This window comes from Carassius auratus, chromosome 21 (assembly GCF_003368295.1).
Source record: "Carassius auratus strain Wakin chromosome 21, ASM336829v1, whole genome shotgun sequence".
Classification (NCBI taxonomy): Eukaryota; Metazoa; Chordata; class Actinopteri; order Cypriniformes; family Cyprinidae; genus Carassius; species Carassius auratus.
This window is the reverse complement of record NC_039263.1, coordinates 12,402,789-12,546,967: the sequence shown is the minus strand read 5'-3', so window position 1 is coordinate 12,546,967 and position 144,179 is coordinate 12,402,789. Positions and strand designations below refer to the sequence as shown.

The window sequence follows — 144,179 nt, the reverse complement described above, 5'->3', positions numbered from 1 at the left end:
ACAAAAATATATTGCAGTATGTTGGAAAATATCATGTAATATATTAGGCATATATTCTTATATATATTTATTTTTTCCAATATATTGCAATATATTGAAAGTGGCAATCATTTGTATATTTTGCAAATATATTATGTAATATATGTATTATAAATGTATTCAAATATATAAAATATTAGAAAATAAACAGGGAAAATAATATATTACAATATATCACAATATATTTTAAGAAATATATTGGTAAATATATTTTCCTTTCGTAAGGGGTCCATTGTAGTTTCTTTGTTGATTAGCTCCTTAAGATACATTTTTAATGTAATTGGCATCAGTTTTTAAGTATTTTGATAAAAAAAAATCAAGAATGTGATATTAAAGTTATTCAAGTGGTGAAAAATTTGCCCTCACAAATGTACAAAAAAAAATTCCCTGGAAATGAATTCCAGAGGGCACAAATTGCCCCTTAATGGAAAATATAATTTATGACCCTGATGTGTAATAATACAAAAACATGACTTAACCTGTTAAGTTACTGAAATGTCAAATTAATAACAAAACTTCAAAATGTCAGCCTAATCAAAGAAAACTGGGCTAATTAGAATTCATTTTCATATAATGGATGGATTTTCTTATTTTTAGGACCATTAAGCTTCTTTGTATTGATGTATTATTTTTAGGAATTATGAATTATTTTTATGGTTTTTAATTATTGCATAAAGAAAGGCCTATAATGGATGGATGGATGAATAGGGAAAATACAGCTTATTTTTAGGACTATTTAAGATTATTTGTATTAATATATTATTTTCATGACAATTAAGCATGTGTTCCACCAAAAAAATTAATAAAATAAATAAATTTTTATATAAAAAATATTAATTCCTGGATAGCAGTGGTTGTCACAACTTTACCATAAAAAAATATATATATATTTTGGTGAATATGTAACACTGTATGTCAATAAATAATATAATATTATGTACAATACCAATATATTACAGTATATGAAATAATTAAATGTATAATGAAAATATTTATGAAAGATTAATTTTATATTAAATCACGATATTATATATTTGATGAATTATATTATATTCAATATTCAAAGTAACCTAGTATAAAATAATGCTTATTTTAAGGACTATTAAAGATTATTTGTATAAATATATTATTTTCATTACAATTAATGTGTTTATGTGTTCCACTTTGTTACTTTTGTCTTTTTCTAATTAAAATTCTCACATTTAATTCCATGTACTTGGCATTTCTTTGCAATTATTTATAGGTAGGTAAATCCTACACAGATTTTGCTTACTATAGGAGAACAGAACATCATAATGAACAGGCCATGTTAGCATTTGAGCTTAAGTGCAGTAACTAAAATAGGTCATGTTTGTCAGTAAACTCAGCATTATCCTGAGTTAAATGCTCTGGTTTCCCATTGGAATTCCCTGTGCACACTGCACATCCTTGGAAATATTTTGTTAATCTTTACATGCGAGCAGAGATGACAGTGTACTTAACAGGGGAGTAACATCAAATTATGTGACTGATGGAATGAGACAGATGCAGCTTTGTCAGCATTATTGTAGCAGGTGTCATTATATGTAACACCAGGAATAAATCTGGGCTGACTGCACAGGTTTAAAGGTGCCGCAAGCCATTTCTGTCATTTTGCTAACTTTCAAAATATGTTAGACCATCTTATATCCTTTCAATTATATGACATCTAAGCCCTGCTCTCTAAAGTCGTCAACCAATCTGATAACAGCAAACCTGAATATATAAAAAGCAGAGAAGTACAGAAAGGTTTCTGATTGGCTAATGAATTAAATTAAGAGGACCTTTCAGCAGATATTTCCTTCCTTCAAATAAAAACAGTGACGCTGAAATCAGGGTCAGCACATGAGATGAAGAAAGAAAAAGCATCAGTCAGCATTATTTTCACATGTATCATTTAATTCTTCATTAAGTCATTATGCTCTGCTTTTATCATTGCTCGGGGCACCTCAAAGCACTAGGCTTGTTCATTTGTCAGCACTTTAGTCTTGTTAAACGGGATAACACACAAAGAGATAAGCGTGGATAAAGGATCGCATGGATGCCTAGCAGAACTGAGAGGGCTATGTGCAAACTTGGATCTGCCTTTCCTACTTAAATCACCCTTAATTGCTTTTATTTCAGTTGTCATAGCAACTGAGCAGCTCTTTTGTGGGTTTGGGGGGGGGGGGGTTGTAATGACTCTCAGCTTTATGGGTCCACAAACATATTGTGAAGTGCAGGAACACAAGCACAACACATCAGCGGACGACAGACTTGTGTGCTGCATGTGGAGGAATGTGAGAACAGAAGCAGTTTGAGGCGCCATTCTCGAACCTGTGTTATTTTGTTTAATTTGAAGGTTGGATCAACATTTGTTAGCTTGGTAGGGATAGAAACATATCAGCAACGGAAGAAAAAAGCAAAGCTGTGATGACTTTCACCCCCACTGTGTCCCTGAAGAACACGGCAGCCTGAAACAATTATTACAAAGCAGTGCTACAAAACTGCCGGTTGGAGCTGAAAAGCCCAAATGCTCATCCCATTTCACTGGAGCCCAATTAATACTGCATTGGGAGAGTCAGCATTTTCCTCAGCGTTAAGATAGCAGCTCGGTTAATTCAATGAATGATGGATCATATTAAAAAATGATTAGCCAAAACTGCTTCTGCTTTGGACTTTCACTAATTGCTATGTGTTCTCACTAACTCACCCACTGCTTATTAATGCAAGTTTAAATGAAGAACATATTGGCATGACATGACCAGGTGTGGTTTGCTGGCGGGAACAAGAGCTGAGCAGACAACATTAGGGTGAATTTCACAACACCCGTCAAAAAAAATAAAAATAAAAAATACACTCACTAAAAAACAGAAGAAATGAAAAGAGAGGGGAACATTTTTTATTAATCATCATATTAGTAAACTGAACAAAATTATAAATTCAACACTTTAGTTTTTGCCCCCATTTTTCATGAGCTGAACTCAAAGATCTAAGATTTTTATATGTACATAAAAGGCCTATTTCTCTCAAATATTGTTCACAAATCTGTCTAAATCTGTGTTAGTGAGCAATTCTCCTTTGCTGAGTTAATCCATCCACCTCACAGGTGTGGCATATCAAGATGCTGATTAGACAGCATGATTATTGCACAGGTGTGGCTGAGGCTGGCCACAATAAAAGATCACTCTAAAATGTGCAGTTTTATCACAAAGTACAATGCCAAAGAAGCCGCAAGTTTTAAAAACGGGTGCAATTGGCATGCTGACTGCAGGAATGTTCACCAGAGCAATTGTCAGTGAATTGAATGTCAATTTATCTACCATAAGCCATCTCCAAAGGCATTACAGAGAATTTGCCAGTATATCCAACCGGCCTCACAACTGCAGACCAGATTTGTGTAACTACACCAGTCCAGGATCTCCACATTCATGTATCTTCACCTCCAAGATCGTCTGAGACCAGCCACCCAGACAGCTGCTGCAACAATCAGTTTGCATAGCCAAAGAATTTCTGCAGAAACTGTCAGAAACTGCATGCTCGTCATCCTCATCGGGGTCTGGACCTGAGTGCAGTTCGGCATCGTATCCGACTTGAGTGGCCGAATGCTCACATTCGATGGCGTCTGGCACTTTGGAAAGTTTTTCTCTTCATGGATGAATCCCGGTTTTCACTGTACAGGCCAGATGGCAGACAGCATGTATGGCGTTGTGTGGGTGAGCGGTTTGCTGATGTCAAGGTTGTGGATCGAGTGGCCCATGGTGGGGTTATGATATGGGCAGGCATGTGTTATGGACAATGAACACAGATGCATTTTATTGATGGCACAGGGATACCGTGCCGAGATACTGAGGCCCATGTTGCAGCATGATAATGCATGCCCCCATGTTGCAAGGATCTGTACACAATTCCTGGAAGCTGAAAACATCCCAGTTCTTGCATGGCCAGCATACTCACCAGACATGTCACCCATTGAGCATGTTTGGGATGCTCTGGATCGGCATATACAACAGCGTGTTCCAGTTCCTGCCAATATCCAGCAACTTCACACAGCCATTGAAGAGGAGTGGACCAACATTTCACAGGCCACATTCAACAACCTGATCAACTTTCTGTGAAAGAGACGTGTTGCACTGTGTGAGGCAAATGGTGGTCACACCAGATACTGACTGTTTTTTGACCCCTACAGACCCCCCCGATACATTAAAACTGCACATTTTTGAGTGGCCTTTTATTGTGTCCAGTTTAAGGCACACTTGTCTAATAATCGTGCTGTCTAATCAGCATCTTTATATGCCACACCTGTAACAGGCTATACTAGCTTCACCAATCAGGGGATCAAAAGTTCATGACAACCATTTTTAAAGACATTCTGCAACACATCTTTTACGACATGTAATTGGAGAGTTTTATGCGGAGAGTCATGTATATTTCAGATTCAATTAAAGACGTGTTGCAGCTTAGACAGGAGGACATTTATAAAGGTGAAAGGGCTTGACTATTTCTAGCTTTATTAGTTGATTGGAGGCCATTGACAAGCAGGCGGCTTTGCTCATGGGACAGCTACAACTATCAGGATCCGTCAGTAAGGCCAATTAGAAAGCCAAGCAATGGCACTACTGAGAGTGTTTTTATGCTTAGTTCTCCAGCCTCCTCCAGAGAAGCTGTCAGCCCTGTCCATGCGAAAGATAGGCTCGGGTACACCTGCAGTCAAAGCTCCATATCCCTCCCTCGGTTCCTCTCTGCAACTTCTGCTTGGCTTGCATTTCTAATGCATAATGCATTAAATAATGTGGTGAATAATTTGTAATCTGACAATTAGTAATGTGTTTCTCGACTGAAACCAGAGGATGAAGGCCATGTTGAGGTGATGTTTTTTTAATGTTATTTTATTCACTCAGCAACAAAATGCAGTTGCGCAACCAAAAAGGAGAGAGACCAATGAGAAATTTTCATAACAATAAAAAATGCAGAGCAACATTGCCATCCAGTCTGTTGGAGAGGTAGTACACATTATGGGTGAAGTGTGTCTTGAAGAGCTTTCTTCATGCATGGTCGGTGCCACAAAACCTTCAGTGCTGGTGCTTACAAAACAGATAATGCAAGTATGTGAATGCATTATGCATTAGAGTTCACAAACAAAGAATAGAAGCTGGACAGCAGGTTCAGATGCAGACCACATTTTAGCTACTGCATAGAACTTCTTTTATATTAGGTTTTTAATAGAAAAAGGAGAGAAATATGGTTTTGGTATCGACATCTGTATATACCAAGCATAAAAGTGAAAATATTAGGCATTTCAGTGCTGTTTTAGAACTTTTAGGACAGCAAGGAGTATCCGTGTGTCCTTATGGTTTGTGTTTAATCTAATTCAGTTTGCATGCTCAACAGTGCAGAATGCAAACAGAGTAGAAACAAGATCAACACAGCATAAGCTCTGTTCCTTCACTTATTTAGGCCATGCGTTGTCTTTATCAGCTATTGACAGAAACACAGTTTAAACATCTCTCACAACTCCGGCCCCTATTCAGGATTTTTTTTTTCTTTATTTTGACTTTATTTTATGTATTTATGTTTGAAGGGAAAAAAATCACCCTAACATAAATAAATTTATATTTATTGCCATGCATTTTCATTGTATGCAAAATTGCATGATATTTTGTTCTGAAGAAAAGGTGATTCGACAAAATTTAGCTGAGTAGATGATGACAGTTCCTTTTCAAGAACTCGAGCTGCATCAGAGAACGCTTTGGGGAATGACTCCAGCATGACGGCTCTTAATTGTGTGTAATCAGTCCAATGTGGATGGGTGAGACGTTATAGGCGGGTGACGTCAGAGACCAGGAAGCTTAAAACCAGTTTCAAAAACTACTGGGTCTGATGGCAGCTGTGTCCAACGTGATACCTATTGGCTTGCTGTACATGAGACCCCTACAGTGGTGGCTCAAGACCAAGGGGTTCTTCCGGAGGGGAAACCCACTTCACATGATCAAGGTTGTGCGGTGCTGTCTACGTGCCTTGGACATGTGGAAAGTTCCTCACCAGTTCCCTCAGCGAGGAAAGAAGTGAAGTGGAAGCTGTTCACTTCTTGGTGCGGACACCGCCAGCTCAACCCAGTTAACTGCCCGATTGGTACAGTGCTGGAGTTCCTGCAGGCCCACTTCTCCACAGGGTTGACCCACTCCACCCTGAAGGTCTACATGGCGGCCATTGTGGCCTACAATGCCCCTCTTGGTGACCAGTCAGTGGGCAGACACCCCCTGGTTACACGCTTCATCCGCGGTGTGCTGAGGCCTGGGGGTCAAGGCTCACTCCACTAGAGGTGTGGTGGCCCCTAAGGCCTTCCTAGCAGGTGTCTCTATGGGGGACATCAGCGATACTGCGGGGAAGTCCATGCCCTTGACCTTTGTAAGATTTTACGGTCTAGATTTATGAGCCACTCCAGGCTCCTGTGCATTCTGGTTCCCCAATACAGCTCGAGTTCCTGAAGAGGGATGTCTCAGGTTGGGTATATAACCATGGTTTCTCGAGAGAACAATTCTGTGTATCGCAGTGCCACACTTCTGGCATCTCTGCCGGCGCTTGCTTCATCCTTTGAGGCTAAATGCCAACTTCGCCATTCGTGGTTTTAAGCTTCCTGGTCTCTGACGTCACCCGTCTATGACGTCTCACCCATCCATTGGACTGATTACACACGTGATTCATAGCTGTCATGCTGGAGGTGTTCCCCAAAGTGTTTTCTGACGGAGCATCTCATTCCCTCGAGGAACCATGGTTACATATTTAACCTGAGATGTTTTCAGTTTAAAGCAAATAAAAGTGTGACTAGATTTCTGAAAATTTAATTTCTGCAACCGCATTTTAAATAAACACTTTTATAAGCAGTTTTCTAGTTTTATAACTGCAATAATCAATATAGCCTAAAGAATACTAATTCTACAATTTGGCTAAAAAAAAAAAAACAAGTAAAAAGTAAAATATAGAAACTCAGGGTTATGTTTCAGTCAGAGACTGTTGGCTGAAGATCTGATGCATAAGACACACAAAATAGAAACACTTCAGGAGTTTTCACTGCATTTTCACAACCCCAAACCATGACACAGGACAAAATGAATTGCTTTACATGTGGATCAGATGACCTCTTATTTTGGTCATTGTCAATGAAAGCTTCTATGGAGTCCAAATCCTCTGCCATTAGTTTGAAGGTCTGATATGCGAGACTACGTTTGAGTTGGCATGACACTTCTGCTGTCTTAAACAGAGTTTGAGGGCTCTGAATTTTGACGGTTAATTTGATATCCCAACCCATCTTTATTCTAAAATAATGATAACGTTACTGTCAGAGAGTGCACACACACAGTACAAAAAAAAATTATGACAATGCCAAAATAAATCCTAGAATAAGCTCTAAAAGCTATTGGAAATAATTATTGACAGTCACAAACTGAAGAAGAAATGTCTGATGCACAATGTAGCGCCATATGCATCATCCTAGCTTAGTGTTGACATGTAAAATGACAGTCACACAGGTTATGTTATCTAACCCATAACCTCCTGTTACATGTTAGAGGAAGACCACACACTTTGATCTTGGAAATTCCTCAAAACTGTAGAAAAATTAAGTGATTAAACAAGCCTTCTGTGGCCTAATCAGTTTAATTGGAGCATGTGTTGTATAATCAGGTCATTAAATCTATAGATCATCTGTCATGCTTCCTCTTCTTCAATCGTGATCTTCTTTCTAATCTCTTCATCCTCAGCAGTTTTATTCCTGATAGCTCTGCATTCCAGAGAGCTTCTAATTAACCAGCTTTAGCAAGCATGATTTGAAGTTAATTATACTTCCAGAGATTACTGGACGCAAGCTCCAATACAGTGTCATGCATGTGGCCAGGTACAGGAACTAAATCTGTTTAGTACCCTTTAATATATACTGACAACCACCATAATAGTTCAGGTGGTAAAAGTGAAAGCCACACAAAGAATCAAAGTAGCTTTTCCACAAGCTGAAGCAAATATTAATAAACAGAAGGCAAACACAAAACATCATCATGGTAACACACAACACTTAAATTATGCAACAAACATTCATTAAACAACAGTAGACGCAACATAAAACCCTAATGCACATAACTGATAACAGAAACTAATAAGATTTTTGTTTTTTACAACAAAAAGGTAGTGTCGCAGGGAATTCTGGGAATATCAGTTTACAGTTTTTGACTGTAATTTTTTCCTTCAATTATACATTTTGTTTTTTATTTTACTTCTAAAAAACTGTACAGTTCACAGAATTTTACTGTAAAATTGCATGAAAGGTCTGGTTAGAGTTTTTATAGTACATGAAATTATTATTAACCAATTAAAAGTTTTTTACTGCAGCATTTTTGCCATATTCTACAGTTAAAATTAAACTCATTTTTCACAGTATAAAAAGCTGGTTGAGGTCATGTGATCATGGTGTAGTTTGTTTAATGACTATGTTTAGCTGTTCACTTTATATAGGCTTCATAAAAGTTGTGTTCATTGATGGACATTTTCAAACCAGGGTGACCATCATCAATTCAGCAATTTATACTATTGAAACAGTAAGCGTTTTAATGTTTATAAATTGGCCATATTCATTCCCATTGTTTCACTGTAACCATTTTTAAAGAACAGGAGGTCAACGTGAAATATTTTTTTAGCAATAGTAGCTTAAAATATTGTGCAAACTGATAAAAGCATTTACTTTTTTCACCCTATTTTGAGTAGGCCTACTGTATAACTGAATAATATTTCCCATGGTTTAAAGTGGAGCTACTCATTTACCTTTTGAATGGTCAGCTACAAACTAAGATTTTAACTAGTGACTTTTGTGATTATTATTATTTTTTGAGGCCTAATTAGCTCTTGCTGAATATTGCTATCAGCATACTTTGCATTAAAGCTCAAACCACTTTTCTTCTATACTCTTCCTGACTTTCAGTGCAGGGAATGTGTGTGTGTGTGTGTGTGTGTGTGTGTGTGTGTGTGTGTGTGTGTGTGTGTGTGTTTGTGTGTCTATGTGAACGCACCACTGACTCCTCCAAGAAAGGCCCAGGGCAGAGCAGAAGTGCCTCCCAGCTGTGAGCCTGTAGGCTGGGCTGCAGAAGTAGCATTGAGCTCTTCTTAACCTTCTTTCTTCTTCACTTTCCCGTCTTTATGATCTATATCACAGTGGGTAGCAAAAGTTTGAAACCACTAGAAAAAAAGACTAATACTTTGCCATTTTCTAATTTTAATGAAAAAACTTTTTTTAATTACAAAATGTATTATAAGCATAACAACTTAAGTGAAAGTTGAATTAAAAATTAATCATCAATTTCAAAATGTCTAGTTTTATGGCAGCTGCAATTAATCTGACATGAACTCCACAAGTTTAAAACCTAATGATCATGTTCTCCAGCATGATTTGTGATTCAGAGAGCATCTTGTTCTTTATCTTCATATGATACGAACTCAGACTTTTGGACCCTATTGTATATCTGTTACTTGCTAATATATGCAATAATATTGGTAATACTATGAATATGTTCCCTGTTAATGCACTGCTAGGGTAATTCTTTACAAACTAGGTCTCAGTGTGCTTAATTTGATTGGTTTGATTTGTAAGCTCACCTTCATCTGTCCTGCACCCTTGGAATATATTAAGCATTGTCGGATTTTGTAAAATGTGGCAAACTGAGCATCCCAGACAGGTACAGCAGGTACAGAGCTGTTCGTCATCTTTCACTCCACAGAAAACAGATGGATGATTTCAGAGAAAGTCTATCAGACAAAATGATGAAAATGAATTTAAGGAGAGAAATGCCTTCCGCTGTTTTTGCATTTTCTCTACCCAGCTGTACAGGAACAGATTGGTTTAATTGGGTTAAGGGTGTATTTTCACTCAAAGTCTGCTCTTGAAAGTCTGAAACTGTTATTTCACATTACCATTTAATCTTAGGTTGGAATACTATATGTGAATACAGTAAAGTGATCACAAAACAGTGTAATTTAAATTATATTATAATATTTATGATTTTTGAGAATTATTGTACAAACATTGTGGCCGATATAATCATTCACACGTCTGCAGATGGCCAGTCCAATTTTATATATTTCAAATGTTATTTATTCCTGTGGTTGCATAGCGGAATTTTCAGAATCATAATTCCATTTTTTTTTTCAATGTTGATGCACTTTTAAAATGATTTTTTTTTTTAAATGTGACTCTTTTGATGTGTGTGTGTGTGTGTGTGTGTGTGTGTGTGTGTGTGTTTATGTTGAATTAAAGTATTATTTACAGACAAAATTGAAACCTTGAATAGATCTTTTTTATGACCATGCAAAAATGCCGAAGACTGGAAAATCATATGAATCATGTGACATATGAAGATGATACCAATTAAGGAACACATCCTTTGCACACTTTACTTGGCTCATCAACTTCTGTCAGATGTGGTTTTCTTTTGAACCTTCATTCATGTGAGTTAATCATTTTTACCTCTGACAAGACAGATTTGCTAAATAGAGGAGCTTCTTGTCATACAATGCATGAATCTGAATTTAGTATTCACAGTACTTACCTCTCATGATAACCAGCACATCAAACATGAGGTTTAAAGTCAACCTCAAGGGAGCTAAAAAGGACATGCAAGAACAATTGCTTTTGCATTAAAAGGGCTCTCTACGCATATTTTAATATAGTACAGAAAGGAAGAGATTTAGTGTATTTATACCTCATCTATCAGCATCGCTCCTCGCTCTTCTTATACCCCACGACAGAGAATCTAGCACAAAAGCAACAAGCAGCTGTCCGCCTTGTGAAAAGCTTTCCTGGATTCTGTCTAGTTTGAGTCAGTTCTCTGGGCAGAGACCCAGGGAGAGAGAGTCTTGTCTGCACAGGCATGTGGGACGGAGCTGAGTGGGCTTTCAGTCACGGTGCATTGTCACAGTGATTCACCCTTGCAGCTCAGCCAAGCACAGCGCTATCTCTACTCCACAGTGCCGAATTCAGGACCACGGACAGGGACAGTCACAGTAAAACACAAGAAGACAGTAAGACGTTACAATGGGCTGCCAAATCAGGAGCAAGTGTGACATTCTTGTGAAAGAAACTCCAAAACGGAGCATCAAGCAACCCGCTGTGGAACACGGCAAAAATAAAAAATATATTTAAAAAAAAAACAGGCTTTATGACAACAGCTGGTCCTGTCTGTGGGTTGGCAGATACACAGATGTAGAATTTGAGCTTTTATATTCCAGTGGCAGATCGGCTTATATAGTTTTAAAAGGGCACAGATGTCTCTTTGGTAATATTTTGACTGAGAAAACTTTCATAAAGTCATAAAGCTTTCATGAAGCTGAAACGTGTAATTTATGCACCACTGGAACTGCTAAAGACTTCCTCATTCCAAAGATTTCCGGATTGCAGTGTTCTTCATCAGTTTAGCCAAAACTCTATTAAGATATATCTTATTGTCTATTTCCTACAGTGTATTTTTTTGCATGGGTCAAACTGACCATCAATAACAGCAAAATGTGTATATAATGTATTAGATAAGAATCACATTATGAAATGTGCACATTTACTTGGGATAAAACTGTTAGAGCATAATATGTCGGATGTGGTTAGAGGAACCTGTTAAAAGAATTTAAAAGGAAAATAATATTGAGTTTAATGATGAAGTTAAAAAATTCTGTTCATTTGGTTAATACTGTGAATTATTGTTATGATATAAAATAACAGTAAAATAAGTTTTTTAAAAAAAATTTTTCGTGTGATGGCATAAACAAATAAACAAACCATTTTAATGGCTGAGAAAAAATATGAGACGCATAAAGAAAAAAAATCAAGGTAAAAATCACATGCGAGGATAATATTTTACAGTAAATTTGTTATGCAAAGTTATGCAAAAACTGTAAAAAATATATTGTTATTCAGTAATATGTTAAGTAAGCAATGAAAGTAGTCCAAAAATGTAATTTCCATCAAAGATTTTGAGACTATGGTAGGAATTTATATTCAATTCTGAATAAATAGGGAAAAATATAATAAAAATGACAGTTCTACTGTTATGTATGTACAGTAGTATATTCATTGTTGCATGTTGTGGTCAAATTTTGTTTTAAGATATCATTTTCTAAAAGTCCACAGGTCAAAACTGCCTATTTGAATAAACACCCACTTATACTAATAATAGAATCATAGAAAATAAATAAATAAATAAAATATTACTAGGATTATATCATTATGAATTAAGATTTGGCATATGTAAGTACAAAGCTCCTCCAAAGTTAAGCATATGCTCCTCATGGACCCATTTAAGTGTCTGTTCACATCAAGTCAACTGTATCACGACTCTGTTCTCACAAGAACACATTTCTCATTTCACACTCAAACACTCAGTCATGTTAGCATTACGCATCTGTTGTTAAGATCAAAAGTGTGCGCATTTCCCGCCGGATTTTGTTTAGGATGGAATCCTACTTTGATCCCCCATTTCCTTCTGTCAGCAGATTCTCCCCATCTCTGTCTCTCTCTCTCTCAGCCAAGTCACACAGAGAAACAGACAGCATAGCATGATCGCAACAAGATTATAGCTTTGCTGGAGCAGAATCAAGCCTGTGTGAAATTGTCTACAGACCAAACAATTCCAAAGAGGATGTTCTCCAAATGACTTCCAATGCACATGAGTTCGCAAGTAAACTGGCAAATACGTTATATGCATGAAAAGAACAAATGTTTATGCTTCTGATAGCTTTGGTTCATATTCGGTTTCACAAGCTTAAACTGGTGAACTAGGATTCAAAAGCAAGACCGTAGTACTTCTGCTCATGGATTGGATCATAAGCTTGCAAAAGCTGGGAACTAATGATAAATTATGAGATGCTGCAAGAAACAGATTTGTCATGATTTTGTATTATTATGATGGATAAACCCTTTTGGGTTTTGTCCTGAAGCAATATGGGCTTGATAAATGGGCACTTTCACAATCTTTCTTATAATATTTTTTTTTCTCTTAAAAACGAGCATATTATACACATATTATTATAAATAGACTATAGACATCAATATATTTTTTAATGGTCTTATCAAAAAAAAAAATAATAATTGTCTTATGAAGTATTCTAATTTGTTGTGAATTGGTGGGTTTATGTTAAATGTGAGCCAAAATCATGACAATTAAAAGAACCAAAGACTTAAACTACTTCAGTCTGTGCATTGAATTTATTTAATACGTGAATTTCACAATTTGAGTTGAACTCAAATATATATATATATAAATGAAGCAGGTGTGCAAAACTACAAAAGGGAAAGAGAGCAAGATAGTAAAGAAAACAGAAGAATTTTGGACACCAATCAGTCACGATACAAACATAGCAGGGGACTAATATCACGTCTAGAAACTCGGTTGGACCAAAATATGTTTTATTGTGAGTGCTGACAGTCAGAGGCTGTTGTGATGTAATGGTCCATCAGTTCCTTATGGGGGCCTTCCCAGAACTACACAGACGGCTGCTGAGAAATGCTCTCAGATGGCCATATGCAGCGACGCACACACCTAACAGAGCAGATTAAAAAAACAGAACATTCTGGCATGCAAGAAATGCCAGTCAGCCTATTTTTTTTAAACAGTGTGATTAATTGCCATATGAGTTCGGCTTCATCACACATGAAATTAGGAGTCAGACAGTAAATCAGCTACAGTGTATCAAAGGACATCTTATTTGTTGTGATCCACAAACGCTTGCTGCACTTAAATATTTAAGTTTATTAAATATATTTAATGCTTATAGACATACGTATGAAAAGCATTCAAGATATGACACCGTCATGCAAGTATTTTCTTTCAACATCAGTTCTTTCAACACATACTCTAAGATGTTCTAAAAAGAAATTGAATTTATCAAGTCATTGGCCCTGCAGCCTGAGATCCTTATACATTTTTAAAGATGTGTAGGAAGGGTGATAATTTGTTCGCAGTGTGTGTTCACAAAGGTATCTGTTTTACCAACTAGAGCCAATAATTATGTCATTATCGCTAATAGCACCATTCAGAACTTGGATAGCGGTTTCAATTTGGGCCCAGACATGTTTCTTTTCCCATCTGCAGGTAGAAGCATGCCAATGAAACAGCTATTTCTAAAGTTAGCTAAGTAGAAGAGCTACAAGGAAGTGCCATGTTCTGATGCTCAGGGCATTTCTGTTCACATCATTGGCTCAAAGCTGATCATGTTCCTGTCACAAAATAGGAAAACCTTCATGTTTGTGCATTACTCCCGGAAGAGTCTTAGCCCACACTGTATATAAATATTTTATATAGATATAAAATAACTTCAATATATGCCAAATTAGCATCAAATTATATATTAATGCCAAAAATTTAATACAAATATTACACTACTGTTTGAAAGCTAGATAAATGGGTAAGAGGCCAGTAAGATATATAAAATAATAATTTCAAAACATGCATTACGCATTACATTGATCAAAATACTTTTACATTAACATATTCTATTTAAAAAAATGCAAAAATATTAAAGAAGCACTGTTTTGTGAAGATAATAATGAATGTTTTTTGACCACCAAATCAGCATATTACACTGAAGATCTTCATCACAGTAATAAGTTACATTTTGAAATATTTTAAAAAAGAATATCTATTTTAAATTGTAATAATATTACTAATTGTTACTGTTTTTACTGTATTTTTTAAAGAAATTTAGCCTGGTGAGCAAGAAACATCATATAATATATATATATATATATATATATATATATATATATATATATATATATATATATATATATATATATATATATATATATATATATATATATATATATATATATATTAAAAGCCCCAAACCTTTGAATGCATGGATACACACACTCAGAAGAAAAAAATTGGTACCATTAAAGGTACATATTAGTACCTATAGTGCACATATGGTACCTTAAAGGAACAAAAGTGTACCTTTTGTAAAGGTTCCACCCCAGTGACCGCTTTTGTACCTTTTGTTCCAAGAGTGAACATGCACACAAAGTAGTTTGGACAGGTTTCGGCTTTTGACACTTTGAGATGGAAGTCATCATCGTGATGAATCAGCTCTTTTTGTCCAGTAAATCTTAATGGGTTGTTTATATAGCTCTCCAGTCACTAATATAGTGCAAATGTTTTCTTGTGTTTCTATAAAAAATAATCACCCAGATGAGCTGTTTACCATCCTTCGTTATGAATTTCCCACCATGAGTCTTTTCATCTTCATCAGTGTTGACCCATGAGAGAGCCAGGAGTCCTTTTTTGGGGAAACAGGATGAACAGATGAGGAGCATCTCTGATCTTAACAAGTCATGTAATTAAAAATAATTGTTCGGAATTTTTAGGAAAAATAAAAATGTTTAATGAGAACATGCAGCAGAAAAAAAAAACAGATAATTTTTACATCTAATAACGATTAGATTCATTTTATGGGTCATCCTATTAATGCATATAACATCACAAAATGTTTCCAGATATAAGTATGTAATGTCGTGTCTACAGTTGTTGTGGTACTGTGTACTTGTGCAGTCACAAGCAAATGCATTATTCACCAAATGTATTATTCACTTTAAGTGGGGAAACGTTCAGCAGAGTACAAAGGACTCTTCCTAACTTTCTGGACAAAAGATTTTAATTCCCAAGCATATTGAATGGCAAAACAGTGCCTTTGATGTGAACATAGTGCATTAAACCTGTATTGAGAAAGTCAAAGAATGAAAAATAGATCTTAATGCTATACAAGATGGAAGGAATGAGTCTTGCCGTCTTCTATTGATGCTGTATTTGTTCCTCAAAGCCTGGCTGAGATCAAGTTGTTCTTTTGTAAAATTATAACCTCTGTGAAATGATGTATGGGATATTTCAACTCAGCACAGCTTGTAATCTTACAATCATCAAGGCTAACAAACAGAGGAGTGTAATCAATTAAAGCACACTAATGCACTTCTTTGGCAAAACAATTTGCAGTCAAGGACTTTTGGTGCATACTGTAATTCTCCATCCAACTTATTCTCTGTCATCGTCTTTTTGTTTATGACGGCTGTGTGTCCAAATCTCTCCTCCAAAATGACCATTGAGGACTTTCAAACACCTTGTCTCTTCATTAGCATGCAAAATTCAAATGTACAGATCTGACTTGCAAATGCTGCCATTTCCATTCCCTAGTGTGACCAACATCAGAGTCGTCTTTAAACAGCAAGTACAACTACAAAGGAAGCTCCCATTACAACATATTCAAAGGTAAAAGGAAGCAAGAATAGTGTGAAGGTCATTATCATGTTCTGCTTTATTTCAACTAATATATCCCTTTAGTGTGGTGCCAAACAGCAGGCAAACTTTCATCAGAAGTCATCAAGTATTGTATTTTAAAATGAGAACTTACTAGTTTGTCTGAATTTAGGTGTCACAACATACGGTGAGCGTGATTTCGCCAAGTACAACATGTTCCTGGATCAACATCCTTGTTGATCCTGGAACAACATTCCAATCAACCAATCAGAATTCTGTTTTAGGCTTAAAATCAGGGTTAGGTGCTTCTAAACTCTTGTTAATCAGCTAGTATTTCCCACTGATTTTAGGAATAAATTATAAGGTTAGGTTTAGGGGATAGGGATTGGGTTAAATTTATATTTTTAATAATAATGTTGATCCAGGATCAACCAAAGATGTTAATCCAGGAACATGTCGTACTTGTCAAAATCATGGTGACCCACAACATACAGTATGAAAAATTTATATTCATTTTAATATTTTATTTTGATTTGATTTGAAAAAAAAAAACATTCAAAAGTTATTAAATGATATTTGTTAACTAAAACTAAAATAAAACTAAATATAATACAATTTTGAAAAATAAAACTAATATAAATATTATTTAATACTGAAATAGTAAGTAACTGAAAGAAATAATAAATAAAATAAGTGTAATAGAATTTATATATTAAATAATAATCATTTGAAAAAATAATAATAGAAATGGAATACACATAACAACCCCAACTAAGCAAGCCAGAGGCGACGGCGGCAAGGAACCGAAACTCCATCGGTGACAGAATGGAGAAAAAAACCGTGGGAGAAACCAGGCTCAGTTGGGGGGGCCAGTTCTCCTCTGACCAGACGAAACCAGTTCAATTCCAGGCTGCAGCAAAGTCAGATTGTGCAGAAGAATCATCTGTTTCCTGTGGTCTTGTCCTGGTGGTCCTCTGAGACGAGGTCTTTACAGGGGATCTGTATCTGGGGCTCTAGTTGTCCTGGTCTCCGCTGTCTTTCAGGGCAGTAGAGGTCCTTTCTAGGTGCTTATCCACCATCATGTCTGGATACGTACTGGATCCGGGTGACTGCAGTGACCCTCTGATCTGGACACAGACTGGATCTGATGGCTACAGTGACCTCGGAATAAGAGAGAAACAGACAAATATTAGCGTAGATGCCATTCTTCTAATGATGTAGCAAGTACATCGGGTGTTATGGGAAGTGTTCCTGGTTCTGGTTTACCTAATTAATGCAGCCTAAAAATCATTTAACGGATTTGGATATTGGAACATATTAGTATGTTATGTGTAAGCCAGGAGAGATGGGTCTTTAATCTAGATTTAAACTGCAAGAGTGTGTCTGCCTCCCGAACAATGATAGGGAGGTTATTCCAGAGTTTAGGCGCCAAATAGGAAAAGGATCTGCCGCCCGCAGTTGATTTTGATATTCTAGGTATTATCAGATTGCCTGAGTTTTGAGAATGCAGCGGACGTGGAGGATTATAATGTAAAAGGAGCTCATTCAAATACTGAGGTGCTAAACCATTCAGGGCTTTATAAGTAATAAGCAATATTTTTAAATCTATACGATGTTTGATAGGGAGCCAGTGCAGTGTGGACAGGACCGGGCTAATATGGTCATACTTCCTGGTTCTAGTAAGAACTCTTGCTGCTGCATTTTGGACTAGCTGTAGTTTGTTTACCAAGCGTGCAGAACAACCACCCAATAAAGCATTACAATAGTCTAACCTTGAAGTCATAAATGCATGGATTAACATTTCTGCATTTGACATTGAGAGCATAGGCCATAATTTAGATATATATTTTGAGATGGAAAAATACAGTTTTACAAATGCTAGAAACGTGGCTTTCTAAGGAAAGATTGCGATCAAGTAGCACACCTAGGTTCTTAACTGATGACGAAGAATTGACAGAGCAGCCATCAAGACTTAGACACTGTTCTAGATCTAGTGTTTTTAGGTCCTATAATTAACACCTCTGTTTTTTCAGAATTTAGCAGTAAGAAATTATTCGTCATCCAGTTTTTATATCGACTAGACAATACTAAAACGGTTTATTTTCAGTCTATATAGGGACGAACGAAGCTTCCTATTCGGAGTCACCAGCCATTTTTAACCTATTGCCCCCTCCACTTTCATCTACTATGTGCTCTATATTCTCCACAGAGCATCAATGCTCAGTTGACTAACAGGATTTCAGAGTCTGTCCAAAGCTGATGTGTGTGCATTTCTCCTTCAGGTGAAATGTAAGGAATCATAATCGAGAAACTGTCTGGGAAAGCATTTCCACAGCAAGAAAGTGCCTCACATGCAGAACCCCACTACCTCATAAACCCACTGGGAGCCTTATGGAGCTCTAAACACTCAAACATGAAAAAACAGCTATGAGTTGTCCTGCTAGCCTTGCATTGTATTTCAAGCAGTCTCGACTAGTTAAAAAAAAAGCCTTAGGTAAGAGCAGTATACCACTAAGATGCCACAAAACAACTCTTTGAGAAAATAGAGACACTTCTCTTACTTACATAAGATGGAAATTTTTTTTAAATGCACCTGACAGTGAATAAATAATTGTTTACAAGGGTTTTTCCTCGGGCAATTCAATTCTCAACTTAGTTTTATAATTTACATTTATTTTCTTATTTTCTTTCTTGCATCCCATTTCACATGCATGAGTCTTTGTGTACAAAACCCTAATATTATTTTAGTATAATTTTTATACTATAGTTTGTACTAATATTTAAAAAATAATAATAGTAAAAATATTTTTTATTCACTTTTTTTTGGGGGGGGGGTAATGTCAAGTTAAGGTAAACTAAATGAAAATGAGGATAGAAAATAAGATAATAGTTATTTTTCTTTATGGTTTTAATTTAGTTTTAGTTAACTATAATAAGCATGTTTTGGAAACACAATATCGGCTACAAAATATAAAAACACATTTCATTTCGTAACTGAACTGACTAGAACTGACTGAGATGATCTCTGACTGTCATCACAGTATTTTACCACAGATTCATGTAGATGAAATGATATCATGTTCTAAAAAAGAAACAGAATGCTTAAATAAAGTATATTACTAAATTTGAAACCATAGCATACTTTACTCTTACTTTTTTTAACATAGCATTCCAAGGCAGAAGTGGACTAGATTACGCACACGTTTTTGAATTCAGCACACGTCAACTACACTGGAAGCTGTTTTGGATCAAACCATTTGACAAATGTAAAAACTATTTCAAGAAAGTAAAAGTCCATTCGCTCCCGGAGTGGGCTAAGTATTAGAAACACATGAAACGGTTTCGCAGTTTGGGCTTCTGGCACATGTTAATCTTATGCGATTAGCATTCTCGCAGCATAAGCCACCTGAAACCCGGCTGAATTTTCAGATTAAGAAGTTCAGCGGGTCCTCAGGCAGAAAGTTCCTGGAGCCGAGTCAGCTCTCTGTCCCTCACGTCAAGCCAATGATAGAAAGTCAGAAATCGTAGAATCAGAACAGGAAATGGAACATCTGCTGACAGCATGACACATCTTCATCACCAACCCTCAGAAAATCTGTCCATAGAGAAGTGAGAACTAAAAAGAGGACAGCGATGCTCTCGACAGCCAAAAAGATCACAGAGAAGAGATGGAAAGATGAAGTCCAAAGGCTGCCAAAAACCATCCCAACGCTATAGTTGGTAAAAAAAAAAAAAAAAAAAAAAGACAAATAGCCAACGAGATGGCGTTCTGATGGCTTTCCCACATTTTATTTTAGAAGTGTTACAGCACTGCTCACAGATGGAGAGGAGCTCCCTGTGTTTCTTGTGTCAAGAGACGTGATGTCGCTCAGCAACATTTCCTGACATGATGGAATGAGTAATAGGTTCCTGTGCTGCCCATTGCTTTAATCTATATTTAGCCTCACATTTGCAGACTATGTGCCACGGTGCTATTCACTTTCACAGTTAATGCTCATTTAAGCCCACTGGGACTTCTCCACCTGCAAACAGGCTGCTAAATGCATGTGACTGAAGAATTGAGGCGTTTTATGTCCCAACTATATGTTTAGAGAGGCACTGATGCTAAAATTCAAGCTGATACTTGGTTTCATGTTACGGGGGAAAACAGTAAAGAAATAGTCAATATTACAATTTATATAGTATTTTCTCAAAATTAATTATGAAAAAAGAAAAGACTAAAACATCAAATCAATAATTTTTATATACTTCAGGCATCACAATATTATAATGTTCAGTTTGAGTAATTGATATTAAATCAAATCTACGACACTAAAGACAACATTATGCATAAGCTCATACTCAGTTTCATATTTTGGATGAAAACTGATAAATGAATTGTGAAATTTCACTGCTATTTAAAAGGTTTTGTTTCAGCTTTCAGATAAAGTCTAGCAGAACAGCACATTTATGAATGTAGCATTTATAGATTTAAAGTGTGTGTGTGAGGAAATATAGTCAAAATTGTGAGAATTCTTTTTCTTTTTTGTCCATATCACACAGCCCTAATGACAGATATTAAGATTTTACTGTTTTGTACAAATAAAAAAATAAAAAAGTAAAAATCATTTTGTAAGGTACAAGTGAAATAAGACATAAGACACAAATTAAATGGCATAAATATATATTTTTAGTTTGCTAAAAATGACCTTTAACGATGTTGATTTTAAAGATTAACTTAAATGAGGAATTTTATGATGACAAATGTAATCTAAATTTACAAATAGTGGAAATGAGCAGATAATTAAAGGAATTAACATGTACTCACACCCAGTCCATCCAATATATAGATGATATTATTTCTTCTTTAGAAATTTAGCATTACATAATTTGCTCACCAATGCATTCTCTGCAGTAAATGGGTGCCGTCAGAATGAGAGTTCAAACAGCTGATAAAACATCGCAATAATTCACATGACTCCAGTCCATTAATTAACATCTTGTGAAATGAAATGCTGTATGTTCTAAGCGATACAAGAAACATATAATTAAGTCAATTTCTTAGCAGATTTTCCTTCATTACCCAATACAATCTCTAATATTGGTCAGTAACCTATATAGTGTCAAAATATTGTGCATCTCTATCCTTAAAAGAAAGCTGAAAAAAGGGAGTGTGGCAAATTGACATCTGAATTATTTGATATTTTAGCCAACACCATATATGTGCCACAAGGAGACAAACAGACAGGTCGATGAAGTTAGCAGCTGAAACTGGTTATCAAATAACCCAAACATCCTGAAACCTTGAAGTAAAACCCACCTTGAACATCGAATTATCGTATGCTGTAAAGTCACAAACTTTAGGTTCAGTTCAAGTGGTTAACAATACTGCAGTGTATTATGGACATTATTACATTACATGCACAGACACAAAGGTTTGCATAACTTGATCTGTGTTCTAAACTCATTATTCTGCCATACTCCAAAATCAGAAAAAAATGCTCAAAAGAGTAAAAAAATTACCTTTTTAGTTTTGCATCAGTCAACAGACAAAAACACACTTAAAAAACAGATATCCAACATTCCTATCTAAATCTTATATTAATCTTATATCAAACCCGTCAAATCTGTACAATCTACATTTTTGTTTCTGTCTGTTCTTTTATTCCTAAATTCACAAGAAAGATAATGCTACTAACCTCATGATGGATGAAAGCCAAGGGATTGTGAAAGGTGTGCAAAGTTTTTTGGGGGGCATTAATTTTTTTTAATATAGTATAGGGAACTGATGTTATCTTGGCATTGGACACTTTTAAGAACTTGTTTGACTTTAAAATGTAATCCTCTTTTTTTACTTTGGTTCATTTGATGCTCAGGTCTTTGTTGGATCCCACTCATTAAATAACTTTAGTCACATGAGTGGGAGGACGATGTAAGGGAGGGCAAATTTATGCACTATTGACAGAGGGAACACAATTTCATCCCTGTTCTCTAATGACTGTAATCAAGAACTGAGAAATATGGAGAGCAGGCCATTTCAGACATACTTAATTAGGCTGTTGCTCAAGGTTAGTTATCCAGTTAATGGGACATTTGGGATATAATAAAGATTCAGTGATTCTAAATCTAATATTATAACGTGTGTAGGAAAAAAACAGATGCATTGCTTGTTTTCAACTCATAAAAATATTTTTTCAAAATCATTCTGTTTGTCCTAATAGCTTGCATTCATTATATTGATAAATTGCATTGATGAATTTGATAAACGGTGGTAGTGATTGGTGAAGTTGCCACTTTTCTTCAGGGATATATTGTTTATCTGGCTTGTATTTACAGCTCAGGAAAGACAGACAACCAATCATAAGCTACCCCAGTACTTCCCTCATTAAATATTCAGGACCTTTGTACAGGAGTGCAGAAACTCTACTGCAGGATTTAGACCTAAGCATCTGAGGGAATCCGTTTGAACAACGACTGTAAACACAATAAATTGTGGTCATGAAGCCATGAAAACTATTGTTTTGTACCATGTACCATGTTTCTGACCAATATCTAGAGCTGATTTATATAGCAACATTTTCACAAACAGACATGAATTTATTGGAACAACTTGTGTGCCAGTTGTGAATGGTCTTTTTTTTATCAGTGTTATTGACCTTATTAATATACAATAGAAACGTTAGCCCTAAAGCAACAATGTGAAATCTTAAAACAAAATTCACAATTAATGGAGATAATAAATCGTGCAAATATGACCTTAAAATTTTGTAATTTAATTATGAAAACACTAACCTATTTAACTTCAATGACAGTAACTGAAGAAACTTGAGTTCATTATATAGAGCCGTTCCTAGATCGCCTCCACTTTGAACTGAACCTGTAAACCTTTGCAGTGTTGGCTGCTATCTACATTAACTTTAGGTTTTCCCCATCCTTTGTGGCCCGCAGGAGGGAGGTACGCAGTTGTTCTGTCAGTGTGTTCTGACCAGTCTTTGACAGAAGCTCACACTGCCTCTCTCTGGACGCACTGAGCTCTGCCGAGTCGTCCTACCTTGAACACCAGTTCTGCTGAAGTCTTTTGTGATGACTCAGCAGGAGAGTCTGCAGACACACTCACATTATCCTGTGTTTGTTTGGGACTTCCTGAATGCTACTGCGAGACTCAGAAATATCGATAGCTCGGCTGTTGTTGGGGAAACTTTCTGACCACTCTCACACTTTTTGACACTGACTCTGCGATTCATTTCTGAATCTTCCTCTGAAGTCTTCTCATAGGACTATATATACAACACTTTATTGTTCTGTGCACCCCTGCAGTTCATTTTAGCAAAAAAATATATATATATAGCAGTGTCCTGTTTTTAATTTATGCTCTCACTTATCCCACTTTGGGAATTTAAAGGGAATGTTCACTCAAAAATAAAAATTCTGTCACTAAAAAATGCTGGATTAAATACAACCCAGTGCTGCTGTACTATTGGGTTGTTATGACCCATTGGTTGGGTTACTCCCCAGAAGGTTGGGTTAAGAATTTCACCAAACCACTGAGTCAAAACAACCCAATAGCTACGGGTTCGTCCAAATGACTAGGTTGTATTGAACCCAGCATTTTTTTAGAGTCTCACCCTCAAGTTGGTCTAATTAGAAGTCTACACGGAGGACCTGAGACCCGAGGACCCGGGTCCCAATCAACTACTTTGGGTCCCGGGTCTGTTTAACATTGTGAGCAATACTCTATTCAACTGGACTTGGAGAACACCCGGCCATTATCAGAGTCAGTCAGCCCTGTGCATGTGTTGTTTTGTAAATTACGATGAGAAAAGTGTGAGTTGGTAAATTGAAATAAGGTGTGGGGGGGGGGACACATGATGCAATGACTTGTTTGCAATGTCAATTGTCTTCTTTTTTTCGAACCGTCTTGTTGTTACATCTAAAATTTGCTCAAACTTGGCTCCAGGAACACAGAGATGTTAACAAATAAGTTAACATCAGCAGCCATGGCACTGGACAAGCAATCATTATTATAATCCATGAGCAAACAGTCCAAATTATTATGCAAGTTGACTCAAGATACTAAAAATGCAAAACTGCTAAGTCGCATTTGTCATCCGTCACCGTGACAGCAAGTGGACTTTTGAAGATGAAATAATGAGTGGATTAAGCATTTCAATTGGCAAGAGAAGAATAACATGGATGGAACTTTCTTAGCGAGGAGGATTGTGTGCATCACAGTCAGGTACAAGGGAGAGGGCTTCTTACATTAGATAAGACAAAAAAAATTAACTTTCGCAGCTTGTTTAATAACTTGTTAACACTTTCTGTTGAATATGTGCAGATCGGGTCCAGTCGGGTCTGCGTCTTCCCGGCCGGGTTTGGGACCAGCTTTCAAAAAATTGACAGTCCACGTCGGTTCCTGGTAGTAAATATTTGACATTCCACGTTTCTGCATTCGCCCAAAATCAACTTTCAAAATAATATACGGGTCCGGGTCAGTTCGCACATTTACGGGTGACATTTTATGAATTTTTGGACCCGTGTAGACCTGCCAGGTCCAATCCGCTAAGACTTTCGTTCATCCTTAGAACAAAGTTGAAGATATTTTAATTTAAATTGAAACCTAATCCCAGAAAAGTAGTAAAAACATCATAGAAGTAGTCCATGTTGGTCCAAAGTTAAGCCAGTGGTTCAAATGTAATTTTCTGAAGCAACGGGAATGCTTTTTTTTGCACCAAAACACACGCACATGTAACAGAGGTCAGCGAGTTAGTGCTGTGCAGGTAAACCTCACGACAGATGCTAGTGGCTGTAGCCATTTAGCCTCCTTGTTAGTGCGTCTGCCTCCCATGCCGGAAGACCCGGGTTCAAGCCCCGCTCGGAGCGAGTGCGAGGAGCGTCAGAGAGGACCCGGGTGAGAGGGGTTACATTGGTGCCGTGACCCGGATGGGAGTGAGGTTTAGGGGGGTGAGTGTAACAGAGGCCAGCGAGCAGTGCTGTGCAGGTAAACCTCACTCCCCGATCTCAAAGAGACGCACTAGCGACAGACTCTAGTGGCTGTAGCCATTTAGCCTCCTTGTTAGTGCGTCTGCCTCCCATGCCGGAAGACCCAGGTTCGAGCCCTGCGTCAGAGAGGACCCGGGTGAGAGGGGTTACACACACACACACAAATAATGACTATATTCAAAATCTTCTTCACTTCCTCTTCAATCTCCAATGCACTTTCAAAAGAGCTTCTTCTTCTTTGTTCTACGAGAGCACCACAACACTTATGTGTTGTGTTGACATGAGAGATGTTACTCATATGACTTACATTTTTATATTTACTGAAATTAGGTCCTAAATGTGACAATAAGGAATAAAAAATGAAAATGTACTCACCCTCATGCCATCCAAAATGTAGATGAGTGTGTTTCATTATCACAACAGATTTAGAGAAATGTACTTCATTACATTGCTTGCTCATAAATGGATCCTCAGCAGTGAATGGGTGCCGTCAGAATGAGAACTCAAACAGCTGATAAAAACATCACAATAGTCGACATGTTATCTAGTCCATCATTTAATGTCTTGTGACGCAAAGAGGTGTGGGCTTGTGTAAAAAAAAAAAGAAAATCAAGACATTTTTTTAAATTCAAACCATTGCTTCCAATTAAAATATGTCAAATCTAAAATATATATGTTCTTTCCATACTATTGCTTTCTTCAGTGAAAAACAAAATGTGAGAGAAATATGCACAGATCAAGCACTCTTTGAAAAAACTAAAACTAAAATAAAATAAAACTTTCCAAAACAGTTCTAAACAAATATACTGGTGGATTTCAATGTGAGAAAATAGCAGGGGATGGACACATTAATATGGATTATTGACTCACATTCTGGCTACGGTTTAAAGTTAAAAAGCCTAGATGGATTTGCTTTTACAAACAAGCAGGTTTTCATTTCACAATACATTAATTTAAAGGAAGGAATGAAGGATGTGATGTGATGTGAGACCAGATATGGTGTCCCATACTTGGAATTGACTTGGCCTAAGTATGAGTACATTTTCACCAAATTTTCATTTTTGGATGAACTATTCCTTTAATTCTGTTGTGCATATATAAATTAGTAAAATGTTGAAGTGTGAAATGTGTGTTTTATTAATTTATTTGCACAAAATAATTGTGCGACTACCTTTATATATCTTTAAAGTGTGCAGTTGTCATGGCATCTACATGTTTCTCTTTTCAGGTTCTTATTTCTCTTTTGTCTGGCAGTTTCTGTTAAATAACTCGACAACACCCCTGGTGTGACTGGTCAATGGGAGAATGAGTCCCTGGATAAACACCCAGCTGACACTAAATGTATTGCAATTAAACCTCCTCCTGATTGAATCTGGTGTTGTGGTTATTGTTGTCAGTATTTACACTTTTGTTTGTAATGGCATGGCGCCATAAGTTGGGTAGACTCCATTATAATTCTCATTTGTTTTTCTCTAAAACCTTTATTGAGATTATTGAAAACAGAGGTATAAGGTGGCCATAGGAGTGCAATTTGGAGGCTGGGTGCAATTTTCTTTTTTTTAGCAGTTTAGCATTTTCTCCTTTCTTTGACTTGGAAGGCATAATTTCTATTTGTTTGCATTTTTTCCTTTTAATCAAGTAAATTATGTTCTCTCCCATAGAGTTAGATGTCATTTCCCCCATACTAAAACTGTTGTTTTCTGTGATTTCATTTAATTAATTAGTTTGTTTGGCTTTGCAAAACCTCACTTTGTTCTTGAAGTGCTGGGATGCATGAAGGAGCTCCAACCGCAACCTTTTTATGACTCCTCTCCAACTCAAGCTCATTGGTTTCTGTTGAATTCGATATAACGTTCCAAAGACAGGAATGGCTGTTCAGACTGTAAGCTGACAGGAAATGAAGACCAGTAGGACATATTATGCAAAAACTCCTCTTGGCTGAGTCACACAAATGCACTTACTTACTTAATACATATTTATGGGATTACATAATACAAATAATCAGGACAAACATCACTGATTTATTAGATATGATTAATCCTTAAACCCTTATTTTACCCTGACAAGCTTGCACCATTTTTGCAAACAACCACTCCTCTCTAAGGTTAAACCGCATAAATATTTGACTTACTGGAGCTAATTCACTCTTTTCCCAGTTGAATATTACATTTTTATCTTTGCATCTCAAAAACATTGTAGGCTAGCATTTATAGGAGAAAATGCTTATGTGTTTGGAACACGGTTTAAAAGTCAATTTATTGACTTGCTAAAATTACTTGTCATAGGTCACAAGGGCCAAAAAAATGCTAAGCTGTGAGTCTTGGCAAAATTAGGAAATTTGGTGGGTCAATGGAGAAGCAAAAAGACATGTCTCGTGGAGAATGGTAACCATAGCAACAAGCATCCAAAGACAAGCCTCACAGCTGAAAATCCAAGTACTCTTAATATATATCATCAGAAGATAGGACTCTATCTCACAGAAAACTGAACACAAGCCTGCCTGAAGTAAATAAATAGTACAGCAGTTTAAATGTTTGATTAATGCTAAAAAATTACATTTATTGTTTCACAGCCTGGACAAATTGTATTATTTATTCTCACAAATTTTTCTAGGTTTGATATTGAGCTGATATAGCATGTGCAGATGAAAGGGCCACACATGCAAAACAATATTATTTGTATTTTAAAATGTATGTACTAGAGTTGTTCCGATTCCGATACTAGTATCGGAAATATCTCCGATACCACAACAAATTCTGGCATCGGCATCGGCGAGTACATGAACCCATATACCGATCCGATACCATTTTCTTAAAAAATACCTAGTTATGACCGCAAGCTTTGCCTAACCGCTGCACGATTCTTCTTCGCTGCTCAAAATGCATTGAAAACACAGGAAGTTGTGCTGTGTTGCCACAAGCAACCCCTGTTTAGAGCAGCGAAGAAGAAATGAAAACGCGTTAGCAGCCCTGATCTATATATGACTGGATCACTCATCACATTCTAAACTGCCAAAAGACAGTGAAGCCGCTTCTATATTATAGATCAGTGGTTAGCAGTATGTCTCTGTAGTACCGGTAGTTACAGACTCTCAAGTATATTCAGTACCGGCAGCTGCGTTCAGTCGCTTCCGTGTAAGTCAAAGCGCAGGGCTCCAGACAGTAGCCGAATATATACTAGTGTCTGTGAATATTAAACTGCAAAATACTATTTAAATATTACTCCCGCAAAATCTACATCTCTGTGGGTGACTGGCACAGATGCGCGAGAGCTCGCTGTTTTGTAGTCTCTGCTGTGTGTCATGAGGACACGAACGCATAAACCGTCACTTCATGAGAATTTACCGTTTCATTTGAGAATACTGTCATATCATAAACACAGACACTCAAAGATCTTCATGGCAGCCCATTAAAATAAATGTTTGGTTTACATGAGTAAATTGACAATATATAAAGCTACTGTTGTAGCCTACAGTAATAATAATACGTCTCTATAATAATAATAATTATGCCTAGATGGTTGCTTGTTTTTTACTTGTTTTGTTGTAAAGAGATTATCTGATTAATAGATCTTTTTTTATATTCCTAGACTTATTTGTTGCAGTTTTTTTATACAGTTATATTGTAAAACTTAAATACCTTTTTTAGTTTGCGGTGTTAGATTTTTGGCTGCATTTGAAGTTCTTTTTTGCATATGAAAATAAATAATACTGTCAAATTCATGTTAGATAATAAAAATACTGTAATAAATACAGTAGTTCACCATGTATTTGTTCATGTTTTATTGAGGGATCTGTCTGAAGCACACCATAAAAAGAATTCTAGCAATTTACACAGGGCTAGTAGTATATACAGCTGTATATACAGATACACACCCAGGTATCGGATCAGTACTCGGTATCGGCCGATACCCTGAGCCCAGGTATCGGAATCGGTATCGGGAAGAGAAAAAGGGTATCGGAACATCTCTAGTATGTACCAGTACTGTCACGTGACAAACCATTACAACCAGGATTGCCAGGTTTTCACAACATTTCCTGCCCAATTGCTACTTAGCCCAAAACCAGTGTTGGGGAATAACTAGTTCCATGTAACGTAATTTCCGTAATTACAAATTAAACGTAACCATAATCTGTTAAATTACAGTAACATATGAAAATGTTAACAATTACAAATGAGGTTACATCGGAACATTTTCACATACACACACACATATATATATATATTTGATTGATTTCTTTCATAAATTGCATTGACTGTTCTAATATATGAGAGGTCGATGTTTCAGGAGTTTAGGACAAGAATGGTACACATGCTTATTTCCTATTTGGGCTTGTGTATATGCTTTATTATTTGAATTAACTATTTTTTTCCACAAGGCTTGTTTCCGGTCATAGCTATGCAAAATGTTTATTTCAAAAACAGTATCATAGCTACTATAACACGTATTATGCTAATAAATCTGTATTTAATGATCTCGAAGTAAAAAGTGGTTCTAAATTCTGATGTCGTGGTGGCTATGCTTTAAAATTATTTTTTTAATAAACTTAATTCAAGTGATGGAGGATTTTGAAAGTCTCACAGTTATCAGTGTTGAATACTATTATAAGGTTCTGATGTTTGAAAATGATTAACTGTTAAAAATTAAGAAAGATCTATAACTGAATTTTGAAAAGCAATCAAATGTAATCAGTTACATTACTTCAATAAAGTAAATGCAGTAACACTACTTATTCAATTTTAGGGTAACTTGTAATCTGTAACCTATTACATTTGCAAAGTTACCTTCCCTATCGCATCTTGAGGGGGGTCCCCAGTAAAAATCACGTTCCAGAGGGTAAATGCTCCTTTTTTGGTGTGGTTCCAATGGTAAAGTTCTCATTCCATTAGATAAACATCACATTATTGGTGTTATTTCAACCTGCAGACATGAAAAACAACATGTTTGCAGAACAGGTCTGTTTAAAGAGATTATCCTTTGGCCTCACTGATTTATCACAAAAGCCTCTTGGGAATTTACTGGCTACATGTATATGTGAGTTTTACTTAAAAATTCACAGGAATCATGTGTTTTACACCAAAAGCCTGAAGCTTGAAATGGCGAACTTTCATATAGCCAAAAGTTAACAGCTGTTGAGAATATGATGGGTCTTGTGCCTAAAATATTCTGAATATATTTTCTACTGCCAGGCCTAAAATACTTTGCATGTGAAGAGTTGCTAGCCTCAATACATAATCATTTTATCAGATTTCTATTAGATTATTTGCTTGTATGCATATTTAAAATGATAGTTCTCCAAAAAAAAAAAAAAAAAAAAGAAAAAATAATTTATCCAACCTCTTTTAATTTCAAACCTATATTACTTTTTATCTTCCATACAACACAGAAACATAAAAAAAAAATGACTCTGTATTATATTGTCCAAATGTTCCTTGTGTTCCAAGGAAGAAAGTCAGGTTTGGAACGACAGGAGAGTAAATGATGACAGAGTTTTCATTTTTGTTTGAACTATCACTTAAAGGGATAGTTCAAACATGAATTTAAAATATGTCATTAATGACTCACCCTCATGTCGTTCCAAACCCGTAAGATCTCCGTTCATCTTTGGAACACAGTTTAAGATATTTAAGATATAGTCTGAGAGCTTTCTGTCCCTCCATTGAAAACGTATGTACAAGAGTCAATCTTTTGTTCATTATCTGGCTCAGCTCGGCGTTCATCTTTATTTCTCTCTTCACAGTAGTTCAGTCAGTGTACTGTTTGAGTAAATGAATTACTCTGGTATATTAGTTTGTTTTAACTCAGAGGGAGTGTCAGCCACATTAAAAAAGTTAACAGCTTAAGTCATTTGTGGATTAATGCTTATTGGAGACGCGAACCGTTTAAAACAATTCAGTTCGATTTGGTGAACTGGTTCAAAAAGATTCGGTTAAATCAAACGATTCGTTTACGAACCGGATATCTCTACACTTGAACGCGCTCACTACAGACGCGGAAGACAAGACAATGCTGAATAAATTTGTAGTTTTTGTTATTTTTGGACCAAAATTTATTTTCGATACTTCAAAAATTCTAACTGACCCTCTGATGTCACATGGACTACTTTGATGATGTTTTTCTTACCTTTCTGGACATGGACAGTTTACCATACACAGTTTCAATGGAGGGACTGAGAGCTCTTGGACTAAATCTAAAATATCTTAAACTATGTTCTGAAGATGAACGGAGGTCTTACTGGTTTGGAAAGTGTCATTAGACATAATTTTCATTTTTGGGTGAATTATCCCTTTAATATACAATGCAATCATTATAAAAAAGTAATAATCCAATTTTAATAATGCCTTCCTCCACCTTCCTTTGTATAATGTTATAATGCTCTCAAACTTGCCACTTAAAGAGTGACTGAAAACTCATTTGTCCGCCTACTCACTCCATTAACACACATGCTTACAGAAATGCCCTGCTGATACCAAAATCCCTCTTTTCCTTTTCTCTATTATTGCTTGTATTTTTTTGTCTTTTGCTACCTTTTGCCTCTTGCCATAAGCCTTTGTAGTGTGTCCATCCAGAACGCTGCTATAATAAAGAGAAGAAACGCAGGAAAATGCAAGAAAAGAGCATTTTTGTTGAGTCCGAGTAGAAATAAACGTTAGCGTTTAGGGTTTGAAAAGCAGCAGCTCTGCCTCAGCCAGATAAGACATCACTGTCAAAGATGTTCTGTCACACAAATAGGAATGAAGATATCCAGAAAGCTTGCTGGATTGTGCCAACAAGAAAAAACAGTGCTGCATCTAAACGAGTGAATAATAAGCATCTGAGAGGAGAATGTGGATAGCGCTTCAGTGCTTATTGATTTAAACAGCCGTCACCAACAGCACCAGCTGCAACCCAATAATTGAGTCAAGAAGACGTTCACATTCAGGCCTGTTTGAAGATGTTTGAAGGGATAGACGCAGATGCAGCGGTCAGACTGGAGCCGAGTACACAGACTTGGCAGCAGGTGGTAATAGTGTGTTCAGAGGAGCTTTAGCAGTCCATAACATGAGTAGTGGAGCTGCACTCTGCAGTTATTCCCCACATAAAAAAGACTCTTTGTGTCAGGAAGCCGATAACACACTTCTGATACCACCACACTGCTCCTCTGGGAGCTGGAGTTGATACAAGGCAGAGAAAAGCAAGGTTGTATAGAACTGAGAAGTGAAGATTCAGGTCCTTTATAATTCATATAGAGTGAAATTTATTTGAATTATTCACACCCCACAGGACGCCGAAATGGAATTTGAATTTGAATGACAGGAAGAAAAATTTACTGAATTGTACACCCTGGTCCACAAATCTCAATTAATCAAACCTGATGAAATGAAGCTAATCTATCTATCTATCTATCTATCTATCTATCTATCTATCTATCTATCTATCTATCTATCTATCTATCTATCTATCTATCTATCTATCTATCTATCTATCTATCTATCTATCTATCTATCTATCTATCTATCTATCTATCTATCTTTCTTTCTTCCCGTCCCCCATTTAGTGATGCCTGTAACCTTTTCTTACCTTTTCACCCCAAAATTTTCAATGTCAAGCCAATATTCAAAATTCAAAAGAAAGCAATTTGAATGACTTTGCATTTCAATTTCTTATGTTTCACTGTCAATGAACAAAAACATGAAAACATTTTTTAAAACCTTGTAGTCTATTAAAAGCTGTGGTGTTTCTCTTTTCTCCCCTTTGCTTTTATTCATTGGATGTTGGGGTAATTAGTTTGACAAATTATATCAGGTACTTTAATAAAAATTGCACTCTTCTGATTACTTCTTGTTTGCCTTATGAAGACTTTAGGATCGAAACATTGTGTTTTTAATAAACTTGTTTTTGAGAGCAGTTGTGGCAGTGTGCCGATTTTTGTTTTTCAACTGTGAAGTGTTTCATGTGATCGAGCACCTGCCTAAAGTTTTTGGATGTGCACATATTACTGATTCTTCGTATTCTTTGAAACATACTACTTTGAACTGCAATTCTTCAACTTGTTTGCCACATCAATTCAAATTCATGGACTGGAATTCATAAGGTCAATAAACAAATTCAGTTCTAAATGGCACACACCCCGGTAGAATAGAATGGAATAGAATATAATCTTTATTTAACACCACAAGACCAGCGAGTCTCAATTTCACAAGATCGCCACAGAAGATCGCCACAACAGGACAGTCGCTCTGCAACCACCTTGTAACTGCTTTTTATGGAGATCAAAGCAGCAACCTTTCATTCACCACTTCTGACCACGACACCACATCCATACCATTTGAAAAAGGTAAGTTTGTCGGCAAAGTCTAAATGGGATTTCAGTTTGCAGTCCTGGCTTCGGTCACACACAACAAGACACACGAGTCAGATTTAAAAGACATTTGCTTCACAAGTCCCACTGCCACTTGAGGTCGTCTATAGCACACTATTGATCTGGATATAAATAAACCCTCTCTGGCATTCATTTACGTAAGCTGACATTTGTGAGGATCAGTGACAGTAGATCATAGGTCATTCACAGAGGACATCAAAGCTAATGTAGTCATAGTCACATTCAGGCTTCATGTTTGTCACCTATTCATAATTGAGGGCAGCAAAGGCACATCCGTTCCTTTAAAGCATCTATTAAAAACTTCATAGAAATTTGCAAATGGCTCCTTAAGAACTCATTTAGGACTTAATTGAGGGCACAAACCATTTCCTCTTCCCTTCGCTGAAATTCAAAGCGTGCTTCTAATTCAGAGACGCTTTTTGAAGCTCAGGCGAGGAGGAAGACTGAAGACTGCTTTATCTGTGCCGTTTCAGTCGTGTGACTGTAGCAGCCATTAATCATGCCTGACAAGCCATAAAGGCGGTGCTTAGAAGGGTGAGGAATGTGAAAGCTTCATATGTTAGGTGACATTCATTAACTATTAATACAAACCATGCAGAATCTATGAGGGCAATTTAAACTGAATGACAGCTGTGAGCCATTGGGAATCCACCTGCACAGTTCTGCTCTACTGTAGATTCCTGTAGACCTGAACTATATCAGAGGTCACCTGTCCAGATCCAAACTTGGGACTGGTTCCATTCGGACTGTAAATCATTTCTCATAATATAACAGAATTACAAACAGCATTTATTTTTCTCTAAATGCAACCACTATAAAGGTTGAAACAGAAGTTGTATCTGAAGCAGTGCAACACCACTAACTTATTATATATATATATATATATATATATATATATATATATATATATATATATATATATATATATATATATATTTATATATATATATATATTTATATATATTTATATATATATATATTTATTTATTGTTCATCATTATTATTATTATCATTACTAATTTAAGTGAATTCATTTGTTAAAATAAACAAAAGTTGATTTATGGATTCATTGCATGTCGTAGAACTGAAATCTGTTTGAAGTCCTGTCTTTGAAGATAAAAGTAGCTGTTTATGGTTTCAAGTCAGATATTGAAATTGTTTTTTATATTTTAACAGTTGTGTTTAGTGTAAAATTTGTTTGTTTAAGTTTAATATTGTGTTTGTAAGTTTTTTATTGATAACTATAACTAAATCTACCAAAAAATCATCCATGGATATTACATTTCTTAAGCCAAAATAATATCTCATTAATTTAGAAATATAAAAAATAATATAAATGCTTTAAGTTTTATGTTTTACTAAAACATTAATTAAAAAATAAATGACATTTAAAACCCCAAAATAAAAAACAATGTACAATAAAAACTAATTTAAATCTTAATAAATAATATAATAGTATATCTATAACACGGTTCTGATTACAAAAGAGTATATCTTCTAAAAAGATTGTTCTCCCTGAAATAGCTATTGTTAACTAAAACTAAAACTATCAAAAATTTTCTTTAGTAATTGAAATAAAGCTGAATTATTGAACATATTGAACATACATATTCAATGAAGAAATTAGTCTAAAAAAGGTAAATGAAAATTATAAATGTTATAAACTAAATTAAACTAAGATAAAATTGATTTAGAAATGTAAAATAATAAATGCTTTAAGTTTTACGTTTTACAAAAAAAACTTTGATTAAAAATAAATAAAAATGCAATTGATTAAACAATATTAAAAATGGAAAATATACAAATAAAAAAGTGAATAAATAATATAAAATATCATGTAAAGAGACATTTCTCCCTGAAAGAGCTTCAGTGTGTTTAGTGGCTTTTTTAAGTGGCCTGCAGTGTAGCTAACTACTTATAAGAGCAACTACTTTAAATGACGAATGGCTTGTAGCTTATATATCTACAATTTCCCCAGGACTTTTTAATTGCCATAAAACAGAAGAAATGTATCAGTGGTTGATTCTGCTGCGCTGTTTACACCCGTGGCATATACGGTGGCTTTACATACAAATGAACTGGCCTTTTTTACCACTTTCTCATCTCTTCTGTGACTTTTAACTCAATTTCCAAGCCGAGGCATTTGTCACAGGTCACAGCGGTCCGAGCGCTGTCTGCCCAGAGGCTCCATGTGTCCTTAACTCTTTGGCTCATTAGGTAAAACCCCTACCCTCTGGCTCAGAGAAAGATGACGAGACAAGCCCAGACTTTGTCGTCTTTTCAAGCCTTCCTGTAATTAAATCTGTCCCCGCTAATCACAGCTGACCATCACCATGACAACACATGGAGGGGCTAATTATGGTCAACATGAGTTTAACTGGGGGGCACACTTGTAGATTTTCGGATTCAGGCTGTAAGTAAAGATGTAAATTGCATTCCAGCTGTGGTCTCGGGACATGGCAGGGCAGCGGTGGCTGCGTTTACTCATTCACTGTCTATGAAACCATGCATTAAAACTCAGATCAATGGTCTGTGCTTTTGTCATGCAACTAAAACAGCCAAACAGTGGGTGGACGGGGCCCTCGCTTTCAATTGTTTCGCTAGGTGACAGAAGTGCAGGTGGTAATTTGAAGCGTTCTTTCTCAGGTGCAGCATGCAATCATATGTAGAGATCTGTCACTCATTTCTGTATGGAAAGTGCAGTGACTGGTGCAGCTCTCCACGCCTACTTCAGAGAACATGACCTTCAATGAGAAGAACTCCATTAAACAGACCTGGTTGGTACATTTTTTTTCTTTATTATATTATCCATTACAATATAACAGAGATTACAGATTTTTGTGACCGTTTTAGTTTAGGAAAGTTTGGGAGGATTGTCTCTAAATCAAAGTTGTTTGCATCACCTAATTTTATCATTTTTTCCAGCTTCTCCATCTTTTTAGCGGTACACTGAGCAATATTCACAATTTAAGAAGCAGCAGCTCCCTTTATATTAATAAAGTGTTGGAATTTGAATTGCACTGACTGCATACCACAGGTTATTATTGGAACTTTTATTTTCGAATGAAAGAAAGTAGAATTAGGGAAAGAAATTCCCCACAATAGGAAGTTGTCCAAATTTATTTGAAATGAAAACAATGAAGCACATAATTAAATAATTCCTTTTTGACTAATTACTTATGGAAAATATTTTTCTTAATTGATGAAACAGCCACTGATAATATATCTCTATATTTGAAAATTAATTCATATGTTACCATTAAAAACGAAAGTAAGTATAATTTATTCATATTCTTTAATGTCTCGATAAATTTCCTTTGTAGGTAACTCCTGCTTAAAATTGAATGCATTATTAAAAATTTTGAAGATAAAAAAATATAAATAAATATTTTTACAATGTAATATATATTAAAACTAGGGCTGGGCAAGTTATCACGTTATTATCGCATTAACACATTAATAAATTAATGTCAACAATTATTTTATCGCGCGTTATTGCAGTTTTTTATTATTATTATGAAAGTCCATGCTCTGAATACACATACAGGCAAATCATGGGTCACAGGAGGGGATGCTCCCAATCAAATTATTTTGGTGTTTGGAAACCAAATGTTATTACACATTTTTGTTTATATAGCAGGAGGCCTACTTTTAAATGAAAAAAGTGCACAATTGAATTATTAGTTTTGTGCATAACAATGTGATTAATTGCGATTAATAATGTGGTTAATCGCAGATAATAATGTGATTAATCGTGATTTTAAAAAATGATCATTGCCCAGCACTAATTAAACTATGTATATTCAAATTTTTACATTTTGACAGTGGGGATGAGGACTCGGCTGCACTGCCTCCCTCGAGTGTGCAATCGTTGTCCAAGTCAGACCCTAGCTGTGTCCCAAGACAGCTACTATGTTGTACTACACTGTTGGCTAGTACATATACGTAACCGTCACAGTGCCTCTCTCTGGGGTAGGATGTGGCTTCCGCAGCGTTTTGGTAGATATCCCTATTCATCAGAATCACTTCTGACTCACGTTGTAGTGATCTGACGAATGGGAACGTCTCGGTTACGTATGGTAACCCTCGTTGCCCATGCAGGGAACGGAGACGTGAGTCCCCTCGCCACAGTTGTGAATGCACCTGCAGTGGCGATGCACAGCAGCTGGTGCAATTATCACATGCCAATGTGCATTGGCTCATTTTATTTCACTCGAAGTAGATAGGCTCTCACAAGCGCAACATTATATCTCTTGCACACCAAAGGATCCTCCGCAGTGAATGCGTTTATCTTTTTACACAACATTTATTTACATTAAACATAAGCTCCTGAATTTCAGCAACCATAAGCAACCATTACCATTAAAGAGGTCCGGTATAGTGTAGGTTGACTAAAATCAATGCAGTAAGCAGAAATGCAATCTAAAGTGTGAGAAATTAAAAAGTCTCACATTGTAGTTCTAAGAAATTGTGAGTAAAAAAAAAAGTCCTCATATATCCTGTCTTTGAAAGCCAATGAATAATTATCTTTTAATACTGGGAATGGAGTGATTTGCATTACTATTGAAGAATACATCAGGATGGGAATAAGCTATCAGAGGGGGATTTCAGATGAGTCTGAGAACTGATGCTAAGTAAATAGTTTGTGAAGGAAAGAAAGGAATGAGGAAACAGACAGCAGGTTCATTCAGGGATTGGAAAGATCAATCAAAGACAACAGAGGCCTACAGATTTGAACATGGCTGATTTCCCTCCCAAAAATTAAATCTTTGTCAAGCTGTGAGACTATGAATACAAATAGGCACTGGTTGTTGAGATACTTCTCAAGAAAATTAAAGCCCTTCACAGAAACCAAATATATCCCAACTGCAAATTCCATAGAATATTCTACTTTGGTGTCAATAATGTGGAGTGGACCAAATATAACAGATTTGTTTATTATATACAGTGCCTTGCAAAAGTATTCATCCATTTTTTTTCACATTTTATGTTACTGCCTTATGTTAATCTGCTTTATCCCAGGAGCATTCACATCGCCTGTAGATGTTCCCACACTTTGAGTGACGTCAACCTGTGGAAGAATTACATTTAATGGTTTGATTTGGAAGGCACACAAGTCTTAATAAAAGGTCTAACATCTAAAATGCATATCAAATGCAAAAAACAAGCCCTGAGGTCAAATAACAGCCTGTAGAACTCATAAACAGGATTACATAATTCTACACATCTGTGGAAGAGTTCAGAAAAAAATCTTCTGTATTGAAGGTTCATACCATCCCAAAAGTAATGTGTGCTGGTAGAAGAATGGCAGGAGAAGAATGGCAGATAATTGCCAAATACAGATAAAAAAGACTTGAGGCTATGAAGCTTCAACTAAGTGCTGAGTTTGCAATGTACTTATTTCAGTTTTTTTATTTTTAATAAATAAAAAATACACAATTGTGACAATTCTGTTTTTGTTTTGTCATTATGGAGTGATGATGTTAAAAAAGTACTTGGGGACGAGTGGGGCGGGGCCGAGAGATGTGGGAACGAGTGTGGCCGGTAGAGTGATTGGGAAATGCGCGACTCCTGCGCCCCACCGCCAGTCTCGAGTCCCACAGAGGAGATGGAAGGATATAAAACTGGAGCGACGATAGTGAAGGATGAGAGAGAACCAGGCCTGGGCCATTATTTTATGTTTTGCTTTTTATTTATGCGCATCAGTCGTCCGTGAGGAACTGTTTTATGTTTATTTTGAATTATTAAAATGACGTTTGACTGTGCGCCGGTTCCTGCCTCCTTCTTCCGGATCAATACGAAGGTTTTATCATTACAGTACTTTAAAGTAGTCTAACATAAGGCTGCAACATAAAATGTGAAAAAATGAATGAATACTTTCGCAAGGCACTGTTTATTAAGTATTAAATATATATAGCATAAAATCTGTAACATAAAAGGTGTAATTCTGCTCAAGTACATGTTGAAAACAATGGTGTGCAAGTAGCACACACACGTTATGATACATAGTGCTTAATATTTATGCACAGGGACATGACTCACATATATATTTCAGGAGTAGCTGCACCAGGCCTGTCTCTGTTTATTTCTGTCTCTTTCCCTGTATTTTGCAGCACTTGTCATTTCACATGGAGAAGAGAAATGGGAAAGTTAATCCACACTAGGTGCTGTCATTAATACATAGGGAAGAGTTGAATTTACAATTCTAATGTGTCAATTTACACCAGGTCCTGCTCCACAAAGATATTACAGACTCTGGAAACCAGAAACAATGTATAGAATGGGTAAGTTGGCACTTCTTTGATCAGCACAACAAAGCAAATTGCGCATTCTGCTCAGTCATGAGGATGATATGGGCCGTTTAGAGTGAGGCAGTAAACACAAGACTCACTTAATGTCATGACATCCCTCTCTGACTTTTCCAGCTGCAGTTAAATTTGTTATGTTTATAAGCTACTTATTGTGTTTATACATTGACTTCTGTCCAGAAAGCCAGTCATGCTCTATTTACTGAGCAGTATGTGTATAGCTCTGTGATCCTCTGCTCTACCTCAGGGCCACACACTCCCTCACAGAGCTTCTTTTCACCAGCCGCCTGCCTGGAATGTGATAGTAGGCTGCTTTCTCTGAGGACCTGAGCCCTGCAACATCTGTAGCAGCTTCGACGCTGGAGAACTCGTGTGTCAGAACATTTAAAACCACTTCTCTGGGGTGCATAAGGAAAAATAGTTCCAGTGAAACCTGCAGCTAAATATTCCGGTCCCAAATGAAATCACAGACAGTCGTTTCCAGGTCATCATCTTAGCTTCTAGGTTTGTTTCAGCACACACTTCGGTGAAGGAAATAGGTATGTATCATAATTACAAGAGAATCTGAAGGCAACTAGAGGGTGGACACTGTTCGCCTGAGCTAAATCTTCACTCATCTACACTGTAAAACAAATCTATAAAAATAGGGCACAATGTTCTATTATAAAAGAATTTCTAACATATCAGTACATCTTCCATTTCCCCATTTTGATTTATTTATTTTTCATATATTTACTGGGCTTTTTTTTTTTTCAGTGTATAGAACTGTAATTTAATCTTGACTGGTGATCACATTGCAGGCGATATAATTAAAATACTAGAATGTATTTACCTGTAACAGAATTTCAAGGTATATTATACCATGGTATAGCATGTTATAAAATATTGAAAATATAAATATTCCATAAATATTTCTAAAACATATACTCAGATGTTTTAATATTTTAACAATATAAATAACATATTTTTAATAATTAAACTATAAATGTATGTAATATATATATATATATATATATATATATATATATATATATATATATATATATAACTATTATTAAAATGTATATATTCATATTAATATAAATTGCCATTTTATTAATTAATACCCATAATTACCCCAGCAAATGATGACAAAGGTCTCGAAATCATTAAGGCTGTCATTATAGGCTACATAAAACAAAATCAGACCATAGCAATTCTATGTTTATTTAATGATATAACATTATTAAAAACTTTCGAAAAGATAAGTTAAATAGAAAATAATATTAAAAAATGTAGAATATATTAACATGCATTGTTATATTAACAATTGTTATTTAATCATTGATATGATATATAATAAATGCATATTAATTGTGTGGCCTATCCATTCTCCAAAACACGTTCACTTTAATGATATATAACAAATAAAAAATTTTAAATTGAAATTAAGGTATAATAATATAAGTACTTTTTACATTATTAATATTTAACACAATTTTAAATATGTATTAATGATTTTATCTATCCATACTGTAGCAAACATCTCGGTAACGTAGATACTGTAACTCTCGTTCCCTGATGGAAGGATTGGAGACATTATGTAGTGACTGTCACACCTGGACTCATTTAGTGTGTTTTTGCCCGTGACCCAGTTTGTGTCTTTCCGTGTTTGGTTTGATTAGTTCCCAGGTGTGTCTATTCTATTCCTCGTGTGTTCCATGTCCCTGTTAATTTAGTCATGCCATCCACCTGTGTTTCCCCAATTATCCTTTTGTACATAAGCCTTGTCCTTTCAGTTCTGTTTTGTCGGGTCTCCTCACTTGATGCCTCACTTGATGCATCACTTGTGACTAACTCACCCACTTACGTGTGTCTATCGCTGTGCTCCATGAGTTGTATATATTAAAAGCCTTATTTCGTTTATCCTCGGCTCCGTATTCATTCAGGCAGCGTAAACCGTGACAGAAGACCCGACCCAAAAAAGAAAGTTTAAAACCGCGTGTCTTTCCCTCCGTTTTGCTTTCGTTTTTTCACAGTCTTTTCTTTTCTTAGTTTCTATGGATCCCCTCTATCGTCCCGAATTCCTCATCCTCCTGCTGAAGCAGGAAGGACGTTCTCTCGAGGACCATACCAGACAGTTTCTTCTATTAGCTAATGCCACCAGCTACCCGGACGACGCGCTCTGCACCTTCTACTACACCAGCCTGAACTCCAAGTGCAGAGCGTTGTCGCCCGAAGATGGTCCTCGGAAGGATTTCGCCGCATTTGTGGAGTGGACTCTGGCGAGAAATGGCTCACCTTTCACCGTCTACCCGATAGAGGATCTGGCCAGTCCCACTCCCGACCCAGAGACCAGCCAGCCACCACCCCGCAACACGGAGCCAGAGCCCACCGCAGCCGCAGAGCCCGAGCCATTCACCGACAGGGAGCAGGATCTCGAGAGCGCGACTGACCAGGTGTGTGAGCCGGCAACACCGTGCATCGTGGGAGTCCTCGTGGAGATCGAGGGCATGGAGGAAAGCCCTGCCCACACTCCTGCGACTGAGGGTGAGCTGTATGCGGTCTCTGAAAGTCATATGGAGCAAGTTCTGGATCTGATGGACTGGTCTATGGAGGTAATCCCTAATATTCCTGTTTCTCCGCTGGTTCCGTCCAGTCCTGACTCCCCTGTATACCCTCTCAGTCTCCCACTCCTACCTCCTCCAGTCATTTCCTCTGCTCCATTTCCGCCGGTTCCGCCCAGCCCTGAGTTTTCTGTTTCTCCGCTGGTTCTGCCCAGCCCTGAGTTTTCTGTTTCTCCGCTGGTTCTGCCCAGCCCTGAGTTTTCTGTTTCTCCGCTGGTTCCGCCCAGCCCTGAGTTTTCTGTTTCTCCGCTGGTTCTGCCCAGCCCTGAATCTTCTGTCTCCCCGCTGGTTCCGCCCAGCCCTGAATCTTCTGTCTCTCCGCTGGTTCCGCCCAGCTCTGAATCTTCTGTGTCTCCGCTGGTTCTGCCCAGCTCTGAATCTTCTGTCTCTCCGCTGGTTCCGCCCAGCTCTGAATCTTCTGTGTCTCCGCTGGTTCTGCCCAGCCCTGAATCTTCTGTGTCTCCGCTGGTTCCGCCCAGCCCTGAATCTTCTGTGTGTCCGCTGGTTCCGCCCAGCTCTGAATCTTCTGTATCTCCTGTGTTCCCTCCCGGCCTCCCTCTCCCACCTCCTCCAGGACCTGCTGGTCCCTCTGCTCCACTGTCGCTGGTTCCGTCCAGCCCTGATTCTCCTGTCCTTCCTCCCATCCTTCTCCTCTCTCCTCCTCCTAGACCAGCCAGTTCCTCGTCATCCCTGCTGGTGCCAGTCAGTCCTGCAGCTCACCCTCAGTCCGCGCGATCGGGGCGCGATGGTTCGCCGCTGGACTGCCAGTCTCCAGCTCCGCCTTGGCGCGTTAAGGTCCTGTCTCCGCCTCCAGCCTCCGAGCCCTGGACTCCTCCTCGGTCCTTCGACCCAGCGGCTCCGCCTTGGCTCTTAGCTCCCTCGTCTCCACCGTGGCCTGTCATCCCACCTGCTCCACCGGGCTCCCTCGTCCCTCCGGCTCCACCTTGGTCAGTCGTCGACCATCCGCCGCCTCGGGACTCCACTCCTCCGGTTCCACCTCGTCATTCCATCCCTCTGGCTCTGTCAGGCTCCTCCTTCCCTCCGGTTCCACCTCCATCCTCGGTCACTCCGGCTCCAGAGCGGTCTGCCAGGACCCTGCCTCCGCCTTGGTCGCCTGAGCCTTCTGCTCCACCTAGGCCCTCCGGAACCTCGACGTCCCCCTGGCTTTGCGGCTGTGCTGCTCCATCTTGGGCTCCTCACCCACCGGTGCAGTCTCCGCCTGTCGGCCCCCTGGTGTCGTCGACCCTTCCTTCACCATGGCTCCTCCCGCCGTCGACCCCACCTTGGATCTCCGTCCTGGCTGGTCTCTGGTGGACCATCTGGCTCCTCCTGCTCCTGTCTCCTCCCTGGCTCCTCCCTCCGTCGTCTCCTCCCTGGCTCCTCCTTCTGTGGTCCCTGTCTGCTGGCCCCATCCTGGGAGTCCGTCCTCCACCGGAACCTCCTCCCAAGTTCCCACCCACGCCTCCCTCTGTTGTTTCTATGGTGCGAGGACGCACCTACCGGGAGGGGGGAGTACTGTCACACCTGGACTCATTTAGTGTGTTTTTGCCCGTGACCCAGTTTGTGTCTTTCCGTGTTTGGTTTGATTAGTTCCCAGGTGTGTCTATTCTATTCCTCGTGTGTTCCATGTCCCTGTTAATTTAGTCATGCCATCCACCTGTGTTTCCCCAATTATCCTTTTGTACATAAGCCTTGTCCTTTCAGTTCTGTTTTGTCGGGTCTCCTCACTTGATGCCTCACTTGATGCATCACTTGTGACTAACTCACCCACTTACGTGTGTCTATCGCTGTGCTCCATGAGTTGTATATATTAAAAGCCTTATTTCGTTTATCCTCGGCTCCGTATTCATTCAGGCAGCGTAAACCGTGACAGTGACAGATTAAGAGAAAACGCCAATGAAATCTGGCTAGTGGATTTTCCATAGCTGAGCCACTCCCCGTGCATACTGTAGCAAACGTCTCGGTTACATAAGTAACCCTCATTCCCTGATGGAAAGATTTGATACATTATGTAGTGACAGATTAAGAGAAAACTCCAATGAAATTTGGCTAGTGGATTTTGCATACCTGAGCCACTACAGATGCATCCACTCATCAGATCCCTGGCAACCAGCAATGGTTCAAGGTTTTGGCATGGGGACATAACATCTCTTTTCTCTCCATTAGGGAATGAGTGTTATGTACGTAACCGAAATATTCCCAATCTGTCAGTCACTACGAGTTACGTCGTGATGACATATGGGGTCTATGGAAAGCACCACAACCTGACCTATGGCATTGCAAGTGTTGACAAGCCACAGCATCAGACAGCTGCTAAACAAAAGCTAGTAACCTTCCCAAAACCACAGTGCAAATTCGCTGACCTAAGCACCAAAAGGTGAGTACATTGCTGCTGGAGATAGCCAAGCCGCCGTTCCTGAGACAGAAAATATTTTTCTTAAGAGAAGGGATTTGACTATCATGAAAGGTGCTTCACACCTTTCCAGTTTGTTGTTTACAGCTTGGCAATAATGATGGGGAAGTGAGCCTTCTGGAGAAGGGTGCTACGGAGGCCGCATCCTACCTGTAGGGAGGTATCATGTGGACACACAAGACAGGCCTGGAGCAGTACTACATATGGAATGGGACTCTGAAGCATGTCCTACCTGAGAGTAGGGAGGAACCACTGCCAGCAGAGCCTGACAGAAAGATCCGTCAAAGGGAAGACACAGGTTCACCAAGAGGGAAACCTTACAGTGGAAGCATACACATATGGGATCGCCAGCATGGAATCAAGCCATACGGACACCTAGCCCAGTGCATCTTCAGGGGTCTTCTCCGTGAGAAGAGCACCAGTTTGCAAAAAGACTCCACTTCAGTGCATAGGCTTGCTTCGTAGAGGGAGCTTTTGCCTGAGTGATGTTGTATACCACCACCAGTGGCAGACAACTAAGGTCTGCCAGGTTCCATGCAGGAGCCACAAGTGGAGGTTGCAAAGGTCTGGGTGCAGGTGCCATAGTGTGCCTTGCCTCTGAGAAAGTAGGTCCTTCCTCAGGGGGGTTGTGCCAGGGAGGGGCTGTCGCAAGGAGCATGGGTTCAGGAAACCAGGTCCGGGTGGGCCAGTACAGCCCAACCAGCAGGACCTGTTTCATGTCCTCCCTGACCTGGGAGTAATACAGCTGGCAGTGGGAGGAATTGTGGAAAGCAAACAGGTCTACATGGGTTTCCCGAATCAACATATCAGCTGAAGCGTCTGGGGATGGAGTCACCATTTTCCAGGGAACGTGAACTGACGTGAGGTAAGTCCAGGAAGTTGAGGTTTCAAAGCACTTGAGGCCCTGTCCACAGCCCTGAGACTGCCTGCCTATTGCATGTGGTGCCCCAGCCCATGGAGGCTTCCTTCATGACAACAACGTGCATGGAGACTTGTTCTAAGGGCACTCCAGCCCATTGAAAGGCAAGGTCCGTCCAAGGGCCGAAAGTGCAGCAAAGTTTATCACTGCACCATGCCCATCTCGGGACTTGGGAGTGTAACCAGTGCTGAAATGGTCTCATATTCAATTCAAGTTAATTTGTATAGTGCTTTTTACGATACAAATCATTGCAAAGTAACTTTACAGAAAATTATGTTTCTACAATATTTAGTAGAAGCTTATCAGTGGTGACTGTCAGTTTATGTGCATATGACAGGAATTTTCAGAAAACTGTATATAAGATGTAGTCAACCAGATGATGAACACTATTAACAGCAATTATAATATGATGCAATCACACTTGTAGCAATATTTGTTAGTTCTGTACAGTATGTTGTTTCAGGGTTAGAATCATCTGAGGTCCTCTGAGGGGTTTGCATCATCTCTTCTCAAGTGTTCTGGATTCAGACTGGAACTAATGTAAATCTTGTGGCAAAACAGATAAACAAATAGAGACATAAGTAGCTGCTAGGGGTGTAAAGATTAACTAGTTTTTATTGATGCATCGATTACAGACCCTGACGATTCATATGCATCAATCTTGAAACAAGATTTTTGAATCGTGAATTGCCGATCTTGGAGAGTTAAAACGCTAATCGATTACAAATCGAATGAATCACAATTTCTATAGCAATTCATTGCTTTCAAAATATATACACATTAAATCACTACAAGCACAAATTAATGGAGACCTTGAACAGTGTTTGTGAATCATGCCTCGCTTCTCTCCTTCACGCGCTCCACTATTACCGCCCAAGACTGTCACAGGATTGCGCTCGTGCTCCGTTCGTCTCTGACACAGTTGATGGGTGATCTCTCCTTAGGACTCGTGGCAAGTAATACTAAAATAAGTAGTTTTACTTTTCAGTAGTTTGTCTATGGCTCTCTGCATCTTACTGACGCCGTTACCTGAGCAGTTGAAAGCTGCGTATTTATTGCATGGACGGAGTGTACAAATGTACAAATGAAATTGTTAAAATAACCACAGCATTAACAACAACCTCGATATAAGAGTGTAAGGTTTATCTGATAATCAGAAATTAGCTTTTGTTGCTTTAGCAAACAAACAACGGGTGCGTTTGTTTTCAGGATCATCATTCGCTGATGAATGGAAAACGTTAAATATCTACTATAGTATTTTATTTGGTGAAAATAAGATAAAGAAGTTTTCACAACGAAAGAGAAGTGATCTCGCTCTCATAGATGTACCAGGCTATATCAGCAGCTAAACTGAATAAAAAGCCGAATGAACTGACGAAACGTTAAGAGAAAAACACAATAAATAAATACAATTTATGAATGATGCCATGCTAATTGACATATACTATATAACAGTACAGAAACTAGTATATTTCTACATTATTCTGTGCAGAAAATTGAAATTATTGCTAATTAAATCTAGTATATAAAACAATCATAAAATTGCCATTAGGAAAACAATATTGATTACAAATGATTTATTATTGTCCAGCAGTGTATTTGATTTCTTACAGTAAATTAAAAGTAATAAAAATAAGAGAATTCCTTGTAAAAATAAAAAATAATAAATAATATAAAATTAATAATCATAATTATGATAATACATAGGCTACATACATAAAATTATTTTGAAATGATGTCTATGCCCCTGGTTTGACAAAATATTAGTTTATGCATAAGGACCCTATCATACACCCGGCGCAATGCATCGCAAGGCGCAGTGCAAGTGTGTTTGCTAGTTTTAGTCCAGCGTTGTTCGCATTTTCCCATCCAGCGCCACGTTGTTTAATTAGCGAATGCATTTGCGCCCATTTGTGCGCCTATGGGCGTGCTGGTCTAAAAAAGTGGTGTGTTCAGGCACATTGTTGGCGCATTGCTATTTTAAGGAGCTGAAAACAGACTGTGCCATAGACCAACTGATCTGACAGTGTAACATTAAGCAGAAGTATTTCGAATGAGTTAAATCTTTATCCTGTTTTCTGGGTAACAGAATATCTTTTGCAACACCTCCCCCATGACCAGTCTAACAGGGCTCATGCTCATAACAGTAGTTTGGTTGAGTAGACTCATTTAGACCAATATAATTTTTGTTTATAGCCAGGTTTCAGTCAAGCAGAGTACATCAAAACTATTAACTATTAACAGATTTTTTTCTAGATCCTACATTAAATGTATGTTTTTACCCAAAGTATTCAGGGAACAGACACAGTCTTAATAGACTGGACAGCGCAAGTACTTTTATCATTTAAGCGGGTAGAACAAAAGTCAAGATAGTAGTTATTTGAGAATTGGCTTAGTAGTAGTACTAATAACAAATGTTTATTAGTAGACAATAACCATTCGTTTAAAGCAAAAAGTCTACTGAACCTTTCGTGTCCTCGTCGATACATGGGTAGTGGTCCTGCTGCGCACCCTCTTGATCAGGCTCCTGAAGTCCCTCTTCAGTGTCTCCTTCTGCCACAGCGTGGTGTTGTTAACCCCGGCATGAAGCTCGACTGCTCTGGGGCTATCGTTGGTCTTCAGGATTGTGGGTATCTCTGCAGAAACATCGAGAACAAGAGCACCAGGGAAACAGTTAGTGTGCACTTTACGTTTGGCTAGCGTAGCATGGACGTGTCGGATGAAGGAGTCTCCAATGGTCCCAGCGTCCTCTGCGACGGACTCAGCAATGCTATGATTGACATTTGATCTTCTCTCAGCCTACCGAATGAAATGCTGAGACCGCCGCGAGACGGCTCAGATGAATCACCGGTAAACCGGACAGGACAGTCACTGCGGAGATGTCAGAGGCCCGCGAGGATGGACCGGGAGGGAGCCTCTTACTGTGACCCTAAAATTACCCAAAGCACCAACCAGAGGTCCTCTGCTCATGGCAGAGAAACCGGGATGGGTGGTGACAGAAGGTTCCCCTCCCCATGAGGAGAGAGAGGCACGATCGCAGCGCTGTCATGGACACTTGCAGTGAGCGCATGAACTAACCACAAACACATCCTCAGCATGCTGGATGTCCAGACACTGAAGAAAACAATTGTGGCCATAAGTAGAAGCCAGGTAATATAACTAGTAGTGACCGACAGATAGGGAACCATGTTCACTTTAATATTCACATAATTTAATTAAAATAAAATAGTTTTTAAATACATTATAATATAATCATATTAATAATTTGCATGTTATTTATATTAAATATAATATTAAACATATATTAATATGATTGATCTGTCCATACTCCAGCAAACCATGTGCACTTCATTAATACATCGCGAAAAAAGATACACACACCAACCCCTCATTGCTGAAATACACAGTCATAATTGCCAGTCTTTATCATACTTCCTATACCATCACTAGCTTTTGAGCCCACACTGAAAACAAAAAAAAAACTTTACAAAGTCAATGACACCATGGAGAAATTGTATCTAGTTTATACACATTTAACTGAGCATAAAATGGGACCGCAGTCCTCATTTATGATCAGAAAGTCCCACTGGGATCAATTTCTTGGTCTTGAACCGTCTTCATGAAGACCATGTGCAGTTAATGCACATGCAAGACATGCGTGACTGAACAAAGAGGAAGCACAAGGACATTTGCCGTCATGGATTATTTCTACTCTACAGGGGCCGATGCCCTACACATGACCTTAGAACAATGGAGGAATCAAAAAGACAGCAATGGTTTCATGCAAACGTTAGATGTATGCTGTTATATCAGAAATGCAGCCACAAAACACCCTGCTGAGAAGTTATTTTTTTCATACTTATCAAACATGTCAAAAGCATATCATATATCTTATAATAGTGCTTATTGTACATTAAAAAAAAACCTTTATATATATTTTTTTCTGATTGTTTAGCCTTATGTGCTAAGCCCGCAAATACCAGATTTTGTGCAAGGTACCCCAAACAATTTTGAAATGAATACGTTATTATCTTTTATAAGGCTTCTCTTTTTGAATGCTGAACTCCAGCATCTTTCCCACAATCTTTTATCAAATATGAGATCATTTCTGAATGAGAATCAATAAACTTTAATAGTGAATCCATATAAATGTTAGACATTTGTTATATATCATAGATCATGACTAAATAGAATACTGAGACCTGAAACGTTATAGTTTCTCTGAAACCAGGAGAGACGAGGCTTCTGGAAGCTCCAATGGTTGCTCCTCACCCTTCAGATTATCTGACAACTTTTATGACAAGGCAGGTAGAGAGAAACGTTTTGGAAGAATTTGCAATTACTATTCAGGTTTTGTATCTGTTGTCAAATTCCACATTCTGAGCTCACCATTATTTTGTTGTGTTTGCAAGCACCACGCAACCAAAGCAGAAATGGTGACGGGGAGCTGTGGGAAATATTTTGCTGATTTAAGCAGTACGGCAGTGTTTTGAGCATTTTTCCCTTGAGAGAGATAACAGAAAGTGAAATGAACAGCCTCTTAGGCACAACACAAACCTGACCGTGTGACATTTCACACTTTTGCAGCTGTCATTGGGTGTTAAGAGAACAGAGTATGAAAACTTCAGAGCTGCTTAATATGCTGAATGTATAATGAGAGATAGTGAGAGTTGCATTTTGCAACTTGAGAGTCTATGAAAATTTTAAGAAACAATTTCATTTAGCTGTTTTTAGGAAAACTATTCTGATGCAATTGCATTAAGTGACATATTTATACATCATTATATCCATCATTATATGGCTGCCTGGATGAAGTAGGGCATTCAAGAATGCAAACAAAATCAAATTTCATATATATATGTATATATATATATATATATATATATATATATATATATATATATAATTTTGGTATATATTTAGTGATGTTTTTCTTGGAGTCAGTCCTTTTCCTTCAGACGCAATACTTTCTTCCATTTATGAAAATAAGATGGCATATCTCAATGGTTGCCATAGGCTAAAGACACTTGTTTTCATACTTCTTAACATTCTAAATAGTTTTGAGTTTTTATATATACATATCATCTCAAGAAGTTCTCTGTGAGTGCAAATTTATAGTAAATTCTTGTCTGTAAATTGTCTTACTTTCAAAGTAATATTTATAGTAGAGCTATAATTCATTAAAATTAAAATGAACAACTGTATACTGTGACTTCACCCAAAACACTAATCACAATAGTGGTGATTGTGAATGAACCACAACTGCTTACACTACTTCATATCCCACAGTATAGTATGATTTTTATTTTATTTTTAAGTTAAAGTCCAATCTGAAATTTCATTTTTCATGGTTTTCTGATATTTCATTCCATTCAAAAGTTTTTTTGTTTATCTCCAATCAAACAGATATTTTGTCCTTATCAAATGCAAATCAAATGTATACACCAGAAGCTTGAAATAAATCTTTTTAAATAAAGCTTTTTAAAATAAATTAGTGAGCACAGATATACTCATGCTTCATTTACTAAGAGTCTCATCCACAAGCACGCAGAAGACAAATCAGATTCAACATTCTGATTGTTCCTCCTCCTTTTATTCATATCTCACTGGGAGCATACTGTTCGGGAAGTGAGATCAAAATGGCTCCACTTAATCCATGCCTCTGAAAATATTTCCGAGAAGCCTTTTCCGCAGCTTTTCAGCATGACTCAGTTATTTCACCGCAGTCCATTTATACCATCAAAATTGATCCTCTCAAAGCACGGTTGGAAAGAAAAGTCAGCGTGCAGATTTGTAGCAGGAATACTGCCTGTAAGGTGTTCATGAGAGCACGCAAACGTGTGTATAGCTAAGTATCAACACCAAAAATTACTTTCTGCACCACTTTTGGTTGTTGATCATTCCCAAGATAAATAAAAAAGCAACATATTGTTTCCATTCCACTGAAATTGCACACAGAGTAATTGGTAAATTCAACGTCTGTCCTTTCACAGTACAATATGTAATTGCTGCTGACCCTCTCGTCATAGATCTGTGGGAATGTTAATGAAAAATGTCTAGACTCCCCTTTGTAAACCTTATGATTTAAGATTATTATAGTTAACCCAGCCATGAAGATGCAATAAAAAAGAAGAATGGCAGCTTGTACTCGGCGCTGAAATTGGTGCCTACAACTTTAATGACTCATCCAAATATTGTCTAAACAAAATGGCTTCTACTTTGCAGACTCTCAGTAAATCTGTGAGAAATAGTCTTTTGTGCATCAACAGAGCCATTTATTTTCATTACCTTAATCACCAAATCAATACGGTGCCAAATGGCCCACATTTTTCTCAGCTGAAAATAATATATGGTGGTACATGCAAATACAAAGCATCGCAAAAGGCACAACCAGATTAACTGCACATAGTGGCAAACTCTTTGAAATAGATCTACAGGGAAGGCAGGGCTAAATAAATATTTCTTGTTGACAGCTGTTGAGAGGCATCATTCTTTTCAAAGTGTTTGCTGTTTTTATATTAATCACCATACCAAGTTATAATATGCTTTTAAAAAGGAGGTAGGCAGCTTAAATTAATCATGCACATTCTATTACTAAGCGGGAGAAAATAAGGCATAATCTCCAGATGACAATGAACTGAATTAAGGTGTTCTAAATAAAATGAGAACTGTAAAGATAATTGCTTTTAAAGATGCACAGAGGAAGTTACTTCAGTTAAAAATTAACTAAATGCTGTTATTAAACCAGTACATAAAACTGTGTTCTTTCTTTATCCTGATTCAATACGCTAACAATAATGATGTGTTTTGTAGCAGCCAGGTTTAGTTTTTTGCAGGAAATTTCAGGTTTACATCATATGTCCTTCTGTCATGCATGGAAATATACTGAAATAAAACAAAAGAATCTTATATTTGAATATTTTCATTGCACTTTTCACTAAATATCATAAATATACAAGTAAACCAAACTTTGTTTTGATCCTTAAAAAGAGTAAAAAAAATGTATAACAAAACTGATCTTTTTTCATATAACAAGAAAGCCATAAAGACTCTACATGCAAATCTTTACATTTAATTTATTTATATTATTGTAGTTCTGAAAGTACTTTGACTGTTTGCTTTATTGTACTTTACTGGATTTCATTAGAAACGAGTGCAAAAGAGAGTAAATACAGTCAATAACTGGTGGATTAGTTTTTTTAATAGATGCAAATCAGTGTGATAGTTCTTCAGTTTAAATGATCATGGAACATATGTGTAATTTATCTTAGGGTGACAGTGCTCCTGTATATTAAACATGTTGGAATTAAAGAATTGTACAAAACATATGTGAAAGATAAAAGTTATGAAAAGGTAATGCTTGACAAAATCTAAAAGTCATTTTATGAATTCTATTGATATATTACCTTATTAAAAAATATATTGCTACTTGTGAGTTGCTGCAGTCCTGGAGCTACAGACTTCTGCAAAGGCAAAGCATATGCTCTTCTAAGAAGTGCATCATAGCCCATCTGCAGGCATGAGGGAACATCTTTATTCAATGTGTGCTCTGTCTGTAGCCATTGCTGCAGGGCAAAAAAAGCAGAAAGAAGGAGGTTGGCTACTAACAGAACCCCAACAAATGCTCAGCCAGCTTTGGCTGCATCAGAATATTACACAAAATAAGGTCATTTATATATATAATGAGACACAGTGATAGAAAGTGAAAGGTAGATGGAAGAGAAAGTAATGTATTTAACATAAATCTAATAAACCCCTGTGATTCAGTTCCTATAACTAGATTATGTGAGATCCATACATTACCATGTTCCAGTCTCTGGTATGAAGTTAATTCCTCTGTCACTCACCACAACAGGATTACCAAGCAATTCCCCCTGGCAGGTTACCAACTTGTCAATGGTTCTCCATCAAGTGTGTTTTCTGCTAGTCTAGTTGTACAGACAGTCAGAGGTTTCTTTGGATCATTCTTAAATAATGCAGGAGAACATGGTTATTGGGTTTTACATTTACATTTACATTTACATTTAATCATTTAGCAGACGCTTTTATCCAAAGCGACTTACAAATGAGAACAATAGAAGCAGTCAGGTCAACAGGAGAACAACAACAGTATACAAGTGCCATGACAAGTCTCAGTTAGTCTAGTATAGAACGCATAGCCAGGATTTTTTTTTTTTTTTTTTTTTTTTTTTTAATTAAATGAACAAAGACAAGAAAATGAAAAGTACTGGTGTTAGTAGGTTAAGTGCAGGTGAAAAAGATGAGTCTTCAGACGTTTCTTGAAAATTAGTAAAGACTCAGCTGTACGAATTGGGATTGGGAGGTCATTCCACCAGCTGGGCACAGTCCAGGAAAAGGTCCGTGAGAGTGATTTTGAATTTCTTTGGGATGGCACCACAAGGCGTTGTTCACTTGCAGAGCGCAAACTTCTGGAGGGCACATAGGATTTAACCAGTGAGTTTAGGTAAGTTGGTGCCGTGCCAGTGGTCGTCTTGTAGGCAAGCATCAGTACCTTGAATTTGATGCGAGCGGCTACTGGTAGCCAGTGTAACCTGATGAGGAGAGGAGTAACATGAGCTTTTTTTGGCTCATTGAAGACAACCCTCGCTGCTGCATTCTGGATCATTTGCAGAGGCTTGACAGTACATGTAGGAAGGCCCGCCAGGAGAGCATTACAATAGTCCAGTCTGGAGAGAACAAGAGCTTGGACAAGAAGTTGGGTTGCTTGCTCTGACAGGAAGGGTCTAATCTTCCTAATGTTGTATAAGGCAAACCTGCAGGACCGGGTCGTTGTAGCAATGTGGTCAGTGAAGCTTAATTGATGATCCATCACAACACCTAGGTTTCTGGCTGTCCTCGAAGGAGTTATGGTTGACGAGCCCAGCTGTATAGAGAAGTTGTGATGAATCAATGGGTTAGCTGGAATCACCAGGAGTTCAGTCTTTGTAAGGTTAAGCTGAAGGTGATGGTCATTCATCCAGCTAGAAATGTCACTCAGACAGGCTGAAATGCGAGCAGCTACCGTCGGGTCATCTGGCTGGAATGAGAAGTAGAGTTGGGTGTCATCAGCATAGCAGTGATAAGAAAAGCCATGCTTCTGAATGACAGATCCTAAAGATGTCATGTAGATGGAGAAGAGAAGTGGTCCAAGTACTGAGCCTTGAGGAACCCCAGTAGCAAGGTGGTGTGACTTTGAAACATCACCCCTCCAAGACACACTGAAGGATCTGTCAGAGAGGTAGGACTTAACCCACAGGAGAGCAGTTCCAGAGATGCCCATCTTTCTGAGGGTGGACAAGAGAATCTGGTGATTAACAGTGTCAAAAGCAGCAGACAGGTCCAGCAAGATGAGTACCGAGGATTTTGAAGCTGCTCTTGCTAGTCGCAGGGCTTCAGTAACCGAGAGCAGAGCAGTCTCAGTTGAGTGGCCACTTTTGAAGCCAGATTGGTTGCTGTCCAGGAGGTTGTTCTGTCCAAGGAACATAGAAAGCTGGTTGAACACAGCTCGCTCAAGTGTCTTTGCAATGAATGGAAGAAGGGATACCGGTCTGTAGTTTTCAAGAAGCGCTGGATTTAGAGATGGTTTCTTGAGCAGTGGGCTTACCCGAGCCTGCTTGAATGCTAAGGGAAATGTTCCAGAGTGAAGAGAGGAGTTGATAATGTGAGTAAGTGAAGGTATGACTGAAGAAGAGATCGCTTGAAGGAGGTGAGTGGGGATTGGATCAAGTGGACAAGTAGTAGGATGATTGGACAGGAGAATTTTGGAGACGTCCATCTCTGAGAGTGGGGAGAAGGAGGATAAAGTGTGTGCATCCGTCATTGTGACGTTGTCCTCGGTCTGCGGTGTGGAGAATTGGTCACTGATGGATCTTGTCTTATTTGTGAAGAAAGCTGCAAAGTCGTCCGCTGTAAGAGTCGATGGAGGAGGCGGAGGCGGCGGATTAAGAAGAGAAGAGAAAGTCTTGAAGAGTGTCCGAGCATCACTGCAGCTGTTAATTTTGTTGTGGTAGTAGGATGTTTTAGCTGTGAAGACATTTGCAGAGAAGGAAGAGAGGAGAGATTGATACACACTGAGGTCCGTAGAGTTTTTTGATTTCTGCCATTTCCTCTCTGCAGCCCTTAGTTTAGAGCGATGTTCACGGAGAACCTCAGACAGCCAGGGGGCAGATGGGGCAGTGCGTGCTGGTCTAGACAACAGTGGGCAAAAGTTGTCCAAGCAAGATGTTAAAGTGGAGCAAAGAGTGTCCGTAGCACTGTTCGTGTCCAGAGCAGAAAACTGAGAGAGTGGTGGAAGAGAGGATGAAACCACAGCAGATAGGCGAGATGGAGAGAGTGAGCGTAGGTTCCGTCGAAAGGTGACCTGCGTTGGAGTGTGTGCCACTTCAGGAGTAAGTGCTAGGTTAGCAGTAATGAGGAAGTGATCAGAGGTGTGCAGTGGAGCAACTGAAGAGGTGTCCACAGAGCAACAGCGCGTGTAGATGAGGTCCAGTTGGTTGCCTGATTTGTGAGTTGCTGTAGTAGACACTAGCTTGAGATCAAATGAGGTGAGCAGAGTTTTGAAGTCAGCAGCCTGGGGTTTATCTAGGTGGATGTTGAAGTCACCAAGCAGTACCAGAGGAGTACCATCTTCAGGAAAGTATGATAGCAGCACATCCAACTCCTCCAAGAAGTTTCCCAGTTGACCTGGGGGACGATAAATGACCACAAAGTGGATTTTAACAGGGTGGGTTACAGTAATGGCATGTGATTCAAATGAACCAGTACCTGTAGGTGATGGCTGAAGATCAAATTTCCATTCTTTGGATATAAGGAGACCCGTACCTCCACCCCTCCCAGTGGTGCGAGGAGTGTGGGAACAAGTGAAATTAGTGGAGAGGGCTGCAGGGGTGGCAGTATCTTCAGGTTTGATCCAAGTCTCTGTCAGTGCCATGAGGTTGAGACCGGAATGAGTAGCAATAGAAGAAATGAAGTCTGCTTTGTTAACTGCAGACTGGCAGTTCCAGAGACCAACTGGAATAGAGAGCATAGTAGTAGAGGTCAGAGGGACATGGCGTAAGTTTGTCAGACAGGCCTTCCTGCGACATGCATAGCGTGCTCTCCGAGTGTTAGTAGTGATAGTAGAGATCTGAAAGCACATAGTGACTACAAGTGTAAGATATATTTGAGAGGCTATACAAAAAAGTAAATAAAGAGAAAAGCAATACTCAAGTGCCCTGTCAGTGTCCTTGCTCGGTGGAGTCGCGCAGGTAGAGTCGATTGTCTTTACACTCGTCGGTCTTCACACGAGGAGGGTTCACACGAGGGTTGCCGCGACCGCTGCCGCGGTGAAACCTAGTGCTTTGTATTAGCCTGATTACCTGTGATTGAAGTCAGCTGGCCACGCCTCACTATTTAGCAGATCGAAACCAGGCAGTCCCGCGATAGGCAAACGCAAAACCAAGCAGCACTTTCAGCACGTATTTAACCAGGGTAAGACACACACAATTTAAACCAAAAACTTTTCTAGCAATGATGATCACACACTAGTCTGATGAGAAAACAAGACAAAACACTCACAAGCTGCTGTCCTTCTATGTTGCTCGACTGTTTCTTCTGACAAGTGTTTTACAAACAGCTAATTAAAGTACTTTCACTGGCTTTGGCCACGCCTCACTATTTAGCAGATCGAAACCAGGCAGTCCCGCGATAGGCAAACGCAAAACCAAGCACCACTTTCAGCACGTATTTAACCAGGGTAAGACACACACAATTTAAACCAAAAACTTTTCTAGCAATGATGATCACACACTAGTCTGATGAGAAAACAAGACAAAACACTCACAAGCTGCTGTCCTTCTATGTTGCTCGACTGTTTCTTCTGGGTTTTACACAACTTGTCCATAAAGTAAACAGGTATTCTGAAATTCTTTCACTTTTATGCTGATAATATACATTGTAAAAATAAAAAAATATTTTTTTTATTAAAAGGGGGGGTGGGGGCAGAGAAAATGGAAGCAAAATAAACAATTTTGACTAAGTGGTCTCAACCTCTCAGATTCCACAGCATGTCATAAACATACCTAACACAAACACTTCCATCTGTGTTAAAGAAAAGCTAACCTTATATGCTGAGCAACGAAGGGAAGACAGACTGTGGCACCTCTAGGTGTGACGGGTTTCTGAAAAATATCACTAAATTGGCCTCCCTCTCCAAATTACAACAAAATGTCCTTCCAATTGCTCGTAATCTGGAGGTCAGGCTCCGGTGGCTCTGGTAATTGGGTACATGCGATTCAGGGCAGAAGGAGGCTATGCAATTCAGAGCACCAAATCATCTGCTTCCATTCACATCTGTCCAACAGGGCAGTAGCCGAAAACCGCAGCACTTGAACACCAGGTAGCCTGATTGAAATTAGATGAGGCAAGATTTTAAATCTTTTTTTTTTTAAACATAGGTTTGAAAATGTATTACACATTTTGTGACTGTTTAATTTTGTGCATTTCTCACCTCACTTTAAATGCTTAACATCATAAGTTTAAAAATTGGATTCACACACACAAAAGCTCGGTTTGAAATAGTATTACAATTTAGTGACAGTTTGTTTATGTGTATTTATCTCACAGTGCATTTTTAATTGCACTCTGCCTGAATTGTTTTTCTTTGTAAATAAAAGAATGATGATACGTCTCCACTTTCTTCCACTGTAGAAAAAGGAAGCTAAACATCCCAGTATGGTGTCACTGTGTCATTGTGCACCAATGACGTCATTTAGAGCCCAAGTCAGTGCAGTAGTGATTGCAAGGCGGAGCCACAGTATCAATGTCCCGCCCCAAAATCCAGCAGAACCAATCGCAATCTCACAATCATGACACCATACCCTCATTTTACAGCACCACACTCATTAGAAAAACAAACACCCTCAAGTCAAGACCCTGCAATCTTTTCCATTCCTTAGCAACACATCTTGCGTTGTTGACACGTTCTGGGTGAACAGCACCTGCAAGCACACACATCTTTTGAGTTCACTGATGTTCAGCTGCTTTATCATACACCTGTCAACATATTTCACAATAAAATGTGAGGTCTATATTTCACACACCCACACTTCTTCCTGTCATTTTTCAAAAGAATTGCCTTCTTTCTAAGATTATAGTTCATTGTGGAAGTCAAATGAAAAATACAGAGCAGTAGGTGGCAAGACATTCACAACTGACACTTTGGGATGATAGATTTTTGAGCGGGGGGTTAAAGATCTGTTTTAGCCGTCACAGTTTCCACAGTTTCCCTTTGTCTTCTCTCGAAGGACCCTGATGCTATAACCAGTGATTATGCATATCGCACAAAAACGCAGCTGAAAGGTACTGCGCAATGGGCTGTTATGTTTCTTCATCACTGTCCCTATAGGGCCAGCCAGAGAGCTGTGACGCTGAGTCATTTTGATTTGACAATAACAGCCATAGATTCTTTATAAAGTGGGCGTCTTTATTGTGAGTCACACATTTGTGCCTTTGAATGCTTTTGTTTAACCTTTCTTTAAGAAAGAAGTGTGGTCTTTTCCTGCCAACACTCAAGTTAGCCGTGCTTATAAATGAACGGGATTGAAAGTCACAGAAAACAGCTTCCTGAAACAGAAGCATCCTGTACAACACTCATTTATTCCCCTCATTATATACGTTTATCTACTTCAAACAAACCAAACCTGACTAGGGTTTATATAAGGGCAATATTTGTGTTGTTATTCTGTGGAAATGAAAAATAATGTGAACTCCAGGGAGATTTGTATTGGATATCAGGGTGGCTCTGCCTCTCTGTCTTTCTCAGTCCCTGAACATATTTGCCAACAGACCATAATGCTCTCTTGGGGAAACAAAGGTAAAACTCTTGGGACGTTGTATTTATGATGTTGCCACACACGATTCACTATGGGTATTTTCTTGGAACAGATGTGTGTGGAAGTGTATTAGCCAAAGGCAGTTTACACAACCAAAAGACCTTATAGCTGACCTCAAAATACACTGTCAGAACAAACACCATATCCATCACATCTGACTGCATTTTCAAATAGTACACCAACATGAAACAAGGTGTTTTTTACAGTTTAACCCTCTATTTTGTGTGGTTTTCTAGGAATAAACATTAAATAAACATCCCAGCTGAATAAAATAAAAATAGGATTAACTTAAAGGGGGGGTGAAATGCTCGTTTTCACTCAATATCCTGTTAATCTTGAGTACCTATAGAGTAGTACTGCATCCTTCATAACTCCAAAAAGTCTGTACCGATTTTTCCCGGAAAAACACGAGCGCCTAGAGGCGTGACGTGTGGGCGGAGCTAAAGAATCAAGAGCGCCAGTAGGCTTTTGAGTTGAGAGCATGTGGAAGCTGTGACACAGATCCAGATGCTGAAATTTAACAAGAGCAGCATCAGCAAAGGCGGTATGCTATGTGGTATGTACTGAAACTGTATATATTTGCTTAGCGGTTTTGGAAAATGACTAAGTTCCACTTTATGTCGTCTTTTTTTTTTAAGCTGTACATGTGGAAAGTTACGCGCCGATAGCTAAGTTAACAACACAGAGATATTTGAAGCAGTTTTACTCACCGCATGTGGTTCCAACACACGATCGTGACCCTTTTTCGTTGGGATTGCATTATCCTTAAGAAATAAACGATGTGCAATCCGAAATGCAGGGAACAAACAAAAACACTTGCACAACTCCGTTGATGCTCTGTAAAAATAAACTCCATCCACTGGTCCCTTAATGCTGTTTCTCTTTTGGTAATCTGTGCAGGGTTGTCTTGCCCTGGCAACCAAAAACACACTCCTTTTGTGACTTTTCGCGATGCTCTCGCTCTGATCAGGCTGTGCTCAGCCTCTCAGTGCTCTGCTATACGGGAGCGCGCGCAGGACCCATATAAGGAAATTCCGCTCCATCTAACGTCACACAGAGCCATACTCAAAAAAAACTTTCCGAAACTTGTGACAAACCGGAAGAGGTTTTTTTGGAACAAAAATACTCCTTCAAACGTACAACTTAATTTTTGAAACTTTGTCCATGTTTAGCATGGGAATCCAACTCTTTAACAGTGTAAAAAACTCAGTATGCATGAAATAGCATTTCACCCCCCCCCCCCCTTTAAAAAAAAAAAAGTTAAACAATTGTATGAATGGTTAAAATGTACAAACTCTGGTAAAATATTTACCATTTGTGTTGAAAATCTTGATATAGCAAAACCGTTACCATGCAATATAAGTTTATATAATATAAGAAAATTGTGCTATAATAGGGTTTAATGTAAAATGAAATACAGCTGAATTATTTTGGTTACTCTTTATTTAAAGGTCCAATTCTTGTTTTTAACAAACCATTAACTGACACTTTTGCCTTAATAAACCCATAATTTGCTGCTTATTAATGGTTAGTAAGGTAGTTGTTAAGTTTAGGTATTGGGTAGGTCATGGTCATTCAGAATATGTGCTTTATAAGTAATAATAATCAGCCAATATGTTAATAACAGGCATGCTAATAAACAACTAGTTAATAGTGAGAACTGGTCCCTATACTAAACAGTTCCCTGTGTTTATTAAATAATTGATTTAGTTAATAGTTATGTACTGTATATTATCCACCCATTCATCCATTTTTCAAGCTGCTTTTCCTATAGCAGTGGTGTCTAAACCTGTTCCTGAAGGGCCAACGTCCTGCAGATTTCAGCTCCAACACACTTGCCTAGACCTTTGTAGTAGTCGCATTCAAAATCAAATACTTCCCTACTATACAATATGCGAAAAACTGAGTATTATGTCCGAAATTCATAGTATTTAAGTCAGATGTTTTGTGACAGGTAGGATTTAGTTTACAACACTTTTTGATTTATGTAGTATCCTTAAATGGCAACTGACTGTCGCATAGCTCTGACTGAATTCAATGACTTCAAGGCTGTAATGAGATCAGCAATCAAGGCACAAATGATCCAAGTTGACCATAACACTTTCTCCAATGATAAGCACTGCAGATCCTCTTTATCTCCCAATAATAAGACCATCTCTGGTAAAACATCCCAATTTCATTCACCCTACCCATATTCAAACTATATAGAACATACTTTTTAACAGTTGCAAAGTAAGTACAAATTCAAAGTAGTATCTACTAATAAGATGATCTACTAATAAGTAACAGGTCACCAAAGTGTATATTCATAGAAAACCTGCTTGCAAAGAAAAACCACTGCATACAGATTATAAATCTCTTTCTCGTTTCAGATTTGAGAGTAGCATTTTACCACTGGAAATTTTATTAACCTTTATTTAAACCAAGGTATGTGTCTATAACCCCGTGTTCAGAATGAAAACGTTGCCGCGGGGAGCAAGAAAAATCCGATGACCAGAGAGCCAAATTGAACCCCTGGAGAGATTTGCAGGTGAGTTTTCTCCTTTGAGCCAGTCACGAGTCGTTTCCCAACAAATGTAGACCGTTTCCCCTCAGCCTTACTCTTCGGGCACAGTTGGGAAAGAGACATCTGAGTTACTGCAGGCAAATCCCCGCCGTTACTCCAGCTGACAGAAGATGGAAACAGACAGGATGCGTCTCATAAACAGGGGGAACATGGTGTGATAAATCAGGCACAATGCAGTATTGCAATGGAGCTTTGCACTATAGCACTTATGTAAACCTCCTTCATATCCACAGTGTATTTACGTAACCGAACGCACCTTTATACACCCTGCAATGCCGAAGCTCTGATATGTCTCTCATGCACTCAGACTGCTTGTCTCCTTTTTGTCACTATAGACCCCTTCTGTACACTGCTGGGCGTTCAATACTGTTACAAACCCATCCAGACTTTGACACAGTCAAGACTTGCAAAAACCAGCCTCTTCACCATCTCCGCTCAGCTTTTGTCCTTGCGCAATCATAGCCGCTTGCCTGTGACTCTGTCAGACCTGGGCGGCGTGTGCAATCCCTTTGTCATGACTTCCATTAGTACACAGTTGCCATGACAACCGGCTCTTATGAAAGCTCTCCACGGTTTCCAAGGATGGATGTTCTATTAGCTCTTTTGAGATTTAAACGAAGCTTTTTGGCGCAGACTGACTCGCACGTCAGTGCTGCCCTAGATTAGTTTAAGCAGCGGAACGCTTTGTGATTCACACCTGTTGGCTGTTTCTGATGGTCTGTTTCAGCAGAACACGGTCAGGAGAGTTTTAATGCTGAGTGACAAGTGCAAAATAGTCTAGAACAGGATTTAATGGAATATCCCAGGTTCAGTGGAAGTTAAGACATTTGTGGCATAATGTGATTACCATAGAAAATTCTTTTGAATACTTTCATCTCTTGTTTTCTTTTTAGTGTGTTTTTTTTCCACACTAAAATGAGTGCATATTGTTTACATCATGCTGTACTTTTACTGTTCAAAGTAACCCAGATTTTTGCTTTTTGAGATTCAAGCTGAAATTAATTTAGTTGTGATCAATATTATGCATAAGTGAGGCTGGTTGATTTAAAGGGATAGTGCACCTACAAATATAAATCCTGTAATTATTTACTAACCCTCATGTTGTTCCAGACCTGTATGACTTTCTTTGCAAAAGAAGATATTTGTATAGTGTTTTTCTTATTTTGTCCTTACAATGGAAATCAATAAACAGTGGTTGCCAAAATATCTTATTGTATTGAACTTGGAATACTCCTTTAAGACAACAGTTGCACAAATAAATAAAGTTATTTGGATGTCTCTGAGACACTTACTGTGATCAAATAGTTTCAGAGTAATTTTGCCAGAACCCAATCCTTCAAGCATGAAAACCTATTCTGTTCTTTTATTGGTTTAGCAGAAATTAGCAATTGAAATATTTGCGGCAGAGAGTTGGTGCTTAATGGCAGCTTCAATTATTGGTTTGTGAAAGTTTATTTTGATTTAACACTCTTCATTGATGTCAGTTGTTGGTTTTTTCATCATGACTTTAATCTTTTATATATTCATTTTTTTTTTTTATTACTCTCTGATGATGGCCAAACACTTGAAGCTCCAACAATGAACTTATGAACTTACATTTTGTGCCTTAATCAGTTTAACCAAAAATGAAAATTCTGTCATTAATTACTCGCCCACATGTCGTTCCAAACCTATAAGACCTTCGTTCATCTTCGGAACACAAATAAAAATATTTTTGATGAAATCCGAGAGCTTTCTGACCCTGCATAGACCGCAACGCAACAGACACGTTGACGGCCCAGAAAGGGAGTAAGGACATAAAATAGTCCATGTGACATCAGTGGTTCAACTGTAATGTTATGAAGCTACAAGAATACTTTTTGTGCACATAGAAAACAAAAAGAATAACTTTATTCAACGATTTCCATTCACGACAGTACTACGATGCATGCGTGTGCATTCCTCTGCTTGTAAACACGCAACACACATGCGTTTTCTTTGCGCACAGAAAGTATTATCGTAGCTTCATAACATTATAGTGTAGAGCATATTTCCTGCAGCTGGTACAGGTGGTTTCTATGTCAGTTATATTAAGCCTTATTTCACATGCCACTTCTTTTATAGACTTCCGCAGGCAATGAAAGGTGATTTGTAGAATTACGGTGTATGAAGTTGTTCCTCTTGGAGTTTAAGGGGTATGAATCACCTTGTAAGACGTGCTGCAGAAAACCCTCTCAATGACGATGTTTGATGTTGGAAGGATGAAGAGGAGCAGGAGTGGAGGCAGGTTCATGTGGGAAGTGGACTTTAAAAAGGGTGAACATTGCTTTGCTCTGATGAGCACAGCTGCGGCACGTTGAGCGCAGTCTGCTTGAAGGAGAGCGAGAGGAAAGACGAGAGGAAAAGGGGTGATTTTTCTGCAAATGTGAGGACAAATCTCTTAACACAGCCCCAGGGCTTTGTGGGGTTATTCAAAGGTTAAAAAAAAATAAACAGTCTCTTCTCCATTCAACTTGTTAATTGTGAATAAAAGTCAGAGTCTATTCAGTAGTTTGCCATTGGACCAGCTGTCCACAAAGCAGATTTTATTGCAGGGATTTTTGCTTGTACGTGAGACGCATGTTCAGGATGATAAATGAGGAGTGATTTGTGTCAATGTGAATGTGCAAGCTTAAGATTTTCAGTGAATAAAGCTAAAAACAATCATATTCAGTGCTCAGTAGATTAGAGTCCATCACCTTAATCACTCTCGTCTCCCTCTGCTGGCTGGCTGTTTTCACATAGACGGCTCCCAAGGGCTTCACCCACACCTGTCATTGGAAGACCAAAGGCATGTTGAGCTAATTGGTTCTGTTTCATAAACAGTAAATGATACCCTTGATATGGGAATGGCGAAGATGATCTCAGGACATATGATGCACGCGCTGAGTAACAACAAACTAATTATGCTCCCCCAAATACACACAATGGGGCAACTAGACAGTTTCCTCAGATTTAGTCTTTTAATATCAGAAGCCGAAAGGGCTTTGAATAATTAAGGACAATGGTATCAACAAAGATTTAACTTACAATGGAAAAGACTTTAGCGTAAATCCTGTCCACATGTTCTAAAGCACTCTTTCTGGAAAATGTGCTGTGGCGCTCGTGCATCGTTAAGCACAGAGAACCTTCCATCTGCGTTTCTCTGGGTCCATCTGGAGGTGAGAATAGAAAAAGACATTTCTTTTTACACCAATCTCGAATATAGCAAGAACCATTCTAGAACTACAAATCGCACAGTTATATAATAAAATACACGTATAAATCATTTAAAATTATATACTCTACCAGTCAAAAGATCAAAACGTTATTTAGGTTAGAATACAAATATATGTTTTTATAATGTTGCTGAACTAAGTTTCTTATTTTCACCACGTCGCCGTTTGTTGCATCAAAAATAAAGTAAAAACAGTGATATTGTGAAATAGTAATACAATCGGAAATAAAAACAAAATCTATTTGAATTTATATCAAAACCTAATTTGTTATTGTGACGCAAAACTGAATTTTCAGCATCATTACTCCAGTCTTGAGGGTCACATGATCCTTCAGAACTCATTCTAACATGCTAATTTTATGCTAAATTAATAATGGTCCTCAGTTCAATTCATAATGGTTCTTATTATTAAAACAGTTCAAACAGTTTTTGCTGCTTAATATTTTGTGGAAATATTTTTTTTTTCAGGATGCTTTGATGAATAGAAGGTTCAAAGGAAGAGCATTTATTTAAAATAGAAATCTTTTGTAACCTTATACATGTTTTACTGTCCGTTTTATCCATTTATTATAAATATATCTAATGCTGGAAATATTATCATTTTGAAATAACAGATAAATGCAGACAAAGATGATGAAAGAGATTTGTTTTCTCTGTTCCTTCTGAAGGTCAAAGGTCTGTCTCTTGGTTTAGAGATGGACAGCTGTATGGTACTTATAGATGTCTGGTCACTTCTTTCCCGTATGGATCAGCTCGGACACAGCTGCTCTGAAGCACCATGTGTCTGGTGTTGGATGACTCTGTGTGTATGGGATGCAGCAGCTGAGCCGGGGCACACACCACTCTGTGGTCTCAAACAGTTGGTTCATGTATGTACACACTAAAGCTTATGTTTGCCCACATACAGAGAGTCATGCAAGCTGAGAAATCTTTTGTCTGAAAAGATGATTACGCAGAGCACATTATATAAATAAGCTACTTACCAAATAAGACAAATATGTGTATTTAATGTAGGCCTATGTAAGTTTGTATTTATGCTTGTGTGTGTGTGTGTGTGTAAATTCATGTCCACGAATATAAAAATTTGAAAAATATTAAGAGCACAACTGCATATTGATAATAATTGAAAAGAAATGTTGAGCACCAAATCAGCATTTTTGAAGAACTTCTGAAGACTGGAGTAATGGCATTTGAGCTTAGCAATCACAGGAAAAATTTACATTTTTAATTTATATTAAAACAGAAATTAAAATAATATTTCACTTTTTTTTGTTGTTTGAATCTCGCTCTCTGCTCCCTGAATCTTTTCCATAATTGGATCTCATTTCCCAAACGGAATAAAATCCGCTACACTCCTCTGCCATGCAAGGTCAGCAGATGTACACTCAGACCTGCCCCTCCCTAAATTCAAAGATCATGAATATTTCATGTAACGTGAGGAAAAAAGAAAGACAATGGGGGGTGTGGTCAAGCAAATAACCCTGGGGACAGGCGTTGTAGCCCCCTCCTCATCAGCACACACACACACAAGGCAGAACCTGCTGCTTCATCCACCCACACACACAGACTGATACTTTCTCGTTCAGCTCTCGTGTCCATACACTGCTTCACGGTAAGATTTTACAATCCAATATTCTGGATGCTTTTGGAGGTGCCTTTGTTTTCGTTGTAGTTATATTCAGAGATATAGTCTAAAATGTCTAGAGATTTGAAGTGAAAAGCAGAGAAATGACTCCGAGAAGCAGGGCGCAGAACAAAGACAGAGGCGAGACATTCCCAGAAAAGAAAAGCTGGCCAACAGTCACCAGACTTGGCAGACTGGATATGATTTTAAGGAATATGTCTTAAATATGAGCAGCAGCTTGGCAATTTTTAAGGATAGAATTTAATTATTTTAGCGATACACAATTTAAACAAAAAAAAAAGAATGTGTGGGATGGTAACATGATACCCTCACTAAACTCCATTGGTTCACTTTTGTTCTGTTTGAGCTTGAAATAATATGAATTTATTTGTGTATATAATATGAATGCATTTGGTTTGGTCCATAGTGCAAAAACATGGCTGACAAACCCAACATGACGGAAATCACATCCTTTGATAAAACTAAACTCAGGAAGACAGAGACCCAAGAAAAGAATCCCTTGCCAACCAAAGAAAGTGAGTTTCTGAGCCTAAAGCAATAGCTAATGATTATGATCAATATTTTGTTTTTATTTTTAATGTATTGGTTATTTCTCAATTAAATTATATATATAAATAACAGTTATTCAGTTCTGAAAACCTACTGCATGTGAAATTAAGTAAATGAGTCACTTAGGGTGTGTGATTATCCAGAATCATCTATTGTTCCCCATAATTTGATTTGAAATGTAATCTATAAAACTACATGGTTAAAAAAAAAATCAATATAGCATACTATTTTACGTAATACATTTTTTTTGAATGATACTCATGTTATTTCAAGTTATTTTTATTACAAGTAATTTTTTCTCTTGCTCTGCAGAATACTTAAAATATTTACTTAAAACACTATTCTTGTGAAATTCTGTCTGCAGCTATTGAACAGGAGAGGCAAGGAGAGTCCACGCCTTGATCGCTGCCCTTAACTACAGTCACACACAAGAGACTGAAGTGAATGACTGAGATCAACAGAAGAGAGACTCGAACCAGTAACTGATGTGCCATTTGTTTTAAAGTTTTGTTTGTTTGTACGAGAATTAAATAAAAACGTACTGATGTATTTCATCGAGTGGGGTCAGACGATCATTAAAAAGCATTAGGGGTATAATGTGCTCTGCTCGCGTGGGTTCGAATCCCATCCTTGTCGAAAACGAGTATTATAGTTATAATTTAAACAACAAGAATTTGAAACACGAATAGAGGGGGGGAAATAACATGCGCGAAATGGAAATAAATTGTTATTTCTAACATTACATTACTTTGAATCGCATTGCTGTTGATTATTTTTACATAAGACATATCAGCACATCTATAAATTCTTGGTAAGAACGCGCGTCTATAAAACAAATCAATATACAACTATGTATTATTGTTTTTATCAGATTTCATCAGAAAATAGAGGATTCCGAAGTCCTGAAACAGCGCCTCATTTTACCTCTAGATGGCACAATAGCACAGGAATAACACTCGCTGCTACACATGCTAACTGTGACTTAGCTTTTTAATGTATGAATATAAATTTAAACTTTTAGAGACTGATTACACTTAGTCCTGTGAGGCTATATGTGATTAAGATTAAATATTATTTGTCAAGTTTTCGCTGTGTTCTAAGTTATCTCTGTTAATGGAGAATGTCGGTTTCCCGTAGCACGTGTAGCATTTAACCTGATATTATAAATCCATCCATTCTTCAAACTCTTGTCGAGGAATGCTGGATATATCTTACATTATGTTTATACAACGTGTAGCCTATATTGTACATTATAAACAAGATAATCTTAATATAAACATCTGGGTTAGTTCATTGGTGAGGGGATGAAATGTGATCTTTATGATCTGTAGAATTGTGGTTGGGTGGATTCAATTTAATGTGACTTTTCACACATTAACATATAACATACATGACCGAAACTTGAGTATAGCTACATTACAGTTTGTTTCAATAGGCAAGGCTTTACATTATAAACCGTCACATTAGGAGACAGATGCTTGCAATTCTAGCTAAAAACACCTGAACATGAAAATTAAAAAATTGTTAAATAATCATGAATTGACAAACAGATGTGTAAGTTTGTGTCAATCTAAGGCAATTTTTTGTTAAATATTTATTTTAAATGAGAGAAAATTAAGCTGGCTCCAGCTGGTGTAAACATTACGTGATGCCGGTTAGACCAAGTCACAACTTCCAGGACTGAGTCTCAAGGCTGAGGACGTGAGAAATGTGATAAAGAGATTGTAAAAAAACAACAGGTGCTTTTGTGTCCCAAACAAAACTCTCAAGCTGTCACTTTTACTGCCGTCATGTGAATTCACATCACTGTTTCAGCCAGACTGGCACTCAGCCGTAACTCAGAAATGTCAAGGAGTATATATTACACATATGAATTAATGTAAGATCATGGCATTTCTTTTTTAGTTTTTTACAGAACTGCTCCACCGCTTACTGATATTTGTAAGACTTAAAAAAAAAAAAAAAAAAAAAAAAATCTGCAGACCCTCATGACTTCATGTCAACGTAAATACGTTTCTCAAAATACCAGATTATTTGAGTTTGGTTAGTTAATAATAATAAGACTCGTATAGTCACATTCATTCAAAATGCAATGAAAATGTTACATTTTTACCTGATAGAATTTACAAATGACAAATTACTTTGATTAATTAATTACATTATTAAATGTATACATTTGTTGAAAATACTGTATGTGTAATTATTATGTGCTTATTTTAAAACTATAATTGTAAAATATTTATTTAGTCATGGACTCATATGTCAGTGATATTTAACAGGGAAAACAATCGAGTATAATTTCCAGACACAGTTGTAATGGCACACGTTTAGTTCATGAGAAACAAACTGCTCTCAGACAGACTGGCTTGGTCATCGTTAAAAGAATGGATGTGCAATGTACATTGACCTGGCAGCACTTTATTATTTCTCCGTATCAACAAAGTGGCTTTCTAGGAACATGGCAGGTTATGTGTGGCTAAATTCCCTCTCTCTCTCTTTATCATGTGCATACTTCAGATTGTCTGTATAAGGGTGGAAAGACTGAAATGGCATTAAACCAATCTATAGACTTTAATGCAGAAAATAGACATTGGTAACATTTGGAGCGGTTGGCCGGTGTTTCCCATGAGGGCAGGGTAAGGCTTTCTTCACATTCTCATTACAGCTAAAGAAACTTCATGCATGGGACAGTGCATTATTCTGCCTCATGTCATTTTAAAGATATATAGCTTTATCCAAAACTAGGTTGAATGCAAAACTGCTAGCCTAACCGCAAAACAAAAACCCTCCTGATATTACAGATGACATGTCTCCCATTACAGTGACATGAAGGTGTCCAGTTCACTGATCATGTTCCAGTGAGTTTTAATGAAAGTCTTTCATACATGACTGCAGTGGTCTGATTCTCAGGAGCAGTGTTTTGTCATTTGCACCATGTGACATCAGACAGGACACGCTCTGTTGTTGCTTTTACACTGACACTGATCTGATTGAGAATGCTGGGATCTAGGTTGGAGGGTAAAGAACTGATATTTACAATATTCATTCTGCAAATGGAAAGCATCACTAAGATTAAAGGAGTAATTTTGACATTAATGGTATCAATGTTTTTGATACCAATGTTTTTTTGTGGCCTTATATTTATTTATGCTAAAAAATGGGTCATAGAGGAATTTACAGTAGAAGCGAATGGAGACAATTTTGCAATAATACACATCAACATTATTTTTGGGTCAAATTGCAGTAAAAAAAAAAAGTGCTTGCTAACCTTTTCGGTTTTACTTAATTTTTGCCTAAAATTACCATAAAAATGAAATAAAAAAATTGAACTTCACAGCTCAAATAATGCCATTTTTTACCAAATGAATGCAAGTGGTTTTATAAAATAAGCTCCACATTTCTGGTTTTAGATCCACCAAAAATCGGCCCATTTCTAAGTAAAATTTCTAGTTAAATTCTAAATTGGTAACACATTTAATCCTGAATTAAACTATTTTACAATTGTAATTTCTTATAAAATATACTCCAGTAACCTTTTAACAACAATCTTCTACAGTGTACATGAAATCAAATATTATAAATACTTAGAGACGAGTCAAAGATTTAAACCGTTTTTAGTTTTATTCCAAAATGTCACATTACATCCAGAGAATATGAACCGCAAACAGTACAAAAATCATAATCCCAACTGTTTATTTCTGGAATATATGACTTAGATGCCCTTCACAGAGTCATAGTTCCATTACAAAAATGAAATAACTGCATTTGTACTATCCTCAGATAGTAAAAATGTAGATTACATACAGTCACCTTCAGAATGGTTGTAAATAAAAAGAGTAATGAAGGCACTGAATTAAACAGCAGCAGAAGCTGCATTTCCACCATAACACCCCAGCAAACTCAAAACGCTCCACCCCACAACAGAAACAATTGCTTGGAGCATTTCATTATTTAGATAAAGTAAAAATAAAGCATGGAGGCATAAATGAAGGAATCTACAGCTGTGTGATCATCCCTCAGATGGCGAGCACTGGTAGAACAGGCTGAGACACGAGCTGGAGACATCCATCACATATCCAACACAAACTGGCTGTCATCAACTGAGGAGAAGAGGAACGAGAGACAGAAGGGTTAGAGGGTTTAAAGTGTTGCATCACTGTGATCTCTTTCTAAAAAAATCCTTTGAACTGCATCACTCCCTGCGGATATTCTCCTGAAATGGACATCCGACCTGCCAAACATTGAGCAGGTCACATGCATTTTTGTTTGCTTTTCTCATGAAGTAACTTCAGTCACACCAGAATGTGACCTTAAGCTTAGAATGAATAATAATAATAATAATAGAGAGGGCATATTTTTTCAATTAACTTTTTTTTCTCAGTATAACTACCCAAATAAATTAGAGTTTTTACACCACTTTTCATTTAATTGTATTTTAATACTTGCATTTGTTTTGTGTGTGTGTGTCTGTATGTTTTAATTTATTAAATAAGAGATGGTTTTTAATCTCTGAATTAACATGATTTTAGATAGTTTTCAGGGGTATAAAGTAAAAACATCGGTGTTACAAATGTCAGGATATCACAATGAATTAATTTATTAATTTAATAATTAAAATACAATTTTAGAAGTTTGATATAATGTTTTATTACTATTTCTTTTTTTTTATTAATGTGGTTCAACCAACAAGCAGAGAAAAAACAACGACAAAAAAAATCATTAACTAGTGAATTATTAACTCGATATTTGTATATAAAAAAAAAATATATATACATAATACATAAAAAAAAATGTCTTAAAATATCTTAAACTACTTGCATTGAAAGATAATGAATAAACCTTATATTTTATTCAATATAACAATACAAAATAAAATGTGCAATGTATGCATTCTGAAAGTCATTAAAAAAAAAAATTCAAAACAAAATGGAGCCAGCATGAATGCAAAGAGTACTAAAATCAGATTTTTTTAAAAAAAGATTTTCTTATCATGGCCAATATTATTTGTCAATGACACATGCACTTTATATGAATTCACATGAGACTTTGTCTGTCACATACTGTATTTCAGCAGACAAACGTAACGTGCCGCACAAGTCTATTTGTCAACTTTACAGCAGACAGAAAGGACTAAATCAGTTATGAACCAGTTCCTCAGGTTTTGCTTGAGGATGTTGGTTTGTAAATATAAAACGGTATACATTAGGGAACATGTAAATGTAGGAAAGAATGATAGGAGGAGTCATTTACCGGCGAGATCTTTGCTGTCATCCTCCTGCTCTGCTGGCTGCAGCGAGGGCCTGGTGACCCCTGGTATGTGGGGGAGGCAGCAGGGTGGGGTGCGTGCGATCGGCGAGTTTCGACATTCCAAGAGAAACTTTCTATCATAGATGATCCGAGTCCCTGCAGGGAAAACATCAATATTAGTTTAAGAGGTTCAGCTTTACCAAAAGTTGGCACAGGTTCATAGCATTTTTGCTTCAGGGTGCTTTCTTCCTGCCGAGTTCTGCTCCATGTGAGAGTTCAGAAAAACATGTTGTGTCACCCAAGTGAAAGCCTGTAGTGTAATTTAGCTCATGTTGGAGAAATGGAAATAGGGTGAAGAGCTGACTGGGTTGCTTTCTAAATGCATGCAGGCAAAATCCCTCAAGGTTTAGATGTCCTGTTGTAACCCACAAATGTAGCAACATCACCCAATACTGCATAAGGACCCAGTGTGATTGGACGGAGGTCTGACTTAAGAACATCTAAAACATGAATTGAAATAAGTATAAGCAATTAGTTTACCAAAATGACATTCTTTTCAATTGAATATGATGATGTCCTCTGGTCATTCAAACACATGTACATGCGAGATCAAAGCAGAACCAGTTTTTATGGATAAATTTGCCATGACTGATAGAACAAACACTGGCTTGGTTTCAAAAACTGAAGCAAGTCATATTTCTACATGTGAGCTTTAATAACCATGTGATCAATATTGACAGTTGAGCTGGTTAATGGATTTTGTACATTTGGGTTTTTATATTTGATCGAATAATATGACCATCTACACTGTAATATAAACAATTTAAGTATTTATATTTAAAGACATGGATGTACTTTAATTTAACAGTGCGAACAAGGTGAAAGCGAAAAGATTAGGCGTGTATTTGCATGGATGAGGTGGAAATTAGCTTTTTCAGAAATAAAAAAAACCCTTAAAATATCAGCACTCTCGTGATGCACGTGCGTACACTTTTAGACTTTGTTAGCAGGCAAATTAAACAAGTTAAAGTGTTAAAATTAATCGTGTGCAAGTCCACTGGGCCAAATGTGCGCTTGATTAAATAACAAACCCAGCTGCCAATGGAAAGAATAAATCACATAATTGTTTAAAAGGCAACCGGCCGCTTGTAAACATCTTGTAGCCTCTGGCTTTATCTGATTGCGCAGTGCAAACGATCAACTCGCTTCACATAAAAACAAAGCGCGCTGGAGTAACCTGGGAAAAAACTCGCATGCAAAACAAAATCACTAGCTATGAAATACATTCTGCGTTTAAAAATAAATACACTAGGTTAGGTCATCTCATCTCATCTCACCCCCGGGAGTTGTTGAAAACAGAGTTCCTCCAGGAGTTTGACTGTAGCTGTCAGGGAGCGGAGGCCAGCTGGAGCGGCTTGGGATCGGGCAGGTCGACGAAGCTTCGCAGCTGCTTGACATGATGAACCGAAATCTAAGCTCGGGACTTGAATGAGCACACTCTAAGGTTTTGGTCGATCTGCTGCAGCGCTGCGCGTCTCTGCGCTCCACATGTTGGAAAGCTCGAGGGAGGAGATTTGTCACGTGCTGCAAACCTTGAACTCTGGCCAATCGCAAAGACGATTCCACCACTGACGCGCAGCGCGGAGGCCCTCGACGGGAGCAAGTGTTTTGAGCCATTTCGTGGAATGTAAACTCTCTGGAAAGCACGAGATTTTCGGAGTGATTCAGTCGGGCACGTGATATGAACTCTACGATAAGATATAACACAAACCCCAATCTACCGTTCAGGAGGACTTATCCAATATAAACATGCCTCTCCATATTTACAGTGTCTTGGCATTTCATGCAGGACCAGTTCTATGTCCCAAGTCTTTAAGTCAAAAGGTACATAATACAGAATGTTTGTCTTACTTTAAGCACGACTAGTTTGTTGAGCTTTATTTTATACAGTTGTCCATGAATAGAAAACGTGGATTGTGAACAGTGGCTCGTGTAAAAAACAGATCAAAACACCACACCAGATACATTTCCAACTTTTTATTGAATATTAAGGTAAATATTTCACATTAATACAGGCTACATAAAGTAGAGCCACTATACGACATGAAATTTACTCTCATTTTTAACCCTTTTTCAGTATGTAAACAATTATACAGGTATTTACCACTCTAAAAGGTCTGATTTCATTCTTTACGCAATCATCTAGGTCTTGGCCAAGTATAAATAGCGCACTGTCCTATTGAGCCCACTGCTGACCAAGAACACTTTTACGTGGGGCTTAAATGTCAAAATGGCTATACTACTCAGAATGTATCCTGTTGAACAGGCAATCGATTTGTTCATAGACAGTGGTAAACACGTTAAATCCCACACTGGATTTTTTTTTTAGTTAGGCACGTCGAGGGTGTCCATCTCTCAAATTTAACTTGTTTAACATTTTTTGGGGGACACGTCTAGGTTAATACCACGTCTCAGTAATTAGGTAATTATCTTGTTCTTTTTAACGTGTTTCTTGTTACTGCTCCTAGGCCTCTCGATCGGTTTAGTTGACGTGATTCAGATGCACATTTCCCACATGTGGAGCCCAAGTACCAGGCCATACCTGCAACAACAAGAATTCAAAGAGTTAGATAGCAAAAGGGGCTGTAATGTACAAACACTTTGAGCTGGGGTCGACTAAGAGAAATCACCTGCTGTGGGTCTGAATTCTCAGCAGTGTTGGGAACAACCTTTAGGATGGGATTCCAGGCAGGGTCAGAAGTGTGAAGACCATTGTATACAGGGCCTCCAGGACCCTCCGCCATCTGCGGGTGAGGAGGGATCATCGTGCCACCGTACATTGACATTGGCAGCCCCTACACAGTCCAGAAAACCATAGATTTGTGAGCAGATCTACAAATTCAAATTCCACATTTAACTAATAAATGAAAATTTTATGCAAATAATAAACTATATAATAACGATAGAAAATTCTATTTTTGAAGAGTCACTGTACCTTTGGAAAATCCATGAAGTTGGTGGGCAGAGGTTGGTGGAAAGTGTTAGAAGGAGCCACGATCCCAGTATCATCTCGTTCCATTGCCTGGTGCTGAGAGAAGGCTGAAGGCTCCTGCATCTGCTGGTGCATCACTGGCCCTCCCATCAGGGGCTGAGACCAGCCTGACATTGTTTCTGTGAAGAACAGAGACAGATATTTGTTCATTAGACATGTGGTCAGCTAGAAACAAAGAAGGAAAATCCGACCACGCCCCAGCACCTATTATTAAAAATAGGTAATTTAGCACATTAAAAGATATATCTTGTATTGTAATACATACTATTGTCCCGTAAAAAATTAAAAGCAGCATTTAATAATCATGGTTATAATATATTATAATAAATTACTATAATATATTATAGTAAAGTATATTGAACTGTTATTATTATTAAAGTACCTGCCAAAAGTTTGGAAACATTACAATTATTATTGATTTTGAAATATCTTCTGCTCATCAAGGCTGAAATTATTTGATGAAAAGAAGAAAAAACAACAATAGCAATAGTGTGAAATTTCAAATTAAAAAGCTTTCAATTTTAATATTACAAAAAGTAAATGTTATTCCTCTGATGTGAAGCAGAATTCGGTTTATCATCACTCCAGTTTAAAGTGTCACATGATTGTTTCGAAATCATAATTTATTTGACTCAAGAAACTTTTCTGATTATCAAATGTCGAAAATTTGATGCTTCATATTTTGTATGGAAATGGTGATACACTACATTCTTCAGCATTTTTGTACATTTTGTATAAAGTTTAATGAACATTTATTTGCATTTATCAATTATATTATTTAAATTTCTTAATGCATTTATTAAATAGAAATTATTTCAAATGTCCGTCTTCACTCACTATCACTTTCATGCATGATGAATACAATTATTAATTTCCCTCTCTTTTTGAAATCTTATACAAATGTTTAAGAGGTATCACCGTTTCCATAAAAATATTAAGCAGCAAAACTGTTTTTAACATTGATAATTTTTTTCTTGTGGAGCAAAATCAGCATATCAGAATGTTTTCTTAAGATTTGTGACACTAAACGTTTATAAATCTCTTACAAAGAGAAGTTTCAATGACAAATGTTGCGTTCCCAAATGCAAATTAAAGCGGCTCAAACCAAGAGCAGTGCAGCTAGCACTAACATTGAATCGAAACTAAAAAACAGTACTGTAGCAGACATGTAGCACATCAGACTACAGCCTATTATATAATTACATCACAACCGTTGCAAATTTCATGACAGCACTAGCAATCTCAAATTCTCACTGCCATTCATAAAAAGTCACCGGGTTTCAGCACTGATTCTACTCTCATTTGGTGCTTTGAATAATTTGAACGCTTTTAACGGTCCTGCAGATGGCATCGCGAAGCTCGTGCAGCGCTCTCAGCGCAATCCGTGCATGATGTTTTAAAAAACATTTTCCACAGTTTATTTAGGTAATAGCTTAAGAATTGCATGGCTAAGAGGTCGGAAAATATGGAAATTGTATTTATACAGAAAAATCACACCCCTGATTCATTTCAAAACCCAAATGCAATGAAGAACAATTGTCACTGCAAATGCAAATATATTTATTTCAAAAACAATTCATAAATGCTGACTACATCACAGACTCACCGGAGGCACTGCCCACTCCAAAAGACCAGATGCCACCCTGTCCAACTGGTGGGGTATAGCTGCTGGGCAGCATGGTGTGGTTGATGGTGCCAGTTTGCCTGATACGGGCCAGGCGCTCTGTTCCAATTGGAGGGGGAACTTTACGATCCTGCTGGTTGGAGCTAATAGGTTTTGCCTGGATCACTGTCACTGTAGATGTGCAAAGAGGTGAGGATGCCCCGGAAGACACAGAGGGCACTGGAGACTCACCTAAAATTAATGAGAAAGGAAGAGACATTCAGAAAGATCACAAGCAATATGGTCTTATAAAAACTAACGTGTTCCATGGTGCATCTGCATCACAAAGGCTTACAAGAGGTGGAGGCACTCCAGGGATGGGGAGAGAAGTGCTGGCGGCTGAAGGAGGGTGTGCCCACATTAGCATGACCTGATAGGTACACAGGGCTGGCAGATATGCTTGTGGTGAAGCTGGGGAGCGCAGTGGACGAGGACATAGAGTTGTCCATGGGGTGTATACCTGTGATACAGAGTAAACACAAAAAGGATTGACCCCAAATCACAAAACAAAGCAGCAATCAGCAATAATCAAAGTTATTTAAAGCAGGGGTGCCCAGTCCACGTTCCTATATAGATTAGTGGTGCATTCAAATCATGACGGATAGATCATATTTACGAATCAAATGCACAAGAACGCCATCACAAAGTCTTTATTACGAGTGGGGAAACTTTAAATTTTCTTTAAGCCCCAAGTTTCCTAGTTGGGGGGCCTGTCAGTGTCGGATGCAATGGACACAGCCAAGGACTATAGATATGCAGCATCTGCATTGGCAGTAAATTAGTTGAAATTAAATCAAATTATTTTTTGTAATGTACAATAAAACTGTTACATTTACACAATAGAATCACATAAATTGAATAAACACTGAAAAAAGTTAAAATGCAATTATGTATAATCTTTATACATCATTTTGTATATGTAGAGTAAAAATAATGGTTGAATTTTATGTAGAAAAGTTAAATTGCGATGTTGTTCTGACCAAAGCAACTTGAATGAACTAGACATTGTAATAACGATTTGTTAATTCGCAAAGTATGCACGTCACAGGAGGACTTAAACGCAGCATAGGTCCAACCTTTATTAAACACCTGAACCAGCTAATCAAGGTCTTGGGATTAGAAACTTCTAGAGAGGTGTGTTGATGCAAGATGATGCAAAACTCTGAAGGAAGATGGCCCTCCAGGAAAAGGACTGGACACCCTTGATGTAAAGATTGCACTTACCAATCGGACTGGAGACAATTCGCTGCGAGGAACAGCGGTATCCTGGAGCTTTTGAGCCATCGGGAGGAGGTTGGACACTTTCAATCTGCCCCATTCCACTTATGTATGCATTAGTCGGGGCACTGTAGGGCTGCTCCGGATGGGTACGTGCAGGTAGATGGCAGGCACCCCAAACCTGGTTGTTGCCCACCTGGTTGCTGTCAAAGATGCTGCTAAAGTGACTGAAGATAGCCGCAGGGCCAAAGTTGGGGGGCAGTTGCGCTTTTCCACTGTGCAGGTGCATTTGAGAGCCATTTATCATGCCCATAGTGGAGGACATTGTGAGAGAGGGAGGGGGCATGCCTGTCGAAGCTAAGCTGGGCTGAGGTGGAAGCTGTTGTTGTTGCTGTTTGAGAGGTCCCTGTGAGGCTCCCGGATGCACAAACACAGACTGCTGCTCCGAAAGGGCCCCTGGAGCCATGGGGTAGTAGGGTCCCGGTTGCTGCATGCGTGAAGACACACCGAGTGTGTTGGGGGTGGCGTAGTGAGGTAAGGCGCTGCTGGTATTAGTGACCGTGCTGCTGCAGGTCGGAGGTGGCAGGCGTGTGACGGTGTGAGATGAGCCTGGCTGTGATGAGGAAGAGGAACTGGGTTCTGTGCTGGAGGTAAAGTGTGACTGAAGTGGCTGCCGGGTCTCGGGCTGTACAGGCAGCATCGAGGGGCTAGAGGGAGACGAGGTGAAGTGCAAGGGAGCAGAGGAGCTGGGCCCATCAGACGGAGCTCCTTCGGCAGGTGTGGCGAGCTCTGTGCCGGGCTTCTCTTTAGCTGGGGTGCTGAGGCTGGCTGGCTCTGGCTTGGGGGGAGGGGGATGCTGTGGAGGTGGAGCAATGGGTGGAGGTGGAGGGGTCGTAGGGGTTGTGGGAGCACAGCTCATAGGAGATTGAGCAACTTGAGCTGATGGAGCACTGCTGCCGGTAGAGGCCACTGTAACTCCAGCCCCAGACTTGGGATCTGTCGAGAAAAGCTGCTTCCTGACAGAGGAAGGTGTGGGTGTGTTGGCAGGTGCGGTACTGGTGGGAGAAGAGGTGGAGGCTGTGGGTGTCGAGGTGCTGGACACAGGAGCAGCAGGATGCTCGGTGTGGGCTGGAGCAGAGCTGGCAGGACGTGGCGCAGAATTACTGCTGTGTTTTGGTGAGCTGTTAGCACTACCAGGGCTCACAGGACGAACAGGAAAAGGACCCCAAGTGTTGGGAGAGGGTGAGAAAGTGCCACCAAACTGTGCCATGGGTAATCGAGGGTGGCGGATCTGGTTGATGGTCTGGGCTGCTAGAAGGGCCAGTTGAGGATGAGCATAAGCAAGTGGTGGTAAAGAAACGAAGGGGGGCCTGACGCCCGGTGCCAAACTTTTGCCCAACTTGCCAGCCTGCTGAGCTGTGAAGTTGGTGGAGGACTGGAAGGACATGTTGGAGGAGGGCACTACAGATGGCAGACCTTTTGGACTGGCCGCATTAGTGCTTGTGGCCCCAGTGGAGGTTGTGTAGGTGGAGCTGATTTTGGTGTTGGCGCCAGGTGGCCGGATGTGGTTACGAGGGATCAGGTCCTCAAGCTCTTTGGCTGGGTCCTGGATGAGCGCGTTGATCAGCTGCACAGCATGCCGTGTTGACTCGGTGCCACCTCTGCAAACCAAGAGTAAGCATATGTGAGAAATTCCAGCAAAGAGAATCAGTCACTTGCTAGAGTCCTAATAATTTTCTGCATAATTTTTACCTGATTGTAATCATTCTCTCTCCATTCTTGTCTTTCTGTTTGTCCACGTCGATGTGCGCGCCTGTAACATCTTGGATTGCTGTAATGTTGCAGCCACCTCTACCCATAATCCGAGACACCACAGAGGCAGGGACAGAGAGCTTCTTGGATCTAAGGGAGAAATTACATAGCTATATTTTTGCCCATGCAAAATCTGATGACACAATTCTCCAGTGTTTGCAAGGAAGTTTCAATTCTGTTACTGAAGTTTTTAGCACATTTCTACGTCTAAAGAGCCTATCCTAAAGTTTCTAAGATATTCAGATCCTTAGACATAGCTTACATCATTGCTTCAACGTAACTCTTAGTTTTTTTTTTAATCCTGTTACTTTTAGATTGCAACATTTCAAAGTGACCCTCACCTCCGAACCACCTCTTTCCACCCCTCTTCTCTCTTCAGGCCCCTCTTTGGGCTAGTGAGATTCATCTTACTGTTGGGCGAGGTGACTGGCAGTGAAATGGTCTTGAACGAGGGGGGCAGGGAACTGGGGGTCAAGTCACTGTTGATCTCATGAGATCTGTTAATGTGAATAGAAATGGGAAGTTAAATCATTGTCACAATAGATTTTTTTTTTTTGCAAAAACCTGTTAAATTGAAATGCAGTATCTTCAAGAAGATAAACTACTAGGTAAGATCTGTCAAATGCTGAGGTAATGATGTGACAGTGCAGTAGCAGCAAGCAGTAGTACATTAAAAATCTTACTTCTGTGGTCTGGAGATGGACACCGTGACCTTCTCCTCAGAAGAGCCCGGCAGCGATGGCCCGTGTCTCTTCTCACTTGCGACATATGGCTGGTTAGAGCCTGCAAAGACCGAAGGGGCGGAAGAGGATGACGATGAAGGCAGGTCAGGTAGATCGTGGCTCTTACTACTGTTGCTGCTCTCGCTGTTGCAGTCGGTGCTATCTAGATTCGAGTCGCTGGTGCCTCCCGGTTCCCCACCCCCTCGAGGTTCTCCATGGATCTTATTTTTGTCAGCTTTCTGCTGCGCCAGTGCCACCTGTGGGTCTTGAAGTATTATCGGTTCACTAGGTGAATCCTTGGTCTTGTTCTTTTTGTTTTTGCGATTAGTGCTTGGTGTAGTGGCCACATTGGCTCGCTTTTTGCCGAACGTGTTCGTGAAAGTTGTGGAGGTGGCGGAGATACCAATGGTTGTGGTAGTGGTAGCACTTGGGGGCTCAATGGGAACCTCCACTTCTGCAGGATAAAATAACAATAATGCATCAGAAACCAGAACAGAAATATTTTATAAAAACAGATTCAAAATGTAATTTAGTCAAAAACTAATTAAATAATCTAATCGCTCAAAACATTTATAAATATTGAAATTGAACAAAACTCAAATGTGTTGAAACAGTTTAAACTCTGCCTGTAATATAAATTTGCTTTCATGAAAAAAAAAGAAATGAAATGAAACAGCAGTATATATTTAGCTAAATGTTCCCCTCTAAAAAACGACATTCGAACAAACTGCCAAGCTATGAAATTTTACGTTACATATTTACAAGCAGTTTTATAGTCCTTTTTTCTGTGGTTCACTTGAATTGAGGCTGCTAAAGCAATCACATTGCCACATTAAAGAGCACCAGAATGACATTTGCTGTTTGAATTTTGAAATAAAGTCTGACTTTCCCCATTTTGTCAATTTTGTTTCATATCAAAAGTAACAATCACAAATCTTGGTTCATATAATGTTCAGTGAAGTTTAGGTCAGAATTTAGATTAAAAGATGAATCTTGGGATCAGTGTTAATTTCGTTGACTAAATATTTTCGTCATTATTTTCGTCACGAATATATTTTTGCCGACGAAAACGAAACGAAAACTAAAATAGAAGGCACTGATGGAGACTAAAACTATGACTAAATTGATTGACATTATCGTCAACGAATAAAGGACGAGACGAAAATAGACTGTGACGAAAATCAAATCAGCAGAAAGGAGAGATGCGAGGAATGAGCAAAAGAACCGGCAAAACAGAACAGACTGCATGAGAGAAGAGAACCAATCAGAGCCTGACTTATTGAGACGTGAAGCGAAGGTTTTCAGTTTTTATGAGCTCCCGGGAAGTCAGCATTCGAAGAGGTGATAGGGACTTTAAGCAACAGCCTCTGGTGGAACGGCAACGCCATTCTGGCGTTGTATTGCGCCTGCGCGAATTTAACTGCTACTTTGTGACGTTCTAATTTAACGGTCTACTACGGGAGAACAGCTGATTTGCTGGAGTCGCTACAACGTGAGAGGTTAGGTAAATAAATGTTATGTTTTTAGACTTATTTACATCATACAATATTAAAAACTCCTCTTCTGACAAAAGATTGTCATTTAACGCCAAAAGCAATCCTTCTCTTGCTTTTTTAAATTATATATATTTTTGGATCTCAATAAATGAATTAATGCTGCGTTGCGCTGTTCTGTTTTACCGTTGCTTAGTGACTTTTACGTTCTTGGCTACAGCGGTGTGACGGCAAACTTCCGGTCGCTGTAGCCGTTCCATTCGCAGCTGTTGCTTAAAGTCCCTACTGTCTAAAAGAGCGACAAAATGTCCACAGCTCACTTCACGTTTGACGACGAACAAAACAAAACAAAGTGTAAAGCACGCAGAGCGCTCATTCGTGGCAAGAACACAACCAATTTGAAAAGACATTTACAGACGAGCCACCCGGACATTTTCTCAAATGTAATTTTACAACGATGTTCTTTTGTTTATTGAGCTAAGAAAAATTGGAATAGTGCAGTGCGTAGATGTTGTACCATTAAATATTACGAACTGAAAAGTACTGTAAAATAGCCCCTTCTTCAAATTAGATGCGAGCACAATACTAATACGTAATATCATGATAAATACATTTGATTAATACTAATGTTTAGTATATTTTATAATGTTCTACTTGTTGACAATATCACAAATATTTCTATATCAGTCATGTGAAACGTGAATGTTCACATCCTATCATTATACATACTAATCTAGCAATATTGTAGTATTTAAAACATACAATATTGCTAGACAAATGAATACCTTATAAAATCTTGTTACTTTTTTTATCCACCTAGCTGCCAACTTATTAAATATTTACTTTAAATGTATGCACTTATTGTTCAGCTCAGCTGTAAGCTTTAAGGTCCTGGACCTAACGTTATTTTTCTTTTATTGATGGTCAATTGGCAGCTAGTTATTGTTTACATTATCATGACAGTGTTTGTTGCTGCATAAAAGCTTTTGAATCGAAATAAAGACACAGTTGTGTTGAAATAAAGTTGAATTTGTGTTTTATATATTTTGTTTAAGTTTTTTTCCTATACCAGCTGTAAAAAATTGTCTAGTAAATCTGTTATTGATTTTAGTCTTATTTTAGTCGACTAAAATACCAAGCAATTTTAGTCGACTAAAATACCAAGCAATTTTGGTCGACTAAAATAAGACTAAAATTAAAACAAATCAGATAACTAAAACTTGACTAAAACTAAAAAGAATTATAGTCAAAAGACTAAGACTAAAACTAAATTAAAATTTCGTGTCAAAATTAACACTGCTTGGGATTTAAGAATCCATAGTTTCATCAAAATAAAATCAGGAAAGCAGCCCTAGTTTCCACACAGCTGACATGTTTGCCTGTTCCACTTTGTAGACATGAAATGGATGTTGTCACGGTCAAAATGTGTCATTCAACCCCTCAATATCAATACCTGTTATTATGTCAATTTTAGAGGAGTTCGGTTTTATTTCAGGTTATAAAAATGAATCTAAGTTTATTACACATCAACCGTCCTACTCTCACCCTCTTTTCAGACTCTTAAATATTTAGGGGTCACTATTACTAAAACCTTCTCTGCATTAAATAAAATTTCTTGAAGATATATCAGACATGATAAAAAATGGAATAACTTTACCAAACAGGTCGCATTAATATGGTCAAAATTAATATTTTACCTACATTTTTATTTCTACTTCAGTGTATTCCTTTTTTAATTAATAAAGCATTCTTAAAAAAAAGACAAGATGGTATCTCAGTTAATTTGGAATAATAAATGATTCCATTCATTAAGACGTATTTACAAAGACCTAAATCTATGGGTGGTATGGGTCTACCTAATTTCCAATTGTATTATTGATCATGTAACATTCGATGCCTTTTCATTTACACTTAATTCTTTGGCTGACAATCATGCAATACTCCTCAATGTGCTAGACATGGACTTTTACAGTTCTAGATATTGCACAAAACTTTCCAAAATCTGTGGACAATCCGGTACGTAATTAGCGCATGTTTTAGAAGTGTCCCAAAATCATTACTTATTGGTAATGATGAGTACTGGACTTACTGGTCCACAATTTTTTCAAATAATGTCAGATAGTAAAAGACCTGGAATAAGGACTTGGCCTCTGGACCAAGACCCAGTATTAGCACTTTTTGGGGTTAATGATAATATTACAATATCAAAGAGGCAATATTCGGTTATTACATTTGTTATGCTTCTTGCATGAAGACTTATTCTTCTTAATTGGAAACAATCCCTATTTGGTCAATGATTTCAGCTCTCCAACATTGATTAAACATCAGTGTATTTTTGGTTGCTGAAATTTCAGTGCATCACTACAGAAGATTACAATTTATTTTATTAAAAAAGGGAAGGAAAAAAAAGACCTGAAGCTAGGCATTTTCTATGATATCTGGGTATAAACAGACAAGGTGCTTCTCACCTTCTGCAGAGTCCTCCTTCTGATCCTGCATCTCATAGAACACCTCTTTCACTTTAGCCTCCTCTTCCTCCATCTTCCTCTTCTGCTCTTCCTTCTTTTTCTTGCGCTTCTCCTTTCTCTTCTCTCGCTTTGCAGCCAGAGCCTGCTTTTTGCTTTCTTCACGAGACTATGATTAAATTTGAGAAGAACTTCATACATCATGCTGCAGATTGTGGTGACTAATATAACAACCCTGAAAAAGTTAGTTAGCTCAACAGTTAGACTAACTGGCCAACTTAAGACAAACCTTCTCCAGATCAAGTTCCTTAAGTAGAATACTGGCGTTCTTGTTCGCCTCAGCCGCCTGCTGATCTTTGGCTTTGACAATGGTCTCCATGCACTGATGACACTTTTTCAGCAGTTCCTGCAGAGTGAATGTGAACGTGAATTCAAGACTTCAAATAACGTAAATAGTCCTCTATAGGTATAAAAGGCAGTGTTTTGGTCTTTTTATACCTTATCTGCAATAGTGGCAATGTATCTCATGCACTCAATGTCAGATGGGAACTGGTTGACTTCCTTCACCAGGTACTGCACCACTTTTACATGACCCTAAAAAAGGATTTATTTCAGTGCTTTACAACAGATTATCATCATCAATTTTTCTACAATAGAGCAGCACAGCATCAGTGACATTTAGACATAAGCCAAGATGCTCATCAACCCTATGGCCAGCATGACAAACTGCTCACCTTGCGGAACGCTGCCATGAGGGGGGTTATTTTGCGGTTGTCTGCTGCATCCACATCGGCTCCAGCCTGCACCAACAGCTGGACCACATCAAAGTGGCCACCGTTAGCAGCAAGCCACAATGGGGTGTTCCCCTTCTTATTTCGCACATCAATGTGAGCCCCTCTACATTAACAGAGCAGAAACAGCAGCGTGAGATGCTACATTCTGGAGAGAGCATCGACTGGTACTGTACACCACCAGTGTTACACACCTGCTGATAAGAAGTTCACAAAACTTGTAGTGACCCTTGTCTGCAGCAATGGTGAGGGCGGTGTCACGAGAGGAGGGAACTGGAGGGGCATTGACATCTGCCCCTTTATCCAACAGCACCCGGCCCACTTCAGCATAACCGCCAGACGCAGCCTCCATGAGAGGGGTGAGGCCAGTCTAGTGGAAAGAAAGGTCCCTTTAACATTTAGTTAATGGTAACATTGCAATTAAGTGCCAAGAGAACATGATGTAGGTTATATAATTCAGTTTTTACATTTTTTCGAAACTTTATTAACAGGTTAACACTGCACAAGTTATTACACGTGGAAAGGTGATCACAGACCTTAGCGCGGTGTTCCACGTTGGCCTTGCGGTCCAGAAGCAAGCTGACAACCTCTGCTCGGCCTTGGAAGCAGGCCAAGGTCAGTGCTGTGTTACGATTGGTCTCGATCTGTGCATTGATATCAGAGCCCATGTCTAACAGCAGCTTCACCGCAGGCACGTGGCCGTTCATGGCTGCCAACATGAGCGGAGAAATGCCCAGCTTACTGCCAGTCCTGAAAAAGAAATAAGAGTTTATACTGTTAAAACAAACAGCGTCTTATAACAAGAGTCTTGATCAAATCAGTGGGAGATGTTCTGACCTAGAGTTGATTTCAGCACCAGCATTCAGAAGGATCTTGATGATGTTGACGTAGCCCCCAGAGGCTGCCAGGCTGAGCGGGGTGTAGTCAGAAACATTACGGTGCTCCTTGTTAGCCCCACGAAGCAACAGCAGCTCCACCACCTGTAAACATGGAGATAAACTAATGTATTATAGAGATGGAGATAAACTAATGTATTTTTCAAGTCTTTGGAGCATTTTGGAAGGTTTCAAAGCTTATCTGGTGAAGAGGTAGAGTTAACACTTTTAGGGTACCTCTTGTCTGCCACCTGAGCAGGCGAGGGACAGAGGGGTGTCTTTGGTCCTCTCAGACTGAGCTTCAATGTCCCCTCCCTTGTCCAGTAGGATCTCCACCACACCCACATGGCCCGCAGTGGCAGCTAGGATTAGCGGAGTGAACCCTGTACGCAGACACGTAGAGCGACACTCAACATCTCTTTAAATTTACTATACCGACAACTTCATGGATCAACTGAAGTAGCCTCTTACCCTTCTTGTCCCGGTGCTCAATGTTGGCCTCACGTGCAATGAGCACTGAGACAAGCTCTTCATGGCCACCTGCGCAGGCCAGGGTCAGCGCCGTGTCATGATTGCTCTCAGTCTGAGGGGGAGATATATAATTTGCTTAAAAACATATGGACAATCTGATGCATTCATTTATGATGTCTGCAAATGTTCCACAGCAGTCATTTTGCTGAATGCAGAGAAGATGGTCTTACATGTGCGTCAATGTCCACTGAGGGGTACAGAGGAAGCATGGAGGGTGGGGAGACTGTGTTGATGGGCGTCTGTGCGGAGGGCTGAGGGGAGGGCGAAGTTGTAGTGTTTACCACAGGCACTCTGCTGTTCACAGCTGCAAAAACAGATCCCAATGTTATTTTCACGGGATAAAGCAAAAAAAAAGAAAGCAAAAAAAAGACATGCAATGACTGTGGCAACTTTAATATTTGAAAGGATACTATGGCAAAATAATTGCTTTCCTTATTCAAACAGATTTCTTTTTTTCATGAATATATGGTTGACCTGAAAAATGAAAGCTATACCATACACTTGGAAAATTATGAGATATATTACCGCTTATTGACACTAGGGGTGTGACAATACACTTAGCTCACGAGATGAGACAAACTGCAGATACTTGGTAGACTAGAGCAAGACAATATTTTTTTTATACTATTTTTAAGAAACTTTCAAGGACAAAATGTCTTTTAATTACAAAGAGTAAAAATGCATTGTATGTATTATAAATACCTGAAGAGGGTGCCAACGGCCTGGTGACATTTCACTTTACAGTGTGAATCAACGATGTTTAAATCCTTTCAATTTGTATATTAGAGATCTTGTGTGAACAGGACCTTTTCAAAAATCACGGTAAATTTGTTCTGGCGATCATATTTTTATGGAGATGACGTGATTATTCTGAGCGGTTTACAAATCTCTGTCCCTTCTCCTATAAATGCACTGATTTCCTGGTTTAATTAAGGCCCTCCCTCGAAATACACGATGGGATCAGATGGTTATTGATCCAGTGTGTTGTGATTGACTAAACCCGCTGTAGTGTGCATATAAATGTCACGGCCCTCACCTCATGGACATGTGCTCCGGTTGTATTGTGAACAATGACGTCATCAATATTGCTTATCAATTTGAGCATTATTGAGACCAAGAGGATATTAGTGAAGAGGGTAGTGCAGAATCTGTGCAAGCATGACTCTCAATGGTATTTTTTTTTTCATACTTTTAGATATGTTAATGCTACTGCTTCTGTTAGCTTTTAATATATGGTTTTATCCTGATTAAAGCTTTAATACAGTATGGCAACTGCACGCGTGTCCACGTATAATGCTTCTCATAGCCATGTGATAAGTGTATAATTATAACAGTTCATTGTTGGAACTGAGCTGGTGTTATATGAGAGATAGAGAGAGCGTGTGCAAAAGCAGGGGGACACGAGGAACAGGAAGAACACATTTTTGAAACTTGTGAATCCATTATTGTTAGAAGACAAAAATTCCATTTCTAATCACTGGTTGACATCCTGAAAGGACACAAAGACAACCCCTAGTTGCAGTGAGCTCACCCGCCATGATGTCATCAAGCGTATCTGTGAGCGTCTGTGCGGGCGTGGCGACCATGAGTCCGTCGGGGGCCTGTGCGAGAAGCCCTGGCCCCAACCCCGTCAGCTGCTGACCCAGCAACACCCTCTGCAGGTCTGGACTGCTGCTTAACGGGTACTCGGCATTACTGAAGTCTGTGGACTGCTGCGGGGTGAGAGGCTGGATGGGAACGAAGCTGGTCTGCAGAGGAAGATTCTGGAGGACCTGGTTCTGAGGTGGCGGAGGCGGCGTGGACAGAATGGTGTGCACCTGTGGCAGCTTAGCGCAGTCGATATTGTCTTCTTCATCCTCTTCCTCTTCGTCCTCCTCGTCGTCGTCCTCATTGGATGGGGTGTGCCTGTGGTCCTCCTCTTTGCGATTAACCTCGCACTCGCAGTCAGAGCCCAGCTGGGTGGCCTGCAGGGGCAGGGGGGTGCCGGGCATCTCCACCCCTGCCGCCTGGCCCAGCTCCTCCTTGAGCCCCTTGGTCTCCATGTATTCTTTGGTGAATTGCTGCTGCGTCTTCAGCTGCAACTGCCTCTCCACCTTCTGCAGCTCCTTCAAGATCTTCTTCTTCTTCTGGACCTGCTCCTCGCGACTCTTCTTTAGCTCCTCGATCTTGTCTTTGGTGAGCGGCTCACCCTGGATGAGCTCGAGCGAATGCATCTGGGCCTTCTCAATGGCACTTATGCGCTGGCCCAGCTCATTCAGCTTGCCCTCCGTCTCCTCGACAATGCATTCTAGAGGCTGGTACGGGTGGAAGGGTGGCAGCAGGTCGGCGTCTAGGCCACCCGAGGCCACGGAGTTGCTCTGAAGAGAGCTCAGCCTCTGCTTGGATGCACCTGAGAGAAAAACCAAACAAATGCTCAAACCTCAGAGGCCCATGCTGTGCAACTCATCAGTGTTTAGTCATTCTAGTCAACTGAATGTGTTTCTCTGTAGTCCAAGTCATTTCAATAATGAAAGCCCTCCTTTAGACCAGGCATTTCATATCTGATGCTGGTTTCTGGATGTTTTTAGTTGGAATGCATTTACACCAATCCAATGCATCTCAAGTGTGAGTGCAGAGTCTGTTGTCTTTTTCATACTGTGAGAATATAAGCAGAAAAAAAACAGCAAAACAATTGCTGTAATGCAGTGATAGGCAATGTTGGTCCTGGAGTACTGCTGCCCTGCAGAGTTTAGCCCTAACCCGAAATCATACACACCTGAACAAGCTAATCAAGGTCTTCAGTATTACGGACAAGTGAGGTTTTTTATCAGGGTTGGAGCTAAACTCTGCAGGGCACCGGCACTCCAGGACCGATGTTGCCTACCCCTGCTGTAATGACTCAAAATTTTATATTTTATTTATATGATTATTATTTTTTGTAATAATATTATATTATTATTTGCAACCTTAATAAGCATGCATACCACTTACCTATCTGAATGTAAATATCAAAAACGCACTTGCATTTATATGTAATCATCAGATAGAGAAGCTTAAGTGAACTCTTCACTTGTGAACTTGTAGCATTTATGTACTGATATTGGATCATCAGTTCTCTGCTATGTTTACACTGCCAGTCCAAATCTGATCTATGTATCTGATTTGAAATCCTATCAGACTGAAATAGATTTCCAGAAATGTGTTTTGAATAAGATATCAAGCCACATATTAATATAGCTTGAAACGGATACGTTAAACATTTTGCCATTCATACTTTATATATATGATTTGATATGCAAAAAAAATTGATTTGGACTTACAATCTGAACAAGGCTCTAGTCAACTTAAGCAACACATGTAGCTGAATAAAGTAACTTTACCAGACAAACTAACCTTTGCTTGTAACGGGTGGGGATGTGGGGATGGTGGAGGGCACTCTGTCTGGCTCCTGGGGGGGCACCACCATAGCCAGGGCTTGGAAAGGGACTCGAGGGGCCTGCATGTCAAACAAAATTAACCCCAATTAATTAAAAGTGGAAACTATTTTATAAAATATTTGTGTTACATACACGCCACCAATTGGTATTTTTTGGTACGTTTCCGCTTACCTGAGAAGTGTCATGAGAGGGGGGTGTGAGCTGGGACAGGTCTGGGGCAGGGACTGACAGAATGTTGTTTGGGTAGTCTAGCAAGTAGGACACCACATTAGTGTGACCACCTTTAGCAGCTTCAATCAGCATCGTGGAGCCATCCTGTGAGCATAAGAGAAACTCATTAACACAGAGGACCGACCAGAGTTTGTGTGACCACATAACACCTGTTATCATCTGGAGAGTGTAATTCTCAGGGACACTGGACCCCTCACCTTCAGTCTGTGGGTGGGATCAGCACCATGGGCTAACAGCAGCTCCACCACAGCCAAGTGGCCCCCGGCACAAGCCAGAGAAACCACTGTGTGATCATTGTTGGCCGTGGCTCTATTCACATTAGCACCTGCAGACATAAATGTGAAAATGAGTTTCAAAATACAATGCAGATAACAAATGGACAGAAGCCAAAATAAAAAGGTAAATTCACAGTTGATCCTCATCATCTGATGCAAATATAGGAAATGATTTTTTTTTCTATTGAAAAATGTCAGTACTGATAAAGGTTCACTATGTGTTGACTATTTTCACTAACATTTATTGTCGATTTTATTGTTTGCTGCAGCCCTAATTCAGGACATTGCAACTTACCTTTGCTGATGAGAAACTGCACAGTGCACAGGTGTCCCGCTCTGGCCGCTTTCATCAGTGGAGTCCTGCCCCCTTCTGATTCATGTTCCTGAGAAACAAAGCCACCAGTAAGCTCCAAAAAGACTTAAACAGTATAAACTATAAAAAGAAATACAAATACAAGGTCCCACTTTATATTAAGTGGCCTTAACTACTATGTACCTACATAAAAAAAAAAAAAAAAAAAAAAAAGTACTTAGTGTTCATATTGTATTGCAAAACACATTTGCTGCTATTGAGGTGGGATATGGGTACGTTTAAAGACAGCTTTGGTGGTTATGGGTGGGTTTGATGGTAATTAAGGTAAGGGAATGTTTAATTACAGAATTACAGTAGTAATTACATGAAGGTATTTTTAAAATATAAGTACAATGTAAAAACATGCACATACACAATAAATGCATTGATCCACATGATTCATTTAAAATGTAAGTACACAGTAGTTAAGGCCACTTAATATAAACTGGGACCAAATATGACAATGGTAAAAAAAAGGATATCCACAAACCAGGTCAGCCCCTGTTTGCAGCAGCACGTCAGCCACATCTGTGTGTCCGTTCTCACAGGCGTATGTCAGAGCTGTGTCACCCGTTGCTGTTGTGGCGTGGACATTAGCCCCTGAACAGATCGAGAGTAGTGTGTTAACATGTTACAGTGTCACAAAAAGGAGACATTTCAAGAATTACATCTGACGTAATGCCTCACCTGCAGCCAACAAGTATTTGACCAGCTCCAGATGCCCCTCCTGTGCAGCCTCCATGAGCGGGGTGGAGCAACCCAACTCAATGTCCGCCCCAGCTTTGATGAGGAAATCAGCCACCTCTAGGAAGCCTCCGCAACATGCCAGAGTCAATGCGGTCTCCTGCGTCTCCTCTGTCTGAGCATTAATATTTGCACCTAAAACCAACAGATAAAAAAATTCCTTCAGTTTGTAAACTTGGAAAAGGAATCTATATTCAATACAGTTTGAAAAACAAAGCTTGATGCAGTCAGAACATCCAATTCAACATTTGTGATAGTATCACTTTGATTCTGATTTCGCATTACTAACTTCCTGTTTGCATTTTCAGTTGTCCAATCACAAGTGGTCAGTCAAGACACTAGAGTTTACACTTGGTCTTAACATGCATTTTTATAATACATCTCCTGTGAACACATAATTTGTGTGTTTTGGCTCAGAATAGTGTTATTAGTATTGATTTTTGGTATGCTTTCTCAAAACACATCCCATAACCCCTCAGGTTTACTGTGGATGTATGTGCACATTCGGCAAACAGGACACATTTTTGACTACCTCTGGAAGTGGCTGAAATTTGATTCAGAAATTTGTATACCCTATTTTGCACATGTAATAAACATTGCCAAATGCTATAGGTGAAGTCTATAAAACCGAGGTGGCCCTGGTACCTTGTGCTAAGAGGAGCGCTACCATCTCTTCATGGCCCTCACGAGCTGCCTCCATCAGTGGAGTATAGCCCTCATCGTTCACCTCCTCCAGGTTGGCCCCCCTCTCGATCAGAAGCGCTGCTAGCTCCACATGTCCCCCGCAGGCAGCCAGCGTCAGAGGCGACTCAAATGAATCAGCAGGCATGTTTACCTGCGCCCCGCTATCCAATAACAGTCGTGCCACCTCCACATGCCCATCCTACACAAAACAAGCACGAGAACAATGTCTCAAAAGACCTGTGCAAACATCAGAGGAAGTACCTACAGACTGTGTAGATAGGAGATAATGTTACCATGCAGGCCTCCATGAGTGCGGTGTGCATCTCATCTGTCTTGTGCTCCTGGTCGGCTCCTGCTTCTAAGAGAAACCGGACCATGTCCAGGTGCCCTAATGAACAGACAGGATACAAATTATTTCACCCCAAAAGGTTTTTAAACAGATTGGTTTTAAAATATACAGTTGGGCATACGTGTTATGTATTGAAACATGGTTTCAAATGACCATGTTTGCATGCACATCAACATGTTTTGTTTTTCCTCATGTAATTTATTCCTGTGATGCAAAGCTGAATTTTCAGCAGCTATTACTTCGGTCTTCAGAGTAGAGACCTGCGCAAGGTTCTGTCCTGCAACCGCACACTCCTGCAGAAATATGTCTTATCTGATCCCGCTCCGGCCCACGACATTAATGTTTTGTCCCGCTCCGGACCACAAAAGTCCCGCATAAATGGATGATCCAGAACCATTGATAACTTTTAAGTTTAACATTTGTATTGATTATAATTCTGATACCTAGTCATGTAGCTTCCTTTAAAATAGTTACCATAGTAATATTCTAAGTCAGTTAAATTCAGTTAGTGCCTTTTAGTACTTCACATAACAAACTTACAGCAGCCATTAAACTTGTGATCATTTGCAGAAAGCATTGTCTGCAAGTTTTTATGGTTAATTTGCACTCAATTCAATTTATAAAGATATGAAGAGACTATATAAGATATATGACACTAAAGGAGATATTATTGAGTAGTTAGAGATAACTATAGCTTTAGTATACTTTCTGTAGTTTCACTGATTCAACATACACAGTCAACGTGGTGTGGATAAAGTGGCATACTCCCACAAGTCTACCTGTTGGAAAGAGTTTATCTATCTAACTTCAGAAAAAGACACCCAAGTGAGGGCTAAATATCTATATTTTTTTCAGTAAATTGAAGAAATTTACATTAAATGGTTCTGTAACATCTCCTAAGCTCCACAACATCCTAGCATAAACACTCCCGATAAAATATTTGTTAGTCTAAGCATCAATATTCACAAATCACTTATTTTTTAAAGAAAAGCAAGCATGGGCTTCTGCGTGCATGGTTTGGCATGGCAGAATGCGAGCAGCATGCTTCCTTTATTATCACTAAAAGCTTACATCTCAGTTTTAAAGGTTTACGATGACCAAGCCATAAAATAAAGGCTTTTTAATTTTTCTTAAAGAGAGTGCCTTGGAGTTTCCTATTTGTTCTATATTCTGACATTTCAGTTAATCGCAATCTCATAAAGCTCTGTTATAACTAAAGGTTGACCGATGTATCGGTTTTGCAGATTAATTGGCACCAATGGTTATCGGCAAAAATCCATGAGGAGTTTTCATTGCTGGAGCGGCTGAGAAGGCTTCGTTTTCATATATATATATATATATATATATATATATAGGGCTGCGTATTGTTCAAAATCTTTCGATCCGGTGCCAATTTCGATACCTCAGTTTCGATACCGGTTCCTAACGATACTTTTTTCGATACCATATGTTTTGAAATCCATTTCAACATCAGCACAAATACATTAAACACAAAACTTTTATTTGTCACCTTAATTAAAACAAATTCTGGTAACACGTCACACTCAGGATAACATTATTAATACAACTGGTTGTGCTTTTTGGATAGGGGTGTGCTATTCAGCGGCGGACTGGGACCAAAAAGTTGCCCAGGCTTTCTGGCCCACAACAGCCCACCACATCATAACGCAAACGCCCCTGTGTTTATGTCATTTATTAATTTTATATTTAAGTAAACAGTTTGGGGATTTTAACCAATAGGGCAACTGATCCTCCGTTGAAAAAAAGAAAGAAAAGAACAACAGATGTTCATTTAGCGACTCCAAGTGAGCAATACATGCTCATCAAGACACAAACATTCTTCTAGAACTCACTCTTTGCATTCAGTTAGCAGATCCATGCGAATCATGCATGAAATAGACTCAAACAATAGCTTTATGTGCTTTACAGATGAACTTGAAGTCTTTATTCATTTGAGATGTTCAATATTAGCTCAACTTTGACTCGGTAATACAAGTTCATGATCAGATTAGTGAACCCATGATTCTTTTGAGTCAATGTTTTAAAATAATCATTTATTTTGTTTAACGAAACCAGGGTGGAAACCAGTGTTTCACAAATAGATCTGAGGTGCAGGGCTCGCAAAATCGTTAGCCCCACCTCCTGGGGCTATTGTGTTTTCCAGTCCGATGAGCTATCGTGAATAGTGATGTAAAATTCCTAACTTCACTTGCTTCGCGTTGTTCACTCGCTTGAAGGGGTGAAACGGATCATAGCCGATCATTTGCATTTGTTTTAAATATTGGTGATTCAAGCGCTTTAAACAATTCACGCACGTTCGGAGCTTGCGCTCACTCATTCAAAGCACGCGCTGTGAGCAGCATTTCAGACAATGCTCGTACAGAAAATGAATTCATCTTTCGAGTATCGAAATTCGCTGTACTGGATAAATCTGTCTCTCTCTCTCTGTTTTTTAGACGACGTGAAAGGGGGCGTTTCAAGATACGCAATAGAGTAGACCAAACTAAACAGGGAGCGAGGGCAAAACACTCATCCAAACAAAAGCATCATTAACACCGGCTTTGGTTGCAATACTATTATTGCATATGTTGCACATTGCTGATTCGGCATGACTTTAATAAAGTGTAGCCGGAAACATTTTGAGAAAAAACAACTACAGTTGTGTTGTGTGACAGAGTTTTTTTCCGAAATCCTCCCTGTCTCGTCACGTCACGTGGTGGTGGACAGCCAATCACGGCGAATTTGGGTCCTTACATGCACGCATGCTACAAGCTCACACAGACACAGCTGCTTGGCCCAAAAAAAAGAAAAAGAAAAGAAAAACGGCCGCTTGGCTTTTGGAACCGAAAGATAAATAATTTTTCGATACTCATAGTATCGAAGTTTTTCGTTCGATACCATAAAGGCATCGAAGGTCGGTACCCAGCCCTACATATATAAAACACAAAAATACATATATACTTGTATACACACACACAAGGACTGGGCGATATATGAAAAAATTCTCAGACAAATCTTTTACGATATTCGATATATATTGCATTTGTATTTAAATAAAAAAACATGATTTTCTTTTGCCAATTAAAACAAACAACAATTTAGATTTAACAACTAATTTAAGCAGTTAAAAAAAAATCTAGACCAAGTGATCACTTACTGCTTTTCTACATGAACACATGTAGGCCTGTGTGTAACTGAAGTAGTGCCAAACAAGTACAGAAAGTACACTGTAAATTTTTTAGTGCATGAAATTCACAATTTAAACTATGCAACTGGGATATTCAGTTATTCAGCGATCATAATCGTAAACAATACAGTCGAGCTTTCATGGCACAACATCACGTTCCCACAAGTTAATGACACTACCACAAAATTAATATCTAGTGGCCATGACATATCACATTCCCATGAGTTATGCCGTGGCCACAATAAAAATAAGTGAAACGAACATGACACCTCCCGTTCACCTTAGCTTAAGTTCAGCATGCACACACGGTCTTCTGAATGTAAACAATCTTGATAATATCGATTACGTTCTGGGGTACTCTCCAAAATGGCGGAAGACGGTAACTCTGGGAGAAGAATTGCTGAATAAGTTATGTTATTATTTTTAAATAATTTTGTTAATTTTGTTTTCTTTGTGCACAGGTTTGGAAAGACATGAGGGCGAATAATTGAATGACAAAATTTTCATTTTTGGGTGAACTAACGCTTTAAACTTCCATGAATTTAAATAATCCTTGCTGAATAAAAATGTCCTTACAGAAAAAAAATATATACTGCCCCCTAACATTCAAACAGTTATGTACATGTAAACAGCTAAACTACAACATGCATGCTGGAAATACTAGCTATTACAATGCAATTTGGTACAATTCTCTTCTGTCTGTATTTAATATAGCCATTTTCACACTTTCAATGTGCAGATATACATGAATGTTCAATTATAGTTGAATTTGTGTAAAAAGCTTCATATAAGACCCAAAATTCGAATTAATACAGCCATATGGCTACAATTATATTCAATATCCAAAAACTAAAAAAAAAAAAGTTTCCTTAGTCTGGTTTTGGCAGCATTGTACTTTGATAAATCAATTAAATAATACCATATTCTGATTACCATCTTGTGTATGTAAACACACTGTATGATACAAATGGGACGCACCTTTATAGCAAGCAAGTGTGAGTGCGCTCTCCTTAAACTCATTGGAGTGTGTGTTGATTCCAGCGCCGTACTCCAGAAGCACACGAGAGACCTCTACGTGGCCTGCACTGGCAGCCTCCATGAGCGGAGTGTGACCGTTCTCGTTGTGATCTTCAATGTTAGCACCCTCCTTCAATAACACCTTTACTACATCAAGGAAGCCTCCAGCACACGCATATGTTAAGGCTGTGTTACCTGAAATAAAGGGGAAGACAATAGATGAACAAGTTGGTGTGTGCAAGCAAAAGGGTGAAATTGTACTTTACTCTTTTCGGTCCATTTATGTACAGCTCCGTTTCATACTGTTGTTTTCATTTTATTTATTTAAAAAAATAGTAGTACCCGTCGAGGACTGTGCGTTGACATCGGCTCCATGCACTAGAAGCAGTTTGACGATGTCGACGTAACCACCGCTTGCAGCAGCCATAAGTGGCGTGATGTCTCCTTTGATCCCTCGGTCCTCCACGTTAGCATGCATGGCAAGCAAGACCTAAAACCAGTCAAACTCATATCAACAGATGTTTTTTTTCCGCAAACAACCACAGTGCATACTTACACTAAAAATGAAAATTAAAAGGTAAAGCATGTAATTTCTTCACCACTAGCAGCACCATAAGCAATCAAAAAAGAAAGAATTGGTCTAGAAATAAAGATCCTTCGAATACAGATAATGCACCAAGCAGCTAGATCCCTACACAAATGAACAAACAAGTTTTTTAATATGCATGACCTTACTTAAACAAAACTTACTGCATATACATAAACACACATACATATTAGAAATAATTAATTTATAAACCAAACCTTACCTTTAAGGTATCAACTTTAAGGATACTGGCCTTGATAATGCTAGTTAAGTAAACATTTTAGTATAGCACTTTTAACAATATACATTTTCAAAGCAGCTTTATAGAAAAACGTTAGTTATAAAATTTTTCTTTTTAATAAATTTTAATGTTTGTAATATTTTAATATTTCTAAATCAGATTTAGCAGATATGAGCTAGGAGATAATAAAGCATATTTGGCAATGGTAACAGGCAATCAAATTCATATTTGTTATATGAATAGCTAAAAACAGCTATATTTTCTTAATTCAGTTCAGTGCCACTTCAGGTGCAGAAATTACACACAACCTTTACATCTCTATTTAATTTAAATTATTTCATTTATTTTTATTTATTATTTATACATGTGAGTTGTTGTTTCAGTCATCAGCTTCAGGATTGGAAGTGTTTGACTGTACACAGTACCTGTGCGAGCTCATAGTATCCAGCTGAGCAGGCCAGACACAGCAGGCTCTCACCCTCCTCTGTGTGTTCGTTGACGCTGCGTCCCTCGTCTAGCAGCTTCCGCACTGCATTCACGTCGCCGTCCGAGCAGGCCTCAGCCAGGCTACGGCTAAAAATAACCAGACTACTACAATTACTGCGACTGTGCAGGTGAAGCTAAACTAACTACTCGAACTGAAGGCTCGTGCAGGAGCAGGAAGACTTACACAGCTGCTTGTGTCTAAAATATCAAGTGTGCTTTAAACATTCAGTGATCATTAAAACACATACTTAACATTGCTTAGCTTTTTAGCCTTAATCAAGTAATTCTTGCTGGTTGAACACGAATGTTGCATCATAATGTGTGGACACAGGAAGAGAAATCGTGTGTGTGAGAAAAGATGCCTACTTGTCGGCCTGGCTGGCGTTGAGCGTGTTTTCGGCCCTCATGCGTGTGAGGGCGGCGGCGGCCTCGTCCAGCGCGCAACTCACCGACGACGTCAATCGGCGTAACACCTCTGGATCTGCAAAGGCTTTGCCATCGGCAGTGGAGAGTTTACCAATGCCTGTAGCATCCAGCCCAACACCAGCACCACACGCCATCCAGCAAGAACAAACGCATCCATGGTTAGTACAGGCCCAACACGCTCACACACACACAGGAAATACAACGGCTAGTTAGCCATTTCACACCATGCAATTTTAGTAATGTTTTATCTTTATATTTTAAAGCTCCGAGGGAGTTTAAGAATGGCATAACACACTGTAAATGCTCAAAGAAATGATGCTGATGGTGACCAATGAAAGAAAAAAAGGATGGTTATCAAATTGCTACTAGGCAGTCCCTCCAGGATTTTGGGATGGCTGAATTTATCGCAAACTCTGGGTTTTTTTTCTCAAATATTTGCACATTTTCATAACTGCCGCAAATTTCCTGCAGAATGTGGACTTTGACACATCCCGTGACATCATCACAATGTGCATTCAGTCACAGAAAGGTCGTTTCTCAGTTCCAAAAATTTAATTAACAGCCTTGTGTACTCCTCATGACTGATGTAGTAGAGCCGGAGTCACCAACCCATCGATCGCGGTCGAGTAGTCGATCTTGGAAGCATTTTAAATCGGGTTTTACGTTTTTTTTTTTTTTTATTCATTATTATTTAATAATTTAAAGTGCACCATGTTTGAGCCTATTGTGTGTAGTAAATTGTGTGTAGGGGAGGGAGAGGGGTATATCTGTCAAATCAAAATAGCCTATAGTTTACATATAATGTCTGTAAAATAACCGCTTTCTTTATACTTTCACCTGGCACCGTAGCGCGAACCTCCACTGACCGCGCGTGCACCTCCCAAAACAGACGAGACATTATACTTGACGCAACTGTTTTAGACTGAAAACCAGACCATACAACTGATTTAGCCACATAGAGGTGGCACGGTTCGCTGAAAAAAAAAAAACCAAACCGTTTGGTTCATCACACACGGTTCGGCACGCGCTTCAACTTAAATCTGACAAAGCATCTGTAATATCATCTGTAATATGGCTTGCTATAAATGGCATGTAAAAAAAAACAGGGTTCAGATAATAAATGTTTCTGTTGATGCATGCGCATTCTAGCTTCCCAGACATTACAAAAACATAAGTAAAAAAAACCTGGACAAACATTCACTCTTGTTCAACGCGAATGCTGTATATGAGCAGTAATTTATTCTGTCATCACCTGGGTGCTGATATCGGCGTTTAAACTAAACTCATTTAGGCTTTGTCAGTTTAAACATTTAAGAGCCAGAGGACACGAGTTCGCATGCAGTGTGAAAATTTGTGCATGCACTCATCCAGCCGTGCAAACCCGCACCTCGGCACGCGCAAATATAAACTCTCTGAAGTGTTGTGTTTATATGGACAAATTCACACAAAAATAATGTCAAAATGTCTGTTTTGGTAAGTATCCTACAGCAGATATAGCCAGCTGAACGTAGGCCACTGTATCAGTGCATTCTTTATATTAATCGAACAGCAACAACAAAAGAAATCACTCACTGCTCCTGATTAAAAAGCTTTTTAACTTTAATAAAGAACAATCTTTAATTTATACAGTAAAATATGCGATGCTAAAATATTTTTTAAGAATTGAAGGATGAATGTTGTCAATATTTTGTATGCTAGTTGCACTAACCTGAGTATTTCCATTTTGAAGTGTTTGAAATATGTTTTAAAAGGGAAAGTGAAACAGTACATTATTGGCTTAGGCCTGTAATTGACTGATTATTGTGTTTATATACGAGTAATAAGCCTCTGGAAATACTCAATGTTATATTACTGTTGAAAATGTTGCATTATAGTTGGCAGTTTGTATAGTTATATACTATTTGTATAGTTAAATAATTTGCTAGTGACTAACAGGCAACAAGAATGTGTAGAACTTGCATTATGGCTTTTTTTTTTTTTTTTTTTTTTTTTTTTGCAAGTGGTAGATCTTGGTTTACATTTGGACTTTGGATGTGATCTTATGCTCGAAAAGGTTGTTGACCACTGTACTAGAGCTACATTAGATAAACCAACAAATTGAAACGATTCCATGCAACTAGTTTGGGCTAGTACAGACGAAACAAAATGCGAAAGCGCATGTTTGGCAATATTTTGGATGTTGAAAGACCTACTGTTTAATTTAAGGATGATTTTGGAAGTTTTTTTTAAACAATTTCTTATTTAATTGGTTCCACATTGTTTGCTGATTTTTACTTTAGTTAAACTTGGTATCATTTATTTTATTTGACATCAAAGTGTATGCCCTGCCTCTTAAAGTTTATATCCGAACTAAAAAAATTTCATTCCAGTATAGCTGTATCTTGTAATTTATGAACAAGATTGCGTGGGTGACTGAATCTGTTCGCAATCTGGATATTTATTTAAATATCCAAAGGTATACGACAGTAAACACAGGACACAACAATATATGTTTTTTCTGTGTTCAAGCCATCTCTGGCTTTTTCATAATAAGTAGCCTATTTTTATAATCCATGCTAATCGACGTAGCCATTATCATCGCATAGAATTATCCGCCTCGTTCTGTGACAAAAATCGCACATCAGATCTCAAAATGAAGTTATTTCAAACACTCGACAGATATAAAAGCACAAATTGTAATAAAAACACATTAATCTTCAGCATGATGGCGGGCCACAAAATTGATGTACCCCAGGCACAGAAGCTACAGGAGTCCAAAATGCTAAATGATGGAAACATGCACAAAACATGATTAGTAACTATGATTAGTTTAGAAAAATAACTGGGAATTTTTTCAATTCCCAATAAAATTTGACTTGGGTCGGATAAGTAGGCTCACATGTGCCTGTAAGAGCACGAAATATTGCATAAAAGTGTCTGTGTGAGTAAGTGTGAGGTCTTATATCAAGAGCCGGTGTGTGTGTGTGTGTGTGTGTGTGTGTGTGTGTGTGTGTGTGTGGGAGAACTGGGAGAAAACAGGAGGAGACCAGCAAGTTTATATAAACTAGGGCAGGCTAATGGCAAATACCTCATGATACAAACAACTCAAAACCTTTTGGGGTCAGATTATTATTATTTTTTTAAAGAAATTAAGATTTCTTAAATTCATAACTAAGTGAACTCATATCAAAAGAGATGAAGACATTTGTACATATTTTTACAACAGATGTCAAATGAACTTGATTCTGCAAAAAAGCAGCACAACTAGCCTAATTTTTTTACATTGAGTAGTATTTCTTAAGCATATAAGAATGATTTCTGAAGGAACATGACACTAAAGACTGGTGAAATGGATGCTGAAAATTTCAACTTTTCCATTAAAGGAATGTTGCATTATTTAAAGTTTAATGAAATTAATTAAAATTGTTAAATTCCCAACAGTATTGTTCCATACTCTATTTTAGACAATTTTTCAAACAGACCCCAAAGCTTGGAAATATTGTATTAGGTCTGGGCGATAGAGGTCTGCACGGGATTGTTTTTTAAGTCCCGCTCCCGCCAGCTCCCGCTGGGGTTATATCCGCACCCACCCGTTCCCGATATATATACACTCTTTGTTCACCTGCTTAGAATAATTTTCTTCCTGACGCGACCATCCCGCTAAATTTAGATTGCATTTCCAGAATTTCACATTTACATTTCCACTGAGAAAATAAAAATGTAGTCTGCACAAAAATTGTATATATTATTTTATTTGCCTTGTCAAGATACAAAATGTAACATTTTGCTGCCAACACCGTAGGGGGGAAAATGTCTTTTTTTTAACAAAACTGGAAGCTTTTTTTATTTTTATTCGTATTGTCAAAATACGTAACATTTTGCTGTCAGCACAGTTGAACATCCTTCAAGGACAGCACATCCACACTTTGCCATTCTTTTTGAGGGCCGTATATTTACCACCGCTACAGTCTGCCCTGAGGACCGTTATACACATGCTGCACGCACAGACCCCTCAAATACAATGCATGACACAGAAAAAACTGGTCCATGCCAGGCTTGGGTGGTAATATGGTATACCGCGGGATCTAAAAATAGCAACGGTATCAGTTCCAATACCGTCATACTGTAAAAAAAACAATGCACTTATATAGGAGACAAGGATTAAATATTAAATATAATTTATTTAATGCCTAAAAATGTGTATGCGTGGTTGTCATCGCGTAACAACGAGACGAGGAGAAAGAGAGAGGAGGGGAAAAGATGGCGAGTTGCGCACCGAGGGACCTGGTCCCAAAAAAAAATAGACCATAAATTCTGCAGTTTGCCAGTATTTCGGGTTTCGACCGAACGAGAAGGGAGAGGTGGTAAATAAGGACAAGACTATTTGCAAATTGTGCCCTCACGAAAAAAGATGACTCTGGGAATATGCTGCAAAAAAAAAAAAAAAAAAAGCCGATGCAATGGCAGGTCCTGTCGGCATCGGCAACGTAGAGGACCAAATCGGAGCTGAAATAACAGCCTACTGTTTAGAGCCAGTTAGTCAAGGAGACGAGGACCCACTTCATTCATGGGAAAATGCTGACTGGTGTTTTCCCCAGATGTCGCGAGTGGCACGAAAGTACCTGTGCGTCTGTGCCACAAGCACACCATCGAAGCAGGTTTTCAGCACCGTAGGTAAAGTTGTCAGTTATATTCGTTTATTTCAATTAAGTTTAATGAGACAGACGTTATTTTTCAGCACTATTTATGGTTTCTGTCATTTTGGAACAAGCTTACACACAATAAGCTTGAACATTACACATCGTGTTTTGTAGCTGAAAAACTTTAACAACGCTAACAAATAAAAATAGCCTACAGATTAAAAGCAAAAAAAAAAAAAATAAAAATAAAAAAAAATAATGAACAAAGAAAACGTAAAGCAGCCTGCAGCAATTATGCCATTGTACAGAATGTAGCTTACACTTAACTTTGAAACTGTCTGCAAATCTTTTTTGCTTTTTTTTCTATTGTTTTACATGTTCTTGTTAAGAAACACGGGCATGTAAACATGATCAGGGGAAAGTCGGCTCCTTAGTCTGTTAAAAATAAGGCCGGCCGCGGAGAAAACGCGCTCTGACGGCACAGACATTGGCGGAACTCACAAATAACGGTGTGCTAAGCAAATAAGTTTTGTGAAGCGCTTCGTGTTTTCGTTTCACCACTAAATGGGATCCTCATCTGGTGGAATACATGGCTCCAGCAAGAACTGTTCCCACTCGTCTCGGCTGGACTCTCTGTAATCGTCGCTGGAGAACTGGAGAAGAAGAAGATCTTTTCCGACGAGTGGGCATTGCATCCTCTTCATCCTTGGTGACGTCACCTTCAAGGAAAATGTTCCGATAATGTTCCAAAAAGTTTTTTTTTTTCTTACTTCTCTCATGTTTTCATTGAGAAACCTGAGATCTTTGGGCCGAGGGTCTAGGGCAGATGCGAGAAGAGGAGTTTTCACTGCATTCTCCAAGTTAGCGGTGTTTATTCGTTGCTTGAGAGACGCCGGAACAATGTTCTTGAATGCGGTCACTTTCTGTGATTCTCCACGGCATATTTGAAGTACTGTAGAAGACCGCAGTTCTTATTCATTCATTAATTATTTTTTTGCTTTCATACATCTTCAAATATGCCGTGGAGAATCACAGAAAGTGACCGAATTAGGTTTTATAGTGGACTTTTTCCCCTTTTTTCTTTTCTTTGTGGCAAGCAAAAATATGTCGAAATTCGAATATCATTTTTATTTATCGAATAATTAGAGCCGAACGAATATTATAATAATAATATCTGTGCACACCCCAAGTGATTTTATTGATTTGTGTGCGCATCTCTGCACAAAAACTGTTCTGTATGTTTATGTTAATTTAATTATGTTTGACTATTGCTATTTGTTGCTAATAAAAGTTGTTAATATTGTTGTGCATGTCATTTTGTTATTGTTTCAGTATTAGTGTTTGGTATTCAGTTTCTGAATGGTTTAGGCACTAGCCAACAGTTTGGTGATGCGGTCTCAGCCTTACATCATATTTATTTTTATTATTCACGGTAATACCGTATACCGAGGTAAAATAGGGAGGAGGTTTGGCGGTATCAAAATTTGGATACCACCCAAGCCTAGTCCATGAGTGCAGCGCGTGCATAACGGTCCTGAGTGCAGGGCAGGCTGTATCCTATACCGGGTGGTCGATAAGATTAAGATTAAGTAAAGCGAAGATATGCTGTTCTGAAAGGACGTCGGGAATGTGATATTGAATGACCGACCACTCCCACTGAAATTACCCCAGAGTTACCGCCCACTACCATGTTTTAGTCGGAAATTTAAACCCGCAGTGCAAAATATGTGGTCGGGTCCCACGGGACAGCCGCGGGAATGCAGACCTCTACTGATACTTTTTTATTATTTTAATTATTTTTTATTATTATTATTTTTTTTTTATATTTGATAATATTTGCCCTCTGTTCTTATAAAATTTATAATGTAAATTTAATTCTTGTAGGGCTGCACGTTCTCAAGTTTTTCATTAACCGTTAACCGAGGCCCTTAGCGGTTAATACTCGGTTAACCATAGTGTGCCATAGTAACCATAACCATAGTAATTTCCGGACATTGGCCGAAAAAAAAAAATGAATGTCCGACAAAATTTAATCTCTCCAGTAAAATTGTCCTATTAAAACTGCCTAATAATGCCGCCCATTAACACAATCTGAATTTGAGAATAAGCCTAAAATGTATAAGGCAAAAGGTAACAAGCAGACTCCGCGGCCGCCTCGCTAAGGCTATGACTATGACTATGTTTGACACGTACAATATTTGAAAATCGATAATTATTTATTTATTTATTTAAATTACATTTATATCTGAATTTATGTCAACCTATAGACTTTCAAATATCAAAATGTCATGAATTAATATGTATTTTTGTACAAAATGACATATAAACATATTTTCCTATTATACTTTGCCTGGAAACGCTTCCAACAAGGCGTCGGTTCTATTTCTAGCATGCACGTGTCGAGCCGCGCCTGAGCCGCGCGTCTCACGCAGGCAGTCGGCAAGCTCTAACCTGTTAACATGGGAACCGAATTAAAAACAGACACGCTACGCAGCTGAGATGCTTTCGCCACGCATCCAGTGTGTCCTGACCGGCATAATGATGCCCGGGTGTTGGCTGTTGAGATTACAACAACGAGGTTGTACTTGAAGTATATCTAAGCACTGTATTGCAATACTTGCATTTTGCCCCGTCACTCGTATTAGCCCGCTTCATATTAGAAAAAATGACTTCTTCTTGTGGACATTACAAATGTCTGGGAGCGCTCTGGCGGTCTCTGGTGGTGCAAAAATGTATTACAACTAAATTCAATGCACGCCATTGACGTCACTTAACCGAGCAAAATGTTTCACTCGGTTACACAATTTTTAACGGTTAATCGGTTAACCGGTTAACCATGGACACCCCTAAATTCTTGTATTGTAACTTTTATAAGTTTTATTTTATCAAATCAAATTACAACGCCCACAACACTATATTCATTGTTAGGCTGCCGAAACTCCGAACACATGTGAGAATCAAAACAGAAAAGGCCTATAACCCAAATAAGGATAAATTATATTGGAACACATTTCCAAAATAAATTGCATACACATTTGCATGTTGCCATTACAGTAGTCAGAACAGAACAACAAGCAAATAAAATATAAACTGATGTTACAAAAGTGATTCAGGTCAAGATCAGTAAGTAATTTTTTGTTTTTTGATTGCACAGATCCAATACACCCTTGTTTTATTTCGCAGCTCTTTACGTTCACTTAAGACGTAACCAATTGTATTTATGGGATTTTTATATAATTGTGTATTTGTTCATCAGAATGTGTAAGAATGTGAGAAAGAGAGCTCAGTCCAGTGTTTGCGTAAATAAGAGTAGGCTTTTATTAGGGATGCACCAGTTGACCGGCGATAAATTGGAACCAGACTTCTTTTTTGCTTAAAATATGCGATCGGCAATCGGCCGATTTTTCCGAAAGTACACTCGCGTGCACAGACTACATTGTAATCATTCGCCATGTCATTTGTGTGGAAAAGTATTTCGAAATCTGTGCGCAGGACACAGGCAGCTGATCAGTACTGGAAATGTAGAGTTTAATGTCTGAGGCACAGATAGGAAGCGAACAGCCGTTGGTGTACTGGCCCACAAATAAGAGCCTTTCCTGTGCACTTAAGCTATTTTATTGGATGAATGAAACACTTTGGATCTATGTTTTATTCGCACCAACATTATTTGATTTTAACATTTTGAAAAATGTATATAGCATACTTTTATTTAGTCTCACTGGTAAAAACTTTTTCTTATTTAAAACCAGTAAAAATACTGAATGCTGATTAAGAAACATCTTATTGAATGTGTGTTGATTGTGTTGTTTGGACTGTAGAACTATGCAGTTATTGCCTTTAATTTCAAATGGTTACAGTTAATCTTATTTAAGGCCAGTTCTCTGTAGTTTCAACCCAATTCAAAAACAAAAGCTAAATGCTGATGTCTGTACCATCTATGTTTGTATTGAATGTAGGCTACTTACTGTTCAGTTACTGCTGTTAATTTCAGATGGTTACGGTTATGGTTTTCAATAGACAAAGCCAGTTTGGGCTATTAAATACCTACTTACAGTTTCAAAAGCGATTTTCACCATAAACCTGGTGATAAACAAGGGCAGTTTATGTCTTAAAAATGTTTGTGTGCTATGCACCATTCCCAAACCTCAAATTTGAAATGCAGGCCTGCGTTTTCAATTCCACCTCGGATGTTCACAAAATCTGCAGAATTTGAGCACAGGCAATCCCTCAATCTTAAAGCAAATGACCTTTAGGTAACTACAGTAGCAATATTCAGATTCCTATTCAACCAGGAAGAGCAGTATTTGCTTTCCAATGAAAGAATGACGCAAAACAGATAATGCTTGTGGTAGCATGAAGGTGTTCAGTCACAATAGTGCAGTGCAGGTGGAATGAAAACACGTCCAAGCGTGTGTAAACAGTAGGTAACTTATGAACAGCATAATGAGTGCACAATCAAGTGAAATAAAGACAAGCATACAGACACAAACGACCAAGCAAAGACAAAAGACATACGTCCACAAGCTCTGCACAGATAGAGAAAGCAACAGAGATGCTCACAGTCACAAATGAAGACACACATAGAGACAGTACACAAGTGTACTAAAGGCCAGTGCTGAGTCATGAGTGAGGCTGGTGCTGCTGTATGGAAATTCATTGTTGCCACTAATCTCCGCTTTGGTTCCTCTGCGAGATAACTATCCGCTCATGGGGCAGGGCAGGTTGGTAACATGCTGGGGCTCACCCAAACAAGCACACACAATGGCATAACGCAGACTAGGTCAACAGAAAATGGCAAAACTTGGTGCCAAGTACCATCAGCCACCAGTTTCCCAGTTTATAAAACATTATGAAATGCTCTGCAGACAAACCCCCAAGGTTTCCCAAGACCCTTTACGCAGTGCTGTAGATTATTAACATCGGAGCACTCACATCCAGTGCAAGCTCACTCTGGACCATAAGGACTGGAAATGCTACAGGATGTAAAGCATGTATAAATAAACAGGTTTTACGGATTTGCAGGGCTATATTAAGCACTTACTCTCAGAATACAGATACTTCTGCATGTGAACTCAAACTGCCTGCACTGCTCAATCAGTAGTAGATCTATATATACACTGTAACTGTCAACTCTTTAGCCCAGAGAGACCCAGATGCAACACTTTGTTTCACGTCATAATAAATATCACACATAAGAGAAACACATTAACACTTTGCTATATAGCTTTTAAAATGAACTGCTTTTTTTTGTTAGGGCTACAACTCGCAAATATTATGAAAATCAATTATTTCCTCAATAAACTGAATCTCCATCTTACCCACTGCTCTTTTAAACAATCTGCAAATTGAAATCATTATAATATTTTATACACACATATACATATACACATATATATACACAAACATATACACAATATGGATTTACAAAAATATTAAATTTTCATGTGCATCTTGTCAGTAAAGCCACTTATCAGCATATTAGAAGGGTTCTGAAGGATCATGTGACACTTCACTGGAATAATGGCTGAAAATTTTAACTTTGAAAGTCATTTTTTAATTGTCTTAGTCCTGTGTCAAATTTAATTTTTATCCCATTTAGTCAACCTTGCCCTGTTTTTGTTTAGTCAAGTTGTAGTCGATTAAATATCTTAGCATTTTAGACTAGTTTTAATCAACAAAAACTTCAAAATCACATTTTACTGTATAATGGTTTAATGTGGTTTAAACTGATAAATGTGGAGTATGTGGATTGTCTTAACAAAAAAAAAAAATCAGTTTTCATACAAAATTAACATTAATGAAAATTTCAGCTTTGTTATCACAGTAATAAATTACATTTTAAAGTAGAAAACAGCTATTTTAAATTGCGAATTTAAATTATGTTTCTTCAAGAAATAAATGCAGCATTGATCATTGATCATGGCAGTGTATAAAAGGTTACAATACAAAGTAATAAAAAATCTAATGCATTTTTTTATAGAAATGTTCTCTGTACACCGTTATGACATTCTTCATTGATTACTTTTATTGATTATAATCTTATAGTTTTTGCAGCCCTTATTATTTATGAATATTTACGATTCTGTGGGAATTTTGTGGCAACAAATTCCATCAAAAAGCAAATCAGAGGATCTTTGCTCTGAAGAAACTAAAAGCGCGACTCATGCTCAGCACTGTGGAGATGGTGAATAAACAAACAATCGTTGTGAGCACATGCATGCAGAGACACGGGATAAATCATTAGGCTTAATGCGATCACTTCAGGGTCGGCCGGAGGATGTACCTGCTGCTTCTAGTAATGCCTCGAGCCGGGCCTGTGTTTCTGGGTCTACTGTTCTGAGGTCGGCTCCGTCTGCTGCGCTGGATAGGAGCAGCTCTGAAGCTGTCTTTAGTACGGGGTTATCCAGATCCTCCTGGTCTAGTATGAACGATTCCACCTGCATGGAAAGATACAATGTAAGTGACTGTGCTCATATTTACTAAACAAGGAAAAGAGCAAAAGAAGTGGTCTTTCACATTTCTCTATACATTAAATTTAACTTCAATTAGTCTGAAGACAGAATGAGTTTCTTGAACATATTGGCAATACTTGTGTCTGTTAGAATCTGCAGACTATGGGCTGACTTATGTATATGTTTTGCTCCAGTTAACACAGGGACGGCACAGCATGACAATACCATACATCGGGAAGTGCTGGAACGACACAAGAGCCTCACAATGATACTGCAATGACCAGTGGATACAAAGTAGTCACACACTCACTGGCATAAAGCATTTTTTCTAGCAAAGAAACACAAACTTCAGTAACTTATCAAGACTTCCAAATGAACGAACATCACATGCATTAAAAGCTGATTAACTGCCATAATCACATGTGCTGAGAAATTATTTGGAAAGGAAGTTTGAATTAAAAAGTACTAAATAGACATGACTAAGTCAACATATTCCATATCATTTGTGCAATATGGACAATATGCCAGAAATGTTTTAAAACTTTCTCAATCTGTCTAAGGTAGACGTGTTAAAGTAAACGTGTCATATGTGCTATGCGTCATGTGCACTACGTCTATTTGTGCCTGAAATGACAAACACGTGCAAGTCAAAATGCTTGTCTCTTAGAGATGTAAATCGGATGGTTCGACACTATATGATGCAATATCAATTTTCGCAGACTTGTAAGTGCATTACTGCCACCTATCACTCAAGTGGACCATTGACACTATCTACAATATCAATTAAAAATGTCAATGGTCCACTTGACTTCCACTTATATTGATAGGTAATGGCAAATGTTTCATGTTTACATTTGCATCTTGTTTTTAAGCCCATAAAAAGTGACGTGTTCGTCCTAATACATATGTTCTTATTCTAATATATTTTAAAAAAATCACTTACATTGTTGGTAGGTTATCATTGAACAAATGAACACACACTACTATAAAAAAAAAAAAAAAATCTAAACTAATGCACTGCCTATACTTTATTTCACGTACACACAGATCATGTAGCGGCCGCACTTTCTTGACAGGGAGATGGTAACATTGTTTCTAAAGGAATTAAAGCCACAGCTTCACTGTTAATAGAGAAATGCAGCAAAACAGTGGTAATTCATAAATTCACAGCCTCTCTCTCTCTCTCTCTTAAATGAACACCTGATGAATTACACTTGCCTGAGAATGGAGTATTGAAGTGGAGATCGCCAAACAGCAAGCTAAGCGGTGGTTTCAGAAAGCAAGTGTGTTTATCTACAGTGGAGAGAGAGTGCGTACACATGGTTGCTAGGCTGACAAAGTAGCACACTTTAGCCCTATTCGGACGGGACTAGTTTTACAGGGGGTCGTTAGAGAAATCTGCGTTTCACAGACGTACTTGGTGATTTTAATCCCGTCCGAATCTCACACAACCTCTGTGATAATTCCAGAGCAAATTACCTACCGTTTTTCAGCAAACTCAGTGATCCTCTGAGAAAACTAATGCCGTCCAAATGTGAAGGTCTGTGATTGCCAGTGATATTTTATTTCACACCGCATTTCCTTGTGTGTTTTGGCCAACGTGAATTACCGTAGATGCTCTTACCACACGGATGTTTGATATATTTGCTTAGCGGCAAATAAATAATAAAAAAATAATACAAATAATAAACTCAAGAGCAAGATCGTGTAAACTGTTAATACCGGTTATTGTAATATCAGCATCAGGTAAGATTACACACGTTCATTTATGTACTCTGTTACATTTAACTAAAAAAAAAAAAAAAAAAAAAAAAAAAAACGAAAACAAGTTAAACTAAGGGAACCACACATTAACATGGTTTTACTATACTGGCCATTTAGTATTTATTGTGTAATAATACTAAGGCAATCATTCTGAATGAATGCAATGCACGCATACAGAGCGCGTGATCTCTGTGACGCCCAGATGCACAAATCAGACCCTCCCGCCTCTGTAATAAACACGGAGATACTAGTCCCATCCGAATTAGTACATGGAAATCACAGACGTCAGGTGGTAAGAATAGAAACTCAAATGTAGTTTAGAAAACTAGTCCCGTCCGAATAGTGCTTTAGCAGATATTTCCGTATTGCGCAAGTGGGAAGCTCTGTTTTGGGGATTATTTCTCTTTATATCAGGGAACCCAGTTGTGTATTCATCCCCGCACTTTTCTACTCCATTTCAAACGTTTAACGTATAATATTTTGTTCAGATCAAAATGTCATTATGACATTGTATGTTACAATAGTAAATAAACTGTGAACCTTTACAGCAGAGTCTAAAAATGTGTGGTCTTTTATAAAAATACATTTATACATTACACTTTTAACTAATTTCTCCACTTTACATAGTGCACAAAAAGTGGTTCAATATCACTGAATGTTACAGAGCATTACATGATTATTGCAAATCCCACTGTTCTGGTTAATTCATTTTTATTTATTTAGGCGTATTGATTTTTTGCTAAGGTTTGCATATGGTGGTGTGCTTCTAATGGCAGCTTTTCTAAAAATATAGCCTATTCCTAAAATAACAAATATCCCAATATATCGCCTTGCTAACAGTATCGCAATGTATCGTATCACAACCCGTGTCGTTATATGTATCATGTAGCTAGATTCTTGCCAATACACACTCCTACTATACAGTGTTATTTTACATTTGATTATTCAATTTGAATACTGTTAGACTTAAAAATATAAAGTATGGTTTATTTCATTTGTATCTTTGTTGTATTATGCATCTATACTTGTAATTTATTTTCTATGCTGATTTCCCCATCTACAAATTCACCCCAATCATAGATTTTTTTTCTTCCGCAAATATAGTGATTTCTTCATATCGCAATATACACTGCAGAAACAAAATATTGCAATGTCAGTTTTTTTCCAATATCATACAGTCCTAGTGTGTATATTTTATATACACACACACACACACACAGAGAGAGATGAACATTCACAAAACTGTTTAAGTGTTAAAATGTCTAATAGAATAATACAAAGCCAATACAAGCCAAAATAACAACAACAAAAACAACAACAGTCCCAGTGTGTCCCCTTGAAAGTGAACAGGTAATTAACACAAGTGAGGGCACTAGTCGCAAAGTTCACATCAGCCATTAGGTCTAACCCCCACCCCCCCCACCCCTCTCAAACGCAGCTGGGAGAAAGAGCTGTGTGCTATTTAGGCCCTGAGCCTGTGAGGAATTACTGTAAGCATTAAGATGAGCTGATCAGCAGGTTTCCCCCTCCTTCTCTCCCTTTTGCCCTTGACCTCCACACAGCTTCCTTAACACCCACTATAGGGCGACCCACACTGTTACTGGGAGTTACTGGGAGGAACTAGGCTGCTTGTGAGCATAGGCAGGAGTTCGGTGATGGAGCCTGGAAAGACCAGAACGGTACAGTGCTCTCCAAAGCCATGAGAAGCATTTTCTGAAAGTACAAATATACTACAATTTTTAAGACAAAAATAAATCTTAAAATTCATGATCATTCCACTTATTTGTGATTAACAGATTAATGGGATTACAAGATTTTACTACCAGTAAGAAAAATATAAAAACAGACTTGTGTCAAAGCATCTCCTAGCAATGAACCTTTAAATCTTATACTGGTAATATGAGGGATATCAAAAGTTCAGCCAGGTCCAACTCAGCTAAATTGAACTCCGATCCCATGACGGTCACAGACCGAGATAGACAGCTACTTGGTAGGATTGTTTGAATGAAGTCTATTTTAAAGCTCACTAAGGACAGATTTACAAACAGACTGTACTAGCACAAACTAATGTTGTCACAGTACCAAAATTACAGTATTTGGTAGCAATACCAGTGAATACCACACTATTCGTACACACACATATATATATATATATATATATATATATATATATATATATATATATATATATATATATATATATATATAAACACACACATTCTCTGTCAGCAGGAGGCGCCGCTAGAATGGGAGAGATAGAGGTTTCCCCCGGTAACAGCTGTAATCACAAATGCTGCCAGATGAAATTAAAATCACATCCATAATTTTCAGAAGACCGTCCGTTTCCTTCAGAAATATTCCTTCAGTGATATAAAAACCCCCGCACAGGGTTTCGACTTTGACACATGCAGTGCTCATATTTATTAAATGAAGTCAAAGCCTTTTGGAAAATCTATTTGTGGTGGTCAGTTTTGATATTGTGGCGGCCGCTACAAATAAATCAATGTATGGGTTACACAATGAATCTTGCCTTCTGGAACTTTTATTTGATCTGGGTGTCAGTCTTTAAACACTTTTGGTAGTCTGTTGTGTTTCATGCCTTTAAATGTCGCCACATCTCGGTGCTTTTATGAAGAGAGCGCATCTCTGCACCTTTCGGATAGCACATCAAGAACCGGGTTGACCGGGTACTCTGTACCACTGGCACTTAAACCTGGTAGCGTAACTTTCATTTTTTTAGTACCGACTTGGTACCGAAGTACCAGGTCTTTTGACAACACTAGCGCAAACCCTCTTTAGGTGTTAAAAAAAAAAAAAATTAGATGTACAGCATAATATCAGCAAATTAAAAGACAAGGACAGTTTTGTTTTTGTGCATTACCTCATTACATATGAATTTGTAGTAGCTTCCCTTTAAGGCAACATTTTTGGGAGGACAATATATAACTGAATCATTCAAGGTTTATCATCATTTCTGCTTGTTTGCAACTCTAGACTAATTAGCTCTTTTTAGACTGTGTTAGTCATTATTGGAAATAACCACTCCACTCCTGTTGGTGGCTTTTATGGGATTTTTGGGCCTTGTTAGGTGAATATGGTCAAAAATCAGCATTTATTTAAAAAACACAGCAAGAACATTAAAGGCCAATTTATGCGTTGGACCTACGCTGTAGCCTCTATACGTGCACCACTTCAAAAAATCTAACAATTCCCTTTTTTTGCTTTCACACACAACCCGTAAAGGTCCTGTAAATACACGTGACATCAGGGTGTGACATGTAATGAACGAGTCGAAAACGCTAAGCACATTAACTTTTACTGAAGCTAGCGAACGATCTCAGTGTCAGCGAGGATAGTGAGGAACTAACTGATCTCTGCTTCATTACAGTTTGCACATATTTTTTCGTTGCGAACGTTGATCTGCCTTCAAACCAACTAGTAAAAGTCGCGCGATAACGTGCGTCATCACTATGACACGGTATTAGATCTGGCTTTTGTTCACACAGTGCAGTTTCTGGGACTGAACCCGGCAATGTTACTAGGTCCTTAACCCGGGATCAGTCCCGGAATCAATCCCGGGATTTGTTTGCTTTCACACAGAAGGTGACCCGGCAACGTTCCGGCAATTTGCTGGGTCCGATGTGCAGTGTGAAAGGGACTTATGGCATTTAAAATAAAACGATCCCAAACGCAACTGTGGCACATGTGGCTATAATAAGTTATATTTCTATAATACGTTTTATTTATATAAAATAAAACAAAGCAAAGAACAAGTATCGTATTATACTACACAGCATTATACATCAGTAGTTGTCTGCGACAATGTTGATCTGCCGTGGTACAAGTCCTTGTGGAGATGGAAAGAATGCAATCTTCTCTTGTTCCTTTTGTAGGTTTAAATAATGATTTGATATTTATTTGTCGCTGTCACAGCTATAATGCTTCTCATCGACACAGAAGTATAAATGAAAACTGATGCATAGCCTGCAGCGTAAAGGCTATGGCATAGGTCCAATGTAGAAGTATAAATCAGCCTTAACAGTAAAATAATATTACAATTAAAAGTAACAGGAACAATACTTTTTTTTTTTTTTTTGTTGCTGCAATAACTATTGTGTATTTTTTATCTTTATAACAATATTTGTCCACAGTAAGATCTGTGCAGAGCTCATATCATACTATATGAACTTAGGTCATCGCTCATATGAGTGTAGATAAAGTTCACTGAGCTAATATTAAGAATTTAAATACTGATATGAGAATTGCAATAAATACTATTACATTTTCTTTTGCATTGATGTGATGCTTTCAAACATCAATCAAAATGAATAGTAAATGTCACTCATTCATTTCAGACTAATATATAACAGTAACCTTGTATGAGTTTTTAATTGTTCCTGTGGTAAGCCACAGAACCCTTCAAAGCCACCATGACATCTGAGGGTGCTCAAACAATGTCTGATGTAGGATTACTTTGATTTTGAAATGCAAATAATAAAAAGGAAACAGACAAGCATGCTTAAATAATTCAGTTGTAAGCACTTGCTGAATGTAAACAGACCAGGAGACATATGATGCTTTCAATCAAATTCTTTTCAGTTAAAATCTGTCTGCTATTGCCAGTGCAAACTGTTGATAAAGTTCTAGACTACCAACACACAGCAGGAGGATCTGCTCTGAGCTCTTGCACACTGATTTGTAAGGAACTGAATAATTATTGTTCATTAACAGTTCCGTTATAGATTTAAGTTATTTTGAGAAAGAAACTACAGACAAATGTAAACTACAGAGTAAATTCACAAAGCTTTCAAATTATTAGCCAATTTCAAATGTTATAAAAACAAACTGTAATTCTTGTAAAATACTGTTAAAAAACTTTTTTTGGACGTGAGAATCAAAGTTATTGTATAATCTACAGTGACAAACCATAACTTGACACTCCCAGAATTCCCTGCATGATACTTCATATCTGATGGGTTTTTTTTTTTTATTGAAATAACATACTTTTTAGTTTTTTTTTTCCTCATCAGTTGTGCACATTTATGGTTTAAATCTTACATCTCATGTTGTCAGAAGAATGTTCATTGCATCATTTATGTATCATTTGTGTCAGCATGATGGGGATAAGTGTTTGTGTGAATGACATTGTGCACCTTCTATATGAGACCTCCTGAGCTCATAGAAAAGCTGTTTGTGATGAGCTTTGGTTTATCATGTGACTTTCTCATCACCACCAGTAAAACATGCATTGATCTTCATAACAATAATCTCTGTTGCCTATTCTGCATACTTTAGCTTAGTACCACATTCCACCCACATCTGCAGAAGGACGCACACATTCTTGAAGTATTTGTGGAAAAGAACGTAAATAAATGGGAAAGAACCGGTTTTCGATTTCAAGCCTTAAACAATATCAATACAACTTATGAGACCATGGTTCTTGCCGAGGCCATGACCAGAAAGGCAGCAAAACACACTATTCTGGTTGTACTTATAATTATGTAAAGAGATTACCCTTTCTGCATACTGAAGTTTCAAGGCCGAGAAGGGAGGAGTCAAACAAATTCAGAAGAGATAAATACAAAGGGCTGCCAAAAAGAGCAGCTGACCCAAAAAGCAGGGTGAGTAAGGCAGCGAGGCCAGGCATGGTCAAGCAGAACCCATCTGCAGCAAGAGTAATTAAAAGCATACAGGAGCATTTGAATGTGCAGGGTTGTGGCATGGCTGGAATTGTTGTGCTCTGGTCTCAGACTCTGGGAAGCATCTGTCTCAGGGTGTGAGTGAGCGAGCGAGAGCGAGAGAAAGAGGGTCGAGAAAAGATGCTACATCCAAACAAGTAGGGCTGTCACTTTTAGTTTGAAAATCGATTACACATTCGATCGGACAAACCAAAAAAAGTTTTGAAAATTAAAATAGGGAATCGATTTTAACCAAATATGTACACTATTAATTAAAATAAACAATTAAAAAATATAGATCTAACAAAAGCAGAAAAAGAAAAAGAAATCCGAAAGTGCAGTATGCGTTGCGAAAGCTAGACAGAAAATACCAGCAATTTTACACGCCTATAAGACTCAGTGAAGTCGAAAGCCAATATCCTTGAGTAATTCATTTACTCAAACAGTACACTGACTGAACTGCTGTGAAGAGAACTGAAGATGAACACAAGCTGAGCCAGATAACAAACAAAAGACTGACTCGTTCTTGAGTCAAGAACCGTTTCTGTCAGACGCGTCCGATTCGAGAACCGAGGAGCTGATGATACTGCGCATGTGTGATTCAGCATGAAGCAGAATGACACACAGAGCGCCTGAACCGAACTGATTCTTTTGGTGATTGATTCTGAACCGATTCTATGCTAATTTTATGAGCGCGGCTAAACTGAAGGCTTGGATCAAGGGCAATCATCACCAATGACACCATTACGTCATTTTCTTCAACCGGTTCATTGAATCGAACTGTCCGAAAGAACTACTGGTGATCTGAAAACTGCAACCGGTTCTTGACTTGTGAAAGAGTCAATGTTTTGTACGTTATCTGGCTCGGCGTTCATCTTTATTTCTCTCTTCACAGTAGTTCAGTCAGTGTACTGTTTGAGTAAATGAATTACTCCGGGATATTGGTTTGTTTGAACTCAGAGGGAGTGTCAGCCACATTAAAAAAAGTTAACAGTTTAAGTAATTTGTAGATTAATGCTTATTGGAGACGCGGACCGTTTAAAACAATTCAGTTGAATTTGGTGAACTGGTTCAAAAAGATCTGGTTACATTGAATGATTCGTACACAAACCGGATATCACTAAACTGCTTTGTTTTGAACTCTCTCACAACAGACACGGAAGAGAAGGTAATGCTGAATAAAGTCATGGTTTTGGCTATTTTTGGACCAAAATGTATTTTCAATGCTTCAAAAAATTCTAACTGACCCTCTGATGTCACATGGACTCCTTTGAAGATGTTTTTCTTACCTTTCTGGACATGGACAGTATACCATACACACAGCTTCAATTTAGGGACAGAAAGCTCTCAGACTAAATATAAAATATCTTAAACTGTGTTCCGAACATAAATGGAGGTCTTACTGGTTTGGAACGACATGAGGGTGAGTTATTAATGACAATTTAGATTTTTGGGTGAACTAACGCTTTAAGTACTGGTCATAATACTCACATAAAAATGTTTGATGTGAGTAACAGTATGTTTTGCAACAGCGCCGGAGGAAGCGGTTCTCTGACTGCACGGCCACACGTGCCACAGTTACGTTTGGGATCATTTTATTTTAAATGCCATAATGTCATTTGAAAACATTGTGTTTTAAAATACAACAACAAGTGCCAGGAAACCATTTAAAAAGGCACGTTCAGCTCAACAAAGTAAAATGATCTCAAATGTACAATGCACTCTTCATATTATCAAATAATCATAATCGTATCTATTAATTTTATAATCCTGCTACTAGCATTTTATTCAGGCTAAAACCCCTTTAATTCAAGTGAGAAAGCATTTTTTTTTCAAGTGGCTTTTGCAGATCCTGTCATAGCAGTCACTGCTTGCTGCAGCATTAAGGTGAATGATTAATCGATTAATTGATCGTTAATTTAAACTATGATCGATCATGGAAGTTATCGAAAATTGACATCCCTAATAGTTATATTTAATGGGTCACACTATATTAGGGATGTCCTGATACCACTTTCACTTCCGATACCGATGCCGCAGCTTTGGCTATTTGCCGGTCTCGATATCAATCTGATATTTTTATTTTATTCTTGAACTAATGCTAATAATAAAATAAATGGAAGCACTTTGCTCATTTAGCCACTTAAAAACATCTAACTCAAATGGAGAACAAATACTTCCAGTATATAGTCCACAACAAAAGTTGATTAAGAAAGACTGCCACCCTTTAATCAAACACTAAAAAAAAAAAAGTACTTCAGTACTTAAAGCTACCAACAGGTTTAAAGTTAAAACAATTTAAACAGCGGCATGGGTGGGAGGGGGGGGGTTGTATTCATTTGTTCGGGTGGGCAATATGGCAAAAATGACAAATCTTTTTTAAAAAAATATCATGATTTTAATCATAATTGTTTGTCATGTTGGTTTTTCAATTTTGCAATCTGTTTGAGCATTATAGCCTAATGCTCTATAAACTAATATCCCTATAAAAGAGACAAAGCTTGTTACATTAAGGTAACAAAATATGAAAAAGCAGGTAAAGATAAAAGATCTTTCATTTTATCTTTGTAATAAAAAAATAGAACAAAAGACATTACAAATACACAAATAAAAATAAACAGTGTTTTGCAGGTACAAAAGTATTTAGTTGGAACATTTAAAAAATGTAATGAACGAGTAAAAATAAAACAATATACTGTACATTGATCCTATTAAAGAAACAGTTTTAAAGTTTTTCAGTCTAGAGTATTGATTTTTTTTCTTTTTGTATTTGGTGTTAACATTAAACGAATAATTCACCCAAAAATTAAAATAGGTTAGTGTTTTGTTTTTTATATCTTTGTGTACCCACACAAAAATAGTTTTAAACCTGAATGAGTTTCCTTCTGCTAAACATAAACTCTATTTTGAAAGAAGGTGGAAAACCAAACAGTAGTTGGTTCACAGTGACTTCCAGAGTACTTTTCCCCCAACTATCAAAGTCAACGTGAACTAGCAACTGTTTGGTAATCAGCTTCTTCAAAACAGGTTCTTTTGTGTGCAGCACAACAAAGAAATTAATATACTGTAGGTTTGGGACAACATGTGAGTGAATAAACAATGACAATTTAAATTTTAGGGTGAACTATCTCTTATTACAGTCGACTGCATGTAGCCTACTGTCCCTTTAAAACCTTCAGTGTTAAATAACCAGTAGGGCTTTATTCAAAAGCAAATCATGTGGACATTATCATCCATGATCAAAATATTCATATCGCACACCCCTTTTCTCGGAAGCAGACCGAGGGCAGAGCGGACCACAAGGGCACTTTAGCATCTGACCTCAAAGGGGCAGGGGCTCAAACGGAAAACGGCTCATTCGACCGTTGGACTTTTTTCATCTTTAAGGTTAAAATTCTTCCACACCGCTGACATGGCTACTGTCTAAGTTAGCTAACTCATCCTCATGCAACTATAATTGGCTACTACTGTTATTACATGACAGGCTGTATGCTGAACTGGATGTCGCAACAAGGGAAATGCTAATATTCAAGCATTTAGGCAATGGTTTAAGCTATATTTTCCTATGGTTTGTGTTGGATAGGTATCGGATCATTTTTTTCTCCCCTCCGATCTCATGTTCTGGGCCAGTATCTGCACGATACCAATATCATGGATCGGAACATCCCTAGGGACGGGTATCGTTAAGGTTTTAACGGTATTACTACTCTTACCAATACTGCTTAACGGTCCGGTACCTTTAACGGTATTCTTATTGGTACTTTGTGTTGTGTTACTTTGTATTGTGTTAGGCAGTCAAAAACTTTGCATTTCTCTGTCTGCACATAATGCACTTTTGAAAGATGCTTTGACAGATTGCTCGTGTTTCCTCCCTTCGCGTCTAAACATATCTCATCACATATTGCATCTAAAAACGCGTGGAAAACGCTAGGCACGCCGCTTTCGGATTTTTTGCCCCCCAAAGCCTTCGGGCACTTGTGCTCCTGAGACTTCTACCGTTGCTAAGCAACCATGACCTGCTCTCTCTCCATGAAGACGCGGAAATTTCAGCAATGGATAAACTGATTTGCAGCACTAAAAACTGCTTGCAGTAGCTCTGCTACTAAATTAATTTAAAAATCCACATAAAGCTATCAGCTGTTCCTTCATCTTGACTGAGCTTTCAATGTTGTTACGGAAAAGGTGAGGAAGCTACATGACATGCGGTGCGCTTGCTGCATTCTGAAAAGTTTAGATTTTTTAACTCGATGCGGTGCGGACGCATGAGCTCGTTGCACCGCATGCACGTTGCGACCGCGTCGCTACTATTTTGAGCGCATACCGTGCGCCTACATTTGAAATAACGAACTTGAGCGCGTAAATGCGTGTGTGCGCGCCGCACTCGTTCTTGGTGTGTGTGTGTGTGTGTGTGTATGTGTGACTGACAAACAGTCTCCGCGGCACGCATGAGAGATCTCGCAGATTTCACAGACAAACGTCTTAATGTCGCAAATTAGAAATGTTTGGTGAGATAAAATGTGCACGATAACATTAAGCAAATCTCTTCGCCATCGTCACTCTTTGTTATTATGCAGGAGTTTTCATATTGTTATGTTTTTGTGTGAGCCACGCTTGTTGTGGCGTGTGTGTGTGTGACTGACAGACAGCCTTTGCGGCACGCATGAGAGATCACGCAGATCTCACAGACAAACGTCTTAATATGATCACACATTAGAAATGTTTGGTGAGATAAATTGTGCACGATAACATTATTAAGCAAAAATACATAGTACATCATTTTTTCCCCCTCCAGTACCGAAAGCAGAACCGGTACCGTCAGATCTTACTGATACTACGGTTTTTCATAATTTAGCCCCGGGGCCAGTTTAATACTGGGTCTCGGTACCCATCCCTAGACATCCCTGCAGTATATTCAGTGTGATTACCAAACCAAATCTCCAGGTTCTCTTATGAGTAACAGGCTGAAAAAATGATGTGCACCCCTGTCAACAAGTCTATAAAGGATCATTATTAAACAGAACTGCACAAGTAGATGAAACCACAAAATACCAGTTAATCATGATGTTATGCACACAACCTGGTCTGAACACATGTGCTGCTTGAACTTATGTCATAAAGAGAAGTTGCTTCTCAAGCAACAGCATGGTCACTACATCTACAGCCTCAAACTTTAAGACTTTTATAACCACTTTAACTGAAACTTTGCGTTTAAATCTTATCACTTCATTTGCCCATCCAGCAGGAAAACTAACACTTGCACTTAAATACACTCAACTTACAAAAAAAAAAAAGAAATCTCATGCACCCACAAAATCTACTTAGAGGATCATATACGAAAAGTCTTGTGATAGTAAAATGTTTTTGAGCAGCCACAGAGAACCTAAATTGAACTACACAGGACCTAATCTAGTGGGGTAGAGGGGTTGGGCGATAAACAACATCAGACTGGGGTTGCGATTTAAGAAAGAAAAAAAAGTGTTGACAATGCCACGCTCTGGACATATTTTTTTGATTTAGATTATTTTAGTGGCAGACATAAACAGGACGATAGCCATTCAGTACATGCTGCTAATAGTGTGTCTGTGTGTGAATGTATGGCACAGTTCCAATTATTACACAAACTCAAACACATGTAACGCTCAGTGTTTTCAGTGTCTGCATCCTCAATATATGAGGAGCTGCTCTGAGAGTCACTTCACAAGCTTTTCACCATTTAATGAGGAAAAACTGTCAAATACACACTCAAACTTAAAGATCTTCACAACAACCTGAAGTTTGTTTTAACTTGAAGAAATTATAACAGAAATATATTATGGTTGTATACTAAAAATGTACTTCTAAAAGATAATAATAATATTTCTAAGGAATATCATACAACTTATATATTTTTCAACTATGTTTTAATATGGTTCGGTTGTGAAGAATCTTATTTGACAAAAAAAAAAAAAGGTTTTTTTATTGTAAATTAACGGTTATATATTTGTAAAGTCTGATTTTAATTAGGCATTTGAAGAAATTTGATAAAATAAAATAAAAAATCCAGAACACAGAATTTTGTGTAAATAAAATTGATTTTATGGGTCCTTAAATTAATAGGTAGGCCTATATTTTTCTGTGGAGTTTAATTGTGAACATCCACTCTTAAGGTCTAAAAAAGGTCTGGAAAGCATTTCTTCCCCTATTAACAATAAATTAATATGATAAGAATCAATAATGCATGATATGGAAAAAGCATCATGATAATATTTTGGCCACATCAGCCAGCCCCTATTGGCAGATTTGTTGCTACGATTATATCTACAGTTTTCCCCAAAGACAGGGAGTTAACATGTAGCAACTGTACAGTTGACTCCTCTTCAGAAGGCAATGTGCAATTAATTAAGAAACACATGCTGTGTCATAGGCCAGTCATGTGAATTGTGTGTTGGTCATTAAATATGTGATGGGAATATACCATACACACCAACAAACGCTTAGAAGATAAAAGGGTAGTTCTTGCAAGTTAACATGAGGCAAAAACTTAAAACATTAGAATGAAAATATCCTGATGAGGGATTCAGTAAACAAGGACAAAATTTGAAAATGTAACCAACTTTAACGCTATGCTTTTTTTCTCTTCTCATAAGAAAAGTATTTTAACATGAGGGCAGAAAAGGCCAATTGTCTTCTACAAGCATTTCATCTGACATTTGTCCGACTCTGATATTGATTTAACGGTCTCTGAATGAACCCAGAATATCATTTATGTGCCTGTACATGTAGAACATATAAAGGCTTCCCAGAAGTGGACTAATCTTTTTAAATTCTTCACACTCACATTGAGTCATTACAACTGAGTCCAACTAGTTTTTTCCATGACATTTTAACATTATAGCAAGCAATTGAGGGAGAACACGTCTGAATGTCACAATTTAAAGTAACACACAAATAAGCTACAAGACTGAACCTGGCTATGCAAATTTATGACTACAAAAAACTACGGAATTCAAAGTAGGACTAAAACAAGCAAGGAGAATGTCAAGAATTTAAATATAACTAAAAATCCATTCAATTGCTCTGTAATCTCATTGATGTAACAATTTATCACATGGTCCAGCAATCCAGGTCAGATTGAGTACCATGATTCAGTATACACTTGGTTGAATGACTAAACTTGTTTCTCAGATAATTCTAAAGATATTTAGACTAATTGAAGTTCATAGGGCAGACTGACTCATGACGTATGGTGACCTAACAGGAACTGGAAACAGAATGCTTGAATTTGTGGGAATGCGGGTCCTACCTGAGCCTGTCATCTTCTCTGTCTACCTCCACTGACTTTAATACCCCTCCCCCCTGAATTCCAAACAAATACCAACAATACAAGGGTGGTGGGGGGCACCCATTACAAGTTATAAAAGGCAACAGAAACACCCCTGTACTCCAGACGGGGGGGGGGGGGGGGGTCACATACAGCTCTAAAATACCAGAGAATACAAGTCTGCAGGCATGTATGCTCCCGAGAACTCAATTTGACATCGGTCATTTATTTTAATAAACACCTATCTGCAACCAACAAGACATATTTTTAAATAAGATTGCATGCTTGGTAGTAGATCAACTATTTAAGGGTGAGTGATATACTGGTATATACGATAACCCTGGAGAAATCTGGTAGAGATCGCAGTGATGATATGCGTCACCATGAAAGCATCTGCACACATTTTTAAGACTCGTCAGTTTAACGTCACGAAGTTCAAGCGGTGACCTTTTCTTCCATTTTGTGACATATCCGAGTGCAATGATTATCATAAATGAAAAAATGCTGGCTAGGACTGTGTTCTTTGCATCAGTTGTTAATTGAATTTTGAGATGTCAGCATTGCATTTAAAAGATTAAGCAGATGAACAAAATCCTGAAAAGTCCTGAATTTTACCAGAAGATCAATCTTGATTAAACATAAGGTCAATGCATCTTACAAAAAAAATAGAAAAAGAAAGAAAAAAAACATATGCATGGATGAAATGTTCATAATAAAATGCATCAAGAAAAAAAAATTGGTATTTCCATGCTACAGAGCTATATATATAAATATAAGCTTTAAGCACTAATTTCATGTGTGTCTGTTCTATTGCTCATAAATCGTTTTACTTTAATTACAAACTATTTGCTTGTCTTCAGTTTGAGAACATTTTATTCAAGCATTTAGGCAATGGTTTAAGCTAGATTGTCCTATGGTTTGTGTTGGATAGGTATCGGATCATTTTTAGTATTTGCTGTGATATAATTATTCGGCATTAAGAATAATTTCAGTTCCACCTAAAATATTGATAATCGCAACATCCTTATCATATACTAAAACAACTGTGTTGTGTTATGTTACCATGAAATAAAATGACTCATATAGTGACTGCTTTCTGTCATATCACCCACCCCAACAAGTATGCATTAATTTTTCATCATGCAATTCTTGTCTGGAAAGCGCCTGTCATGTGTCAACAATGGTGAATTCTGTTTGACAATCATAAAATCTTGGAAAAAATGAAAGTACACACTTGATTCTACAAGTAGCTGCAGTTTTAGAAAAACTTCCTAAATGGATTAAGAATAAACATGTACAGGACCTAACAGGTTGATTTTACCGGCATGACAAGTCGCCATGAAACCCAGCTCCACATTTCATTATCATAATAGCAAATGATAGTTCCACTGACACCGAGGAGGACTACATCTAAACTTAAATCTTGCTGTTTCAACATTTGCGTCCCGTGAAATTTCAGAAGCTGCAGTGGGGATAGATTTACTTAAGCCCTAGAGCTAGTGCTGACACTCGGGTTAATGTGAACGTTGTAACATCTTGCATCTACACTCACAAATAACACATGTCAAGATCCAAGCCAGAGCATAAAGTTTACCAAAACAGTGCAAAGGCCTGGCGAGGAACGCAGATAAGCTTTGCTAAAAAGCTAATATTTCCAGGTAATATTTAGTTACGTACCAAGATTCACTTAGCCTCCAGGCTAGCTACATTTCTAGATCATTCTAAATGTCTGTCATTAAGACGCGACGAGAGGCGAGATACACTTTAAAGTTGCTGAACACGGGGAAATGATTTCGGGATGGCTAACTAACGTTAGCAGACGACGGCGTTGCCCCCTGATGTTCTCTTTAGGCCCAAATCGCAGCCTTCGTCTGTGAGCCCGTGCTAATGCTAAGCTAACTTGCCCGAATTTTAGCTATTTAGAAACGCAACTAGCAACGTGGGTCGCGAAAAACGCAGTTAAAATAGCTTCTAACAGTGCACCCTGCGAGAGTGTTGTTGTATTAATGTTGCCAAGAATGTGACGTGATAAGTCGGCCTTTCTAGACGAGTTGATTAATTCCAGGGTTTTGGAGGGTTGGGAATGAAGCCTGTTAAAGCTAGCTAGAGTTAGCATGTGAGCTAACACACTCACACACTTTCCTTCGGGCTGACTCGCGCTCACCTCAGACACCTCGTCCTCATCGCTGCCGGATCCAGGGCCCGACGACAGCACCGCGGCCGCTGTGAGTTTGAAATCAAGTCTGTCTGTGGTGGGCCCGCCAGCCTCGCCGAACAAGCGGACTTTCTTGCCCCCGACGCCGATCCCAAGGCCCCCGAGTCCGGCTCCTGGCGTAGCTCCAACCCCCATCCCTAACGCAGGGGTACGCGGAGTCACCGAGTCAATCTCGTCCTCGAAGCCGTCCGTCAGCATTGCCGTCCCGGCTACTGCATCCTGCATACTTTCCTAAATAATACGTCTGTATGTGAAGGTAATGTCGTCTCTTCACTTTCTTTGGGGTTATACTGTTATAAAATAATTACGTTTTACTTCAAGAAAATCCTCAAACTCTCCTGAAGCGAGAAGAGAATCTCTTTCCCCCAAGCCATTAACTTTCTAACAACCTACCCTTACTTCGTTCCATTTGTGTATTGTCCCGCCCCTGTTCAAAATATGGTAAGGCTATTGGGCTTGAGGGTTAAGTTCTGGAACCCGATTGGCTGCAACACACGCTACTCGAGCGAAAGCACGCGACGTCAAGGTTGGTTTACAAGAGGGCTTTAAGATTTAACGCCAGGAACATCGTTTAGTAAAGACGATTGGACGTGGGCACGCTTGTCACAAATTCCCGCCCTCTCGATACGCCTATTTTTGTCTTATTCGAGAAAGTAGAGGTTAATTTGTTTTCAGAATCATATTTTAGCAAGTTTTGTGAATTTTAGAGGTGTCGTGTTTACTGTAATGCAATGGAAGTTGCACCAGAATAGTCGGTCACTAATTTTAATAACATAAAAAATTATGAATATATTCTATTATATAATATATTCAAAAATATCGTCTGTCAAAAAGTCTGTCATCCCTGCGTCCGATATTTGGCAATACGTATTTAACATGTTAGGGACAACTGTGTCAATAACAGTAGGTTTATAGGAGGGCGCGACCGAGAGTGAAGCAATAACTCATTTGTGTGAAAGGTTTAGTTATGGGACTTGTAGTTTATTTTGATACGTATCTAATATTGTGCAAACATTATAAAATGTGGAGTAGAGATCAAAATATATTGTATCTAGTGGCAATACTGTACTTTCTTCCTAGGAAAATTTAGTTTTCCATGGGAATACTTTTTTCATATTCTTCAACATAAATATACTTTTTCTTTTTTGTATTAGTATGGAAGCTATGAGTCCCTTTGAATCATAGAAAAAAATGATTTGATTTAAAATATTAATGCTATTGTGATTGAGAGTCCATTGAAAGCTGTTTCATTGCAGGGGAAAATGAAAACTACTAGAGGAGATATTCAAACTTATTCCTGCATTAATATCCAAATTCAAATTCAGTTGAGATGATATTTAAAAGCTCCAAAAACATTCACTCAGCTTTATTATTTGAAGCACTCTTTTTTGATAAATGTTGCTTTGTTTTAACATTGTAAAAAAAAATGTATATTTACATTTGAGTTTATTCAGGTGTTTTTTTGTATTATTATTCCACTCGTCACAATCATTTGCACTGCAGATATTGGTGTTTCAGGTGAATTCATAATGTCATTAACAAAGTTTGACATTTTGTTCAGACCCTTCAAGTGACTAAAATATGAATACATATACCTTAGATTGACACATGTATATACCATAATTATCTTTAAGGTTTGTATGTCAAAAATTTAGAAAATAATTTGAGATAAATTTAACCTGTTAAAATTAGACAAAATTAACCTTAAAACCAGACTTCAATGGGTTGCCCAAATTTACCATGAAAGCTGAATATTATGAAAGCTTAATAACAAGGACGAGCTCAGAAACGCAGGTTCTCATTGGTGAGCGAGTCAGCATTCAAACAGCCTGTATTGCAAGAGCAAGAGTTTGGGTAACTATTCATAAAGCAAAGTGGAGAGAATTGTGTCAGAAATTAATGGTTATGAAACGGTTTTATTTTTCTCCCCCTATTCGAGCTGTACATCTTTCAGCACATATTCTTCCCACACACTTGACCAATTCATTTACATGACATTTCCAGTTGCTTGTAATTACAGGAAAAGATTATTTGTTAAAAATATTATTTTATAGACTGCCCTCACAAAGCAATTTCCAGTATACAAAATATAGAGGATAACAGGATTTTTTTTTTGGATTTTTAAATGTATTATTTATAAATTTTATTCAATGTATCTTTTTTTGTAAACACTTAAATTTCCATTTTTTTTCATGGCTGTGGGAATTCTGTAAGATTAACTCTCAACTTTTCACTTACAGAATAGTCTTCAGATCGCATCACGAACTGCACATAAATAATCGCTGCAAATTATTATTTCAAACTACATATCTTGTTTGTCCATTACAGAGAAGTTTAAAACTGTTTTGTAAAAAGTGTTTTAATATACAACAAAATAAATATGTACACGCCAAATATGAAATCAGCTACAAAAAATAATTAAATCACAAATTCATTAATTTGATGACATCGATTAATTTCCATGATTGACACACATCAATGTATGCTTGTAGGCTAGAGGGTGCTTAAAAACTTCTTCACCTGAAAGAAAGAAAAAAGTGCAAAACCTGAATTAAAATTCAAGCCCAAACATGGCGGTTCTGAAACATTTTACTATGAGGCAAAACTCCTAACATTGCCATTTTTGGCCATTATATACGTACCTTATCAACAATATCTTCTTGCTTAATTCTGTCATTTTTAAAATCCTCATTAACATCCAGCAGCAGTATTGGAAGGTCTTTAAGATACTCAAAATCCAACCTGTATATGACAAGATACCCATTTAGATATTCAAACATCCGAAAACAGTTCAAATACAAGTTTCACCAAATCGTTAACTGATCACTAACTTTGTGGTTTTATTGGACAGCCAACACTCATGCTTATAATGCAGCTTCTCCAGGTAATCCAGGGGAATCCCTTGTTCCTCCTCTCGTCCTCTGAACTGAAGACGCTGCATACACCTCTGCAGATCATGTGTTTAATCAATACATCATAAAATACTTGCGTTTACGTCACTTTCATACTACTACAGGTCATGCACCGTGTAAGAAGCTGCGTGGTACCTCGGGATCAGCACGAAGATAGATCATGGCATCAAGCTCAATCTGGGACTCAAACTGAGTGAGGAGCCACGAATGCCAGTCTTGATAAATGGCCCACTCGGTCTCATTCAGATCTCCAGACTCAAAGAGGTTAGAGGCGAACACATATCTGGAGAATTAAAACATATGACTTTTAGTTTTTTCAGTTTCACGCCATATTTAAACTCTTTTCCAAATTGTTCAGATGATCTGTTTAATGTATGTACCGATCGCTGTAGACAGAGCGCTCAAAGAACTGGACCGGTTGCTCTGCCTGCTGAAGTTTGGCAGAAGGAGGCTGAAGCTGTGCACGGACGCGACTCAAACAGGCGTAGGTCTGGAAAGTGTAAGACCAGCGACTGGGCTTGTCATATAACATCTGCAGCAGGTTGCCTCCACTCTTCTGGGACGTGCTGAGCTCCTACAGGGATTGAAAGGAATGTGTTATTAAAAATCACTCACATTAACATTTGAGACTAAGTTTGAAGACACTTCCTTAATAAAATATCTTGTATATGGAGGGACATATTGTCTGTACCTCATACTCATTCTCTGTGGTTTGTACATTGCACCACTTCCCAATGGGCTCTGGTATGACCTCCCACTCTTCTGACGCCCGCTCCAACAAACGCACAAAAGTTGACTTCCCTGCCGCTGTTGCAGATATAAATATTTTAAAATAAAAAACATCAATACAAACAATCATAATTTGTGATAACCATATCTATACTAGATGTTTTTGTTTATGTCTGGCATTAATTGCAAAAAGCATGCTTAAACCAATTGTTGTAGAGTTTGACTTATTATTAAAACACTATGGTAATTAAATGATTGTTATTGTTGATATTATTTTAAAGCATAGTCTGGATGTAATAAAATATCATCATTTAGCTGTCAACAGTTCCACAGTTATTAATAAAAGTATCAGGACGTTTAAAAATATTTTTAGCGAATCTATTACCAAACGTGTGTAAGAAGACTATTTAAAAACAATTCAGTCTAATATTAATAATAATTGATGGCTGTGAAGGCTCACTCAACATAACGTTAGTATTTGGCGCCAACAGCACTACTGTATTTAATACAAAAAAGCTATCAAGCATATTACCCGAACATTCATAAAATGAATGTGTAAACAACACCTAGGTAATAAATTAAGTGCGTTTTATTTTATGTATATTGTTTTGCTGATTAAACAAAAATTAATCCAACTTACCAATGTTTCCCTCTATTGAGATTTTCAATGCCCTTTTTTCGAAACTGAGGTCAGCGTCAAAGCTTGAACAAAATCTCTTGGGAGGAGTAGCCATTATTGTAACAGACACTTAAATAAATAAACAAGAACAAGAAACAAGAAACAATATAAATTTTAAAAGTCTCCCAGACCAGCTTAATGCTGCCGCGCGCGCCTAAACAGTTTGAACTGGTTGAAATTCGCGGCAAGCCTTCACATGGTCAGCGGCGCGGGGCAGGGCTTCAGTAAATTCATCGCGTGATTGGCCAAGCCTACAAAAGGCTCTGTTTCATTGGTTGACGTTTACAACCTGCTGAGTCTGTTCTTGAGACGTTTCCTGTTCTTTATCTTGTGAACATGATGCAAGATTACGTTTATGCACCTTTCAGACCTTTAAATTAAGTAAATCTCCAAAGATTTACATGGTAAGTAATCGCAGATGTGGACAGAAAGATTCAAACTTTTGACAGACTATGCCACAATAAATGTACAAGGTAATTATCATTACTGTAACAATAATTAGCTAACATAAACATGACTAAAATATGAAGACATATTACAAATTATACACTGAAACTTTTTTTAAGTTGCTGAGAGCAAACGGTGTGCCGAGACCCTGCAAAAAAAAAACTTATATATACTTGTATATAACTTTATAAAAGACAAATAATGACAGACAATTTGCCTTTATATGCTATTATTATGTAACTCAACGTGGCCAGTTGTTCAAGTACACCCGGCTAACAGCAGAGGGCTGACCAGCAGAGGGCAGCAGGTAACTACAACATAACCAATGTCAAGCAAAATGTTTTCCAGTACATTTGTTTAACCACGTAAAATAACAGAAATAAGCGATCATTATATATTGTAGTGTCTTTTTCCATTACGTACAAAATGAAGCAGTGTACTCACTATATCTGTCAGGTAACGAGCACTAACAGGTGTGTGATACTGATTCGGCAAAATGTCACGGACACAAAGGTGCTTCAACAACTTAAGTTAATTGTATTTACTTTTATTCAGTAAAGTGGATTAGTCAATATGTCGTATATGTCTAATATTTTTTACATAAGGGTACATATATGGTAGTTACACGACGAGGTGGCCGAGTGGTTAAGGCGATGGACTGCTAATCCATTGTGCTCTGCACGCGTGGGTTCGAATCCCATCCTCGTCGAAAATCACGTTTTTCACGTGTCAATTAAATTCATTTGCACTGCTAACGGAAGTTGGTGTTTGTTATGTTTATTTTAGAATGATTCTCTGCCGCTACTCAGTCTAAAACAATTCCTGATTAGCTACCCATAGACCACACGTAGACACAAATGCGTTATGTTACTGTTAAAAGCATATGTTTTATATACATTCAGACAAATATTTCGGCTGATTATGTCTGTCATTGTATGATAATGATATGACGTCATCAAACAAACCAGACCGTTTCACGCTTTTTGTTGCTCCACCAGACTCCAAAATAGCTTACTTTTACAGTATTTTCAAAGAGTGAAGAACAATCTTTTCCAACACATGGTTAGGAAAAAAACTACTATGAAGTAGTGCAAGTTCGGCTTTTATTAAAATCACGTTATAAATCACGTCATAAATCATGTTTGTAAAAGACACATACAATAACTCAAATATCAGACAGGGAATACTACCGGTGGGACTGTGCCAGTACAACACAAAGCGGCCAACTGTCGTTTCCTCGCTGCTATCAAAGCAGACGCGAATCTGAACTGCAAAACGTGTTGATCAAATTTTATTAGTGAAAGCAAGTGAGATTTATTTGAATATCACTAGTATTTGTAAAACACTTTAGTGGGATACAATAAAAAATACATTTAAAAAAAAATTGCGTGCTAAAACAAATAGTTGTTGATGTATTATAATTGAATAATAACAATTCAAATAATTTTGGAATACTTATTATTCTCTTGCTTAATTACATTTTCAATTTCACTGAAGCCAAAAGTGTTTTGTGCCTCAACTGTTTCTTTAGGCTCATGGCTATTACTGCTGTCTATTTCTATTTCTTGTTTTCTATTTCTCATCGTAATCGGTCTTAATGTTGAAAATACTAAAATAAAAATGGGTAATTTTATAAAATAATCTCCAGTATTACTGTATATCTGATCCAAATGCCACAATCTAATAGACTCCATAAAAACTTTTCCTGAATTAAATGAAGTGATAGTAACTGTTAGTTAAACTGATGCACTTAGATGTGTTTCATCTCTAATGTGTAAATGTCTTGATCAAAACAGCCTGAAGTTTCTAAAACAGCTGTAGATACATACCTCACTGTTGGGGGTGCTGTAGCATAAACTGTGTGAGTGGAACAAATACAATTATTAACAATAATTAGCCTAATAATCAACATATATATATATATATATATATATATATATATATATATATATATATATATATATATATATATATATATATATATATATATATATCACTGATTCTTGAGAGTTGGGACAAAACATGTCCCATATAGAAAAGTCTAATTTATAGCAAAAATTTAAAAAATCATCATGATTGACATAATTACAAATTTAAATCTAAAGGAATTGTATATACCCATGTAATTTTTAGAATAAACTTTTTTATCTTTTTGGGTTTTTTTTTTTTAATGTGTGGTCTGTGGTTAGAAGGTCCATGTTATTGCACTTGTCCTCAGCAAGCGGTCACAATATTAATCATACCAAAAAACTTTAAAAAAGCTCTAAAATTGTGAAAACATATATAGCCAATAAAAAATAAGAGGTATAAATATAAAAAACAATGCATGAAGTGAACATCAAACTATATTTTCCATAAAAATCTACCTATTAAAGTTGTGTCCTCAGTTTCTGTCAACTCCGTCAGATTTTTTTAATAAAGCTATTTAAATCAGGAAATTCAGGTCAGCTATATCCCTGAGGACCCGTTTTCATCTCCCTGCCTGTCGTGAATGCAGCACTACCACACATGCTCTGGTATGTTTACATTTTTTTAATATATTAGACAAACAATGTCAATATTCCTATGGTCACAGCTGCACCATGTCAACACCATCTTTCTGTTAAGATACTTTTTATAAACCACAGTGGATTGAATTTAAGTATTTTAGTGAGGTTATTGGGACAGCTAGCAACTGAGGAAAAACTACCTAGCTGTAGTGTACAATACATGTTTTGGAGGGAAAATACATGCCCTTATGTCAACTCCGTCAGACGTCAACTCCGTCAGGTTCTATGTCTGACGGAGTTGACCTGTAAGCTGATGGAGTTGACAAATCCACCAATAACCTCTCAATGTGCGATTATAATATTGTTTGTAAATATAGTATAAGATTAAACTATTATTTCAGGGTTTTATTTACACTTAAATGCACATTTAGCTTGCATTACATTATTTAACCATAGGCATCTGACTTGTAAAGAATGGGCAGGCAGTGGTCTGCTTGTTATTGTGTAACATGTTATTTATATATAATATATATATATATATATATATATATATATATATATATATATATATATATATATATATATATATATATATACTTACATACTTTACATATATACTGTATGTGTGTGTATATATAGACACAGAGATAGAGGAATGAGAAGCCAGTGTGTAGATTTTATATGAAAACTACATACTGCACCTTGAGGATTTTACATCCATCCACTATTCAAGAAATCTGATTCTATACTCTTATTCAAGTAAATTTTTCTTTATTTCAATTTGTATTTTAGGAAAGCATGGCTAGACAGAAATTGTCAGTTGAGGATCAAAGGAGAAGAAATAGAGAGTACCAACGAAAGAGAAGAGAAAAATTAAACAGTGACCAAGAGAGCAAGCATGCTCTGCAAGAGAAGGAAAGACAAAGGTGGAAGAAGAGAGTTAAAGACAAAAAAGTAATACAAATAGACGAGATGGGAGACAGGGCAAAGAGGAATCAGAGAAAGTATTGGAGAGAGGCACAGAAAAGGTCTAGAGAGAAAAGATCCATTGAAGATGCAGTGCTGAGGGCACACACCCCTCCAGATAGTCCGCAAGATCAGGATATTCAAGAATATAATGCCAGACACAGCAGACAGTCTCTTAGACAGAAAAGGGAGAGGAGTAAAACGAGAAAAAGGCATTCAAGAGAAATAAAAACTTTGAAAGAGAAGCTTAAGAAGGTAACAAAACAACGAAACAAACTGAGAAAGAAAATATATCGAAGAAGAAACGCTACAAATAAAACACCACTTGACTCCCCAGGCACAGAAACAAAGAAGATGCTATCAGAAAGCAACATTAGGAATCCAAAAATCAAGAAAGTCCTTCTATTCCACAACATCCTCAGAAGAGAGCTGAAGAAAAACAAACAAACTCCTGGGCCACGGCGTCAGGAACCAGCACTAAGTGTGTCTTCAGGCAAGATTCTCAAAAAGTATTGTCTCCTTCACCAAATCCACCAGTTTGGGATAACCTACAAGTTAATAAGAGGAAAGAAACAGACAAAGAAAAAGCCAACATTCCTAAAGGGTATAACAGAAACTGTTAAGGATTTTTTTCTGAACTCTGCACGTGTGACCACTGATAAGACTGACACCATCACTAGGAATAAGATAAAGCAGCAGAGAATGATCCTGGCAGACTCCATGATCAACCTCCACTCTGACTTCCTCATTAGTAACCCTACTGTGAAGCTGAGCTATTCTTCTTTCTGTTCTCTGAAACCATTCTATATTACAGCACCAAAAGCATCTGATCGGAAGACATGTCTATGTCAAAAGCATGAAAATGCATACTTAATTCTTGAGGTCCTTAGAATGTCTGGTGTTGTGAAGTCAAACAATCTGGATGACAGTTTTCAATTAGTTTGTTGCTCTCCAGCAAGTGAGGCCTGCCTTCTTTGCACCTGCTCACGATGTGTAAACAAAGGAACAGTTACAACCCAAGAGCAAGACAAAATCCATGTTCAGTGGAAGCAGTGGGAGAGAGTTCAAGAAGAGACAGTCAATGGAATCAACACTAAACTCGTCCAACACAGTGGCAGTCTTTCAAAGCTAATTAAACTCTATGAGCAAATACTCCGAAATGAAACCACAACACATGTGTGTTTAGTCCGAAACCAGTCAAAAGCATACAGAAACACAATTGAGACTTGTGAAGAAAGTACAGCAATTGTTCACGTTGACTTTTCAGAATTCTGGAGATGCAAGTATCAATCTGAAGTACAGGCCTGCCATTTTGGACAAAATCTGCCACAGCTAACTCTACATACTGGAATGTATTACATTAAGGGTGGAAAGGCAGGTTTTTGCACACTTTCAGAGTCAAAGAGACAGGATGCTGCAGCAATCTGGACACACATGGATCCAGTCCTAAAAGATATCAAAACAAGATATCCACAGGTCACCACTGTGCACTTTTGGTCTGATGGTCCAAGTAAACAATATAAGAACAAGAAGAATTTTTTCCTTCTGTCTTGTATCCCACCTACACTTGGGTTTGAAAGAGCCACATGGAACTTCTTCCCCACTTCCCATGGTAAGGGCACACCAGACGGCATTGGCGGAACAGTGAAAAGAACAGCTGACAACCTATTCCTGAGAGGAAATGATGTGACAGATGGACACACATTCTTTGTAAAGGTCTCAAACAGTCTGAAGAGCATTCAGCTGTATCACATTGCAGAAGAAGACATGCAAAGATATGATACACTTCTCATGCATCCTCTCAAACAGGTTCCCTCAACCAGAAAAATACACCAGGTCATCCCACATGAGAACAGGATCCAGCACAGACAACTATCCTGCTTTTGCCTGTTGGTTTGCCAGTGCTTCAGCCCAGCTACCTTCTATTTCCATGGCTACCCAGAGGAACAGCAGAGTGATACAAGGAGGGCAGGGAAGAAAAGACCTTTGGCCATGTTGTTGGAGGAGATGGAAAAAGAGATGGTAGGGGGGGAAGATGTAATGGAGGAGGAGTTAGATGAGGAGCCTCTGAAAAGTCCTGAGGGTACTGTGACAGTAACGACTGTTAGCAGCCTTAACAATGGAGACTGGCTAGCAGTAGTATATGATGACCACTGGTGGCTAGCCAAGACCATTGCCGTGGATACTGAGCATCAAGATTTGAAAGTGGAGTTTCTGCATCCCCATGGTCCAACAGCAAAGTATCAGCCTAAGCTTCTCACAAAGGATGTCTGTTTCTGCCCAGTTAAAGACATCATAGTGAAACTAATGGGAATTGCATCACCAGTCAAATTAAGAAAACGAGAGATCTACAGCATAGCCCCTGATGTGATGGACTTCATAGAGCGTGAGCATGTCCGACGCCTGCTGCCCAAGGCATAAACGCAGCTTAGATTATGTGTTGCACTATTGTTGTTAATTTAAGATCACACCCAGTATAAAGTAGGCAGTGCAGGGCAAACACATCACACACACACACACACCTCACTTCAAAGTAAAAAGAAGAGGAAAAGAAGAGGAGAAGAGGTGGATGAGAAAAAGAAGAGCAGGAAGTGGTATAGAGGAGATAGATGAAAAAATTGGGGGAGGAGGGCCCCTGGTTTCCCTTATTGTTCTTTTTTTTTTGATAGTTGGAAACGGTGTAATTTATAATAGTTGGAAATGGTGTATGTGCAATATCTTAATTATAGTTTGCTTTACAGTACTTTAAAAACAATGAGTAGTTTTAGTATAGTATTTGAAAAGCACATCTGTTCATTAATCAGCAATGCACACATATTTTTGTCAACACCATCAGTTTTTCGTCAACACCGTCAGATCTTCATCAACAGCGTTGGATGTATTTTTTTGTTAATCTTTTGGGGAAAAAATATTCTTCCTTCAGTTTATGTTGTTTTTGTAATAAAGGACCATCTGATCTACATTCTCTTATGTTTTATTTATTCTTTATTTATTTAAGGAAATATTAAAGTTAAAATCAATGTTTGAAAATGCTAATATTTAGAAATCTGAGTTTTCAGAATAGTGTGGAATCACAACCTAAGTGTATATATTGTATTTTTTTACATATCAGAGTAACTAAACACTATTACAATATACTTCAGAATTTTAGTTTCTTGTTGGATTGAAAGAATTAAAATTTTATACTTTTTAGTGTGTCTGATGGAGTTGACACTAAACAAGTTCTGAATGAAAACATGTTGATTTGTTGAAAATGTGTTTTTATTTAGAACCTGTTCCTTTACATGGTTAAATAGCTAGGACCTTTCTCTGCAGAAACATATAACTTTAATTGATATAGTGTGTATTTAAAAAAAAAGTTTTTTAAAACCTGTTTTGTCCCGACTCTCAAGAATCAGTGATATATATATAGTATTTATACTCCTAGGCTTTATACAAATTATCATTCATTGTATTATATGTAAAAGGGATGCATGCTAAATTCAGTTTGAATTCTGTCCTACTTTCCACGAAATGTTTCTTCTACACAGTATGGGGGTTACTGCTCCACTTCCATTGGAAAATAATTGATATTCTCTCCATTGTCTGAAAATGATGTCTAAATGTTGGATTGTGCACCTGGTTACTATTTTGCCCTAATATCCCACAGGAACATACAGAATACCAAAGTGACATCAGTGTGATCACACTAAAACAGCTTGACGAAGTCCAGGGTCATTGCTGATTATTATTATTATTATTTTAAAGTCATGTTTACTCAAGCTCGAGAATTTGCTGTGCTTGATTTTTCAGGCTTGGAGGTGGTGGTCCAGCGATAACAGTCTGTGATGCTTTTGTTCCGTGGCTCTACAGCACAACTCGTGCAATAAACAATGCCTAACGCTAACATGACCACAATAAAAACACATAGTGGAACCAGCAGTGCCACAAGCAGCCAGCTTTTGTCATGCTTCTTCCTATCACCTGGACGCTGTTCTGTTCCTGATGCCAGTGTATCTTCTGGTATTTGGGATGTTGGAGGAGTGAGCATGACAAAATCCCATTTTCTCTTTGACACAGATGTCGAAGCCTCCGAGGCTCCTTTGTTTCCTGAAGTCCTTACATCTGCTGTATCACCAGCTGCTATTGATATTTCTTCCTCATGTGCATCATCTTGATGAGAATCATCTGAAGTTGTAGTATCCATCAAAAAGTTTGATGAAGGTGAATTCGAAGATGCATGCTCAATTAAATCAGGTTCCTGAGTGGTCACATATCCCTCCTGTGTCTTCTCCGTAAACCAGCTCAAGTAAGTCGGATGCCACTCTATGCTTGGGGAATTTGTTGACGATTCCAGAAGGCTGGCATCTGTCATCAGTTCAGGCAAGCTGGGACCATTCAGTGTTGCATCAGCTGATTCAGACTTCACATGTTTATCCTCGTTGACTGGCTGACAGTAGTAGTTGTCCTCTTGCAGCATATAACCCTCCTCACATTGACACTCAAATCCACCTTCGTTATTTTTGCACACCTGGTCACAAATATCTGGAGTTTTACACTCATCAATATCTTCACATTGATCTGGATTTTCTTCGAGTGGAGAGAATCCCTCGTGACAACGGCACGTGTAGGAACCAATCGAGTTCTCACAGATATGAACGCATTTTCCTTCCATACATTCATCCACGTCCACACATTCTCCAAACTCAGACGGAAGGTAGCCCTCGTTGCATCTACACTCAAAAGTACCAGGTGCATTGACGCATTCCTGTGGGCATGGTTTCTGCAAGCACTCATCTATATCAAGACAACTCTGACCATCACCAGACAGGAGGTACCCCTCGGGGCACTTACAGCGATGTCCCTGAGGAGTGGACTCACACTCAAACTCGCAGTTGGCACTATGGCAGGGATCCGAGAACTGGCAGGTCTTTCCGTCTTCTGCCAGAACATAATTCTCAGAGCACTCACAGTAGTAATGAGTATCTGAGTTCACACAGAAGTGCTCACAGCCACCATTGTCCTGTTTACACCAGTCTATCGGAGTGTCAGTGCAGAGCGGTGCATCCTTTGACCAGCCAACACTTCTATCCTCTCTCAGCATGCACAGTATTGACTGGTCTTCCTTGCCACCATCGGGACAAGGGAGAGTTGCCACTGAGCCAAAAGGGATGTGAGTAAGAATAGTACTTGCCAGTTCAAATGGGGTGGTGTAGAGTGCAGGACCCCCTCCTTCTCTTTGAAGAGCTGGGCACATCCCTTGGTAGGTGTAGCGGCAGAAGAAACCTTCCACAGCCACTGCACAAGATCCATCGAGCCATTTGAAGTTGTTCTTGTCATTTCCACTTTTGTCAGCCGTGTTGTAGGTAATGACGACACAACGATGAGCAGCACAAGCATTGGGTAAGTCATCACGTTGCCAGTTCGTATACTGCGTTTCCTGATCCCCAGTGATCCAGGTAAAGCCCCTCAAAGGGCGCGTGGCCGAGCACTGCCGAGGTTGTCGCTGGAGGCCAATCCACAACCTGATCCTGGGCCGGGAGCCACGTCTGACCCCTGACGATAGGAGGTCATGGATCATGGAAGCTTCTTCTGGTCCTTTAATGGTAGCCAGGTTCCCCCCTTTATCCTTGCAGGTCCTCCAGGACTCCCTGAATGTCTTGCGCTGGAGATGAATGGAATAGCATCCCTCAGCGTTGCACACGCCGTCCTGCTCCTGCAAGCTTTGTCCTATGACTCCCTTACACCAATACAAATACAGAAGACCAAAGAAAAGACAGGGATATACAGCACAGCATTTTCTAACAGTCCTGTTTCCCATAATTGTTTTTTTGTTTTCTACAGCTGAGGTATTTCTTATGTCTTGCCTGTAGTTTTTTCTTACCTAATTAGATGTTTAAATTTACCTCGGAGCTCTTTCAAACCTCTCGTCTCTCTGCTTTAATGAGATGACTTTTGTCTGCAGTCTGTCTGCAGCAGAGAGACAGAGAAGGAGGGTACAGGCGTTTGTTATTGGAAGAGGGGGCGGGTAATGAGTGTGCTGAGTGGTGGAGGGAGATTCGGCCTATGGTTTTCCCTTGTGCCGTATGGTTTTCATAAGTCTGTTTAAGGAAATAGTTTGTGACCCCGCCAACAAGTCCTCCCCTAGCCCCCCATCCTCTACTCACTCGTCCAATCACTACAACAGTCACGATCACATATTCATCCATTCATCCATCCAGCCAACCTGAAAACTTCATCTTGGGTCATCCTGATCAGATTTCACATTCTTGTATTGTTCATTTTTGCACAAGCTGCTCAGACAGTTCCTTGACTTTAAATGAATTGAACATATTTTTTTAAATATGAAATTCATTGGAAGTGATGCATTGGCTTAAAAATATTGAACTTAATTTTATATAGGCTACTCTGTCTCATCACTTTATTGATACATTTAGATTCCTTTAAACAACAGAAAGCAGCTAAACATTAGAGAATATGCAAGTTTCATTATATGTCACCTAAGTAACAAGGATGTTAGTAAGGACATAGTCCATGAGACATCATTGATTCATATGTAATGTCATGGAGCTACAAGATTACTTTTTGTGCACAAAGAAAACAAAAATAACAACTTTATTCAACTATTTCTTTTGTTGCATATCAGTCATGCTTGTGGTGCTGCTGACGCAGGAGCCGGTGCACAAAAAATATTCTCTTAGCTTCTTAATAATTAAGGTTAAACCACTGATGTCACATGGACTATTAATGATGTCCTTACTATCTTTACGGGCCTTAACTGTTTCAGTTGTGTTGAGGTCTATGCAGGGTCAGAAAACTCTCAGATTTCATCAAAAATATCTTAATTTGTGTTCCAAAGATAAACAGTGGTCTGACTGGTTTGGAACGACATTAGGCTGAGTAATATATGACAGCTTTTTCATTTTTGGGTTAACCATCTCTTTAAAACTTCTAGATAAATCAAAAACATAGTAAGTGTAGTAAAAGCAGAAATACTGCTGCTGTTGGACTGATTCAAGGTGTAAAGAAGTTTATAAAAATGTGAGAATATGTAGGTTTCCTAGCAGTGGTCCGAGCCTTCTTCTCAATTGCATGGAGCCACTTAACCACAAAGGGTCAAGGCTTTTCCTTTAAGACAGGAGAGAAGTATTTGTCCAAGACCACAACCTAATGTTCTCCAATTCAAACTCAGGCCCTTATAAATGTTAGATATCCGGTTGTCGATACATTCTTTATTTTTGAGACATTGATCCACATTGAGCTCAAGAATATCAAGTATTGTCATCTCTAATCCTCATCAGCACAGAAGTCAGCAGATCAGCGGTCTTACTTAAGCAAAGCCTGCTGTTCATTACTTCAGAACTTGGAATAACCCCACTCACTCTTTGTCTCTACAAACTCATGAATCTAAATCAAACAATAAACCTTTCTGAAATCTATAGCAAAAATCGTACTTACCTATTCCAATCTAAACAGGTCTGCCCTGGTGTGGACTTTCTAACTCGAACATACTTGACCAAAGCAAAATTCCCACAATAACTATTATTATAAGGACAAAATAACAGAATAATCTCATAAATATTCACGCAGAAGAGACCAATAGAAGGAACACAGATGAATTCTGCAAAAACATGGATAAATTCTTTCTATGAAAAAAAAATACAGCAGAAAAATGTACCTTTTTGATTTTATGTAAATAACCCTCAAATCACACTATTCTACATATGCCTTTTTTGTCCTCAGTTCTCCAGACTTTTAAACACTCCCTATTTTGAGAGCACATCTGCCTGCTATTCGACATTAAAAGCTGAGATTTACATCTTTGCTTGTGCAAGATAAGGCTCCCTGAATAGAGTTCAGAAAGCCTGGATGCTTAAAGCAACACAACTGTTCTTGTGTTTCATAGCATGGAACTTTTCTGTGACACGCATAGAAACAGTATCAGCTGAACAATTTTTTCCATCACTTTGGGGAATGACTGTCAGTAAAACAGACTGATTGTATTGCCAAAATCACTTAATTTCAGCAGTCAAATCTGTACAGCTTGAAGTTCACACAGTCAATCACAGTCAATTGAGAAGCTTTTTGTACTTATGGGTTTGTTTGTAGTGTATGATAGTTATCTACGATATGCAACATTACAAGCTTAGTAAATCCATATTAAAGTGATATAGCAGTAGTTCAACTGCCTATTCGTTTCATTGTGTGCACAGCTTTCAGACAACCGGGTTATGCTGTTTGGTCACTTATATCAGATTGGCTCTATCCCATGTCTAGTATTTCAAGACAAATAAATAATGGTCATGAGTGTTACAAAGGGT

The 144,179-nt window shown here is 38.2% G+C and overlaps 6 protein-coding genes, 1 long non-coding RNA gene and 1 other non-coding gene across 11 annotated transcripts; 3 read left to right on the top strand and 5 right to left on the bottom strand.

Annotated features, from left to right (window-relative positions):
* Positions 1-8,828: 8,828 nt before the first annotated feature.
* Positions 8,829-10,870, bottom strand: LOC113039183 (uncharacterized). Its single transcript, XR_003274895.1, has 3 exons — positions 10,779-10,870; positions 10,626-10,679; positions 8,829-9,224 (listed from the first exon to the last, which is right to left on the bottom strand). It is a non-coding gene; the product is annotated as an uncharacterized LOC113039183 (long non-coding RNA).
* A 56,209-nt stretch (positions 10,871-67,079) lies between these two features.
* On the top strand, positions 67,080-68,320 carry LOC113038537 (thymosin beta). The gene is made up of 3 exons (XM_026196046.1): positions 67,080-67,184; positions 67,624-67,732; positions 68,131-68,320. The coding sequence occupies exons 2-3, from the start codon at positions 67,633-67,635 to the stop codon at positions 68,166-68,168; spliced, it is 138 nt and encodes a 45-aa protein (XP_026051831.1). The 5' UTR covers positions 67,080-67,184; positions 67,624-67,632; the 3' UTR covers positions 68,169-68,320.
* Positions 68,321-71,442: 3,122 nt separating this feature from the next.
* On the bottom strand, positions 71,443-74,705 carry LOC113038536 (eukaryotic translation initiation factor 4E-binding protein 3-like). The gene is made up of 3 exons (XM_026196045.1): positions 74,351-74,705; positions 73,017-73,169; positions 71,443-71,866 (listed from the first exon to the last, which is right to left on the bottom strand). Exons 1-3 carry the CDS (start codon positions 74,688-74,690, stop codon positions 71,835-71,837), a joined length of 525 nt encoding a protein of 174 aa, XP_026051830.1. The 5' UTR covers positions 74,691-74,705; the 3' UTR covers positions 71,443-71,834.
* A 330-nt stretch (positions 74,706-75,035) lies between these two features.
* On the bottom strand, positions 75,036-128,063 carry LOC113038534 (ankyrin repeat and KH domain-containing protein 1-like). 4 transcript variants are annotated; one of them, XM_026196040.1, is made up of 34 exons: positions 127,607-128,063; positions 110,532-110,685; positions 99,570-99,726; positions 99,143-99,305; positions 98,233-98,380; positions 97,852-98,085; positions 93,631-93,725; positions 93,299-93,536; positions 92,597-92,788; positions 92,400-92,509; positions 91,853-91,940; positions 91,480-91,607; positions 91,223-91,366; positions 91,008-91,110; positions 89,167-90,024; positions 87,806-87,939; positions 87,576-87,687; positions 87,342-87,487; positions 87,067-87,209; positions 86,766-86,979; positions 86,424-86,599; positions 86,173-86,335; positions 85,937-86,032; positions 85,728-85,844; positions 85,442-85,607; positions 81,442-81,934; positions 81,100-81,255; positions 80,699-80,848; positions 78,953-80,607; positions 78,024-78,188; positions 77,672-77,920; positions 76,009-76,184; positions 75,704-75,868; positions 75,036-75,615 (listed from the first exon to the last, which is right to left on the bottom strand). In XM_026196040.1, exons 1-34 carry the CDS (start codon positions 127,880-127,882, stop codon positions 75,556-75,558), a joined length of 7,824 nt encoding a protein of 2,607 aa, XP_026051825.1. In that variant the 5' UTR covers positions 127,883-128,063; the 3' UTR covers positions 75,036-75,555. The 4 variants fall into 4 exon arrangements, with proteins under 4 accessions (XP_026051825.1, XP_026051826.1, XP_026051827.1 ...); XM_026196041.1 differs by having other exon boundaries at positions 75,517-75,615; positions 99,143-99,290; XM_026196042.1 differs by having other exon boundaries at positions 75,517-75,615; positions 99,570-99,693.
* A 1,490-nt stretch (positions 128,064-129,553) lies between these two features.
* LOC113038535 (deoxycytidine kinase) lies at positions 129,554-132,159 on the bottom strand. The gene is made up of 7 exons (XM_026196044.1): positions 131,939-132,159; positions 131,261-131,376; positions 130,950-131,143; positions 130,705-130,852; positions 130,489-130,604; positions 130,300-130,399; positions 129,554-130,177 (listed from the first exon to the last, which is right to left on the bottom strand). The coding sequence occupies exons 1-7, from the start codon at positions 132,030-132,032 to the stop codon at positions 130,151-130,153; spliced, it is 795 nt and encodes a 264-aa protein (XP_026051829.1). The 5' UTR covers positions 132,033-132,159; the 3' UTR covers positions 129,554-130,150.
* An 892-nt stretch (positions 132,160-133,051) lies between these two features.
* Positions 133,052-133,133, top strand: trnas-gcu (transfer RNA serine (anticodon GCU)). Its single transcript has one exon. It is a non-coding gene; the product is annotated as a tRNA-Ser (tRNA).
* Positions 133,134-134,550: 1,417 nt separating this feature from the next.
* On the top strand, positions 134,551-139,280 carry LOC113038532 (uncharacterized). The gene is made up of 2 exons (XM_026196037.1): positions 134,551-134,940; positions 135,706-139,280. The coding sequence occupies exon 2, from the start codon at positions 135,712-135,714 to the stop codon at positions 138,298-138,300; it is 2,589 nt and encodes an 862-aa protein (XP_026051822.1). The 5' UTR covers positions 134,551-134,940; positions 135,706-135,711; the 3' UTR covers positions 138,301-139,280.
* A 5-nt stretch (positions 139,281-139,285) lies between these two features.
* LOC113038533 (endosialin-like) lies at positions 139,286-141,960 on the bottom strand. The gene has a single exon (XM_026196039.1). It carries the CDS (start codon positions 141,677-141,679, stop codon positions 139,637-139,639), a length of 2,043 nt encoding a protein of 680 aa, XP_026051824.1. The 5' UTR covers positions 141,680-141,960; the 3' UTR covers positions 139,286-139,636.
* Between the last annotated feature and the right edge of the window lie 2,219 nt (positions 141,961-144,179).

Bases quoted from the DNA above. Each gene is read 5' to 3' on its own strand.
- LOC113038537 (XM_026196046.1), top strand. From the start codon at position 67,633: ATGGCTGACAAACCCAACATGACGGAAATCACATCCTTTGATAAAACT. The intron at 67,733-68,130 runs GTGAGTTTCTGA...TTCTGTCTGCAG, and splicing joins TCCCTTGCCAACCAAAGAAA to CTATTGAACAGGAGAGGCAA.
- LOC113038536 (XM_026196045.1), bottom strand. From the start codon at position 74,690: ATGGCTCAAAACACTTGCTCCCGTCGAGGGCCTCCGCGCTGCGCGTCA. The intron at 73,170-74,350 runs GTGAGATGAGAT...TTTTCCCTGCAG, and splicing joins GTTTTCAACAACTCCCGGGG to GGACTCGGATCATCTATGAT. The intron at 71,867-73,016 runs GTAAATGACTCC...TCTTCTCCTCAG, and splicing joins TGACAGCAAAGATCTCGCCG to TTGATGACAGCCAGTTTGTG.
- LOC113038534 (XM_026196040.1), bottom strand. From the start codon at position 127,882: ATGCAGGATGCAGTAGCCGGGACGGCAATGCTGACGGACGGCTTCGAG. The intron at 99,306-99,569 runs GTAGGCATCTTT...TAATTGTAGTAG, and splicing joins AACGCCAGCCAGGCCGACAA to TCTGGTTATTTTTAGCCGTA. The intron at 80,849-81,099 runs GTGAGGGTCACT...TTTCTCCCTTAG, and splicing joins TGGAAAGAGGTGGTTCGGAG to ATCCAAGAAGCTCTCTGTCC.
- LOC113038535 (XM_026196044.1), bottom strand. From the start codon at position 132,032: ATGGCTACTCCTCCCAAGAGATTTTGTTCAAGCTTTGACGCTGACCTC. The intron at 131,144-131,260 runs GTACAGACAATA...CAATCCCTGTAG, and splicing joins CCACAGAGAATGAGTATGAG to GAGCTCAGCACGTCCCAGAA. The intron at 130,178-130,299 runs GTACGTATATAA...TCTTTCTTTCAG, and splicing joins AAGAAGATATTGTTGATAAG to GTGAAGAAGTTTTTAAGCAC.
- LOC113038532 (XM_026196037.1), top strand. From the start codon at position 135,712: ATGGCTAGACAGAAATTGTCAGTTGAGGATCAAAGGAGAAGAAATAGA.
- LOC113038533 (XM_026196039.1), bottom strand. From the start codon at position 141,679: ATGGGAAACAGGACTGTTAGAAAATGCTGTGCTGTATATCCCTGTCTT.